The sequence below is a fragment of the Rhincodon typus genome, chromosome 10 (genome assembly GCF_021869965.1).
Source record: "Rhincodon typus isolate 14 chromosome 10, sRhiTyp1.1, whole genome shotgun sequence".
Lineage (NCBI taxonomy): Eukaryota > Metazoa > Chordata > Chondrichthyes > Orectolobiformes > Rhincodontidae > Rhincodon > Rhincodon typus.
Window position 1 is genome coordinate 41,432,297 of NC_063341.1, and position 144,179 is coordinate 41,576,475.

The 144,179-nt window shown below is 41.5% G+C and overlaps 2 protein-coding genes across 4 annotated transcripts; both read left to right on the forward strand.

Annotated features, from left to right (window-relative positions):
- The first annotated feature begins 5,729 nt into the window (after positions 1-5,729).
- Positions 5,730-17,487, forward strand: mrpl55 (mitochondrial ribosomal protein L55). The gene is made up of 3 exons (XM_048602364.1): positions 5,730-6,073; positions 12,218-12,419; positions 17,137-17,487. Exons 1-3 carry the CDS (start codon positions 6,033-6,035, stop codon positions 17,281-17,283), a joined length of 390 nt encoding a protein of 129 aa, XP_048458321.1. The 5' UTR covers positions 5,730-6,032; the 3' UTR covers positions 17,284-17,487.
- A 14,716-nt stretch (positions 17,488-32,203) lies between these two features.
- Positions 32,204-117,558, forward strand: slc5a9 (solute carrier family 5 member 9). Of its 3 annotated transcripts, XM_020530822.2 has the most exons (14): positions 32,204-32,493; positions 32,989-33,060; positions 40,732-40,836; positions 48,236-48,400; positions 53,394-53,499; positions 60,258-60,338; positions 85,023-85,228; positions 90,544-90,679; positions 92,052-92,159; positions 95,971-96,121; positions 99,399-99,567; positions 102,811-103,026; positions 113,976-114,114; positions 117,151-117,558. In XM_020530822.2, exons 1-14 carry the CDS (start codon positions 32,419-32,421, stop codon positions 117,354-117,356), a joined length of 1,935 nt encoding a protein of 644 aa, XP_020386411.1. In that variant the 5' UTR covers positions 32,204-32,418; the 3' UTR covers positions 117,357-117,558. The 3 variants fall into 3 exon arrangements, with proteins under 3 accessions (XP_020386411.1, XP_048458323.1, XP_048458324.1); XM_048602366.1 differs by lacking the exon at positions 60,258-60,338 and having other exon boundaries at positions 32,205-32,493; XM_048602367.1 differs by lacking the exons at positions 32,204-32,493; positions 32,989-33,060 and adding an exon at positions 37,485-37,514.
- Positions 117,559-144,179: the final 26,621 nt, after the last annotated feature.

Consider the following 144,179-nt stretch of genomic DNA (forward strand, 5'->3'; position numbering starts at 1 on the left):
AGCAGAGCTTTTAACAACTTCAAATCTACAAAAGATAGAATGTGGGCATGAATATGAGGTTGGAGGTTAATTTCAGGGTCAAATGTGACATCAACCCTGTGAACAAATTAGCTTAGTCCCAGGCTGCTGTCAAAAGAGGGATGGAGTCCCAAAAGACTTTGGAGCAGAAGCCAAAAGCATTTAAATGAAGAGAGTCTTCCTGCTGCCAATGTTAATACTTAAATCACCTGCTTGTGTTCCTTCCACAAAATGGTCTCGAACTTCATCAAAACTTGAAAAAATGTTTAGGTTGAGCTCAAAAGCAAAGTGCAAGGCATGTGCCTCTACAAAACTTTGTCCTCAGCACTTTTAACGTGTATAAGGGCCAGCAGTAGTGGGCCTGTTCCAGAACGTACAAAGGTCATGAAGTCATGAAGCCACAGAGAACAAATGTCAGTAGCATGTGTAAATTCCAGCTATTAACTTAATGGGAAAGAGCTTCAGAACTTGTTTAGACTTGCAGCAGGGATGAATTTTGAGTGGCTCACTCTTACGAGCAACAGTAGTTTATTCGGCATAACTGGGGTGATAATTAATGATGACCTCCAGCATCTGTTTTGTTGGCATCTGTTGACAGCTTGACCAAATTCATATACAATAAAGGCTTGGATAATTTGGGAGGCTAAATTTGTTCCTGGAAGTATCTGGAAACCAGCATTGACAAAACATAGATATGCATGGTCAGTTCTAAGCTAATTATCTAACAGGAGATCATACTTATCCAGTTTGTGTCTAATTTAACCTGTATTCTGAAGAATATTCTATGTTACGGAATATATAATTTAGACATTGAAAATATATGTTTTGCCAAAGAAATTTGTATGTAAATGTCAGATAATACTATTGAAAGGAAAAATTTCCATTACAGTGTACATATATGTTTGCATCACCAATTAATGTTATGATAATGTGAGATGGAATCTTCTGTGCCTGACTTTGGGAAGGGCAGGTACAGGAACATTATTGGTCAAAAATTCAGTTTTCCAAGGCAGGAAAATCCTTCACTACTACATTCTCAGAAACCTTCGGATAGATCAGTTTTCCCGACACTATGGAACAGTGGGGTGTCAGTGTGCAATAACTTGGGGGCAATTGACCATGATTCTATTCATTTTAAGATAGTTATGGAAAAGGATAGAACTGAGCCAAAAGTTAAAGTTCTAAGTTGGAGTAAGGCCAATTTTGACGGCATTAGACAGGAACATTCAAAAGTCAATGGGGGGGAGGCTGTTTGCAGATAAAGGGAGAGTTGGGCATTAGGGGGCTTTTAAAAACAAAATAACAAGAGCTTAGAGACAAGAGCTTAGAAACTGTAGGTCTTCTTCATATGCTACTGTACAGAACTGAACTGCTTTGGTGATTATATATTTATAAATATTTTTATGAATAAAGTATATATTTGACATTAAAAAAAAGTATGTTCCTGTTAGTGTGAAGGGCAAGGCTGGTGCTCCTTGTGCTGCTAGCTGACGACAGATCCCTCATCTCAGATCCGGAGAGCATCAGGCCCAATGCCCCTCTGAGTTTAGAGGAGCTGACCCACGCCCTCAATCGGCTCTCTATGGCCAAGTCCCCAGGCTCGATGGGCCAACCATGGAGTTCCTCAGGGCATTCTGGGATGTCCTGGAGGGGGCAACTACGCATGGATCCTAGGTAAGGTATTGCCACCGGAGATGCCCTTTCTTGGCACAGGGCAGTCTGTCGCCTAAGAAGGGGAATCTAGACCACATGATCTACCCAGACCAGTCCTGCACCATCCCAGGCTGCAGCATCCATCGCATCATCCACATGGTCCAGGACATGATCCATTATTCCCAGAGGGCTGGCCTGTTGAGCGCAAATGTCTCCCTTGACCAGGAGAAAGATGTGGCTTACGAGTATCTGCTCGGGACACTGTGCGCTTTTGGGTTCGGGACGTGCTTTGTTGCCCGGATTCAACTTCTGTATGACGCCATGGAGTGTCTCATGAAGGACCCTGATGGCGCCCCCACATTTTGGGAGAGGAGTGAATCACAGCTGCCCCTGTTCGGCCAGTGTTATTCTCATATGCATGGAGCTGGCTGGCCTGCAGATGATGGGTGAGTGCTAGGAGGTCTAGCAAGGATCAACTGGAGCAAGTGTTCAGGACTTCTAGTCAGTCCATGGCAGGTGGACATCCTGCTGGAGGAGCTGACATGGAGTACCACTCACCTCCTTTACCTGGGAGTCCATCTTCACTGGCAAATTGGCACAAGTTGGAAACCAAGGTGACCACTCACCGAGCATGCTGGACAGGGCAGCTCCGGGTGTTATCTTGCAGGGCGCAAGTGCGGGTCATAAACCACCTGATGTCTGCCATGTTGTGGTACCGGTTGGTCACTTTGGTCCCTTCCTAAGGCTTTGTCATCACCATCCAGAGAAAGGCTCATCGAGTTTTTTTGCGACAAAAGGCAGCACGGGGTCACTGCTGTGGTTCTGACTCCCATGCTTGAGGAGGGTGGTCAGGCTCTGGTGTGCCTTTGGACCCAGGCAGCAACTTTCCACAGTTCAGACCCTGTAGTGAAGCCTTTACGTCGAGCTTGCTTCAAAGCAGTGCGTGTTTCTCCCATCAGGTACGCGACTTGCATTATGATACACAGTTCCTGTTCATGGAGTGGCCCCGGCCTTGGGTATCATCCAGGAATTCACTGTCTTTTACCTGGACATGACCACAGTCTGGGACACGGTCGGCTTGTGCCAGAGCTCTCCTGCTATGGGAGTGGCAGCTCTCATCGGGGTGGGGGGCACTACTCAGGAACATGTTCCTCCCTGAGTGCTGTTTGCACTGGCTGAGGGAGGACACAGGGCTGACCAGAGTGAGGGACACACTGGGTGGCAGAGGAGTGAGCTGGATAACACCAGCACAGTTGGCTGTGAGGACCCGAGCCATCCAGAACCTGACAGTCAAGGCCCTCAGCCCCGACACCTCATGTACAATCAAGGCTGCTCAGGTGTGCAGTGGGCTCCAGGAATGAACTGACCCCTGTCTATCCGGAACTTGACATCAGTCCGACACCACAGACCCCTCCCATGATGCAAAACCCACAATCTGAGCTGTCTCAGGGATACCACACAGCTCCCCCCCACCCTCCCCCCGCCACCACCCCCATCCCTTGGTGCCCTTTCAGGCGGCATGGAGGCATTATTTGTTCAGGCTGCTGCTGCATGCTTTCACCTACCTGGGTGTGACGGTTTGCCCCCTGGCAGCGGAGATATCCAGTGGAGGGCCCTCTATAAAGGGTCCTCCCTTCTTACATCTGGAATCTGGGGTGGAGCGTGCTGCATGGGACGGTCCTGACGACTGAGCAAGTTCACCCCCAGGTGCCAGACCATGTGCAAATTCTGTGGCCTGGAGGAAACATTTTTTCACGTTTTTGTTGAATGCATCTGTTTGCAGCTCCTTTTTAGTTTATTGAAGGAGCTGTTGCTTAAATTTTGGTTGCACCTCAGCCCCACGTTCCTGATCTACGGCCACCAGGTAGTGGGGGAGGGGGCTGACAGGTCTGCAGGCCTTCTCGTGGCTTTGCTCCTGGGCCTGGCCAAGATGGCCATTAACAGGTCCAGGCAGCAGGCTGTGGAGGGGCTGGTCAGTTCTGACAGTCTGCCCCTGTTTTGCAGTTACATCTACACTCAGGTGTCTCTGGAGTAGGAGCATGCATTGCTCACTGGTAAAGTGGAGGTCTTTTGTGACTGACGGGTGCCAGGGAGGCTGGAGTATACTATCAGCCTGGCTGACGAAATACTGATTTAGTCGTGTAAATTTCTGTTCCACTTTTTAAGTTGTTGTTTGTTTTCGGTTTAGTGCCCAGAAAAGGGCTGTTTTACTTTTCTTGTGGAAGAGACAAAAATGGCTTTTATTTAAATCCCACACTGTCCCTGTCCCAGGTGTGTGCTTGATGGGGTCAGTGTGAGGTGAGGTTTATTTTTCGTTAAAAAAAGTAGAGAAACTTTCCTCTGGATTTTGAAACCCTTGTTGGGGCAGGAAGGATTTGTTCTTTTTTCGCATATCCTTTGGTTTTGAATAAGTCAGGGAAAGTTTATTTTACAATTCAACCTCTTGTTTCCCTACCCCCAAGAATGGTTGGTAAGCTGGAGTTAAGGGAGGCCATTTTTTGTTTATTTGTTGTTTTTCCTTTGTCCAGAATCGAGGGTACTTTCTTTTTGTTTTTAGAGTCAAAGAAACTTTCCCTTCTGCTTCGATAGGGCAGAGGAGACTTTACTCTGTACTTTAGTGGTGCTGTCCCCACACCAGGAGTGTCTAATGTTGGTGGTGTTGTAATGGGGGGGGGGAGGGCGCGGTCTTCCCTTTTTTGTTTCTAACCCTTGTTTAAAAGAGTAGAGGGTTGCTTATCGGACTGAAGGCCTGTGACCAGCGGTGTACCACAAGGATCAGTGCTGGTTCCACTGCTTTTCATTATTTATATAAATGATTTGCACATGAATATAGGTAGTATGGTTAGTAAGTTTATAGATGACACCAAAATAGGTGATATAGTGGACAGGGAAGAAGATTATCTCAGAGCACAACAGGACCTTGATCAGGTGGGCTAAACAGTGGCAGATGGAGTTTAATTTAGATAAATGTGAGGTATCGCATTTTGGTAACACAGTCCAAGGCAGGACTTACACAGTTGATGATAGGGCTCTGGGGTGTGTTGCCAAACAAAGAGACCTAGGGGTGCAGTTTCTTGAAAGCAGAGTTGCAGGTAGACAGGGTGGTGAAGAAAGCGTTTGGCACACTTGCCTTTATTAGTGAGAATATTGAGTATAGAAGTTGGGACATCATGTTGCAGCTGTACAAGATATTGGTGAGGGCACTGTTAGAATACTGTGTACAATTATGGTCACCCTTCTATACGAACGATGTTGTTAAACTTGAGAGAGTGCAAGAAGATCTACAAGGATGTTGATGGGACTGGGGGGTTTGAGTTATAAAGAGAGGCTGAATAGGCTGGGGCTTTTTTCCCTGGAGTGTCAGAAGCTGAGGGGTGACCTTCTAGAGGTTTATAAAATCATGAACGGCATGGATAGGATGAATAGCCAATATCTTTCTTCTAGAGTGAGGGAATCCAAAACTAGTGGGCATTGGTTTAAGGTGAGAGAGGAAAGATTTAAAAGCGACTCAAGGGCAACTTTTTCACACAGAGAGTGATGCTTGTATGGAACGAGCTGCCACCGGAAGTGGTGGAGGCTGGTACAATTACAACATTTAATAGGCATCCAGATGGGTATACAAATAGCAAGGGTTTATTGGGATTTGGGTCAAATGTTGGCAAATGAGGCTAGGTCAGATTGGATATCTGGTCCTTGCATACAAGTTAGTCCTGTCTGTTTCCGCGCTGTATGACTCTAATATCCCTACTTGGAAATATGTCACTGTTCCTTCATCATTGCCAGATCAAGTTCCTGGAACTCTCTCCACCACGGCCTGCAGTGGACTGAGGGGAGGTGGCTCTCCAATGTCTTCTCACTGGCAAACAGAGTGGAAGTAAATGCCAGCCTTGCTAGCAATGTCTACAGTTCATTCCAAAACCATTGGCTAAGACTGTCAACCACAAAGAACATATATTGATGTGACATGGTCAGATTTCGTGCCCAGACTGTCATGTGATGATTCCTCTAGGAAAATCTTCAAGCAGAGTTGGCAACTAATACAAATCACAATGTAGTTGGGTTAGGAGAGGAATTTTTCATGTCATATACATATAATACATTTTACAATTCATAAATAACGAACACATTTATGACGTAAAAGTAAGTTCGAGTTGACAGCGTTGTTTGCCGACATCAGTTTGGGAAAGACACCCATTTCTGAAACGATGAAATAAATTTTAACTCGGTGTGGACCTGGGTAAAGGTGATCAAGGCTTGAGGCTGCACTGAGTGCGTCAGTGTCCGGGCGGAACCTTTGTCCTGAGCCGCTGTTTGTCCTGTGACCCGGTCCGTACGCTGAACGCTTCCGGGGGGTGGTGGAGATGGCGTTAGGCCGCGCTGTGCGGCTGTGGAGGTTTTTGCTGTAAGTAACCAGCGTGAGACTAAAACAATTAAATTTCAAACCTCTTTCAGCTCGAGTCCATCGGACTGAGCATTTTCTTATACCCAGGCTGAGAATGTGTCTGGTTTTAAAAGTTTCTCTCTGGGGATTGGCCAGTTTTGTTGAAGCAATTCTTGGATCAATTTTGATGCAGAGATTTTTTGCATCAGCCCTTTGTTTATGTTTCATTTGGAAAATAAGTGGATTGGTATCTTATAAAGTGGTTGTCAATGATTTGGGGTTCAGGATTAATCTGATTTGACGTTTTGCACATCACTTTCTATTGGACCATTATTGTTTCCTTGAACAACTTTCTCAGGTTGAAGGAGACACTTTGAGCTCCTGACTTTAAATTTTAAAGCAGTGATTCTCTGAACACATCTATGCGACGGAACTGCCCATTTCCTGTCTAATAATTCCTTATCCCTACTAGATCGTTCCAATGCACTTGTGAATCTTAAAGTTTCATAACACACAAACAGATCCTTCGGCCCATCGTGTCTATACCACTCATCAAGCGTCTATCCGCTTGAATTCCATTTTCCAGCACCGGCCCATAACCTTGTGTGCTTTTGTGTTTTTCATGTTTATCTAAATACTCTTTAAATGTTGTGAGACTTTCTATCTCTGCCACCCTTTTAGGTAGTGAGTTCCAAAAACCTCCCCCCGCCACATCTGAGTAACTTAATTTTCCTCAAATCCCCTCTACACCTTACCTTAAATCTGTGTGCCTAGTTATTAACTCCTGTACTCGGGGAAAGGTTTCTTCATATATGCCCTATCTATGTTCAATTTTGTACACCTTGATCAGGTCCTTTCTTTAGCCTTTTCTGCTCAAAGAAGAACAACCCCAGTTGATGTAGCCTATCTTTATAATGATGTGTGCAAGCCCATGTAACACCTGCTGGATCTTTTCTGTACCTCTGAAGTGTAAACCCATCCATCCTATAGTGCAGTGACCAGAACTGCATGCATGCTACAGCCTAATTAACATTTTACAAGTAACCTCCTTACTCATGTATTCAGTGACCCCACTAATAAAGACAAGTATCCCATGTGCTTTCTTAATTGTTTTATCTGCTGTGCTGGTGCCTTCAAGGATGTATGGACACCACATGAAGGTCCCTCTTATCCTTTGTACCATTCATGTGTATTCCCTTGTCTTGTTAGTTCTCCCAAAATGCATCATTTCACACTTTTCGAGACTATGTTGTCCTGTATTCTAAAGCTTACCTCTTCACTATTTACCACAGTATCAATTTTTGTGTCATCTGCAAACATAACTGACTATATTTCTGACATTCATTTTTAGAGCATTAATGTATACTATAGAACATTAATATACACTATAAACAGCAAGGGACCCAGCATCACACCCTGCTGTATGCCACTGGACATATGCTTCCATGCACAAAAAAAACCTTTGACTGTCACCTTCTGCTTCCGACCACTAAATCAATTTTGGATCTATGCCAAATTTCCATGGCTACGTTTTACCTACTTAACCAGTATTCCATTAAAGACCATGTCAAAATCCTTACTGAAGTCCATGTAGATTACTTCAACTACACTACCCTGATGTACACACCAGTCACCTACTAAATTCAATCAAATTTGTTAGAAATGATTTCCCTTCTGATAAAGCCAGGCTGACTATCTTCGGTTAATCCTAGCCTCTCTTAAGTGGAGAAAATTTCAGTTTGTCAGACTTTTTCCAATAGTTTCCCTCCTGCTGATGTTGGCCTGTAGTTGTTTGCTTTACTCTTATCAATCATCTTGAATAATGGTACCATATTAGTTACCCTTTGTTCCTGGCATTTATTCTGTGGCCAGAGAGGATTTGAAAATTGTCAGAGCCCCTGCAAGCTCCTCTTTTGCCTCCCATAACAGCCTGGGATATATCTTATCTGCGCCTGGAGATTTATCCACTTTTAAGCTGACTAAAACTCTTAAAACCACCTCCCTCTCAATATTAATGTATTCAACAATGTCACATTTCTATATCTGCATCGTCTTTCTTTGTGTAAATATAGATGCAAAGTACTCATTTAAAACCTCAACCAAGTCTTCCGGCTCTGCACACAGGTTGCCACAATGATCTTTAATGGCCCCTACGCTTTGCCTGGTATTTTCCTTCCCCTTATATATTGATAAGTCATCTTTTGAGTTTTGCTTTGTTTTACCAGTGTTTTTTCATGCACCTTCTTTGTCGTTATAATTTCTTTTTTAAAATAACTCCCTTATTTCCTATACATCCTGTTCTAGGACATCCACAATCCTCAATATCTGCTATAAGCTTCCATTTCTTTGCGTTTTCTTGTCTTACACATCCATGGATATCTAAGTTTCTCTGGACTTGTTGATCCCACGTTTCACCCTTATGGGAATATATTGTCTCTGCACTCTCAATATAAACCTTTTGAATTACACTCACTGCTCTGATGTAGATTTTCCTGCAAGTAACTGCTCCCAGTCCACTTTTCATCATGTCCTGCCTTGTATCAAAATCAACCTTCCCCAATTCAGAATCTTTACTTCTGGTCCATCTTTGTCCTTTTTCATAATTACCTTAAATCTTACTGAGTTACAGTCAGTGTTACCAAAATGCTCCTCCATTCACACTTCAACAACCAGCTGGGTTGAAAAGCTTTCCTGGGTACAGTTTAAGAATTCCACCCCATCTGAACCTTTCACACTTGTCTATCCCAGTTATGATTGGGGAAGTTGAAATCCCCTGTTATTGCACCAACATTTTTACATTTCTCTTGAGATTTGCATGCATATCCATCCTTCTATCTTGCCCTGACTGTCAGGGAGTGAGGATCCATAGTATATGATCCCAGTAATATGATTGCTCCCTTTTGCATTTTCAAGCTTCATGTTTAAAGAACAAGAACAAAGAACAAAGAAAATTACAGCACAGGAACAGGCCCTTCGGCCCTCCAAGCCTGCGCCGATCCAGATCCTCTATCTAAACCTGTTGCCTATTTTCCAAGGATCTGTATCCCTCTGCTCCCTGCCCATTCATGTATCTGTCTAGATACATCTTAAATGACGCTATCGTGCCCACCTCTACCATTTCCGCTGGCAACACGTTCCAGGCACCCACCACCCTCTGCGTAAAGAACTTTCCACGCATATCTCTCTTAAACTTTTCCCCTCTCACCTTGAAATCGTGACCCCTAGTAATTGAGTCCCCCACTCTGGGGGAAAAAGCTTCTTGCTATCCACCCTGTCTATACCTCTCATGATTTTGCAGACCTCAATCAGACTTCAACCTCCATCTTTCTAATGTAAATAATCCTAATCTACTCAACCTCTCTTCATAGCTGGCGCCCTCCATACCAGGCAACCTGGTGAACCTCCTCTGCACCCTCACCGAAGCATCCACATCCTTTTGGTAATGTGGCGACCAGAACTGTACGCAGTATTCCAAATGTGGTCGAACCAAAGTCCTAAACAACTGCAACATGACCTGCCAACTCTGGTACTCAGTACCCCTTCCGATGAATGAAAGCTTCCCTTTGCCTTCTTGACCAATCTATTGACCTGCGTTGCCACCTTCAGGGTATAATGGACCTGAACACCCAGATCTCTCTGTGCATCAATTTTCCCCAGGGCTTTTCCATTTACCGTATAGTTCGCTCTTGAATTGGATCTTCCAAAATGCATTACCTCGCATTTGCCTGGATTGAACTCCATCTGCCATTTCTCCGCCCAACTCTCCAATCTATCTATGTTCTGCTGCGTTCTCCGACAGTCCCCTTCATTATCTGCTACTCCATCAATCTTAGTGTCATTTGCAAACTTGCTAATGAGACCATCTATACCTTCCTCCAGATCATTTATGTATATCACAAACAACAGTGGTCCCAACACGGATCCCTGTGGAACACCACTGGTCACAGTTCTCCACTTTGAGAAACTCCCTTCCACTACAACTCTCTGTCTCCTGTTTACGGCCTGTTTGAGGAGCTTCCGAAAATATCATGCCTCCTTATTACAATTATTGATTCTTTGATCAGTATTAAGACACTGCCTCTTTTATGCCAAGTCATTTTAAGGCCCACTCTCCTGCACCAACCCTTCAGCCATGATTAATCTGATCTGTCTGCCTGTTCCTACAATCATGTTATTGAGAATAATCCAGAGATTGCAACCTTTGAAGTCCTGCTTTCCAATCTACTACATAGCTACCTAAATTCTTGTTGCAGAACATCATTCCTCTTTCTGCCTGTCATTTATACCTATGTGAACCACAACCTCTGACTGTTTGCCCTCCCTCAGAATCCCCTGCAACTGGTCAGTGATATCCTGGAGTGAGGTCTGCACCCCTAACTATTGAGAACCATACCAATATTGTTCCTTCTGTCTATCTGTTCCTCCCTTGTGCAGTGGGTTTTGTTGGCATTCCCTAGATGAGCTAACACTCTCATCATTTTCCAAAACAGAAAAACTGTTCTTGTGTGAGACACTCTCTCTGGGGCTTTCCTAAGTACCTGCCTGCTTCCCTTCTTCTGCTTGGTGGTCACCCAATCCTTCTGTGATTACACTTCCATAAGATACAGGGTGACAGCATTTAAAAATATCCACATAACTCTGAGTCTTTTTGCACTGCTATATCTCCAGCCAACACTTAAGCTCCAAAACCTGATGCTAAAGCTGGTCAAACCAGTCACTGGTTCCTGCAGATGTGGTTGTCCAGTCTGTTAGGGATGGCTGAGACTTCCTACGTATTGCGGGCTGAACAGAGACTGGGCTGCTTAAAGCGGAGAAAACTACTGACCCATTATGTACCAATTAGCTTCCTGCTTTGCACTGATGTCACTTTTGCCATCCTCTTTGAATTTTTGCGGGATCCTTCTTTGGGTTTAGCTGCTGATCCAACTGACCTCGACCATGATCCTCAAACTTTTACTGAATCGTTTCACTGCTGCTATTCCCCCCCAGGCCTAGTCTTTCTGTTACTGCTCCTGGCTGACACACACACATATATACACCGACATACATGCATGCATGTATGTCTAGTGTCCATAAAGCTGAGGTAGTACAAAACTTTGCTATATATTTGCTCACATCAAACCCCATCTATCTATTGTCCCAGTCCTCACTAGCATATACTGAAACCCAGCTAAGCAACATATTGATTTTAAAGTTCCCATTCCTGTTTTCAAGTGTCCGCGCCGTTCTTCACCTCACTACCTCTGTAAATCAAGGAAACCCACAGAGAACCGTGTTCTTTGAATTCAGGTCTCTTGACCATTTCTGATTTTAATTGTTTTGGTGGCTGTTCCATCAGCAATGTTTGCATGTCTTTGCTGACCTGATTTTTGAGCTGGACAGATTGCTGACTATCAGAAAAATGCCTGTGCTGACTAAGAAAAATAGATTAGAAGAAATAAAAGTATTACATGGCTGATTATCTACCATGGATTACATTTTCCACAGTAAGCCTTTGCTCAGTTGTTTGTCCTTCAGTCTCTGAAACAGAAGATTGTGGTTCAAATTCTACAGCTAACAGTTTTAATTGATGTTTCAATGCAATGCTGTTGGCATGCTATACTGTCAGAAATGTCAACTTTAAGACAAGAAAATAAATCAAGGTCATGTCTCAGGTGACGTAAATGACATCAATTTGAGGAAGACCAGCTCCGTCATCCATGATACTCTGACTAATATTTCACCCTAAACCAGCATTAAAACAACCCAATTGGTTATCTGTTGTACACATTCACCTGCCACATTACAACTCTTAGTGTGCACTTAGAACGTGTTTTACTTTGTTTGGGAGTTGGGACATCCTTTGGTTTTGAACGACACTGTACAAATGCAATTTTTTTTTTTACCTAAAAGGGCAAAATATAGCCAGAGGAAAAGATTACTTAATCTCCTAGTATCCTGTAGCACATTAACCGAACTGAAAGAAATCAAATATCTGAATTTTTAATAAAAAGCTTAACTTGCTATGGACGTTCTTGTGCACACTGAATTATATATTTAATTCTAGCTGCTTACATCATAACTGAAGTTCACACACAGGATTGATATGTGGTTGATTGTGCATGTGCTTTGTGTTTTAGTAATCATTGCTTTAAGTTTATTAGTAAATATTTTTATTTTCAATAGTTCTTTACAGCTAAAATCTTCTGAAAGATTGCTTCCTGCTATGTATCCTGTGCACAATGTGCCCAGGCGGAACAATTCTAATAGAACTTCGGTAGTTCGCTGTGGAAGACAGGTTTATGCCAGGCTCTATCCTGTTTTGCTGGTTCGACCTGATGGATCCACTATCAATATTCGATACAAGGAACCTAAAAGAATTCTTACAGTAAGGATGAAAGGTTTTTTTGGGGGTGGGAGGCAGAAGGAAGCAATTTTGTTGAAAAGATCTAAACTATTTTTTTGTTTAAGTGCTTTAATGCTTCCAAGATAAATGATGAGGCATATAAGAGCGGATTTGTAATTTTGTAACTGTCCTTTCCACATTTTAACTCAAAAACACCTCAAGCTTTTTTGAAATGAATATTATTATAGGAAAAAGTATTTAACTTTTTCTTCCATGTTCTTGGGTCTTCCATGTCAAAAATTATCTTGGCAAGACAAAAAACAAAGTAATAAATCTGAAATAAGAATAGAAAAGGTGGAATCTGTGGAGAGACAGATGCTGCTTGTCTTGCTTAATTTTCCAGCCCTTTTTTTATTTTTATTACCTCAGGTTAGAAACATAATCCCAAACTAAACTAGTCCAACCTGCCTGCTCCTGGCTCATATCCCTCCAAACCTTTCCTATTCATGTACTTACCTAAGTGTCTTTCCTGCGATGGAGTGTAGGGAGATTCCTTAATAGTCCCCGCTGTCCACTTTGTCTTCTATCTCAAAAGCTGTGATGATAGCAGCATTCCTGAGATCAACAGGAATGTCTTCTTTGCCCCAGATTTTGTAATGAAGACAGGTCCAATCCACAGCACTACAACCTCCATCATGGGGAGGGCATGGAAGCACTTCCTAAATCCACCCCCACTAGAATGGGCATTGAACCCTTGCTATTGGCACCAATCTGATCCACACCAGCTGTCCAGTCTACCGGTTCCAAAAGGAGTCAGAGTTGTGTCAGCATATGCTTTAACATGCATGTTGCAACCTGGAACTATGAATAGTGATGACAGACATTCCAATTTCTTTCCATCTTTATCTACAGTTAACTACCTACAATTAACTGTTTATCCAGTTAATCCCTACTGTTTTAAACAGAAAGAAACAAACTATGCTGTCCCCATCAAATACTCCCAGGGCAGGGGCAGCACAGGGTTAGATATGGAGTAAAGCTTAGTCTATTCTTTTAGACTGACATTGTCCCCATCAAACACTCCCAGAACAGATACAGCACAGGTTTGATACAGAGTGAATCCAGGTAGTCTCTAGGCTTTTAAGAAATATACATACCTGAATTAGTATCTCAATCCCTGATCACTTGATCACAGCACAGGTTATTCAACCCTTAGCAATTTATTCAATACAATGCTTGTTTCAGCAGGAATTAACATCTATCATCACAGCTATTACATTCAACAAAACAGTTAACTTGCTAACTTTGAGCAAATTGCATTTAAAGGTAAAGAAAGAAAATGTGCAAAGAACATGATGCTCATACTGCCTGTGATGCATACAGTACAGCAAAATTTTCTACCTCAAAACTGAGATGTTAAAGTTGGTGCAGAATATGATATTTTTATGGAAACCTGGATATTTGGGTGAAACTGAGAAATAAGAAAGGGATGGTCACCTTATTGGAATTGTACTACAGATGCCTCAATAGTCAGCGGGAAATTGAAAAGCAAATTTGTAAGATGATCTCGGGTGGTAATGGTAGGAGATTTTAACTTTCCAAACATAGACGGGGACTACCATAATGTTAAGAGATCGGATGCAGACGAATTTGTTAAGTGTGTACAAGAAAATTTTCTTGTTCAGTACATGGATGTACCTACTAGAGAAGGGGCAAAGCTTGACCTCTTGGGAAATAAGGCAGGGCAAGTGATTGAGGTGTCAGTGGGAGAGCACTTTGGGCCCATTGATCATAATTCTATTAGTTTCAAAATAGCTATGGAAAAGGGTAGACCTAATCTAAAAGTTAAATTGGGGGAAGGCCAATTTTGACGGTATTAGGCAAGAACTTTCAAAAGTTGATTGGAGGTGGATATTTGCAGGTAAAGGGATGGCTGCAAATTGGGAGACCTTCAAAAATGAGAGAATGAGAGTCCAGAGAATTTGTTCCTGTTAGGGTGAAGGCAAGGCTGGTAGGTGTAGGGAATGCCAGATGATTAGAGAAATTGAGGTTCTGGTCAGTAAAAAGAAAAAAGCATATATCAGGTATAGACAGTAAGGATTGAGTGAATCCTTAGAGCTGTATAAGGCTTAAGAGGGAAATCAGGAGGGCAAAAAAGGGATATGACATAGCTTTGGCAAATAGGGTTAAGGAGAATCCAAAGAGATTCTACAAATACATTAGGGATAAAAGAGTAACTATGGAGAGAATAAGGCCCTTTAAAGATCAGCAAGGTCACCTACGTTTGGAACTGCAGGAAATGGCTGAGATTCTAAATGAGTATTTTGCATCAGTGTTTACTGTGGAGAAGGATATGAAAGCTAGAGAACTTGAGGAAATAAACAGTGGTATTCTGAAAAGTGTCCATATTAAAGAGGAGATGCTGGACGTCTTAAAATGCATAAAGCTGGATGAATCCCCAGTACCAGAACTTTGTGGGAAGCTAGGGAAGTGATTGCTGGGTGCCTTGCTGAGATATTTATATCATCAATAGTCACGGGTGAGGCACTGGAAGTTTGAAGGTTGGCTAACATGGTCTCATTATTTAAGAAAGGTAGTAAGGAAACGCCAGGAAACTATAGACCAGTAAGCCTGCCATCAGTGGTGGGCACATTGTTGGAGGGCATCCTGAAGGACACGATTTGCATGTATTTGGAAAGGCAAGGACTGATTAGGGATAGTCAACATGGCTTTGTCAACATGGGGTTATAATTTTCCAGTTGCTAATGTTAATGAAGATGTCAGTATGACAACAAAGATCGAGCTTCCCCATTTTAGTTTGCTGTTATTGATCAGGAGAGGAATATGTATCCCAGTGTACAGTCAGGGAGATACTTCTGTCTGGAGTTTTTGTCTGTTGAGGACCTACTTCTAGTTCCAGATGTACCATTGTAGATGCTGTGATTGAGTTGAAGAACTTTTATTAAATCAAGTATAGGCTTCACCCGGACTAGACTTTTATTCCTTTATTTTCTGAAATGAGAAACAGCAACTACTTAATGAAGGTGAAGTCTGAAAAGGTCATTGTTTTATTGAGCTGATGTGTATTAGTTGTGCTTGACATCACAGACTCCATTCACTGAGTATTTCACAGCATGAACAAGAATAGACCATCCAACTCCTCTAAGCATTCTGTTGAATCATAATTCATCTATATCTTACTATCCTTACCAAATAAAAAGCTATACCAAGCTGAAGACTTTTATTCCCAATTTCCCTTTTGGATTTACTCTGGATATCAATAACCCAAGGCAGTTCTAACAACAAAATAAACCCAATGATCTTTATTAAAGTTCACAACAAAAATACTGCATCTTACCCATACACTGCTTACAGGCACAAGTAAACCTGTTTACATAGGTGATCAACCCAACCTGTTCCAACTTCCAGCTAATGATCAAAATTCTCACATTTCCTGAGCTAACTATTTGGGCTGTGAGCTAAGTCTTCTTTATATTCTTTCCAAGCAAAGAAGCCGCACATTCAAACTTTTACAGTGTCCAGTCTCCAGCAGATGATCAGAGATAGTAGGAACTGCAGATGCTGGAGAATCTGAGATAACAAGGTGTAGAGCTGGATGAACACAGCAGGCCGAGCAGGAGGGCTGACATTTCGGGCCTAGACCCTTCTTCGGAAAATGTCAGCCTTCCTGCTCCTCTGATGCTGCTTGGCCTGCTGTGTTCATCCAGCTCTACACCTTGTTATTCCAGCAGATGATCAACTTGACCACTGGCAAACATCAGAAACATGTCATTTTCCACATCAGTTTGATCACTAACTCCTTAGGGCTTGCTTGTGTCTCAGTGGAAAGGGGCTTATATCTAGTTTTTAACAACACCTCTGCTTTAGCTTGTTCACACTTTGTCATCCAATCAACTGTTTCAACTGTATATATTTACATGGCTCAATTCAATGCCAGTCACAAATTTAGCTCATAAATAGTCAATATTATCACATCTGATTCACTGTGTCTGTTTTTTAAACAAGACATCAGTTTTACCAGAGTTGATGTGACAGTCCATTACTGCTAAGTTATTATACTCAATCTAGGCACATATTCCTTCAGCAAAACAGAGAAAATCTTTAAAACCAATGACCTTTCTAATCATTAGGTTATCACCAGGCTTTATGTGTTTTTTCCTCCTTTCATTCCATTGCATTTAACTTAATTTCAACTAATCCAGCAAATTTTAGAGCCATAGCCACACAATTTTAGATTTGACACTTTTAATTGGCTTCACTTTAATAGCATTTTGAGGAAAAAGTTCGAGCTCTCTTCAGCATTTTGCTTGAAGATGCTATTGACTCCACCTTGAACGGCCTATGTTCTAATTTCAAGTTTGTTTCTTTGTTCTGGATTTCCCCACTAGAGGAAAGTTTTAATTTACTTTCATTAAATTATCTTAACTTATTTTGTAGTCTATCATCAAAGCTTGCTTCAAGGTAAAGGTGAAGTCAAATATAAATAATTGTTTCATTGAAAAAGAAGCTTCTTGATCTTCCTGCAGTAATCATTCATCATGATCATTTCAAAATTGTAAAAGTTTTTCATACTCTGTCTCTAAAACCAAAACATTGTTTGTTCATTTGTCGCATGTGGTGAGCCAGAGTGCCTGTTTTTCTGTTGTGACTTGTGTGCATTTCATTAATTTTACACAAAAATCACTATCAATGTTATTTGAAAACAATTTCTTGAATATAATTAAATGATTTGTTACAGATGCCAGTTGATGTTTCCCTTCTGCCAGAAGCTGAACGGAAAGCAAGAATGCGCAAACGTGATCCCAAGAGATCCAGAATGAAAGAGGAGCAATATGAAGATGAATTTAAAATTGACAATTATAGCCAATTCTGGAAGAAAAAGTAACCTTTAGGATTTTGAAATGCAGAACTGTCACCAGACTGCTTAATTGGCGGGTTGAAGCCACTGATACATTGACTAATGTACAATGCTATTGTGTAATCACTGATGTGTAGTGGTTTTATTTGTATGTTCTTATTCATTCGTGTTCTTGACATCAAGTTTGTTTCTATAGAAAAGCCACGGAATAAATCCTGTTTTTATTTCTAATATGATACAGCTTAAATGCTAGGAGAAAATATTTTCCTATTAACTAGACTTTCCCCACCATCACCCTACACAACTATTCTGTACTTCCAGTTCCTGACTGCACTTGTACGGATATATTTGGTAATATGGAGAAAATTTAGCCACGCTTGAGTTTTATGTTAGACATCTACTGTCTTATTCATGGAATATTTACTCTGGCAGATTATAAGTACTTGCATTCAATAATAATTATCCTATGAATAGGATAATATTTACAACAATTTGAAATTAACAAGTAGTCTGGGTTGTACTAAAAATAACTCCTTACATATTGAAATTGGATCTGTAAATTGAACATAAAACCTATGGATACAATGTTCCCTTGAGGACAAAGTACTTCTGAGCAGGAAAGCTGACGTTTAGGGTCGAGACCCTTCATTTTTCTGAAGGAGGGTCTCGACCCGAAACGTCAGCTTTCCTGCTCCTCTGTTGCTGCTTGGCCTGCTGTGTTCATCCAGCTGTACACTGTGTTATCTCAGATTCTCCAGCATCGGCAGTTCCTACTATCTCTACTTCTGAGCAGTTTTCCCTTTAATATTTTAGGTCATGCTGCATTTGAAATACAGACAAATGATTTTAAACTATAGGAGAAAGTGGATACTAATCCAGTTTAAATGACTAAAATTTGCATTAGATACTCACCCAAGAGATGCATTATGTATTAACAGTTTTCCGAAAGCTGTCATCATTCATTTTTCGGTAAGCATATCTCTATCAGATAAGGACCTAACTGCATATTTAACTCCAGTGGTTTGAGCACAAGAATTTTTAGTGAGGTTAACCTAGGGAATATGGCTTATGTCTAAAAAGGGCCAAAAGAATATTTTTCTCTCCTCTGGCCTAGGCAAAGAGTAAAGCTGATGCTTTGCCTGTTTCTTTCTATCATGAGAACTTAGAGGATGAAACAGCATCCACTTCCACTGCTTCAACTTTGGAAAGGAATGGAGTTTAGACATAGGGATGTAAAAAGCACCCAGTAATTAACTTTTCTAGAGGCCTTGTTTTTGCTGCAACAAGTGAATTTATGACCTACCTAAAACTGGCTTTGAGTTAAAGTCAAGGTTCTTATGTCAGGAATCAAGATCAGAATCGACTTGATTTGAACTATGAAACAATAGAGGCACCATTACACCCCTGGGTTTATGTTATTGTCCACCAATTAGTGAGGTTTAGTGGAATAAATTTGTCTGGAAGTTACAAATGTGCAATAAATGAGAGTAATTATAATGGGAGGCTTCATTCAATCTCTGACTGGGATTATAATAATGTAAAGGACAGAGCTGGGGAAGAGTTTCTGGAAGTGTATTCAAGAGAATTTCTGGATCAGTATATTTCTGATCTAATGGGGAAGGGAGCGTTGTTCAACTGAGCTCCAGGGAGTGAGGTCATGTGAATCAAGTGTGAGTGGAATCACAGTAGAAGTACATTTGTGAGACAGTGCTCAAAAGTATCCTGTTGCTATAGAAAAGGACAAGGCACAATCCAGAGTAAAAAAACAATGGAAGAAGATCATTTTCAATGAGGTGAGAAGAGACCTGGCCCAGGTGAATTGAATTCGAAGAGTGACAGATTAAACTAACAGGATAATGGACTCCCTTGAAGTAGGAGCTAGTTTAACGGTCAAGGCACATCTTGACAAGGGGGAGCAGGCAGCAAATAAAATGAGAACTTCCCAGATAACAAATGAGATGGATAGTAAAATGAAACAGAAAAAAATGTATACGATAGATGCCAGGTTGATAATACAAGTGAGATCCAGGCTGAATATGGAAAATGAAATTAAAAAAACAAACAGGATAAGAGGAACTGGCAATGTAACATAAAAGGGATTTCCCAATGTCCTCAAATTCCATATAAATAATAAAAGGCATTAAATGGAGACTGCTGGATTAGGGAATCACGAAAGGTGCTGAACACTGCAATCATCAGTGAAATCCCTATTTCTGACCTTTTTATTCGGAGGGAAGGCCATTGATGGAGCTGCTGAAGATGGTTCGGCCTAGGGCACTGCCTGATGAGTTCTTGTAGAGATGTCTTGGAGCTGAGATGACTGACCTCCAGCAACCAAAGACATCTTCCTTTGTGCTGATATGACTCCAAACAGCAGAGAGTTTTCTCCTTGATTCTCATTGACTGCAATTTTACTTGGGCACTGTGATGCCACACTCAGTCTTGTGCAACCTTAATGTTGAGGGCTGTCACTATCACCTCACCTCTGGAATTCAGCTGTTTTGTCCATATTTGAATTAAGGAAGTAATGAGGTCAGAAGCTGAGTGGCCCTGGTGGAACCCAAACTGAGAGCCTGTGTACAAGTTATTGCTAAGCAAATGCTGCTTGGAGGCACTGTTGGTAACATCTATCATCACTTTACTGCCAACTGATGGCAGACTCAACCATCTTCAGCTGCTTCATCAGTGACCTTTTCTCCGTCATAATGTCAGTAGTGGGGATGTTTGCCAATAATTGTACAATGTTCAGCACCATTCACAACTCCTCAGATACTGAAGCAGCTGTGTCCAAATGAAGCAGTATCCAGGCTGACAGATGGTGAGTAACATCCATGCTACACAAATAGTAGGCAATTACCATCACCATTCCGCATTCAATGGTATAACCGTCACTGAATCCCCATTATCAACATCTCAGGGTGTTACCATTGACCAGAAACTGAATCTGATTTGTCATACAAGTAAATATAAATACTTCAGTTTCAAGAGCAGGTGAGAGGTTCGGAATCCTCCAATGGAGTTACTCACCTCCCAACTCCCCAAAGCCTGTCCACCATCTCCGAGGCACAAGCCAGGAGTGTGATTGAATACTCTTGCCTGGATTTCCAGGGTAAAGGATCATATTCCAAAACATTTATTCCTTTGATCAATGGCACCTAGCAGAAATTTACCAAGGCTTCTTAGACAGCCACTTTCCAACCCTTGCTTGCTATCATCTCACAGGTCAAGGGCAATAGATGAATGGGAACACCACAATCTGCAACTTCCTCTCCAAGCCATTCAGGGCAGGCCTGGAAATATTATTATTTTGGGTCAAAATCCTGGAACTCCCTTCCTAATGGCATTAACAATCTACTTACATCAAATAGATTGCAGCAGGTTAAGAACGCAAATCACCACCACCTCAAAGGGATGGGCTGTTTCAACCACATTCATGAGTGAATAAGAAAAGACTGAGAAGGAGTAATTGGCTGGATTGGATTTGTCCTGTTTTTTTGTAGCCAAAAGATACCTGGTCAATTTTCCACATTGCTGGATAAATGCACTGTCCTGGAGCAGCTTAGGTAGGGGCGCAAACGTTCTGGAGCAAACGTCTTAAGCACTATTGGCAGAATGTTGCCAAAGCCCTTGCCCTTTGCAGTATATAGTGCCAAAATCATTTGCATCAAAGCAAATTGGCTGATGGCTGGCATCTATGATGTCTGGAGGAGGCTGAAATAAATCATCCACTCGACACTTCTGGCTGTAGTTTGTTGCACATGCCTCATCCTTAACTTTTCCACTGATAGGCTGGGCTCTCCCATTATTGAGGAGGGGAATATTTGTGGAGCCTCTTTCCCCAGTAAGTTGTTAATTATACACCACCATTCACAACTGGATGTGACAGGACAACTGACTTACATCTGATCCGTTGGTTGTGAATTGAAGAAAAAGTTGGGACTGTTCTCCTTAGAGTGAAAAAGACAGAGTGGTTTCCAAAATTGTGAGCAGGCTGGACAGTATAGATACAGAGAAACTGTTCTTCCTCAAAAAAAGAACAAGAACGTGAAGGTATGGATTTAAATTGATGTACAAAAGAAGCAAGGGTGATGTGAGGAAAAACATTTTCACGCAGCAAGTAATTAAGGTATGGGGTGCACTTTCAGAAATGTGGTGGAGGTATTCAAGAAGGCATTGGATGTTATTTGGATAGAAGTAGTGAACAAGGGAATGAAGAAAAAGCAAGAGATTGGCAACTGATTTTTTCTTAAATATTGTAGATTGAGGCCATTTGGCCCACATTGACCTTCCAAAGAACATCCCACCCTATCTCCGTTACCTCACATTTCCCATAGCTACCCCACCTAGCTTGCACATCCCTCAACACTATGGGGCAATCTACCTAATCTGCACATCTTTGGTCTGTGGGAGCAAACAGAGACCAAAGAGAGAACATGCAAACTCCACACAGAGAGCCACCCAAGACTGGAATCAAACCTGGATCCCTAGTGCTGCAATCACTTAGCCCTATTACTTCCTGTCTATGCTGTTTTTCACACCACCAGTCCTGTTTTGTAGCTTCGCCAGGTCGATATTTCATTCTTAAATGTGCCTCACGCTGTTTCTGACATGTCTTCTTGCACACTCCATTGAGCCAGAGTTGATCCCTGGTTTGATGGTGTTGGTAGAGTGGGGGATATGCTTGACTATAAAGTTGCAAATTATGAATTATGTTGGAGTACAATTTGGCTGTTGCTGATGTCCCACAATGCCTCATGGATGCCCAGTCTCGAGTCACCAGATCCGTTCAGAGTGTATCACATTTAGCAGGGTGATAGTGCCACACAACATGATGAGCTATTCTCAATCTGAAAACTGGACTTTGTCTCCACAAAGACCATGTGATGGTCACTTTTACGAATATTGTCACAGACAGATGTATCTGCAGCACAAAGATTGGTCAGGATGAGATGATTATTCTGTCTGTTCATTCCCTTACCATCTGCTGCTGACCCAATTTAATTTCTATTTCCTTTAGGACTGAACCAGCTTGGTCAGTGGTGGTGGTACTGCCGAGTCAACCAATGGTGATGGACATTGAAGACCCCACCCAGGATACATTCTGAACCCTTCCACCTTCCACATGATGTTCACTATGGAGGAGTACTGATAATTCATACGTTAATCAGCAAGAAGTTTCCATGTGCACATTTGGCCTGATGTCTTGAGACGACATGGAGTCAATGTTGAGGACTCCCAGGGCAGTTCTTTCCTGACCATATGCCACCATACTGCAATCTCTGCTGAGTCTGTCCTGACAAATTGGACAGGACATATTCAGGGATGGTGATGGTGTTGTCTAGGACATTGTCTATAGGGTGTGATTCCATGAGTATGAATATGTCAGGCTGTTGTTCTGTCTGATTTCATTGTTTTTTTTTAAAGACTTTGTAGAAGTTGATACAACTGCTTGCTAGGCCATTTCATAGGGCAATTAAGGGTCAACCACATTGCTGTGGGTCTGAGTTTACATGGAGGCCAGACCAGGTAAGGAAGGAGATTCCTTCCGTAAAGGGCATTAGTAAACAAAATGGATTTTTACAACAACTGACAATAGTTCTATATTTTTACTGAATTCAATTCCATTAAGTGCTGTGTCTTGAACATTACCTGGGTCTCTGGATTACTAGTGCAGTGAGAATACCACGAGGCTGTCGCCTTCTCATGACAAATGCAAGTTTTTAAAACATTAGTAAGGACTTTAACATTGTCTTAAAACTCTTAATTTAGCATGGCCCATCCTATCAATCAGCAAGCCACTTTAATTCATCAGTTAGTCTTTCCAACTCTCTGCGTATCCAGTCCCATACAAATCTCAATGCATCACACAATAAAAGTAATAAATAGTTGAGCATGTACTTAGAATTACTGGAAATTTAAAAATGAGGCATAAAAGCAGCAAATATTGATTTTAATAACAAATTCAAAAATATCTAAACAGATTAAACAATATTTGTGTAGAAATAAAAACAAAGTTAATGTTTTAGTCATAGATAACAAGGTGTAGAGCTGGATGAACACAGCAGGCCAAGCAGCATCAGAGGAGCAGGAAAGCTGACGTTGCAGGCCTAGACCCTTCTTCAGAAAAATTAGTCTGTGACTTTTATCAGTTCATGTTTTTTAAAAAAATGATTTTGGAAGTGTTTTTAACAATGGGGATTTTAATTCCAATACAGAAGTTGCTGGAAAAGCTCAGCAGGTCTGGCAGCATCTGTGAAGAAAATAATCAGAGTTAACATTTTGGGTCCGGTGACTCTTCCTCAGAACAGGGTCTGAGGAAGTGGATGGTGACACAATTATCAGTAAGAGTGAATAGCTCTGCTCTAAGCTTCACTCATGGCTTGTCTGAGATTTTGTAAGTGATGAGTACTTCTTTAGCTGCTTAGTTTGTTAATCATGATAAGCACTGCACTGACTGAAGTAGTCTTCATCTCATTTCTCACAATTGTCCAATAGAGAGACTAAACTCGATTCCCTTATGACTGTATGGATGTATTTCAGCATCTGTTTTCTCATCCCCTTTGGCTCCTTTATACTTTGGCTCCTTTATACAAAATGCCACTTAGGCATTCATTTCATCATTAAATTTACAATATTCTTTTAAAGCTATGGGTATATCTTGATGATTTCAAGACATCCTTTTTCATTGATTTCACACCCTATATTAGCGTCTTCAACTTTCTTCATACGGAGTGCAACATGTCAGGAATGTTCATTTGCTTCCCTTTCTCATATGTCCCTTCCAAATGATACCTCTGCAATGAAGTCAGACGATTTGTTGACATTTTGAAATAAATATATGTGGTGGTGAGAAAGATGCTTTGAAAAAGCTTATAGTCACTTTGTCACACCCAAACATATACTGGTTAAAATGTTCACGAGCAAAACCAGGCAGTTTTTCTCAATCTATGTACAGTACTGTTCAGTTTGCACTAACACCCTGACCGTAAACCCAATTGGTTGTCCTCGCAACATAAGGGTTGCTCCAAGTACTGACATGCAGGCACCACATTGTAAGGTTATTTCGTCATTTACAACATACAGGTTGGGAATCCTTTCACCAAAATCCTCGGGACCAACAGGTTTTCAGATAAAGGATTTTTTTTGGTTTTGGGTCCACTATGGTCTATTCAGATCTGCCTGGGTCCATTTCCAAAAGAAATTTACCCAACCCAAACGGACTTAAAAGCAAAGTTTCTTTCCAAGGGCCCAAACAGACCTGTCGACACACTGTGTTTGGGCCTTTGAGGAAAAGAAAACTTCGCTCTTAGGTACACTCGTCTCAATTCAGATCAAGTTTTTTTTTTCCAAATGACCAGAACTCAGTTTGTTTACAGTTCTGTTTGAGCCCGTTTCAAAAACAGCTTCGGTTTTTAGGTCTTTTCCGCTTTCGGAGGTGTACCATAATAGATCCCAACCTCAACATTGGCACTGTAATCACTAAAACAAAAACAGAAACTGCTGGTGTAAATTATGCAGGTCTGGTAGCATCTGACAGGAGAGAGCAGAATTAAAGTTTCGGCTCTGGTGACTCTTCATCAGAACTGATAGTAGCTAGGAAAAAGTGGTATTTCTGCTGAAGATGAAGTTGGGGAAGAGGTGAGTAGACAAGTGGAGACAAAGCCCAGAGAGAGAGGGGGAGATGTGAGAGGGGTGGGTAAACAAGGAGATTATACATAGCAGGCTAGGACAGCAGAGAAACTGACTAAGTGATAATGAGAGTTGACAGCAAGAAAGAATGGATTGGCTGTGCTGAAAGTAACTAATTTCATGACAGGACCAGGGTAGGTGAAAAAAAAGGACAGAATCAGACTCCCCATCCCCAACTTCATTGTCAGCATTTTCCTAGCTGCTATCAGTTTTGATGCAGGGTCACTGGGCTCAAAACATTAACTCTGCTTTCTTCCCATGCTAACAGACCTACTGCGTTTCACCAGCAATTTCTGTTTCTTGTTTCAGATCCCCAGCATCCACAGATCTTTGTTTTACATTAATGTAATCACTAATTGATGCAAGTGAAAGCTGCTTCTTGTTCTGTGCTCCAATGGCACTGAACATCCCTTGCAGTGAGCTTCAATAGAGCTTCACACACTAAAGACAAATTTGACAAGACCATTGTTAGATAGCTTACACAGGCAATAAATCATTGCATCGCATTCACATTTGTTGATTCTTGTTTCTCTATTACTACTCCAATCTTATAAGGTTCAGAGTAAAGTCTTTTTGTTGTCAGTTTGTGAACTATGTACTTGACTTCAAGCACCTTCAATTGCATCTTTTTCTTATTCAGCAGGCCAGGCAGCATCAGAGGAGCAGGAAAGCTGACGTTTTGGGTTGGGACCCTTCATCAGTGAGATGGGAGGGGTGGATAGGTGGGGGAGAAGACAGACAGGTCTCCCTCACTGACCAATCCCCACCACTCCCTACCTGCACTCACCTATCACCATCCCACCTACCTTCTCCAGCCCCACCCCTCCTCTCTATTTATTTCAGAGCCCCCTTCCCCCTCCTCCATTTCTGAAGCAGGGTCCCGAACCGAAACGTCAGCTTTCCTGCTCCTCTGACGCTGCCTGGCCTGCTGTGTTCATCCAGCTCCACACTGTGTTGGCTCTGACTCCAGCATCTGCGGTTCTTACTATTTCTTATTCAGCTTCAGGTTCAATAGATGAGCTCTCTCTCGCATGACAATAGATTCTGATTGTGGTCTGCAGTGGCTGCTTCCATTATATCTTCACATCCATAGACCAACAGATCATTCATGATTATTTCCATTTTGGGAAGATCACTGACTGTACCATGCTCAATGTGCTGATACTTTTCTGGAGCTGTTGAAAAGCCAAATGGCTCCCAAATGATATATAAAATATAGTCAGGAGTTGCTGCTTTAATAAACCTTCAATTTGCTAGTATCCATCCTTCACATCTTGGGTAGAAAAAGCCTTTGCGTTGACAAGTTGCGACAAAATATCTTTAATAACCGGTATGGAATAGTGAAACCTCTTCAAAGCTTTATTGAAATCCGCTGGATCTTTGCATTTTCACAGTTTTGCAGGTTGTTTCACTGCTACTATGTTGCAAATCTAGCCTGAAGGTGTTGAAATTTCTTGTACTCTTTGGACTTGAGAGCAGCTGAAACTCTCCCTGTCAGATGCTAAGTTGGTCCCACGCTTGGATCTACTTCAGGGTGATATTCACCAGGAAAACATTTAAGATTCATGAGACATCTTCGTAATTTTTTAAGGATCTGTTCAGCAGCTCAATATCTTGGTACACTGCAAAATACTGCAAATTTCTTTTGGCACTTGTAGGATCGAACAGCTCGATTGTTTTAGCTCAGATAAGTGGATTTTACTTGGTGTCTACTGTCTGGAACTGCATCTTTTTCTTCTCATTGCATTGGGTTCTCAACACTTTCCCTCCTGGAATAAGCATTGTTCCATCACATAGCCACAACTTAACCTTCAATGGCTTCGTTTTTGGGTCACCATCTTGAGCCACTTCACATGTGTCTGTGAAGTTCATGATTTTGCACATAGCAGTGGTGTCTATCTCATACTTCACATTTACTTGATGCTCTCTTTCTGCAGTCATCATTTTACCTGGCACCAACCACTTATCACCTTTTAACCTGATGGTGTCTGTCTGTTCCAGAGTATAGGATGATTCATTATTCATTTGACATCTTTATCAGCTTGCTTTTCTTCACTCCAGCTAAACAAAATGAGTCAGCTTCTTGCGGTCAAAGCTTTGCATTTCCCGTGCTGAACATGCTTCCTTTACTCATGTGTGGTGTCCTCCACAATAGTTAAACCCCAGATTCACTAGGTTGATTGAGGGTTTGGACTGAGTGTCTTATGAGAAGAAGTTCAGTATGTTAAGCCTGCACACACTGGATGAATAAGAGGTGAACTCGTTGAAACATACAGAATTCATAAGGGGGGTCTTAACAGGGTGGATGTGGAGAGGTTGTTTCGCCTTGTGAAGAGTCGAATAACAGAGGGCATCATTTCAGCGTTGAGATTGCTAGTTAGGACAGGGATGAGAAAGAATTTCTTTTCTCAGAGGGTACTAAATCTGTGGAATTATTTACTGCAGAGGGTTGTTGAGGCTGGGTCATTAAGTATAAGGCTAAGATGGGCAGAGTTTTTAATTAGTAAGGGAATCGAGTGTTATGGGGAAAAGGCAGGAAAGTCGAATTGAGGATTATCACATCAGCCATGATCTCATTGAATAGTGGAGCACATCTGATGAGCTGAATGGCCTAATTCTGCTCCTATGTCTATGGTCTTATGTACTCTAGCATTGATTTTTTCTGCGGGCCAAAGTACAAATATTTCTTGCCAAGTTCTGATCTAATACACATACCATTGATAAGTAATATTAGTGGAGAGTACAAAATAGGTTATTGAGGCCTTCAATGCTTTTCCAGGCTGACCTTCCTGCTCCTCTGTGAGGACTAGACTGTAATACATCTTATCGTCCTCTTACAGCAGTACTGATATCACAGTTACTATTCTTATCCATTCAGGTTTTCTGCTTAACTTTGTGGCTGTATTTGAGCCAATACAGTTTGCCACTGAGACTGGCATTATCTTTCATATCATCTTTCATTTCCATACCATCAGGGACTGGAAAATTCAAAGCCAGCCTGACTCTCCAATAATGCAGAGTTGCAGATTATGCGCCTAATTAATTCTTGCTGTTTCTTACAGTAACTGGTTCTCTTACAGTTTTTAAATTCCACACAATTTCAGCCACTCACATCTGACACTATACTTCATGAATATGGACTTTAAGCAGACTTACATATAAACTTTAACAGCTCCTCTTTCTAAACTGAAAGCAACTACAATCAAGGCTACATGACCATTGCTCCAAGCATGTACTAACTGCTTATAGCCATAGAAAGATATAAGTTCATGGAGTTCCAAAAGATCATGTCCCATCCTCAACTGGTGAAGATATTGACGCTGCCCCCGGTTGATGGAGACCACTGAAAGGCAACATTTCTTGGGCAATTGAGACTTTTATTCTGGTTCCCCTTTTCAGTGATGGAATGCCTCCTTTTGCCTATTTCTGCTGTGAATGTCTGTTGAGTTAACAAATTATATTCAAAAGTAATAATTTACATTATCATCATTGGAAGCAGCAATGCAGTAAATGCACTCTATGCATGAAGGTTAACATATATCATCCTGAACAATGAAACATATAGTTTGAAGAATTAATTAGGGCACAAACAATCGATCCTGTATTTTTGGTGATCTTGAATTTTTGGTGTCTCCAAGCTGTACAAAGTTTATTACCAGGTGGAAAAAAAATCAATTATCACATTTTCCCAGTAACCTACTTCAATAACATGTTAATAATTAACAATGTCCAAAGTTCATTTTTAAAGAATCACAGCTTATAAAATTCATTAATAATGATGCAGCATAGAATGGAAGTGGTAAACAAAGCTTCAAGAATCTTTGAAATATAAACAGAAAATGTTGCAAATATTCAGCATATTACGGCAACATCTGCAGACAGAAACAGGAGTTAATCAGAACTGGGAAAAGTTAGAAATTAAATAGGTTTTGAACTGGGGTGTGTGTGGGGCAAGGAGAAAGGGAAGGTTTAAGAATGAAAGTCAAGAGAGATTGAAGGACAAAAGTGTAGTCTTCCGAAGGTCAAAGGTAATGATGATGGAGTAAGGAGAAGAAACAAAGAAACAAAAGCTGCAGGTGTGCTGCTGGCTGAAAGAAAAATAGCAGAGCAAAATAATAAAATGAAGCAGAGATTATCTTCGGAAATTGGTGAACGCAGTGGTGAATCTGAAAGGCTGTAAAGTACCCAAACGAAAAATGAGATTCTGTTCCTCAAGGTTACACTGAATTGCACCGGAACAGTGCAGTGGTTATGTAGGACAGAAATTTCAGTGTGACAGCAACATGTTGAATTAAAATGAGACACCATAAGAAACTTGGAATCATTTTTGCAGCCTGAATGGAGAAATTCTTCAAAGTGGTCACCCAATGTGTATTTAGTCTCCCCGTTGTAGTAGAAGCCACACATTCTGAGCAATGGGTACAGTGAACTAGATTGAAATAAGTATAGGTAAATCATTGCTTTAACTGGAAGAAGTGTCTAGGACCTTGGATGGTGAGGAGAGAGGAATTAAAAGGGCAGGTGTTACCTTTGCTGCATTTACATGGGAAGCTGCTGTGGGAAGGTGATGGGCTCTTGGGCGTGACTGTGGAATGGACTAGGGTACCATTATCATAAAATGGCCATTTGACCCATTGAGCCTGTACTGGCCCACCAATGGAGTAAATCATGGACTGTCACTCTCCCCCACATTCCTGCACGTGCCTCCTCTCCAGATAGTTGGAATGTTTAAAAATGATATAGAAAAGTTTTTCACAGAAGCAGGTCATTCTACACATCATCCTGCACTGGCCAAAAATGAGTCACCCAGCCTAATTCCATTTGTCAGCAACTGGTCCGTTTTCTCAAATTTTACAGGAATTCAGGTGCCCATCGAAACACCTTTTAAATCAGTTAAGGGTTTCTTTCCCACTGTCCCTTTCTGGCAGTGAGTTCTAGATCCACACCATCCTCGGTAAAAATGTTTTCCTCATCTCCCCTCCCATTCTTCTACCAATCAATTCAAATCTATGTTCTCTACTCAATCTCTTTGCTAAGGAAAGGTGATCTTTCCCATTCACTCTCAAAACCTTGAAAAGCTCAATCAAATCTCCCCTCAGTCTCCACTGATCTAAGGAAAACCACCACCGCCTGTCCCATCTTTCCTCATAGCTGCAATTCTCCAGACCCGGTAACACACTCGCAAATCTCCTTTGTACCTTTGCAAGTGCAATTATGTCTTTCTGTTACAAGGTGACCAGTACTGCACTCAGAACTCAAGCTGTGGCCTAACCATTCCAAATGCCTCCTTAACTGCCTTGTTAAGCTGTCATGATACTTTGAGGAATCAATAGTCATTCAGTTCAATGTCACTCATTTCATCTACTCCTCTCAGTACTGTCCCATTAATTGTATATTCCTTTGCCATGTTTGAGATCTCCAAATGCATCACCTCATACTTCTTCAGGTTGAATTCCATTTACAACATTTCTGACCACTTAGCCAGTCCACTGATATATTCCTATATTTTACAGCTTTGCTCCTCATAATCAAATACACAATCAATTTTTGCAGAATCTACAAACTTCTAGATCATGACCTCTACATTTAAGACCAAATTTTAGGTACATACCAAAAAGAGCAGGGCACCTGGATTTTTGCCATTGGAAACAGCCTTCCAGTCACAAAAACATCCAGCAACAATGACCAAATAAAAGGAAATTGCTAGAGTAGGTTTCTCCACCTAAATTGCCAATAGCGTCAGGGATGTGAAGGCCAGTCAGATTAGTCATGGGAAACACAGGGTTACAGCGATAGGGTAGGGGACGAGTCTGGGTGGGACACTCTTTGGAGGGTCAGTGTGACTTGATGGGCCAAGTGGCCTGTTTCCATACTGTTGGGATTCTATGAGGTCTAACAGCATCTGTTGTGAGAAAACAGAGTTAACTTTTTCCAATGTCCATTGACTCTTCATCAGAACTCCTAGATCAACAATGACCCCGTGTTACTTGCTGCAGAGCCAATTTTGTATGCACTGTGTTGCACTTCCCTGGATCTTGTGAGCTTTTGTTAAAACCAACCTGCCAAAGCTTGTCAACAGCCTTGCTAAAATTCATGTAGACAACAAAAGCCGCATTATTTTCATCAATCTGCCTTGTTACCTCCTCAAAAAAATTCAATCAAGTTAGGTACGATCTTCCCATAACAAATCCATGCTGATGTCCTGGATTACTCCATGCCTGTCTAAGTGATAGTCCTGTCTCTCAGAACTGATTCCAATAATTTCCTCATTACTGAAATTAGACTGACTAGCCTGTCATTATTTTGTCTTTCTGTTGTTTCATGTATTAACAAAGGTACAATGTTAACAGTCCTCCAATTCTCTGACACCACATCTCCAATCAGTGAGGATTGTAAAATGATGGCCATAGCATCTGCTATTTCTTCTCTGGCTTCTTTGAACACTAGTGTATATTTCATCCAGTTTTGATGCTTTATCCACTTTCAAGTATGCTAATCCCTTCAATACTTCCTCCCTGCCAATGTTTATCACACACAATATTTCACATTCATCTTCAACTACAATTACTGCATTGTCACTTTTTTTGTGTGACAGACACAAAATATTCATTTAAGAGCTATGCTTGCATCTTCAGCTTCCGCACATCGATCCCTTAGACTTGTGTGTTCTTTTTCCTCAGTTATGTTCTTATTCTTCATAAATTGATAAAAAAATCTCCGGGTTCTCCTTGATTTCATTTGCTAATATTAATTCAGCCCTCTTTTCGCTTTCTTTATCTCCTTTCTGATTTCACCATACACTTTCTATACTCCTTGACTTTCTGCAGTATTGGTTTCTTGGTGTTGAAAATACACTTCCCTTTCATGCCATACCTTACCCTGTAAGTTTTTTTTACATCCAGACGGTTCTGCATTTAGCTGTTCCACCCTCTTACTGTGTGGGAACATTTTTTTTTTACTCTGTACCCCTTGAAATGTGCTCTGACACTGTTCATCATTAAGTAGCTGTTTCTGATCCACTTTTGCTAAATCACTCCTCAACTTCGTAAAAGGTGGCCTTATGAAAACTTTGAACTCTAACTCCTGTTCTTATCTTTGTCTCACTTTGTTTCCTCTTCACGGCTGGTTTTGTTTTTTTTTAAGAGACAGCGCACCTGCTCCAGGCACATCTTTTGTTTCTTTGTTTCTTTCTCTTGCCTCTTTCACCACTTCCACTAACCCCGGAAAGCCTAACTCTTTTGCCATGCAATCCTCTCCTAAACTTTTACCCTATCATGTACCTCCTTTGTATCCTTGACCCACCCATCTCTGACACAAACCTATTACATGTCTAACTTTACGCAGTTCGGAGGAAAGGTCACATAGATGAAAACACTTTGTGCAGATGCTGCTATAAACTGCTGAGTATTTGGAGCTTTTTTTTCCTGTTTTCAGTGCAGAATTGCAGCATCCACTGTAGTGTGCTTTGGGAAAATGTTTGCTCTGGAGACACCTGACATCATTGTGATTCTCATTTACCTTGTGATTGTTATTGGTGTTGGAATATGGGTGAGTTAAGACTTAAACGGACATCGGTGATAGTTAACTTTTAATTACATTCTTAAAACTTTTTTTAGACTCCTAGTGATTAGATATAGATTGCATTTCAAAACTAAAATTAATTCTGACACACATATCATCCGCTGAAAATTAAACTGTTAAGAATTTCATGTAACGATCCAGCAACACACACATCTTGCAGCATGAGGAATTTTACCTCTAAGTTTCAAAAGCTCTCTTTCTGTGAAAATTACTCATGACGCTCGCTTGCTTTAAAGTACATTTAGAGAAATGTAATTGAATGAGATAGAGAGGGTAATGATCCTAGGTTACAGCAGTACTGGGATTACAATTAAGTTTCAATCAGTTCATCCACATAGATTCGTAATTGTATTTCAACGACCTTGGTATACTGTATATCGTTTATTTTTAAACTTTGCACCGTTCTATTTCCTTTAGACTCTGAATAAGGAACTGACGTCTAAATTTTATTTTGCATTACAGTCATCTATAAAAGCCAACCAGAGTACAGTGGGAGGATATTTTCTTGCTGGAAAAGCCATGACCTGGTGGCCTGTAAGCAGTCAATTGTTTTGAAATGTGTTAATATTTAATGTGGTTAAGTGTAGTGTTTAAATAATAATAATAATAATGATCAGTTAAACTGTGTCACTTCACTCTTAAAAACTTCTCTACTCTATCCAATGTCATGGAGTCAGAGATGTACAACATGGAAACAAACCCTTCGGTTCAACTTGTCCAGGCTGACCAGATATCCTAAATGAATCTAGTTCCATTGAGCAGCATTTGGCCCATGTCCTCCTAAACCTTTCCCTTTCATATACCCATCCAGATGCCTTTTAAATGTTGTGATTGTACCAGCCTCCACCACTTCCTCTAGCAGCTCATTCCATACATACACCTGGATGAAAACGTTGCCCCTTAGATCCCATGTAAATCTTTCCCTTCTCACTTTAAACTATTACCCTCTAATTTTGGACTCTCCTACTCTGGGAAAAGACCTTGACTATTCACCCTATCCATGCCCCTCATGATTTTATAAACTTCTATAAGGGCACCCCTCAGTCTCCGACGCTCCAGGGAAAATAGCCCCAGCCTATTCAGCCTCTCCCTAGAGCTCAAACTCTGCAACCATGGCAATATCCTGTGGATTTTTTCTGAACCCTTTCAAGTTTCACAACATCTTTCCAATGGCAGGGAAACGTAAATTCCAAAAGTGTCCTAACCAATGTCCTGCACAGCCACAACATAACCTCCCAACTCCTATGCTTAATGCATCGGCCAATAAAGGCAAGCACACCAAATGTCTTCTTCACTACTAGAGACTCCACTTTAAAGGAACTATGAACTTGCACTCCAAGGTCTCTTTGTTCGGCAACACTCCCCAGGTCCTTACCATTAAGTGGATAAGTCCTGCCCTGATTTGCCTTTCCAAAATGTAGCACCTCACATTTATCTGGATTAAACTCCATCTGCCACTTCTCAGCCTATCTGATGAAGCTACCATTGTACTCTGAGGTAACCTTCTTCGCTGTCCAGTGCACCATCAATGTTGGTGTCACCTGCAAACTTACTAACCATACCTCCTGTGTTCACATCCGAATCATTTATATAAATGACAAAAAGCAGTGGACCCAGCACCGATCCTTGTGGCACACTGCTGTTCACAGGCCTTCAGTCTGAAAAGGAACCCTCCACCACCATCCAATGTTTCCTACCTTCGAGCCAATTTTATATCCAAATGGCTAGTTCTCACTGTCTTCCATGTGATCTAACCTTGTTAACCAGTCTGCCATGCAGAACCTTAACAAACACCTTACTGAAGTCCATATAGACAACATTCACTGCTCTGCCTTCATCAATCCTCTCCGTCACTTCTTCAAAAAACTCAATCAAGTTAGTGAGACATGATTTCCCATGCACAAAGCTATGTTGATTATCCCTAATCAGTCCTTGCCTTGTAATTGTAAATGCTGTCCCTCAGGATTCACTCCAACAACTTGCCCACCACTGATGTCCGTCTATAGTTCCCTGGCTTTTCCTTACCACCTTTCTTAAAGGATGGCGCCACATTGGCAAACCTCCAATGTGGCTGTTCCTTACTGCTGAATTGTATCAAGCTGTGGTGAAACTGGATGATAAAAAGCCATTTATCAGGTCTATTGGTCATTTAAGGAATTTTAAATTGGAATGCTGTTCCTTTCTCCCATGTGGGAAATTCTCTGTAGCTGCAATCAATAATCTCCTTATTGAAGGCCTTGATCGTTAAACTAAAGTTGTGCTGATTTATTTTTGAATCCAGATGAACTGTGACAGGTCCCATTACAGCACCTTGAAGCCAATATTCCTCCAGTGAAATATTTTTACAATTGGTTGTTCATTATACACTTCTGTAACTAGTATAAATCTTATGACTGCTCCTTCTCACTGTTCTCTGACTGAGATATGGTTCATATTCCTACTGTGAATGAAAAGTGCTGGAAGTGACAGTGGGTCAGCATCCATGGAGAGAAAGCAAGCTAATGTTTCCAGTTTAGATGCCCGACTTGGAATTAGCTTCAGCCCTATTTCCTTCTTCTAGGACAAATTTGAGACATTTCTCCCCTTTCTGCTCTTTGCATCATAACTATCTTAGTATACTTCAGAATAATTAGTCCATAGCTATGATCCCAATTCTAAAATTCTTGCATTGTTCTATAATTTTCATGCAAAATTTGCTTCCCTTTCTCATTATATGGAGGTCTGTGGCATAGACTGACAGCATAATAGCCCCTCTGTTGTCCCATAGTCCTAATGAAATGGATTCTGTCTTTGACTGCTCAACTGCATCATCCCCTTTTAAAGCAGTCATAGTCTATTTGATTAAAACTGCCATCCACCTTTCTTTGGCCTTCCTACCTTTCCTGAATACCTCATTACTGGGAATATTAAATTTCCATTCTTCCTCTTTGACTCAGGTCTGATATTGTTGTAGTATCAACATTCCATGCTGTGATTTGTGCTTACAGTTCATCAGCCTTATTTACAACATGTGCATTCATGCATTTGCACTGAAAATTGATTTTAGGAAATATTACGTTTTCACTTGTCTGATTCCTCTGAGTTCTGAACTATTCTGTATTCTACGATATTGCTTAAACGTGGTACACCTTGGCTCCCTCTCTCATGTTTCATCCTGGTGCTCATCCTTCTGATGTATTAGTTGAAACACTCCCTAAAGCACTAATTAACCTTCTGGAAAAGACTTGACTTGCAGTGCTGTTGAGACATATCCTGTTCACCTTCCTCCATAGAAATAGTCTCAGTGCCCCAAGATTCTGAAGTCCTTATTCCTGCCCATTTCTGCATACACATTAACCTGCCTGAATGAACACACACATAAATATTCAACACTAGAAGCAATTTCAGAGATTGATTTGATGCCCTGATTTTTCACTTCCTTTGCACCCCTGAAGCTTTAACTACAGATCATCCTCCCTTTTCCAGAAACAACAAGAACTTGCATTGGTATAGTACCTTCGATATAATAAAAATCACAAGACTTTTCACAGGAGCAGGAGAAAGCAAAGTTAGACCGATCAACAATATTCTGTTATCAGTTTAAGTTTAAATATTCTTGAACGTAGAAACAGAAAACTACAGACTTGGAAGGATGCCATTTGTCCCATTGTGTCCATGCCTCATCTTTGCAAGAGTTAATCAGCAAGTCCCACCCTACCCTTTTCCCCATAACCCTGCAATTTCTTTCTCTTTTGAATAATAATTCAATTTCCTTTTGAAAACCACAGTTGAATCAAGTTCCACCACAATCTGTCAGTGCATGCCAGCCCCTAACTACCTGCTGGGTTTAAAAAACAAGGTTTTCCTCATGTCATTTTTGGTTCTTTTGCCAATCATCTTAAATGGAGTCCTCTAGCTCTTGAAGCCTGAATCAATGTGAACAGCTTTTTGTGTATCTCCTCTATCCAGTCCCTTCATGATTTTGAATACCTCTATCAAATGTCCCCTCAAACTTCTCTTATCTAAAGAGAACAGTTCTAGCATTTCCGATCTATCTTTGTAGTGGAACTCTCCCAACCCTAGTACTATATTCATAAATCTTCACCTGCAGCTTCTCATAAAGCCTCTCCGTCTTTCCTAAAGGATGGTGCCCAGAATTGGATACATCATTCCAATTGAGGCCAAGCATGTGCTGTATAATGTTTCAACATAATTTCCTTGTTTTTGAACTCGGTGCTTCTATTTATAAAGTCCAGGATCCCGAATGCATCATTAGCCACTTTCTCAACTAGCCTGCTGCTCTCAATTGTTTGCATACATGTGCCCATTTCAATTGCATGCTTTAAATTGGCTTGCTTCGTACTTCCCACCAAAATGTACACACACTCACTTCTTCTCATTAAATTTCATCTGCTACTTGTCCACTTATTCTGCCAGGATGTGTATGCTGTCTTGAAGTTTGGCAGTTTCCTTCTCATAGTGCATAACTCTTCAAGTTTTGAAATTAGGTGCTGCATACCCAAGTCCCGATCATTAATGTATCTCAACAAAGACAGAGGTTTTAATACTGTCCTTAGGAACCCTAGTATAATCCTTCCTCCGGTCTGAAAACAACTTTCAGTGCTATGCTCTGTTCCCTATCACTCAGCCAATTTTTTTTTCATGCAGACTCCGTTCCTTTTATTCGATTGGCTTCAACTTTGCTAAGAAGCCTATTTAGTGGTACTTTGTCAATGGCTTTTTGAAGTCCATGTGCACACATCATCACGTTTCCATTATCAGACCTTTGTGTGCCCTTATCGAGACCTCAATGAAATTAGTGAAATGTGAAAACTGAAAAAAAAAACTGCAGCTGCTGTGAATTCAGTTCTAAGCAAGGGTCATTCGACCCAATACATTAACTCTGATTTCTCTCCACAGATGCTGCCAGACCTGCTGAGCTTTTGCAGCAATTTCTGGTTTTGTTAGTAAAAGATGAAATGTTTTCAACAAGTCCATGCTGGATTGCGGTAAATTAATCAAAATTTGACCAAGTTACTGCTAATCTTCTCCCATATTAATGTTTCTAAAAACTTCCCATCACCAGAGTTGAACTGATGGGACTGTAAAATTCTACATCCTTTTGAACAAAGATACCTGGTGACTTATCAATGTTAAGTCTTTCTAATGCCTTTTCTTTCTCAATTTTATCTCATCTAGTGCTTCAGTTGCCTCCTACATTTCTGTACTGTAACTTCATCAGCATATTCTTTCTTAGTAAAGGAACTCTCTAGGATCTCATGTTAACCTGCTAGATCTCTTGCAATGGCACTGCTTTAGACCAGCAGTGCTTTCAGACTGTCCTGCTGTTCTCACAGTGCTCTTCATAAGCAGTTTTAGGGCAGATGAGTAAAATCTTTGTCAAGAGGTTGACTTTTAAAGACGATCTTAAAGGAGGAAAGAGTGTCGAAGAGTCAGAGAGATTTAGGGAGGGAATTACAAAGTCCAAGGCTGAGGCAACTGAAGATACAGACATCAGTGATGAAGCCGTTAAAATTGGAAATGCTTGTAAGGCTGGATATATCTGAGCATCGTGAAGCTGGAGGAGTTTTATAGATAAGGAGGGATGAGGCCATGGACAAATTGTAAACAAGGAAAGGAATGTTTAAATCAAGGCTTTCTTAATCGGGAGTCAGTATAGGGCACTGAACATAGCTATTGGGTGATTGGGACTTGGGCAGAATCTTGTGTCCTCTTTCTATGGCTAGTTTGCTGGTAGGGGGCATTTGATCAAATAGGGTGTAAAATGGGTGTAGGAATCAGTAAAGTTGAGGCTGCAGACCACAAATTTGAATTTTCCTCACAAAAGCTCCACACGAATTTCCCATTGGTGGGAAAGAAAAGTTTGGATCAGGTTCGGATCATGGCCCCACATGTAAATCCTCTAATGACGAGGTTGCCATTGACATGCTGAGGGGAAATTTGTATTTAGCGTCCCATAGTACTTTTGTTGGGGCAAGTGGATTTTAGAAACCTTTCAGAAGGTTTGGAAACCTTGGGAAGCCTGGGGAGGAGTTGAAAACATTCTGAAAGGTGAATCTAAAATGTTCTGGCAGCCTAAAATGTCATTATTAGGTGTTTCATACAAGTTGTATATTTTAATTACGTTAACAGGGCTCTGTACTGAAAAGGTATGTTGACCATTACATTGATCAACATTGCGTAGTTTTTTTCACTGGTGGGAAGAAAAACTATTATACATTAAAAACTATAGGAAACAATGGTCAGACACCCTCCTGTCATGATCCGAATAATAATTTAAATGCCCAAATGACTTTAACTTTGAACAAAAGGCTTGTTATTTAAACATAAAAAAGCCACCGACTGTTCTTTTTTTGATTGGCAAGGTATCTGCTTTGAAATAGAAAATAAACATTCTGTTATTTTAGTTCCATTGTCTGGAGCTGTAATTTGACAGTTGAACCAGTGTGAAAGCTTGGCAAAGTTACAAAAAGCATTCCACAGATGGTCTTTACACTTCATGGGACTAAGAAAACGGTTTAATTGCAGTTCTAAGAGATTATTGTATGATTATCTGTGGTTTCTGAATAGCTTTTCTTTTGTAACTTAAAGCTACTTAAGTGCATTTAATATTTTTCACTGGGTTTGGAGATAGACAGGAAAGTGAAGCTGAGGCTATAATCAGATCAGCCATGATCCTGTCAAACAGTGGAACATGTTCAAGGGGCTGAATAGCCTGCTTTAGCTGCTAACTGATATTTTTGTGTGGAGATTTCTTTCTGAGCAGTATGAGTTGCTGTGTGACTGCCATTTTTATTAGATTGTAAAAGCTTTAAATCTTTCGCATACATCAAATGCCTTCTATTGCTATGCATGGCTGCTGAAGTCTGTGTCTTATGAATATGAAGTGAATGGCTATGGAGAAAACAGACAAGGATGGAGGATGCATGGGGCCTGTGAGGGGTCTTGGAATGGACATGGGAACGATGTGGAGAGCTGTGTTATTGTCCCAGAGAACCATAATGGGTCTTCTAAGCAGCCTGCCTTGGCACCTGCATTCCTTTGTAATTGCCTTGGGCCTGTGCAGGGACACCACAGACCTAAAGCACTTGTGTCTCTAGAAGATGAAAATATTGCAGAAATAAGAACAGCTAATGAGTTTGGATTGGCAAAGTCAGAACTGCCCTAACTTGGATTTCTCAAATCTTGAGATGAAAATCTCATCCAGGGATTCAAAACATTGAAATAACAGACAGCGTAATTGACTTCCTTTAATCAGAATAAAAAGCTAGTTTTGGAACAGTGTGTATTTAGGGAAATAACAGCACCATGATGGATTATAACATCATGGGGACTGCAAAGTCATGTCTCTGCCCAGCAGTTTGGAAAAATTCATATGCAACATTGCTCATGAAAGAAAACAATGAGGAAGTCACAGGGGAATTTCATTTCCCTTCCTACATCATTGATTTCTAAATAAACCAGGACTTCTGACTACACCATTATTCCGATTAAAATGTTCTGCACCCTCTGGTGGTCGTCTGATTCCAACTTGTTATCCCACCCACTGGGTGGACAAAAAAGGAAAGGAAACTGAGTGAGAAAGATTATTCATCTCCGAGCAGGAGAAATACCCTCTTTAATCCCAAAGTCCTTCATAAAATCAGTTTTCCCTTTACCCATTTGCCATTTGGAGTTACTAGCTGGCTCTTCACCAAGATACCTTGTTTCCTAACTGCGATAATAAATGTTTGCAGTTAGGAATGAGTAATGTTGAAACCAGTGACGGGAGGAAAAAGCAGTATTTGGAATCCATTTCCTTAGTTACACACTCAGGAAAAAAAAATCTGGAAGTTTTAAAGAAGAGGGTGGTTTGTATGTGGAATGAACTACCAGAGGAAGTGGTAGATGCAGGTACAATTACAAGAACCAAAAGCCATTTGGACAGGTACATGAATAGGAAAGGTTTAGAGGGATGCATGTCAAACACAGGCAGGTGGGACTAAGACCAAAGAGTCTATATCACTCAACGTCTTTATCATAAGATTTGAATTTTCTGAATAGGTATGCTTAAAATAGTAATTGAACAGCTAGCTTAACATTAATGCATCTTATAGATATTGAAAGGTTCAGCAAAATGAAATATGTTCAATTTTTAAAAAAATAATTAACATTGAAACTAGTATAACCTATTTGATTTATCTTTTATTCTCAATATATTAACAGATTGGAGCATCACTCATGTCCAGTAATGTGGGCAGTGGCCTGTTTGTCGGATTGGCAGGAACAGGAGCTGCAGGAGGTATTGCTGTTGGAGGTTTTGAATGGAATGTAGGTTCGGCTGTTATTGTTTCTAACTTACTATATGCCATGCCTTACCCTAAACTGTATTTTTTTGAACCTAATCTGGCTACATAATGGCCTTCTGTTCTTCCACCCACAATTTTCATTCTTACTCAAAAGCTGTCCTTTTGCTGAAACAGAACTGTCTCGTTTATTCTGTTTCAGGCTATATTGAGCTGTAGCAAATGACTGTTTCTAAATATTAGAAACCATAGAATAAAATTAAATCATTCCACATCAAAGGCCATCTTTCACATCCTGCCTGGAGCTGACAGTTGTAGTGTTTAGATGGTCATTAGTGGCTCACTTGGGGACTGAACTGGTGGGGAGTGGGATGGTGCAGCTTTACCCTCCCTGGACTCACATTAATTTGGTTGAGAGCCGGAGGGTGGCAGGGTTTTGATTCACTAAATTAAGTTCACTTTCCACCTCTAGGCTTGGAAGTTTCCACCCATTAACTCTTGTTTCTCAGAGATAGTAAGAACTGCCGATGCTGGAGAATCTGAGATAACAAGGTGTAGAGCTGGATGAACACAGCAGGCCAAGCAGCATCAGAGGAGCAGGAAAGCTGACGTCTTGGGTCGGGACCCTTCTTCAGAAATGGGGGAGGGGAAGGGGATTCTGAAATAAATAGAGTGGGGGGACGGTGCTATCAGGTAGGTAGTGGTGGGGATTGGTCAGTGAGGTGTGAGGGGCGGATAGGTGGGAGAGAAGACGGTCAGGCAATGAGGCTGGATTGAGAGGGGAGGCTGTTCATGGAATGAGGTCGGGGGTGGGGAGATTTTGAAGCTAGTAAAATCCACATTGAGACCCCCGACCTCATTCCAAGACCAGCGCCCCCCTCATCCCCGCCTCATTGACCTGTCCGTCTTCTCTCCCACCTATCCACTCCTCACACCTCACTGACCAATCCCCACCACTACCTACCTGCTATCCCCACCCCCCCCCCCCTTTTTTTTCCAGCCCCCTTCCCCCTCCCCCCTTCCTGAAGAAGGGTCCTGACCCGAAATGTCAGCTTTCCTGCTCTTCTGATGCTGCTTGGCCTGCTGTGTTCCTCCAGCTCCATGCTGTGTTAACTCTTGTTTCTCATTGCTTTTGTATTAGAAGTTGGTGGTGACACTGTTGATGCTAAGTGGAACTGCAAGATAACTTAGAACAATACAGCACAGCAACAGGCCCTTCAGCCCACTATGTCTGTGCCAACCATGATGCTATTCTAAACTAATCCCATCTACCTCTATTCCCTACCTGTCTAAATGCCTCTTAAACCTGGCTATTGTATTTGCTTCTACCATTTACCCTGGCAGCACATTCCAGACAATTACCACCCTCTATGTTTTAAAAAACATGCCTCACACATCCCATTTAACCTTTTCACTTCTCACCTTGAGCCTGTGTCCCTGAGTATTTGACATTTCCACCTGGGAAAAGGGCTCTGACTGTCCACCTTATCTTTGCCTGTCATAATTTTATTTACTTCTTCCAAGTCGCTGCTCAGCCTCTGATGCTACAGTAAAAATAACAAGTTTGTCCAACCTCTCCTTATAGCTAATACACTCCTGGTAAACCTCCTGCATCCAATCCAAGGTCTTCTTCATCCTTCCTATAATGTGGAGGCCAGAATTGCACAGAATTCTTCAAATATGGCCTCACTAAAGTCTTATACAGTAGCAACATGACTTGCCAATCTTTATACTCAATGCCCTGACTGACGAAGGCAAGCATACTGTACAGTTTCTTTACCACTTGATCCACTCGTGTTGCTATGGAGAGTTGTGGAGTTGCACCCCAAGATCCTTCTGTATGTCAATGCTCCTAAGGGTCCTGCCATTTACTATATACTTTCCTATTGCATTTGTCCTTCCAAAATGCATCATCTCACACTTGTCTGGATTAATCTCCATCTGTCATTTTCTCTACCTAACTTTCCAACTGATCTGTATCCCGCTGTATTCTTTGACAACCTTCTTCACTATCTTCAACTCCACTAATTTTCTGTCATATGCAAACTTATCAATCAGACCACCTACATTTTCATTCATATCATTATATATATTACAAACAGCAGAGATCCCAGCACTGATCCTTGTGGAACATCACTGATCACAGACCTCCGTCAGAAAAGCACCCCTCCACAACTACCATCTGTCTTCTAAGATGAAGCCAGTTTGTTTCCGACTTACCGACTTGCTGTGGATCTCACATGACTTAATCTTCTGGACAAGCCTGCCATAAGGAACCTTGTCAAATGCTTTAGTGAAGTTGATGTAGACAACATAAGTTGTCCCCACCTCATTAATCATCTTCATTAATTCCTCAAAATAAAACTCAATCAAATTTGTGAGAAGCTCTCCCCAGCATAAAGCCATTCCGACTACCCTTAATAAGTCCATTCCTCTGCAAATGTGAGTAAATCCTGTCCCTAAGAATCTTTTCGGATAATTTCTCTACCACAGATGTAAGACTTGCTGATCTATAATTGCCTGGATTATCCTTGTTGGCCTTCTCAAACGAAGAAAGGACATTGCCTGTTTTCTTCTGGGACCTTAACTATGGCTAAAGAGATGCTTCAGCAAGTCCTCAGCCATCTCCTTCCTAGCCTCCCTCATTATCCTGGGATAGATCCCATCAGGCCTGGGGAATGTATCTACCTTAACATTTTTCAAGATACCCAAAACCACCTCCTCCTTACTATTGACATGCCTGAGCATATCAACATACCCCTTCCCCAACCTTACCCTCATCTATGTCCTCCTTGGTGAATACTGTTGCGAAGTACTCATTAAGGACCTCAACCACTTCCTCCAGCTTCATGTATAAATGCCCTCCATTGTCCTTGTGTGGACCTACCCTTTCCCTAGCTACCCTCTTTCTCCTGATATATTTGTAAAATGCTTTGGGATTCCCCTTGTCCTACTTGCCAAGAACATTTCACGGCCACTTTTAGGCCTCCTAGTTCCTTGTTTAACTTGCCTGCTTCCTTTATATTCCTCAAGGGCCTTGTCTGATTTCAGTTTTCAAAACCTTACTTATGCTTTATTTATCTTTTCGACTGAACTTTCATTATCCCTTGTCATCCAAGGTTTCCAAATATTGCTTATCCTTACTTTCATCATCACAGGAACATACTGGTCCTGACCTCTGATCAACTGGCCTTTAAAAGGTTCCCACATTTTAGCCATGGATTAACCCTCAAACAACCACCCTCCCTCTAATTTCTGTCTAATACTGTTGAAATCAGCCTTCTCCCAATTTATCACTTTCAGCCTAGAACTGGTTTTATCCTTGCCCGTTATCATATTGAAACTTACAGAACTATGATTACTGTTCCCAAAATGCTCCCCCATGGAACTCTCAATCACCTGGCCAGGCTCATTATTACTATTATTATTTCAAGAAGCTGTCCTGGATGCATTTTCAAATTCTGCTGTATTTATGCCCCTGGCACTAAGGGAGTCCCAGTCAATATTGGGGCAGTTAAAATCACCCAATACAATAACAGTCTTGCTCGGAATGACTCATCTAACACACCTTATTAGATTAATTTCACACGTTTTTGTGTAGAACAGGGTATAGTACGGTCAATTAAAAATTTGCAAGTTACCAAACTCTTCTCGAATTAGTTAGAATCATTATTCCCCTTAGTTAGCTATCACTTCCTAACTTGGAGTCCAAAGCTCATTTTTGTAAAAGAGAAGTGAATAATAAACTAATTTATTCTGATATTACACTAATATATTCCACTGGATTTATTCCAATCATTTACAAAATTGTCTATATTGTTTCCTTCACTGACAATGAGTGATTCCTGCACCATATTCTAACAAATCTTTGGCAGACATGGACAGACTATCATGGATTCCTAAGCACTCTTGCCCTGTAAATCAGAGGCTTTTATGGAAAGTTGATAGGGAATACCTCTTTGCTGCTCCTGAATGATCAATTTATTTCTTCCCTGCTAGTTATTTCGGTATCCTCTAATGTTGTTTCACATTTCCAGCATTAGCAAAAATTTCCTTTTGCCTACAATTAAAGATGAGCTGATCCTGATAACTTTCCTAACGATTGAGCTAAACTTGATACTTTGCTCGAGAAACTTGGATCAAGTTTCTGTCCACAGTTCGTTTTTCTGAAATTTTACAAATAGTGAATTAATTTCAAGGATGGCCCACAAGTTAAAACAAGACAAAAATATTTATTCTTTGTCACAGCGGACACTAAATTATCACTGTGGGCTGAATCTTACAGTTTTTGGCTAAGTACAAGTAGCGTCAAATATTTTGTTGGGATTCCTGCTGTGAGACTCAGTTGATTTCTTTGCCATTTCTTAGCAAACCTACCGTGTGTCTCATGTCCAATTCTATCCCCATCCTACTGTGTTCCCAGTACAACTCACCATGCGGTGGATAACCACCAAAAGACCAGCATCTTTTGTTGAGGTGATGTCTTTAAAAGGCCACATGCACCCAGGTGAGCATCGGCAATGCAGCATTGCCCCTCGCCAACAATGACCACAAAGCCAAGCTCCTTATGACACACAACTGTCATGGCTGACTCTCCCTTACATATCCAACCCCATTCTCTTACCCTACTTGCTATTAAACCCCCAGGCCGCCTACCTGTCCATAGCTACATTCCCTCTGAACACCCTGTCTAACTGACTGCTACTCTCTTCCCCATTGCCCACTGCCCACTGGAATTGTCATTATCCAGCAGGGGAACATCATGTATAGGGAAGCAAACGGATAATTCCAAGCATGGGCTTTTATTTAGAGCCACTCAAAACGAACACAAACAAAATTGGTAGAAGCTGAAATTCCCCACCCCCATGATGCAAACAAAATGCCAGCATTATAGTCAATGACGATTTGACAGTCCAGTCCTCTGCACCCAACTCACATTTCCCAGAACCGCATGTCACTCAGGCCTTGTCTGCCGTTAGCGCCTGATGCAGATGAGCTCCATCATCCACACGGAAGGCTTTGTCTAGCTCAGATAACAAGGTGTAGAGCTGGATGAACACAGCAGGCCAAGCAGCATCAGAGGAGCAGGAAAGCTGACGCCTTACGTCATCTCACTGCCTGCTGCAGTTGTGCAGAGCACAACATGTCAGGATGATGGGGGATACTCTGCCTGCACCATACAGGCAGCAGCCCTCACTCCCAGACTATACCAAGCTGCAGAACCACATCCTGAGCAGCCCCCCACCCCACGCAAACACAGGCCTGGTGGCAGCATGTGCCTGACTTTGTGAAGGTACTCCTGTGGCTGCGTGACCAACACATTATATTGAAAGGGAGTGCCTGCTGGGCTTTGAACCCCTTCCATTCCACACCATTCACATTAACCACTCCACTTTGCACTGCAATTATTAGAGTCCTTTGTCATATTTAAATGATGCAACAATATTCCCCTCATCCCACTACATCCTTGGAATTTTCACAAGTGGTGGGACACTTTTGGCCAGCTCTCACCTCCTTTTGAAGTCATTGCTGCTAAGTTTTTCATCACGGAGACAATAATGTTAGGTTTGTAAGCATCAGTGGTGTAGTGCAGTCTTACTTTGACCAGTGTTTGATGTCAGAGCACGTTCACTCTGTATGAATGGTAAATGGGGCACTGACAATACATAATTCCCCTCGCTGGTTCTGATGGCCTGGGCAGACTGACCATGGCCTACTCCCCAGGCTGCAGTCAGAAGTATTCCCCAACTACAGCTGGCCCGAGCAGACAACTGACCATGGCCAGGCAGCTGGACTGTGCGCGGATTGTGCCCCTGACTGAAGGAACCAGCACCACATGGCTGATAGCACCACCCCCCCCCACCCAAATGGACTGAGGTCTCATCCCCACCAGTTTGTGACATGGCTATTTGGTTGAATGAATGTGCAGTGTGTTTGCTACTCGGGCAGCTGGCACATTCTGTTGGGGTTAGACTGACATCTCAGTGTGCCGTACAACAAGGTGTCACCCTCGCACACCAGGCAGATCACTGTTGATGAGCATAACAAGCGGGCTGTCTCTGCATCTGCACGCAGGAACATGTCAATACAGTAGCTTTCAGTTCCGCCTGGCAGGCATGGCCTAGAAAGGCAAGAATGCTGGGAATATGCAGGTGGGCACTATGTGAGTAGGCACTAAGCAAGCAGGCCTGAGATACAGCCTGGTCTAATCCATGAGCTGGGTGCCTGTCCAAGTACACAGTGTCCCTGCCCCAGCCTGTCGATGCTAGTGACTGGTATGCCCTGCAATATGAGTCTGTGCTTTCTAAGCAGACTGCAAGTGGATCAGAGAGATTCCACGATGGATGCAAGGGTTCAATAAATGTCAGATGCCAGTGTCCTTGGAAGAGCGGAATGTGCAGCTAGTGACTGTGACTCTCACTCTGAGATGATTCTTTTGGTGTTGAGCAACACAGAGGCCCCCTTAGAGCCTGTGGCAAGTTGAAGCCATCAGGTAAACCGCTCAGATTTCTATCTGGAGAATTCTCAACATCCAGTTTGTTCGGCAGATTTATAAGATTGAAAGCTGAATGTTAACAAGGTGAGTTGTGCTGTTAATAAGGTGGTTTACAAATTGTAATTCCCCCTTAACTGGCAAGTCGCTGCTGCCTGGTGAGAAATTTGCCTCACCATTTGGCAGACGGATAAGAGATGCAGCAAAGTAAAGCCTATTGCCCAGTTCTGTCCATAAATCTCATTAAAGCCTATGTCACTCAGTCCCCTGTAAGATTCTGCCTGTGGCCTCACATTTACTCAAGGTGAAACTTAAAGTAGGCAGCACACTGGTTTAAAATAAAGCAATTTTTAAAAAAAAATTTACTCCTGGGACTGACCACCTCTAGTTGCCCTTAAGAAGGTGGTAGTGAGCTGCCTTCTTGAACTGTTGCAGACCCTGTACTCTGGGTAGACCCATTAGGGAGAAAATTCCAGGATATTGACCCAGTGACAGTGAAGGAACGGCGATATATTTCCAAGTCAGGATGGTGAGTGGCTTGGAGGGGAATTTGCAGGTGGTGGTGTTCCCAATTTCCTGCTGCCCTTATCCTTCTAGATGGAAGTGGGCGTGGGTTTGGAAGGCTCTGTTTAAGGATCTGCTCACAACCACTTTTTTTTTTCAACAGTTAATTGTTTATTCTTAAAAATTAAATGATTTTGAACACTGGACAAGATATAAAATAATCCCCATAACACACATTATATATTACACATTCAATATTCAGTTTACGGAAGAGTTGGAAAAGAAACTAACAATGTCCATGTGTTCCTTGTGAACTGAATGGAAATTTTACATTTCTTTAGCAGGGTTTAAATTATGATTTATCAATGTGATATTACTCTGAACACAAGCAGAGAACTGACTTCTAATACCTCTCTTGTTTTTTTAGGCTTCTTGGGTTCTCGTGGCACTTGGCTGGGTTTTTGTTCCTGTGTACATTGCTGCTGGTGTGGTCACTATGCCCGAGTATTTGAAGAAAAGGTTTGGAGGACAGAGAATCAGAATCTACATGTCTGTGCTTTCTCTTATCCTGTACATGTTCACTAAGATATCGGTGAGTGGGAGAAATAATGCTGTGTTGTCAGGGTAACTGAGTAGACAAAAATTTGGCAGAGGGAATATAATTGGGAAATATGAATGCTACTTAGGTAGGAAGAATAGAAAACCAGCACAGAGATTAAATGGAGAGAGATGGCAAAATTTGGTGGTCTAGAGTATGCGGTATCCTGTTAAATGAATCACAAACAGTGAACATGCAAGTAATTAGGAAGACAAATCATATATTGGTGTTCATTACATGGGGAATGGAATATAAAAATAGGGAACTTTTACTGTTGTTGAGATGGTATCTTGGTGAAAGCATTTTGAGTACTGTTGCAGTTTTGCAACTCCTATTACAAAAATGTATAATTGCATTGAAAGCAGCTCAAGGAAAGTTCACTTGATTAACACCTTCTTCCCAGGTATTATATTATGAAGAACTGTTGTACAGTTTGGGCTTGTACCTGTTGGAGTATAGAAAAAATGAAATGTGATCTTATTGAAATGTATAAGATTTTGAGAGGACTTCTTGGGGTGCATACCTTGGGGATGTTTCCTCTTGTGGGAAGGTCTAGAAATAGGAGACAGAGTTTATGAGTAAGAGCTATCTACTTTAAGATAAAGATTGAGAATTTTTTTTTCTCTCAAAGGGCTATCAGCTTAGAATTCACATCCCCAGAAAGCAGCAGAAGCTGGATTGTTGAATTTATTCAAGGCTGAATTAGAAAGATCTCTCGTAGACAAGGGAATTAAGGATTATGGGAGACAGAGAGGAAAGTGGAGTTGAGAGTACTACCAGACCATTCATGATTGTATTGAATGGTGGGCCAAAAGACCTATTCCTGCACTAAGTCTCATATTCCTGTCGTTAGATTATGCTCGGAGAAGCACCATGGTACCTAAGTTAGATTTCCACGTTTCATATTGAAATCACAAGAACTGCTTCAGTTCAACATCAATCTCAAAAGTTCACTTGCAATTCTTGCAGTGAAGTTTTTCACATTAGTCTTCTATGTACAACACTCTCTTAGCCCAAATTTGCCCTTCACTATTTTGCAATCTTTCTTTATTTCATCAAAACTGCAAAATACTGCAGCAAATTTTGGAATGAAAGGAGAAGTAGCTGGAAATAGTCTGAAAGTCAGGCACCATCTCTGAGGTGGTCAGAGGATAACGATTGTTTTCACAGATGGACATTATTTAAAAAATACAACAGAATGAAGGGAAAGAGGATTGAAGCAATTATGTATAACCCTCACACACACTTACGTGTACACTTATGTGCACACACTTTCACACTTACATAAACACACATGTGCATCCACACACACATGCTCATACATGGACACAAACTTGCATATATGTGCATGCATGTAAACTCACTCAAAAGCCTGTGAAGTAAGAAGTAGAAATGGTAAAAGGAAACAGTTCCATGACAAGAATGAAATTATTATGAGACAACTGAAGGTATGAGGAGTAAAATTAAAGACTGCAGAGTAGGTGTTATTAGATGAAGTGGCAACGGGTAAGGTGGCAAACCTGGTAAAGCCAAAGGAAACCTGGTGGTCCAGGAGCCTGGGAGGGAAGATGGCTTTGCAGAACACCTACGCTCGGTTCGCAATAAACAACTGCACCTCCCAGTCGCGAACCATTTCAACTCGCCCTCCCATTCCTCAGACGACATGTCCATCCTGGGCCTCCTGCAGTGCCACAACGATGCCACCCGAAGGTTGCAGGAACAGCAACTCATATTCCGCTTGGGAACCCTGCAGCCCAATGGTATCAATGTGGATTTCACAAGTTTCAAAATCTCCCCTCCCCCTACCGCATCCCAAAACCAGTCCAGCTCGTCCCTGCCTCCCTAACCTGTTCTTCCTCCCACCTATCCCCTCCTCCCACCTCAAGCCACACCTCCATCTCCTACCGACTAACCTCATCCCGCCCCCTTGACTTGTCCGTCCTCCCTGGACTGACCTATCCCCTTCCTAACTCCCTACCTGCACTCACCTTTACTGGCTCCATCCCCGCCTCTTCGACCTGTTTGTTTCCTCTCCACCTATCCTCTCCTCTATCCCTCTTCTATCCGCCTCCCACTCTCTCCCTATTTATTTCAAAACCCCCTTCCCCTCCCCCTTTCCTGATGAAGGGTCTAGGCCCGAAACGTCAGCCTCTCTGCTCCTATGATGCTGCTTGGCCTGCTGTGTTCATCCAGCCCTGCACCTTGTTGTCTGGGAGGGAAGATGTCAGGTTAACACCAATTGTGCTGACAGTACCACTGATGCAGTTTTTTTTAACAATGTCCCTGTCTAAGACAACAAGGCATTCCCTCCTGCAGACCTTAGAAATGTGATTTATTTAATCTATTCCTTCACCTGCTTTGATTTTTATTGCCTTCCTGTTCTCTTTAAAGCTTTTGATCTTTTCATTTCTTTCTTTCCTCTTCTTCTTGTACGTGCTCCTACTCTCCAGATTAAAACCCACAGTGCTGGTTACTTGGACCTAGTTCATTGACATTGGAACATAAATGACTGATGGCATTGCATTCTATTCTTGCACAAACAGTTCAAGTTGGCTACCTTTTGCTGAGAGTTATCGAGTGTGCAGGAAGATAGGGAGTGTTTCTCCCACTGATGACCTAATATAGTATTTTTACCAACAACCAGGGTCATTTTGACGTGATTGATTTTTTTCTCGCTGAAACCTGGCACTGTGCTATTAGTTACAGTAAAAGAAAACTATTTGTTCTTGAGCACAATTCACATTCGCGGAAAGAAGTGACAAAGCCCTAAATCTTACAGATGGGTAGAAAGCACTAAACTGGAACACCTAGCAAGTAATATAAGTTACACCAAACCGAGTTATTTCTTCATTGCTATATATGATTCACCTTAATTTCATTATACCTAAATTAACCTCACTGTTTTGTTTCCTCATATCTTTACCCACGGTGGTCCAGTCCTAAATTTCTTCTTCTGACAATTTGTAACCAGCAGTCAAGAGGTGCTCTAGTCTGGTTTACATAACTACTGATGAGCTGATGATTCTTCTAGCCTCTTTCCTGAGGGATGTGTGAAATTGACAAAGGACAGTCACTTTACCAATAGGAAGAGTTAAGTTAGTCCAAGCTCTGGTGTTTGATAATCAAGACCTGGGCTATCATATTAGAGGTAGTTGAGGAAATTGGGAAATTTCCCAGCTTGGCACATCTACCTCAGGAGAACATGTATCGAAAGGTGTAATTTTCAAACGGGGTGGCATCAGTTGTGTGCTGGAGTGGAGCCACCTGTCCCTAGACACAAGTCAGACACAGCTGCTGGAGACGCTGAATGCAAACGTGAACTGGTTATAAGGCTTTCTCAGTTCTTTGGGACTTCATTTCAGTTGCTGTGTACAATTTTATAGGCCATCTAGCCCTCACCCCTCACAGCTCCTCTCCCAACCAGTCATTCCCCAAGGCGACCTCTGCCTGCTGCCCACCCTGATAGTCCCTCATACTTATCATACCAACCTATGCCCCTCCACTCATCCCCATAGCCCCTCCATATTTCATTGCAATTCATATGAACCCCATGCTCATTCACTGAACATTTACTCTGTCCAGAACTATCGAACCCTCAGGTAACAATAGCATCTACAGGTGCAGTTCATAAATTTCCTTAAGAACTGCTATTACTACAACCCCATAAAAGTGCATTCAACCAGATACTTAAACTATTTTTCTAGTCAACCTGTTCAGAGATGTTATTACACACCTCTGGAGCAGGTGGGACTTGAACCCAAGCCTCTCTGGTCCAGTGGCAGGGACACTACCAATGCACCACAAAAGGGTCCCTAACCATACATTTAAAATAGTAATAACAGAACCTATAAGCACCTGACACCTATTTTGTCATCTTTAAAGAAACAGTGAGCCAGACAGCATCTTGTGGCACAGTGGTAGTGTCCCTGCCTTTGAACCAGAAGGCCTGGGTTCAAGTCCTACCTACTCCAGAGGTGTGTAATAATAGCTCTAAACAGGTTGGTTGGAAATATCTAAACATCAAACCAGATGGGGGTCTTGTCGCACAATGGTAGTGTCCCTACTTCTGAGTTAGGAGGCCCACGTTCAAATCCTACCTTCTCCAGCGGTGTGCAATAAAATCTCTGAACAGGTTGATTAGAAAATATAAACATTGAGCCATTGAGGAAACTGTCTATCAAGCAAAATTTCCTCTAGTGTGGAGCTTTTCCAGCAGGTTAATTGGAGTCAGGGCTCTCAGACAAATGTGCAAAATGAGAATTGCATGGGAGCTAAAACATTCGTTAAATTGTTTTGTTTGCAACTAAACCTGATTGATTTTGTTGAGTAGCTGTCTGACTTGGTGACTCCCCCACCAGCCACTGCAAAATGAGGAACTTTGCCTGAAGCTTGATTGGGGAATGTCAGTAAAATGACACGTTCCCACCCTGCATTCTTCCTCCTGATCAAAGGTCTCCATGCACCCACTCCCTGCCTCCAAACTCTTCTCTGGAGTCCAGGCATAAAATTTCACCCATTTTGCTCATTCGGGTGTGCCTGGACCATGGTTCTACCCTAAAAGCAGTGTGGAGCCATGTTGATTTTCCTAGCCTCAATCAGGAGAGGTTTTGTTATTTGACTTAAGGTCAGCAGCCTATTGCCTGTACTCAGCTGTAAATTATTTACCATAATCTCTTCATAATGGAATAAAATGGAATGTTGGAGATCAAAGATCTTGAAGGTATGAAATGCTGATGGCTCCACAAAAGTGGCCAGAAAAGAAGTAACTGATGCACATAAAGATCACATTGTAATAAATAAATGATTTGCAGGAGTTGGTAAACAGTTGTAAATCATTTAACAAAAGTGACATCATTGAAAACCCTTGATTAAATTTTCTCATGTCACTATATTTGGTACTTTAAATCAGATGGGAAATTATTACCAATTTTTTTGACTAATTAACAAGTCTGAAGCTTTTGTTATTGTTTGTGTGTTCCTGTTTCAGACTGACATTTTCTCTGGAGCCCTTTTCATCCAAGTTGCATTGGGTTGGAATCTCTACCTTTCTACAGTGATTCTGCTGATAGTGACTGCCTTTTACACAGTAGCTGGTAATTATTTATGTAAAGAACAATTCTGCGCTCTGAGAAATGCTCCATGTATCACTTTTAGTTATTGTTTCTTGTCCCTATGCTACAAATTATTCTGAAGTATGGAAAATGTACCGGTGAACCTTATACTGATATTGCTTTGAAATCACACTGATACTTTGCAGAGAATTTTTTCATAGTTCTTGTACTGGTTCCCTGTGTGCTCAGGGTAACACCAGGAAATCTCGATGGGGAAAAGTGCTGTTTTCTGATGGATAGAGTGATTACAATACAACCTGCATTTACGTAGACCTCAAGTGTCAACATCCCAAGGTACTTCACAGCAGCATAATCAGACAAAGTTAACAAGATGTCACAGAAGGATACACTTGACTTGGTGATCATCAGCTTCATCAAAGAGATAGGTTTTAAGGAGCGACTTAAAGGAAGAGGGAAAGATGCAAAGGCTCAGGATGAGAAGTATAGAACTTAAGGTGTAGACATTTGGAAAGCATAACACCAAATGTGAGGAAGACACAAGAAGCCAGATTTGGAGGCCACTGTATTCACACCTTAAAGCTTGAATGATATATATGCAGTCTGATAGTTAATTTATTGATGGCAACGGCAATAACATTAGACAACAAATAAACCATAAAAGCTGGTAAGCTTGTGAAAAAAAGAACAGTGTTCTAGACAACAAGGTGCAGAGCTGGATGAACACAGCAGGCCAAGCAGCATCATAGGAGCAGAAAGGCTGACGTTTCGGGCCTAGACCCTTCGTCAGAAAAGGGGGAGGGGAAGGGGGTTCTGAAATAAATAGGGAGAGAGTGGGAGGCGGATAGAAGATGGATAGAGGAGAGGATAGGTGGAGAGGAAACAAACAGGTCGAAGAGGCGGGGATGGAGCCAGTAAAGGTGAGTGTAGGTAGGGAGTTAGGAAGGGGATAGGTCAGTCCAGGGAGGACGGACAGGTCAAGGGGGCGGGATGAGGTTAGTCGGTAGGAGATGGAGGTGCAGCTTGAGGTGGGAGGAGGGGATAGGTGGGAGGAAGAACAGGTTAGGGAGGCAGGGACAAGCTGGACTGGTTTTGGGATGCGGTAGGGGGAGGGGAGATTTTGACACTTAAAACTAAATGCCTGATTCAGATAATATATGGATGGTAAAGAACAGCGAGTCCTTCTTTGGCCTGAAACAGTCAATTCTTGTAATAGCTCTGCCAAATGTCACTATGATAAAAATTTGACGTGAATTCTAGTTTATTTAATCTCTTTAAAGAGTTTAAGTATGTAGGATTGGTAGTTCATGTTAACTTTTATGATTTATTCCTAAAAAAAAATCGTTCATTGGGGAAAATAGAGATAAGAGATCCGCAATATGGCTTCTGTTCTCTCGCCATTATACTGTTCTTTCACTTGTTAAGATATGCTTGTCGTGCTTGCTTTTCAACATTTGACTGAAAACACACTCATACAGTTTGCAGATTTCTAAGGATCCTGTTAGCCCCTGAAAGTCAAACTGGTCAATTTACAGAGCGAGTTCAAAAAGCTATTTCTTAATTTAAAACAAAACCCATGTCTTAACAATGCGTACGTTTTATCTGTTAGAACTCTTACATATGTCATCTTCTTACTGTCCTGAAATATATCAGCACACTCAACATATTAATGCAAGAGAAGTATTTAAAGCTCTACTACATAGTATGTCTCCATTTTAAAATTGACTCAGCATTGTTTCTCTTTAACATTGTCAATAAAATAGTGACAATTTGTTTGTTTAACTTTATGGGTTTCAGCTTGGCATTGTTTGCAACAAAATACATGGTAGCTCAGTGGTTAGCAGTGCTGCCTCATAGTGCCAGGAACCTGGGTTCAATTCCAGCCTTGGGTCGAGTTTGTCTGAGTGGAGTTTGCATGTTCTCCCCATGTCTGCTTGTGTTCCCTCTGGGTGCTCCCATTTCCTCCCACAGTCCAAAGATGTGTAGGGTCGGTGGATTGGCCATGCTATATTGGGTTAGACATGGGAACTGCTGGGTTAGGGGGATGTGTCTGGGTGGGATGCTCTTCGGAGGGGCGGTGTTGGACTGAATGGCTTGTTTCCACACTGTAAGGATTCTATGAAAATACCTCTATAGCCTGCTTACTCTCAAGACCTTTTCCCCATTTTTCCATTCCTGCATTCAGAGTCTCCAGCTTTCATCTGGTTCACACGCTTGTCTTCACTCCACCCCTCCCCTAACTCCATTTCCTGCCTTACCTTTCAAGTCTTCGGTATATGTTTCTGCCCTGGCTGCCATTCTGAACATGTACTGAAATCCTGTGCCCTACTTAGTGTTGGAAGTTAATTGGTGCAGTTAGTTCTTTCTGCACTGACCGACTTCAGCCAGTAGATGGAACCTGGCCAATTAAAATTTTATCGGGTGAGTGGAATTCTGATGTTAATTTCTAGTACTTACATTTTTATTTTATTTCTTCTACATTTTGTTTATTTTGTTTTAAATGTTATTTACCTATGAACATAGACATGTACGATGCACATGATTTCATGTTAATGATTTTTTGAAGTTTCTTTTCTGCTGAGAAAGGTTCTGCAGTACATAACTAGAACAAAAAACAATACAGCACAGGAACAGGCCCTTTGGCCCTCCAAGCCTGTGCTGACACATTTTGCCCTTCCATACTAAAACTGTCTTCACTTACAGGATCCATATCCCTCTAGTCCCTTCCTATTCATGTATTCATCCAGGTGCTTCTTGAATGTTGCTATTGTGTCTGCTTCCACCACCTCCTCTGGCAACACGTTCCAGGCACTCATCACCCTTTGTGTGAAAACTATTTTTATACAGCTATATTATTATACTGTATTATTTTTATATTTAGTGATTCGTTTTATTTTTCAAGTAATCTCAACTAGGAATATCCTATACTTCAATACACATGAATACACCATAGTGAATCCTCTCACATAGTATAGCATTTCAACCTGCACATTATTTTCTCCAAGCAAAAATTGTCCACAGGAACCTAACTCTCACTTTAGCATTGATGCCCATGGGAAACCATGTTTCACTTAAAGTTGTTTCACCTATAGTCACAATTTTCCAGACTGTAACTACAACTTTTAAGTCCTATGGTCAAGTTCTGTTACATGATTTTGGTACAATTAAAAGGTAGCTGTTGCTTGAACTTTATTTAAATCTTTTTCTAAGTATTACAAATCAGAGAAAGAGGGCATTCTTGTGTTTCCATAGTTAGCAGTAGTGCAACTTCAGATATTTTTTCAATAAAATCCTGCGCATTTGTAATTCCTTTAACATAACAGAACAAAAATATAGCAAAATGTGCATTGCTAACTTTTTAAAAATTAAGCACAGGTGCTAAGAACCTGCAAAGATGAAGCAGTTGGACACAGATTTCATTTTAATTGAAAATGTATCAGTAATCTGTTGATATAAAGAAATATTACTAGCAAAGGATAAAACTGAAAACAGAAGCAATTATTCTCTATTGTCAGTGATGTCTGTACCCAGTGCATAAACTTCAAGCATAATAGATGTTTCATTAACTTTGAGGTAATTACTCATATGTTTGTAGAGTTTGAATTGGATTACAAATCGTTACAAATGTTGGATTTAATTTTCTGATGAAATGCTTTAATTTAAAAATATTTTTACTTGAGTGAAAGAGGAGCAAAACTAATATCATGTATGAGCTTGGGACATGATAAATTTACAGCAAAGTGGAAATATTTTAGGAGATTTGGTAGAGTGGAATATAGTAGAAGTATAATTAGTTGAAGCATAGCAATAAAATGCAGGAATTTGCTCACTGAGCTGGTTTGTTCTCGTTCAGACGTTTCGTCACCATGCTAGGTGACGTCATCAGTGGAGCCTCCGATGAAGCCTAGCATGGTGACAAAACGTCTGAACGAGAAAAAGCCAGCTCGGTGAGCAAGTCAACAACCTCACCCGCAACCCGAGCTACAGATCTTTGCCAAAATATTGAATGCAGGAATTTGCTCAAGAAATTAGTGCAACAGAGAATAAAAGCAAATGAGACGTAGAACTTGCTGCCAATTTGCTTATTAGCTCTTTTGATTTATTGCCAAAAGGTTAATTTCACCATAATGAGGGCATAATAATATGATATTACTCACATTTTCAATTTGATTTGGTTTATACATGGGAATCCAAGAGCAAGATTAGATATCTGTAGTAAAGCCCTGGATGCAGCAAGTCTAATCTTATTCCTAATACGCCACCTTTATAATTCCATTCTACACCAAATTTTGTAATCTATTTTCTGTCTTTTATCAATGGTTGATCAATGGGTTCCAGGGGACCAATACACAGAACACTGCAGACAGAATCATACAGCATGAAAACAGATCTTTCAGTCCAGTCATGCTGACCGTGTTCCCAAACTAAACTGGTCCCACTTGCCTGCACCTGGCCCGTATCCCCGCAAACCTTTTCTTATTTATGAACTTATTCAAATGTCTTTTAAACATTGTAACCGTACCTGCATCCACCACTTTCTCTGGCAGTTCATTCCACATACGAACCACTCTCTGTGTAAAAAAACATGATGTCAGGCATGAGTTTAAATCTGAGTTTCTCTTTCATGATGATTTCCAGATTAAGTAGTTCATTAAAAGGAAGAAACAAAGGAAACTAGTGCATTTAAGTAAAGAAAGAGTTACATTGAGGCACTTTCCCTAGGAGCCATTTCTGGAAACAAATGGGCAAAGGCTTGACAGTATATTCCCCCACTCAGTTTGAAAATGACAGGCAGTCAAAGAAGGGACCAAAAATAGATTGTTCAAAAACTATTTTTAAAATAATCTCCCTTCTTCTGGCAGTGTTATATTTTGACAAAAGGATGACTGTGAAACCTGGCTACAAAACGGTTCACTAGACATTTCAGCTCCCCCCCACCCCTTGCTGATTGACCTCAATATTGTCCTGCTTACACTGTAAAACAATTGGCATTGAGCAGTGAGTAGGAGTGGGCACAATGCTTTAAAACAGTGGGAAGGAAGGAGATACTATTATTGGAGGATACCCTTTGCCTCTCAGGGCATCCCCCCAGAAGATAGCAATTTCCCCACTTTCCGTCCTACCCATACATATTCTAAAACCCACTTCTCACCACCTCCCACCCCAACCCCGATCACCCTGCCTCCTAAGTTGACAATACTCTCCTTGACAAATGGCCCTGACTTACCTGGATCTTTGGATCCATTGGACCTTTTTTTTTCTTTATTCATTCACAGAAGGAGGGCGTTACTGGCCAGGTAGCATTTATTGTCCATCCCAAATTGCCCAGACGGCAGTTAAGAGTCAACCACATTGCTGTGGGTCTGGAGTCACATGTAGGCCAGACCAGGTAAGGATGGCAGTTTCCTTCCCTAAAAGACATTAGTGAACCAAATGGGTTTTTCTGACAATTGACAATAGGTTCATGGTCATCATTGGACTCTTAATTCCAGATATTTATTGAATTCAAATTCCACCATCTGCAGTGGCAGGGTTCAAACCCAGGTCCCCAGAACATTACCTGGGTCTCTGGATTAACTGTCCAGCGATAATACCACTAGGCCATCACCTCCCCTTAAAGGGCCTCCTTTGTAGGCCTACCTGTAGCCCTGGCACTGCCCGCTATGGAGTCCTGATGCTGCCGGCCAATCAGATTGGACATCAGGTCTAGAAGGTGGGACTTCCCCATTGAGAGGTGCACCATTTGAACCTGCCCACAATGCATTTTGGCTTGTTGTACATCGATCGGCTTGCCGCCAACTTCACTTCCTTTAAATTTCTGCCCTTTATCTGTGTTGCTCTGTTATTGCCTCTAGATTGTGCTTGACAATCTTTCAACGTAGTCCCATGGCTCCAGCCCTGCCTCCTGCTCAGTAAAAGTGACTTAACTGTATTCAGCATTTTTCCCAGTATTGCACCGGAGATTATGTGAGGACTCTGCATCAAACCTGTGTAGTGTAACACACAGTATCATGGACCAGTAGAACTCCATTATACTGTGATACCCAAAAAAAATACAATAAATTCAAGAAAATAAAATGTTGTCCTCCTTTCGAGAACCGTAAGATAATCATTCATCCCCTCTCCTTCCCCCACTGATAATTGCATTATTAGTTGACAGTTGACAAAAATCTTGTTAGCCATACCACCCAGCATATGCATCAGAGCTGAAACAAGATCAAATCATGTTCAATATCAGTGTTAGCAAAGGCCAGCATTAATTTATTATCCAATTGGTGCATTGCACAGGAGACTAAAGAAGGCGGGAAAATTTTACATAAACGTGTATCCTGAATGTACATAGGCACTTGAGAGCTGAAGTCCAATTGATTAATATTTCAAATTCTCTGCCAGCCAGGAACAAAATAAAAGGAAGAGGTTAAAAATATTGAGTTTAAATCCCTTTTACTTAAGTAAATAAACAGAACTGTCTCAAACCTTCCTTCCATACATGTCCCATTTTGTCACTATTAAATTGGTAATCTGCCCTTCTGTGTTGAACCTTTCATAGATCCTTGTATAATTTCTCATCATACATGTAATAAAACAAGTTGAAATTTATGCTGGGAAGAGCATAATTTCTCTCGCACTCCACATGCTGAAGTATTCCAGAAAGACTTCTCTTAGTTTAAATTAATCTAAAAGCTTCAGGGAGTAGCTTGACAATGTTTATATCCGATTTATTATTTTCAGTCTGGGATTATTTGCTCAGTAAATGGGTATTTTTGTCTTCCCATTGATAGGTGGGTTGACGGCTGTGATTTACACAGATGCCCTGCAGACTGTGATTATGGTGGTTGGAGCTGTCACACTTATGTTCATTGGTGAGTCTTTCAGTATCAACAAACAAAAAAAATTGTACACATCAGTTAGGTGTATGGAGAGGAATGAATATATGCTGGTGAGTATATTCAGTTTACTGACTTGAAACCCACACATCCACTATTTGTCTGTTCGCTGGAATATGATGGCTTTGGGCTGGACACTAATAAGGTTTTAATATAAACAGACTATCAACAGCTTCTGATTGCATTTTCTGAGAAGGATAAATCACAGAAAAGCTTTTATATTTCATTAAATAAGTATATTTTCCTATATTGTATTGAAAACCTAGCCTAATGTTCATGAGTCTCAGATGTATGATCTATGTTAAAACTTTATGGCCCTGTAATTGTTATTACTTTTTCAAACACATAATGCTGTCTGTGCTGCACAAGTCTACGACTGCCCTTATGCCTTCCTTACTGCCACCTGAAGAACAAAAAAAAACCAGTTGCTTGACATGTCCTCTCTCTCTAAATTTCCTGCTCAGCTAGAATTTATCTCACCAATCTCCTTGTCATTCCATTCACTGTCACACTCCCGGCTCTGCTGGCAGATCAACAATCTCTGATCAGGATGATTGAAGAAGCATTTAACCCAATGCAAAACCAGTTTATACCCTTGTGGGGAGGGGGAACTGCACTTCCATTGGAAGAAAACAGCCATGGACAACTGAGGAGATGTGGCTCAGCATAAAAGTGAAAGAAAATGCAAACAAAAATGCAAAAGAAGGCACGCATCCTGCTGAATGGGAATGATACAAAAACCAGCAAAGGACCAGAAAGCAATTAATATGAGTGAACTAACTGCACAGACGCCGGTATCCTGTGTCACCGTGTACATGTACACAGGGTCTGACCAGCTAGCTTGAAGTCAGTCCCTAGACTGAGACTTTCTGAATCTCCTGCTTATATCTGTCAGCCAGGGCTCCCTGATTGACTGTGGGGTTGTTAACTTGGGCCAATGAGATCCACCTGGCCTTGGTTCCAATCTGTACAATGAGCTGCTAAAATGAATGAGGAAGGGAGATTTGCCAGGGACAACAAAATCAATAAGAAGAAATTTATAGTTACATAAAGGAAAAGCAGGTGGTCAGGAGCAGCGTTGGCCCACTAAAGACTGAAAGTGGGGATATTATCAATGAATGTGGGGAAATGGTAGACGTGTTGCATAGTTACTTTGCCTCAGTATTCACTGTAGAAAAGGAGAAAAGCTTGCCGGAAATCCTAATGAAATTAATAGTGGATCGGGAACACGGACTAAGTAAAATTAACTTAAGTAGAATATCAGGAATGTGGAAATTAACTGAACTAAAGAGCAACAAATCCTTAGGACCTGATGGTTTCCATGCAAGGCTGTTAAAGGAAGCAGGGTAGCACACTGTAGACACCCTAACTATAATTTTCACAGTTACCTAGATACCAGTCATTTTGCTGGATTGGAAAATTGCTTGTGTCACTCCGCTTTTTAAGGAGAGTGGAAGAGGAAAATCTAGGAATTACAGACCAGTTAGCTAACATTTATGTGAGGAAATTGTTGGGGTCTATAATGAAGGATAGGGTAACTGAACACCTTGAAGATTTTAAGTTAATCAGGGAGAGCCAGCATGGACTCATGATAGTTGGATCATGTCTGACAAAACTCACTGAATTTTTTGAGAAGGTGACTAAGGAAGTGGCCGGGGGAATGTCTAGGCAGGTTGTTGATACGGACTTCCAGAACACATTTGATAAATTCCCACACGATAGACTATTAACTAAAGTAGAAACCCACAGGATTGAGGGGAAATTACTGACATGGCAGGGAAATTGGTTGAGTGGCAGGAGACATTAAAGTAGGGACAATGGGTAGGTACTCAAATTGGCAGAATGTGACCAGTGGTGTTCCACAAGGATCTGTGTTAGGGTCTCAATCATTCACATTATTTATTAAGGCTTGGATAATGACATAGGAAGTCATATATCCAAATTTTCTGATGACACAAAATTAGGCAGCATTAGAGACAGTGTAGATGATAGCATAAAATTACAAAGGGATATTGATAGACTAAGTGAATGGGGAAAAGAGTGGCGTCAGGCGTAGATTTTTAAAATGTCACAATGTAATCAAGAAAGCTAATGGAACGCTGGCCTTTATATCTAAAGGACTAGAATGCAAGGATGCAGATGTTATGCTGTAGTTATACAAAACCCTGGTTAGACCCCACTTAGAGTACTGTGAGCAGATCGTAGGAAGGATATATTGGCCTTGAAGAGAGTACAGCATAGGTTTACAAGAATACCTGGACTTCAGGATTTAAGTTATGAGGAGAAACTTTCCAATTAGGCCTGTTTTCTGTACAATTAAAGGATGATCAGATCGAAGTCTGCAAGATATTAACATTAAAAGACAATGTAGACAAAGATAAACTATTTCCACTGATTGGGGACTCTAGAACCAGGGGGCATAGCCTGAGAATTAGGTCCAGACCAATCAAGGGAGATGTTAGGAAGCACTTCTACACGTGAAGGCCGGTAGATGTTTGAAACTCTCTTCTACAGATTGCATTGGATGCTGCCTCAGTTGTTGATTTTAAATCTGAGAGATACATTTTTATTAAAAAAAGGTATTAAGGTATACAGGCCAAAGGCAGGCTTATGAAGTTAGGCCACAGATCAGCTATGCTGTCATTGGAATAGGGGCTGAATGGCCTACATTTCTTCCTATGTTCCTATGTTCTTTATTTCCCTGCAGAATCTCTGCTTATTCCTGAACAAGTTCCTTGCCATTCATTGGAAACAGTTGTAAAGACATTGTGCCTTTGATCAAAGCATGGGTTACTGGTGGAGGCTCCTTGCCTCTCCATTTTATGTACACTTTCCGTGATTTGACTCACCCAAACACGATAAACAATGGGGCCCTTATCACAAAATTATACCATGAGCTCTAATGTTTCTTTTAGGCAGGCCCTCAGGATTAAGGATGATTTTCTTCCGTTCTGGTGTTGTGTGTCCTGAGTTTGACTTTACTAGGCCAGTCCTGGGTCTGCAAACCCTGCAGCAGGTGGGGAGGTGGTAATTGAGGAAGTGCATAGGTGGGATATTTGGGTCTTGTAAGTTCCTGCCGCTCCTTGTGTTTTGCCTCCACCTGGGCCCGTCAAAGTCACTCAATGTGGTTGGCCCCTGTGTGGATACTTCTGGTCCACCAGGCCATCTTGGGCTAGAGTTTCTATAATCGATGGGGATCTTGTATTTTTCCGTGGATGCCTTTGAAGCATTTTCTCTACGATCCTGGCTTGTTGTGACAACAATCAGGATAGAGTGCTCATTTTGGGAGTCCTGTGTGGCCCACCCAACAGTGCAGGTTGACTGTAACCAATGCTTCGAAACTGGGAATTTTGAGAGAGGCTGTAATATTGGAGTGCCTATCCAACATTGGATTTTGCAGGAAGCATCGCTGGTTATATTTCTGAAGGGATTTGAGATACCTCCTGTATGCTGTCCACGTCTCTGATGCATGCAGGATGGACGGTAACACTGCTGCCCTGTAGGAATGAGCTTAACATTGAGCTTGAGGTCTTTATCATCAAACGCTGGGTTTCTGAGATAGCTGAAGTCTGTGCTGGCACACCCGGGGCAATGTTGAATTTCATTGTCCATGTCTTATCTCACTGAAAGAAGGCTCCTAAGGTATGAGAATCGATCCACTTTGTCCAGTGGCTTGCCGTGAATTTGGATAGCTAGAGGGTAGTGTTACACAGTTGGAGCAGGCTGTTTGAGCACCTTTGTCTTCTGAATATTTAGTCTAAGGCCCTGTTCTGTCAGACATCTCTGTGAATGCATCGAAGCTGGTTTAGAGCTTGGTCTCTGAGTGGGCACACACAAATGCCATCTGTATACTGCAGCTGACCATGGAGGCTAGGGTCGTCATGGTGCTGGAGTGGTGGTGATACAGGTGGAACAGTTTCCTGCTCATCCTACAGATTACCTCCAAACCAGTAGAAAGATTAATGAATATGAGATGGAGTATTGCAGCAAGGAAGATTGAGAAGAGTTTTGATGAGATGGGCTTGCTTGACCCCAGATTGCACTCATTATTGGATCCCTGATGGATTTGTTGGTGAGGATCACAGCTGGCATGCTATTGTGCAGCAGGTAGAGGATGATGATGATGAATTTTAGGGGGCAGCCAAGTTTGATGAAGATATTCCATCGTCCTCCAGATGACAGAGTCAAAGACCTTGTTGAAGCCAAAGGAGGAATATGATAGAGGTTCCTGCTGCTCTGCAGTTTTATTCGATTTACCTTGCTGTGAAGATCATGTTCACTCTGCCTCTTGATGGATGGAATCCACACTGAGGAGGCTTGTGGAGGATTCTTGAAATGACCTCATGGAGGGCAGTAACGAATGGAAAATAAAAACCGCTGTGATGAAAGATTAGCTGCTGATTTGCTGTGAGTCTGTTCCAAGCTGCTGGTGTAGACCAACTTCACTCCACAATGTCTAAAACTTGCTGGGCTTTGGGAAAGGGACAGCACATTGGACTAATTGGATGACTATTTTAATGATCAGGACAGGCCCTCTGGAGTAAATGACTCTTGCATTACTGTAAGCTTCTAATAGGGCAGGAAAAGCAGTCACTATAAGGTGTGACTGTGAACTGAAGGACATCACCACCCTTTCCCTGAAGTTCCAAGATCAGCAGAGACAGTAGCTAATAAGCCAGTTACTGCCTTGTTACTGACACTTACATAGCAGCAGCTGGAGAATGGGTGAGCAATGAGCATTTCAATGAAGATGGAAATAGTTAACTTGAGATTGGAGTGGAATGAACTCAATAGTAAGCCTCATCTCCAGATTTCCGTATGGGATTGCAGATAATAGGTGCAAACCTAGGTGTCAGTGTGTCCTTTTAATAATAGGTTAGGAATCAGATTCACAGCTAAGTCTGCACAGGTATAGCATTTCCAGCAGAGGTCACTGGTTATCCAACACAGCACTGACTAAATTCGACCAGGGATCCTCCTACATCATCTGGTTTAATGCAACTTTCAGTAAGGTTACTCGTGAAGCTTCTCATGTTTCATTTAAAAGCAGAGAGCACTTTCTACCTGTTTTTATTCATTTATAGGATGAGGGTGTCACTGCCAAGGACAACCGTTGTGGCCCACCCTTAATGACATTCAGACGAATGTACAAACTGAGAGCAGGAGGAGGCCATTCAACCCATCAAGTATGCTCTGCCATTCAATAAGATCATGACTGATCTAGTTAAACTTCAAGTCCATTTATCAGCCCAGCCCTAAAAACCTTGCACTTTTTGTTTGACAAGCATCAGTCGACCGCTGCCATAATAATATTCAAAGACTCTTGCTTCCATCATCTTTTCAAGAAGAGTGTCTAAATTTTTAATTTGTGCAAACTTAATTTAGCCTACTTTAAATGGTAATTTGTATTTGGTGTTAAAGTAAAACCTACAATTCAAAATCTTGAGCTTTGAGCAGGTTCCTTTTTACGAGGTGCTTTGAAAGAGTACCCTAATGAAGAACTGTCTGAACTTGGATTCCCATTCAGTGAGTGAACCAACGCCTTTTGGTTTGGGAGCATATAAATTTGGTGTGTGAGCTCAATTCAGCTTTGGACCAAGTTCTTGCATTTACTAGATAAGAATATTTAAATCTTCAATTCGTGAAAACCTAATTTTGCCCAATCCCCATTAACTGCTTGATCGAGGCCCTTTTTCTTGGGAGCATATTATAAGCAGCCAATTTAGTGTAACTTAGCTCTTGAGTGTGACTTACAACAGGATATCAGAGTTGTACATCTCAATGACCACGACTTACAATCAAATGTACTCAAGGAATGCAATAGAGTGCAGGTGTTGAGCATCTCAAGGAGTTCAGTGGTAGGAGGAGAGAGAGATGTTTGGTTTCTTTTGCCTAAACCAAGCAGCTGATTCCTGAATAGGACTGATGTATATTTCTAGTCTTTAAACTAAAAATAAGTTGTTTTGTGTGTTTGGGTTTTGAGATTATTTTCCCTTTTTCTTAAAAATATAAGATTGATACTTGCATGTAAGAAAGGAAATTAAGATAAATAAAATGTTTAGAGTGGGTATTCATCATGTCTAAAAGAACATGATTAGAGTGATTTGATTAATAACTGAAATAAAATACGATAGAGATGGCAGGTTGGTGATGTGTTGCGCCTGTAGTATGTGGACACTAAGGTGATCCACAGTGAATACATCTGTAACAAGCATTTACAGCTCAAATAAGTTTGGATCTGAGTTGAAGAGCTGCACCCCAAGCTGCAGACATTGTGCCACTTCAGGAATGGTGAAATTTACCTGGACACTTTCCTCCAGGAGGTGGTCGCATTTCTGAGATTATGTCATTCAAACATGGGCTGTGATCAAAGACAGGCAGGACTGATTGTAGGTGAGACACATACAGGGGCCAAGGAGCAGCTCTTGATGAGACTTTGACCCTGCAGTTACCCAACAGTTGTGAAGTACTTGTAAGCTGTATGGATGAAAGCATGATGGCAGGAAGGACAAGCGAACTGGCATTCAAGTAGAGGGAGAAAATAGGAATTGGTAGTGGTGGGAGTCAGTAAAATTAGGGAAGTTGGATACTGTTCTCTGCAGCTGTGAGCTGGAATCCCGAACGCTGTGTTGTCTGCCTGGTGGAAGGATTAAGAACATTTCCTCAAGACTAGAGATGACCTTGGAGTGCGAAGGGAGAGATCCAGTTATTGTCATCCATGTTGGTACTCACAACATTGATAAGACTGGAAAGGAGGGTCTGCTGAAAGATTTTGAACAATTAGGAGCTCAACTGAAACTAAGGAGACTCTCCAAGGTAATAATCTCTGGAATACTCCCAAGACAAGGGCAAACTGATATAGGATCGATAAAGTCAAGGAGTTAACTTCAGCTCATGAGGCACTGGCACAAGTATTGGGATAGAAGGGAGCAGTCCCGTTGACATAGCTTCACATGAACCGAGCTAGGACCAGTGCCCTAGAGCATTGAATATTGAGAGCTGTATCGAGGCTAAACTAACTGGTGTAATGTTTGGGAAGATGTTTATGTGGGCTTACGAAACAAAGAAAAGTAAGTAACTATAAAAGTAGGAGATCCTAGAATTAGGGTCATAGTTTAAAAATAAGAGGTGGTCCATTCAAAACAGAGATGAAGAAAAACAAAATTTTCTGACAGTTGTAAGCCTTTGGAATTCCCTTCCTCAAAAAGGCAGTGGATACAGAATCATGACATATTTTTAAGACAGAACTTGATAGATCCTTGATAAGGGAGGAAAGATTATCAGGGATATGCAGGAATGTAGACTTGAGGTTCAAATCAGATTGACCGTGATCTTATTGAATGGCAGAGCAGACTTGAAGGGCCGAGTGGCCTATTCTTGTTCCTTGTTCAAATGTGTAAAGGATATAGCAGCAATACAGGGGAACTGTTTTGATAATGATACCCAGAGTGGGGTAGGAAGAGATAAAGTTTATGAGTAAGTGCAGCAAAAAAGATTAAATGATTATAGTATCCAGAACAAAATGAATGAATTGATAGCATAAATAGAGGTTGATGGGTATTATCTTACAGCCATTATGGAGACATGGGTACATGGAAATGAATTCTGGGAACTGAATATTGAGAGATATGAGATTTTTCAAACAGAAAATCAGGAAATGAAGGGTGGTGGGGTAGCTTTGTTAGTACAAGATGGGTTGAGTATGATAACAAGAAATGATCTCGGATTGGATTAGCTAGATTTCATATGGGTGGAGGAAAGAAATAGCAGGGGGATCGGCATCAATCATGGTTAACAAAGGAAGTTAAGATTAGCATCAGATTGAAAGAATAACAAACAATCTGGTAAACGTTAGTAGTAACCCAGAGGATAGGGCAAGTTTTAAAAGCCATCAGAAAGTTGACCAAAAATAAAAAAGAGGGAGAAAATAAACCTGAGGACAAATTAGCAAGGAAAATACAAATGTACAGGACGAACTTCTTTAAATATGAGAGGCCAAAGTGCCCGTTAGACAATGAAATAGTAAGGAAAACCAAGAAATGGCAGGAGTTGAATAAATACTTTGCATCAGTCCCCACAGTAGAGGACATTAATATCATTCCAAAAATACTAAGGAATCAAGGGGCTAAAGAAGGGAAGAAGTAAGCACAAGGTGGACAAATTATTGGAAAGGGCTCTGAGAGATAGAATTTATGATCACTTGGATAGGCACAGTTTGATTTGTGATGGTCAGCATGGGTTTGTGAGGGGTCGATCATGCCTCACAAACCTTATTGAATTCTTTGAAGAGGTGACCAAACATGTGGATGATGGTAGAGCAGTGGATGTGGTATACATGGATTTAAGTAAGGCGTTTGATAAGGTTCCCCATGGTAAGCTCATGCAGAAAGTAAGGAGGCATCGGATAGGGGGAAATGTGGCAGATTGAATTCGGAATTGGCTGAGCCTTAGAAGACAAAGGGTGGTAGTGGACGGAAAATATTCAACGTGGTGCTCAGTTATGAGTGGTGTACCACAAGGATCTGTTGTGGGTCCTCTTTTCTTTGTGATTTTTGTAAATGATTTGGATGTAGGAGTGGAAGGGTGGATTAGTAATTTCGAGGACAATACGAAGGTGGGTTGAGTTGTGGATAGTGCGGAGGACTGTTCTAGATTACAAAGGGACATTGATAGGATGCAGAGCTGGTCTGAGAAGTGGCAGATGGAGTTTAACCCTGAAAAGTGTGAGGTGATTCATTTTGGAAGGACAAACTTGAAAGCAGAATACAGGGTTGACGGAAAGATTCTTGGCAGTGTGGAGGAGCAGAGGGATCTTGAGGTTTGTGTCCACAGTTTCCTGAAAGCTACCACTCAGGTGGATAGATTTGTTAAGAAGGCATATGGTGTGTTAGCTTTCATTTAATAGAGGGATTGAGTTCAAGACCCGTGAAGTTATGCCCCAGCTATACAAAAGCCTGGTTCGGCCACATCTGGAATATTGTGTCCAGTTCTGGTCGCCTCATTACAGGAGAGATGTGGAAGTGTTGGAAAAGGTGCAGAGAAGATTTACCAGGATGTTGCCTGGAATGGAGGGAAGGTCTTACGAGGAAAGGTTGAGAGAGCTAGGGCTTTTCTCTTTAGAACGACAAAGGATGAGAGGTGACTTGATAGAGGTGTACAAAATGATCAGAGGTATAGATAGAGTGGATAGCCAGAGACTTTTTCCTGGGTGGAGGTAGCTATTATGAGGGGGCATAGTTTTAAAGTGAGTGGAGGTAGATATCGGGGAGACGTCAGAGGTAGGCTCTTTACTCAGAGAGTGGTAGGGGCGTGGAATGCATTGCCGGAGAGGGTAGTGGAGCCGGCCTCATTAGCCACTTAAGTGCCCCTATTAGATAGGCATATGGATGATAGTATAAGGTAGGAGTGGAGGTTAGATAGACCTTAGGTTTAGGGTAAAAGTTCGGCACAACATCGTGGGCTGAAGAGCCTGTACTGTACTGTACTGATCTGTTTTCAGTGTTCTGTAAGACCCATCACTAGAGAAAAAGTACGAGAGAAACTCATGGGCCTAAAGGCCAATAAATCCCCTGGACATAAAATAAATCAAAGAACTGCAGATGCTAGAGATCTGAAACAAAAGCAGAAATTGCTGATGAAACTCAGCAGGTCTGGCAGCATCTGTGACAAGACATCAGAGTTAACGTTTTTAGTCCAGTGACTCCTCTTCAGAATCAATAACCCCTGGACCAGATGAGTTGTATTCTAGGATTTTTAAATAAGAAACTAGAGATAATGGATGTACAGGTGGTAATCTTCCAGGAATCTTTAAATTCTGGAAAACTTGCAGAGGATTGGAAAACTGCCAATGTACCCATCATTGTTCAAAAAGCAAGGGAAACAGGAAAAATGGTAACTGTGGACCAATTAGCTTAACATGTTATTAAGAAAATATATATTATAAAGGATGCAGCATCAGAGCATTTTGAAATACATAATATAATCAAACAGAGTCAGCATAGCTTCATGGAAGGAAATCATGTCTGAAAAATTTATTAGAATTCTTTGAGGAAGTAACAAGCAGGATAGATAAAGGGGAACTGCTGGATGAAATATATTCATATTTTAAAAGGGGCTCAATAAGGTACCATTCATAAGGCTTCTGAATTAGATAGAGCTTGTGGTGTTGGGGCAGCATACTAGTTAAAGTAGAGAATTGGCTACTTAATGGAAGACAGAGTTGGGATAAAGGGGGCATTTTCAGCATAGCAACAAGTGGGAATGCCACAGAGATCAAAGCTGGGTCACAATTATTTACAATGTATATTAATGATTTGGATGACAAAATTAAATATACTGTTTCAAAGTTTGTGGATGACACAAAATTAGATTGGAAGGCAAGTATTGAGGATGACAGAGGATCAACAACGGGACAAAGACAGGTAGAATCAGTAGGTGAAAACATGGCAGATGGAGTTTAATGTGAGAAAATGTGAGGATATCCATTTTGGTAGGAAGAATAGGAGAGTTGAATATTTTAAAATAAGGAATGACTGAAGGAAGTTGCAGTACAGAGCAATTTGGGGTCCTTCTGCCTGAATCATATGATGTTGGAGTCCATGTTCACCAGGTAGGATGAAAGGCAAATGGACTGTTCATCTTTACTTCAAAGGGAATTGAATATAAAAATATTCAGATCTTATTGAAAGTAAGTAAGGCACTAGTCAGACCACAGCTGCAATACACCAAATCTTCATTACCTGCAGGGGCTAGGAGCACAGACTCCCTGTAGATAACAAAAAAAATGCAGATAATGCTCCAGTGTACTGCAAAGGACCACATGATCAAACTGGATGATTCAATAAGAAAAAAATGTGGCCACCACCATCTTCACAAGTACACGGATCAGTGGATAACAAAAAGTGAGTGTACTGTGAACATTATAATCATGGCATAGACCAGTAACTTATAAACAAATTGAACTCCCAGTTATAAATGAAAAAATTATGCCACAAGTATTCACAATTTAACACAAAAGCTTTTACTGTACAAGAATTAAAAAAAGCAAGTGCTACTAATCTAATACTATATTTCATAAACACTCATTCTTTTAATGTAAAAATCTTTAATAGAATGCTTTCTGACCAACCATAGGAGGAGGGAATAGCCAAGTGGTATTATAGTGAGGCCGTTAATCTAGAGATCCAGGTAATGTTTCTCTCAATGTAAAATTAGGCAAGAAATCAAGTTGTGAAGAGGACACAAAAGTCTGCAAACGTACATAGATAGGTTGTGAAGGAGAACAGTTTGGCAAATGGGAGTATAATGTGGTAAATATGAAGTTGTCCACTTCCACAGGAAGAATAGAAAAACAGAATACTGTTTAAATAGAGACAGATAGTAAAATGCTGCTGTACAGAAGGGTCTGAGTGTGAATCGCCAAAAATTACCAGGCAGATATTACAAGTGATTAGGAAGGCAAATGAAATGTTGGCTTTTATTGCAGTGGCAATGGAATAGAAAAATACGAAGTTAGTTGTTCTTCAGATGTATATCAAGCATCAATAACACACCTTTGTTCATCTCACTATTCTTGCATTGGAAGCACTTCAAAGGAAGTTCATTTAGCAGATTTCTGGTTTTAAGAGATTATTTTGTGAAGAACATTTGAGAATGTTTGGTCTTAACACATTGAAGTTTAGAAGACTGAAGAGTCATCAGTTGAAAAATTGGGATTCAGAGGGGACCTGACAGGTTAAAAGCTGAGAAGATGTTTCCCTTTCTGATGCCAGAACCTAGAACTAGCCGGCACTGTTTAAAAATAATGAATCTCCCATTTAAGGCAGAGACACAGATGAAGTCCTTCTGACAGAAGATTGTTCACTTTATGGAATTCTGTTCCTAAGAGAGCAGGGGAGACTGAGATGTTTTGGGCCCCGTATCTAAGGAAAGATGTGATGGCGTTGGAAGGGGTCCAGAGGAGGTTTACAAGGTTGACCTCGGAGATGAAGAGTTTGTCATATGAGGAACAGTTGAGGGCTCTGGATCTGTACTCGATGGAGTTTAGAAGGATTGGGGTTGCATCTCATTGAAACATACAGAATACTGAGAGGCCTGGATAGACTGGATGTGGAGAATATGTTCCCACTCTAGGAGAGACTCTTAGATTCATCCTCCATATCCCTTCATCCCTCTATCCTTGTTTATCATTTCCTGTATCAATAGCTTTCTCTTTGGTCTTAGTCCCAGCTTAGCTAAGGTGGACACAGTCCCATCAGTGCAAATTCCACTTTGCCTGGTACTGGTGCACTGGAGAAGATGATAGTTAGCTGTTTACTTGAACTTATTTAATCCGTGTGATGCAGATACACCGACAATCCTGTTAGGAAGGAAGTTCCAGGATTTGGATGCAACGACAGTGAAGGGGATGGTGTTGTACTTGTGTCGTGCCTCACTAGGATAGTATGCGTGCTCTGCTACTGCCAAAGTTGTCACAGAAGTTAATGATTTCATCAAAGTAGAAGGAACAGCTGCAGAGTGAAGGGATAACCCTTTAGAACAGAGAGGAGAAATTTCCTCAGTCAGAGGATAGCTAATGTGTGGAGTTCATTGTTACAGAGGGCTGTGAGGGACAAGTCATTGTGTGTATTTAAGGCAGAGATAGATAGGTTCTTAAAGTCATAGAGTTATCTTGGTTAGTAAGGGGATCAAGGGTTATAGGAAGAAGGCAGAAGAGTGGGATTGAGGTGGGCTCAGAACACACATCCACGCGAATACATAAAAGAAGTAAATAACTAGGTAAATACAGAATTCTGCCTTTTTACATGTTCTCTCTCATTGTTGTCATTTGACTCAGAGACTCTTAGCCTCAGTTCCATGATGTAGAAAGAAGAAAGACACTTATAGTTTCTGCTTGTGATTGCTGTTCAGCTATCTTGACTGGAAATGGATTTTACAGCCTGTACGGACATACTTTTAGTAGACAAACACATAAAATCACAAAGAGTGGCACAAGCACACCACCTTTGCAATCACCCCCGTGCTGATCTCCATAATATGTTACTGAGCCACTTCACCCAGATAAAACATTGTCCGTACCATAATAAGGTTTCACCCACACAGGCAGGAAAGAATGAACAGTCCATTTTCAAACAGCTTAAAAGGCAGCAAGTAGTGAAGCACATTATTCTGGGGAGTGTCCTGTACTCCGTCACTCCCAGATGCCACTTTTCCATTCATTCCTTGCTACCTGCCCTCCAGTACCTGGCCCCAAACACTTCAACCCTTTCCTTAGACTCTTGGATCCCACCCTGCCCTAAAAGCCCAGGACTTGTCTAGCTGTATGGTCTATCATTTCCTCTTCAAGAAGTTGCATGAAGTCTGGGCAGTGCCCACTACTAAACTCTGGTGCTAATAGGACCTGCTAGAGCTGCTAGTCAATCAGATTGGCCAGCAGCACTGGAGGGTGGATTTTTCTCTCTCCAAGGGGCAAAGCACTTCTCTTTCCTGAAGTCCCCCAAAGTGGGTTATGGGTCTGGCTGGGCTTTTATCATGCCTGTCAGCTGCTATCCGACATTCAGAAAGTGAACTGTCAGTCTCCAGTCATGTCCAGTCTATGGTTCTGACAGTAGGACACAGTAGGGGATATGTGTGTGTGTACATACATGTGTGGTACTTGCAAATCAGATCCTATACAAGTGTGTTAATATTTATTTTAAAGATCTGGCATGTGAAAGTTCCTTGTGTTTATGAAGAGCTATTCTATACTGTCGTGCATTGTGTTCCAACTTGCGTACAAACCGACTCAAGAACAGACCCCGTTCGGTACCTGGGGACTGCCTGCAGTCAGTAGTGAAGAGGAAGTTGGATGGATGTGGAACTGCAAGAACAATGAAAGCTCATCAATTTTCAGTAGTTGAAGTGTGAAGACTTTATATCCAGAAGCAAAGATCTGAACAGTGATATTCTCACCCTTGCCTGCAGCATCACTGCTTACAACTCATTCATTAATATGAAGTACATTAACTACATCTTGTGTATATATATTTCAAAACTCTTCACAGCAAATTCATTTGTCATAGATAGTCAAGCATAGTAGACAAGGTAGACAGGCATTTGAAGAAGGCAGTAGAAAAACTGGGAGGAGACTTGGTTGGAAAGCAAAATACGGCATAAACAAAAACAAAAACCGAAATTGCTGCACAAACTCAGCTGGCCTGGCAGTATCTGTGGGGAGAAAGCAGAGTCAACGTTTGGCTCCAGAGAGCCTCCATCAGGAATTCTATTTTTGTTTCTGATTTCCAGTATGCCCAGATCTTTGTTATTTTTTAACCATCGTCAACATGTTGGGCCAAATGGCCTGTTTTTGTACTGTTTATCCTCTGTAATTTGTGCACAGCAATATACTACAAAATGTTATTTCTGTGGCTATCAAGTTAATTAGCCTGTTTATTTCGGAAGGAACATTATCGAAAGACAACAGAATGTCTCTCTCATAAAGTCATATAGCACTGAAACATATCCTTTGGCCCAACTCATCCATGCCGATCCAGTTTCCTAAACTGAACTGGTCCCATTTGCCTGCATTTGGCCTACATCCCTGTAAATCTTTCCTATCCATGTACCTGTCCAAATATCTTTTACGTCTTACCACTTCCTCTGGCAGCTCGTTCCATATACACACAATCTTCTGTGTGAAAAAGTTGCCCCTCAGGTCCTTTTTAAATCTTTCCCCTCTTACCTTAAACCTATGCCATCTAGTTTTGGACTCTGCTATCCTGGGGAAAAGATCTTGGTTATTCACTTTATCTGTGCCCGTCATGATTTTCTAAACCACCATAAGGTCATCCCTCAGCTTCCTACATTCAAGGGAACAAAGTCCCAGCCTATTCAGCCTCTCCTTATAACTCAAACCCTTCGGTCTCGATAACATCCTTATAAATCTTTCTTGCACACTTTCCAGTTTAATAACATCCTTCCTATAGCAAAATTATATGCAGTTCATCAAATGTGGCCCTACCAATGACTTGTACAGTTGTAACATGATGTGCCAAATCCTGTACTCATTGCTGTGACCGACGAAGGCAAGTGTGCTAAACGCCTTCTTCATCATTCTGCCTTCTTTTGATGCCACCTTCAAGGAACTATGTACTTACACACCTATGTCTTACTGTTCAACAACAATTCCCAGAGCCCTATCACTAACTGTGTAAGTCCTGCCCTGGTTTTTGTTCCCAGAATGCAACACCTTGCATTTACCTGCATCTGCTGCTCCTTGGCCCACTGGCCCATCTGATGAAGATCTCATTGTACTGTTAGATAACCTTCTTCACTTCTCGCTATACCACCAATTTTGGTGTCATCAGCGAACTTACTGACCATGCTTGCTATATTCTTATCCAAATTGTTTATATAAATGCCAAACAACAGTGGACACTGCATCGATCCTTGTGGCACACAGGCCTCCAGTGTGAACAACAATCCTCTATCACAACCTTCTGTCTCTGCCATCAAACCAATTATATCTCCAATTGATTAGCTCTCCCTGGATCCCAGGTGATTTTTTTTTTAAAAGTCTTTTTTTTAATTTATTAACTTATTCTTTTTTTTAAATTAACTTCATGAGGGTGTCGCTGGCTAGGCAGCATTTATTGCCCATCCCTAATTGCCCAGAGGTCAGTTAAGAGTCAATCACATTGCTGTGGGTCTGGAGTCACATGTGGGCCAGACCAGGTAAGGATGTTTCCTTCCCTATAGGACATTAGTGAACCAGATGGGTTTTTCCGACAATTGACAATGGATTCTTGGTCATCATTAGATTGTTAATTTCAGATATTTTATCGAATTCAAATTCCACCATCTGCTGTGGTGGGATTCGAACCCTGGTCCCCAGAACATTATCTGGGTCTCTGGATTAACAGTCCAGCGATAATACCACTAGGCCATCGCCTCCCCCATAACTGTATGAACCAGTTTACCTTGTCGAAAGCCTTACTAAAGTCCATATAGATAACATCTACCACTCTGCCTTCATCTATTTTCTTGGACACCTCTTCAAAAAACTCAAACAAGTTTGTGAAACTCGTTTTCCCACACACAAAGCCATGCTGGCTATCCCTAATCAGTCCTTGCCTTTCCAAATGCATGTAGATCCTGTCTCTCAGAATCCCCTCCAACAACTTACCCACCACTGATATCACACTCACCGGTCTACAGTTCCTGGGCTTTACCATGCAGCCTTTCTTAAATAATGATGCAACGTTAGTCATCCTCCAGTCTCCGGACCCTCACCCATGGCTGTCAATATTATAAATATCCCTTCTAGGCGTTCAGCAATATCTTCCTTAGCTTCCAATGTTCTGGGATACACTTGATCAGGTCCTGGGGGTTTATCTACCTTTATGCATTTTAAGATCTCTAGCACCGCCTCTTCTGTGATGTGGACTCTTCAAGACATCACTACTTATTTTCCCGAGTTCCTTGGCTTCCATGACTTTCGCCACAGTAAATACTGACGCAAAGTATTCGTTTAGATCTCACCAATTTCCTGCTGTTCTACACAAAGATGGCCTCATTGATCTTTGAAGGACCCTATTCCCACCTTAGTTACTGTTTTGCCCTTAATATACTTGTAGAATCTCTTTGTATTCTCTTTAATCTTATCTGCCAAAGCAATCTCATAACCCCTTTTTGCCCTCCTGATTTTCCTGTTAAGTGTACTCCTACACCCCTGTCACTCCTCAAGGCATTCACTCGATCCCAGCTGTCTGTCCCTCAGATATGCCTCCTCCTTTTTCTTGACCAGAGCTTCAATATCTCTAGACATCCAGCATTCCATACTCCTGTCAGCCTTGCCCTTCACACTGATACGAAGTCTCGTTATTTCACTTTTGAAAGCCTCCCACTTACCAGATGTCCCTTTCCCTGTGAACAGCCTCCCCCCGCCCCACCCCCCATTGACTTTTGAAAGTGCCTGTCTAATAACATCAAAATTGGCCTTGTTGCTACATAAATTTTAACTTGCGGACCAGGCCTATCCTTTTCCATAACTTTTTTAAAACTAATAGAATTTTTCTCGCTGATCCCCACATACTCCCTAACTAAAACCTCAGTCACTTTCCCTGCCTTATTTCCCAAGAGGAGGTCCAGTTTTGCCCTTTCTCTAGTAGGGCCATCTACATGTTGATTAAGAAAGTTTTCTTGAACAAATTCCTCCCCATCCAAGGCCTTCACACTATGGCTGTCCCTGTCTATGTTTGAAAAGTTAAAATCCCCTACTGTTACGGCCCGATTATTCTTACAGCTATCTGTGATCTCCCTACATATTTGCTCCTCAATTTCCCGCTGACTATTGGAGGGCCTATAGTGCAATCCCATCGAAGTGATCACTTCTTCTTATTTCTCAGTTCCACCCATATAGCTTCTCTGGACGATCCGTCATGAATAATCTCTCGAAGTACTGCTGTTATACTTTCTGTAATCAAAAATGCCACTATCCCTCTTCTCTTGCCTCCTGTCTATCCTTCCTATAGCATCTGGACTCTGGACCATTGAGCTACCAGTCCTGTCCCTCCCTCAGCCATGTTGCTATAATAGCTATGATATCCCAGTCCTATGTCCCCATTCCTTCCCTGAGTTCACCTGCCCTACCTGTCAAGCCTCTTGCCTTGAAATAAATGCAGTTTAATTTATCAGTCTTCCCTCGTTCTCCGTTGTGCTGTGGCCTGTCTTGTGTGTTTAACCTCCTGTGTCTAATTTCTGTACCAGCATCAATCTTCTCTCACTACTGCTTAGAGTTCCAAACCCTGCTAGACTAATTTAAACCTCCTGAGCAGCTCCTGCAAATCTCCGTATTGAGATATTGGTCCCCCTCCAGTTCAGGTGCAACCCGTCCCTCTTGTACAGGTCATTTCTGACCCAGAAGAAATTCTGATGTTCCAAAATTCTGAATCTCTGCCCTAAAGGGATTCTCTCCCAAAGGTGCCATAGGATCTGTTACCTCCATCAGAGCATGCAGAAGCCAGGGCCTTGGTTTGACATCTTATCTGTAAAGCAGCATTTTTATCAATGTAGCAGGCTCTGGGTTATTCACTCAATTCTGGGAGAAGTTTGACCCAATAATCTTCTGACTCGGAAATGGAACTGTTTACCAACTCAAAATGTTAACTCTTTATTTCTGTCTATAGATGCTGCCAGTCCTACTCGGTTTTTCCAGCAATTTCTGTTTTTATTTCAAATTTCCAGCATCCACGGTATTTTGCTTCTATTTAAGTTAATGCATATACTGTTATGATCCCAGCTGATGGTAATACTGGACAAATTACATTCTGTGGTGAAACCTGGCTTGATAGACCATCTCAGAGATAGTAAGAACTGTCCTGATCCGAAACGTCAGCTCTCCTGCTCCTCTGATGCTGCCTGGCCTGCTGTGTTCCTCCAGCTCCACACTGTGTTATATTGATAGACCATCTGTTTTTTTTTGCAATTTGTAACCCTGGTGGTCAGTCACTGAACAGGTTCCATAAGTGGCTGCCTGTGTACTTTTAGCAAAAGAACATCAAAGTTAATTAGACAAAAGGGAAAACAAAAGCAAACAATTTTTCATTATACAAGAACTAGTTGAAACAGTTTTATTGCAAATATCAGATGTAAAGACTTACCCTATCTATTCTCAACAACAGCTTCAGAAATGCCAAAACCTCAGTGAAAGGTCAGCCAGTTTCTACTTCAAAGTTCAAAAACAGAAATTGCTGGAAAAGCTCAGCAGGTGTGGCAGCATCTGTGAAGAAAAAATCAGAGTTAACGTTTTGGGTCCTGGAGTTCTGAGGAAGGGTCACCAGACCCGAAACGTTAACTCTGATTTTTTTCTTCACAGATGCTGCCAGACCTGCTGAGCTTTTCCATCAATTTCTGTTTTTGTTCCTGATTTACAGCATTCGCAGTTCTTTCGGTTTTTATCTACTTCAAAATTCCTTGTTCAGTAGGAAAGCTGCATGTGGTTTATTTCCCGCAAACATCTGCGTTTACCCAATACTCGCTTCTTTAGTTAATGTTGCTTGATGAGATCTTAAACAAACTGTTAACGTAGCTCTCTTATTTCTTAATATGGATTCCTTAAACTTTTCTTCTACAGCCTTCTGTTTCTGGAATTTTCTGTTACTGCCATTAAACCACTCAGAACTGCCTTTCAGACCAAAGTGCTTTGCTGCCATTGACCTGTTGTCTATGACAGAAACCTGCACATTCGTTGAAAGAAACCTTCTGGATTGTTTTCTCTTTCTAAAACATCGAGCTTTTGTTTCTGTCTTCTTGTGTCATATGACACCTTGTTGCTAGGCAGCTGCCCAACTCTGTTTTTCTTGTCTAACCTTGTCTTTCTAAGGCATTGATCGATTTACCTTGGGGGTTTTTTTTTCAAAGCTCGAATTAAATGATTGCACAACTATTTTACAAACACTTCTGCACAACTGTTCGAACTCAAAATGAAACCATATTCTCCCATTCTTCAACCAAAGCAATTTGGACATTAAGATTAAACTTAGAACTGGTTCTGCCTACATTAGAAGCAAAATTTCTAAATAATAATCACAATAATATTTTATGAACTTTCATCACAATACTAATATTGGAGACATTTCTGATGCAGTTTATTCTTGTTACTTAGACTAAGTGTCTAAGTATCAAAATACATGATAGTGCCAAATCTGAAAGGTGCAGTGAATGGTCAAGAAGGCAAATGCTGTGTTAGCCTTCATAGCCAGAGGGTTTGAATACAGGACCGAGGATGTATTGCTGCAGCTGTACAGGGCCTGGGTGAGACCATAGCTGGAGCATTGTATGCAGTTTTGATTGCTCTGCCTTAGAAAAGATATATTTGCCATAGAAGGAGCGCAGCGAAGGTTCACCAGATGGATTCATGGGATCGTAGGTTTCCTGTATGAGGGGACATTGGGTCATCTAGACCTGTATTCACTGGAGTTTAGAAGAATGAGATGGGATCTCATTGAAACATACAACATCTGACAGGGCTGGACAGACAGATTGCGGAGTTGTGTTTCCCTTGGCTGGGAAGTCCAGGTCAAGGAGTCACAATGTCAGGATATGCAGTCAGCTGTTTTGGGCTGAGCAGAAATTGCTTCACTTAGAGGATGGTGAACCTGTGGAATTAGGCTTTTGGAGGCCAATTTACTGATTACATTTATGAACGGAATAGATTTCAGGAGCTTAAAGGTGTCAAAGAGTATGGGGAAAGACTATGGTGTTGACATACAGGATCAGCCATGATCATGTTAGAACATAGAACCGTACAGCACAGTACAGGCCCTTCGGCCCATGATGTTGTGCCGAACTTTTACCCTAAACCTAAGGTCTGTCTAACCTCCACCCCTACATTATACTATCATCCATAACTCTAATAGCCGCTTAAATGTCCGTAATGAGGCCGACTCTACCACCCTCTCCAGCAATGCATTCCACGCCCCTACCACTGTCTGAGTAAAGAACCTACCTCTGACGTCTCCCCTATATCTGCCTCCACTCACTTTAAAACTATGCCCCCTCATAATAGCTACCTCCACCCTCGGAAAAAGTCTCTGGCTGTCTACTCTATCCATACCTCGGATCATTTTGTACACCTCTATCAAGTCACCTCTCATCCTTCGTCATTCGAAAGAGAAAAGCCCTAGCTCTCTCAACCTTTCCTCGTAAGATCTTCCCTCCATTCCAGGCAACATCCTGGTAACTCTCCTCTGCACCTTTTCCAACGCTTCCACGTCTTTCCTATAATGAGGTGACCAGAACTGGACACAATACTCCAGATGTGGCTGAATCAGGGTTTTGTATTGCTGGAGCATAACTTTACGGCTCTTGAACTCAATCCCTCTATTAATGAAAGTTAACACACCATATGCCTTCTTAACAACTCTATCCACCTGGGTGGTAGCTTTCAGGGAACTGTGGACATGAACCCCAAGATCCCTCTGCTCCTCCACACTGCCAAGAATCTTTCCGTTAACCCTGTATTCTGCTTTCAAGTTTATCCTTCCAAAATGAATCACCCCACACTTTTCAGCGTTAAACTCCATCTGCCACTTCTCAGCCCAGCTCTGCATCCTATCAATGTCCCTTTGTAACCTAGAACCTCCGCACTATCCACAATTCGACCCACCTTTGTATTGTCCGCAACAAACATATCGATGACAGGCAGTATGCATTCCTTAAACAATCTCCACATTTCAATAGTGCTCTTCCCTGACAGCATCTATTCCCATTTTATGTTACCCAGTTCTTGCCTAACAGAAATATAATTACCCTTCCCCCAATTATAAACCTTACCCTGCTGTATGTACCTATCCTTTTCCATGACTATTGTAAAAGTAACAGAGTTATGATCGCTACCGCCAAAATACTCTCCTACCAACAGGTCTAACACTTGGCCCGGTTCATTGCCAAGCACCAAATCCAAAGTGGCCTCTCCTCGTGTTGGTCTATCTACATACTGTGTCAGGAATCCTTCCTGAACGCACTGGACAAAATCTGCTCCATCTAAACTATTACAACTTAAAAAGTTTCCAATCAGTATGTGGAAAGTTGAAGTCACCCATGGCTACAACCCTGTGACTTCTGCACCTTTCCAGTATCTGCCTCTCAATCTGCTCCTCCACTTCTCTGCAACTATTAGGGGGTGTCTGTAAAAAACCACTGACAAAGTGACTGCTCCTTTCTTGTTCCTGACCTCAACCTAAACTGACTCTGTAGACTATCATTCTCAAACTGCCTTTCAGTAGCTGCTATACTAGCCCTGACTAGCAATGCCACTCCGCCGTCTCTTTTACCACCCTCCCTATTTCTCTTAAAGCATCTAAATCCCGGAACTTCCAACAACATTCCTGCCCCTGAGTTACTCAAGTTTCTGTAATGGCCACAACATCGTAGTCCAAGTACTGACACATGCTCTAAGTTCATCCGCCTTATTCCTGATACTTCTAGCATTGAAATATACACACTTCAAACCATCCCTGTGTCCGCAATCACACTCCATCGACCGCATTTCTTTATTAACAACCTCACTCCCTGTTGTGTCTGTTGGAAGGCTGAATACCTCATCCTCTGAATTACAAATCCGGTTCCCCACTCCCTGCCAATGTAGTTTAAACCATCCCGTATAGCTCGAGCAAACCTCCCTTCCAGGATATTTGTGCCTTTCTGGTTCAAGTGCAACCCATCCTTACTGTACAGGTCCCACCTTCCCCAGAATGTGCTCCAATTATCCACACAATGGGAGCCCTCCCTCCTACACCAGCCCTGTAGCCACGTGTTTAGCTGCACTTTATCCCTATTTCTTACCTCGTTATCATGTGGCACTGGTAGTAACCCAGAGATAACTACCCTGTTTGTCCTGGACTTCAGCTTCCAACCTAACTCCCTGTACTTGTTTTTCACATTCTCTGTCCTTTTTCTACCTATGTCATTGGTACCGATGTGTACCATGACTGCTGGTTGCCCACCCTCCCCCTTAAGGATCTTGAAGACACGATTCGAGACGTCATGGACCCTGGCACCTGGGAGGCAACATACCATCCGTTCATCTCGTTCGCGTCCACAGAACCACCTGTCTGTGCCTTTTACTATTGAATCCCCCTTCCCTTCTGTGCCACAGGGCCAGGCTCAGTGCCAGAGACCTGTCCGCTATGGCCTTCCCCTGGTAGGTCGTCCCCCCCAGCAGTATCCAAAACGGTATACTTATTATTGAGGGATATACTTATGTTGAATGGCAGACTGAGCTCAATAGGCTGAATGGCCTACTTCTACTTCTATTTCTATATTTTAAAACCCTGTAAACTTGCATTTTGAAATGATTAAAGTGTTAGAAGCCTAAATTTAGGGAAATCCTACTATGGTCCTGAAAGCTATTGATATATTCACAGAATTGTTGTTGCTGTAAGGCATGATACAAAACATACTGAGTGTATCTCACACAAGTCAAATTTATGAGACCAGTTGTTTAGGCCACAAATCAGGGGGTTGACTTTAACATGAACAGTTTTTTTAAGGAATTGCCATTCATGTTTGATTTTGAACCACAAAAGACCACTGTGATGGAATAAAGTAAAAGATCAATAATGTTAAAGAATATGGATTAATTCTCTCCCATTTATTTCTTTTTATAGCATTACGAACTGTCCACATTTCATCCAACACGATATAAATATATACTATAACAAATTCTTTACAGTTCACATTGAAATGCTTCAATTTCCCAGTGGCCTGGCTGTGCACCATCATCATATGGATGCTGTTTGTTCTTATTGTCTTAATGATTTACGAACACATGACCAAGTGCTGAATAACATCAATAAGATTGCCAGGAATAATTGCCGCATTGATGTTGACTGATTTACATCATGACATATTGCCGACAAAGTAGGATTTGAACATATCCCAGATAAGCAAATTTTTTTCTACACATAGTCCTGCTGATCTCAAATTCCACACTTCTTTGATCCATTTCCTGCAACTGCCTTCATCCATTTGCCATTTCTCATGAATTTGATGACAATACTTTTCTGAAATGTCTCTTTAGGGAGAGCTTTCTCCTTAAATATCACAATTGGCTTGAATTTACTCCTACTGCTCTACATAACGGAACCATTGTGAACTGTGTCTTCTCATGGCAAATCGTCTTTGCAAGAAACATTTTCTCACCAATCTTGGTAATGATCTTGTTTGCTGGCTTGGTGAAGTTTATAGGTTTTTATCCGTAGCCCCAGTGCAAGCCAATTGATACACGTTCTTCACTCTGTTGCCTGACAAAACAGTGGAATTTGATATCATATCATCGGGTTCAGGTGGCAGACACTGAGATTTTAGTTTTCTGGTGGAGGACTTAATGATTCTTGTGTACGTGCTGCCTCTCATGTTGAATTCTGTACTTCAACTTCCTTCATTTCTCTCAAGGTATAGAACTGAACAGCACCACAGGTTGTAATCCGATCATTCTGAGAGTGCTCATTAACTCATGCTGCTTCACACTTGTTATTCTTTCTCAAAGGCATCATGTTTGATCACTTGGTGCACAGTAGTCTTGCCAGTTGGCTGGAAATGCTGCTGGAAAATTGAAAGGTTCCACGTTTGCCTTTAAATTAATGAACTGTAGTAATTAACAGTTCTCAACCCATAATGCAATCAACAAACATATAGAATTGGACCCCATTTACAAACCCATACAGTTCAAAACCAGAAATGACAAGACTCACCATAACGGACCAGACAGTATAAATTCCAAGCAGAGTAGAATAATATCGTTTCATCGGAGGCTCCACTGATGATGTCACTTATCATGGTGACGAAACGTCTGAACGAGAACAAGCCAGCTCGGCGAGCCAGTCACCAACTTCACCCACAACCTGAGCTACAAATCTTTGCTAAAACCTTAAAGTGTGTAATTAATCACAACGTGGTTTGATTTATGTAAAATCAGGGCCATTATGTTATTTTGGACCAAAAGTCATGCACTCAACAGTTTCACAAGATCAGCTTTTACACAAGTATGGACAGTATTGTAGATATTAGCCCTCATTCTATTTTAATGTAATTTTAATATATTTTACAGAAGAAATGTATGAATGACCTGAAAGAATCCTCATGGTATGGAGCACTAAAAAGGATCTTTTTTGAATCCAGGTTTTCACAGAGTTGGTTGGTACTCAGGACTGGTGGAGAAGTATTTCCAGGCAATTCCTAACGTTACTGTGCCAAACACTACGTGTCACATTCCACGTGCTGATGCTTTCCACATGTTTCGAGACCCAGTCACTGGTGATATCCCTTGGCCTGGGCTCATATTCGGTCTTACAGTGCTTGCTACATGGTGCTGGTGCACTGATCAGGTAAACCACATCAGCCTGAAGACAGGAAGATGTGATAGCAATTTTAGATTTTGAATTACTTGACCACTTTATCTATTCCTGGAAATTATTGTGGTAACTAATTATACAGTCAATATTACGGACTACTTAATACAATTTTCTTTCTTTTCCTCATTTTCTAACCACCTTTTGTTTTTAACTTGTTATAAACCCTCATACCCATGAATCCATTTATAACACAAAGTGTTTGCATATCTGTGAGAGAATAAGGGCTTACTTAAGTTTGAAGGGACAAACTAAATAAAAACCAAAAGAACTGCAGATGCTGTAAATCAGGAACAAAAACAAAGTTGCTGGAAAAGCTCAGCAGGTCTGGCAGCATCCGTGAAGAAAAAAAAAATCAGAGTTTACGTTTCGGTGACCCTTCCTCAGTGGTGACTGGAGTCCAGTTGAATAGTTGTGTTATGGTCAATGCAATGTTCTGAGGAAGGGTCATCAGACCCGAAATGTTAACTCTGATTTTTTCTTCACAGATGCTACCTGACCTGCTGAGCTTTTCCAGCAACTTCTGTTTTTGTTCGTGAAGGGACAAACTGTTGGTTATGAGTGGGAGTGTGTAGCAACAAGTCAAGATTCTATGTTGCACTGATCGTTACAAAACTATTCAACTGGACTACCGTCACCACTGATAGAGAGCTCAATCTATCCTGTTTGTCTACTTCTGCCAGTTGTTATGCGAGAACTTATTGCAGGTCATTGCAGCAGTTGAATGCTGAATGTATTTACATTTCATTCCTGTTATTTTAACAAGCATATATTCGTGATGCTAAACGTTTGTCCATTATTATCACTGAGAGTAATGGCTATTCTGCTGGCAGTGAAATTAACCTGTGTGATGCTAAGGTGCACGTGCTTATTTTCCACACCTGACATTTTTCTTTTGTCTTCGTGGAAATGCTAACCCATTTAAAGAAAATGGATTAACAATGACAAATAGTAATTTGCCTAGAATAATTCCTCAAGCAACAACAACAAAGAGCAAATAAATGCAATGAGAGTTTCCATCATAGTGTTACACAATGGTAGAGACCTATTATGTCACAATTTACTGTGCCTGCATGCAGGAAAGTCACAGAAATAAAGTCTTCTGTCAATACTGTTAAATTCACAATTCATTTAACCTCATCTACTCACTTGTTTGTGCCTCCATGAACTGCTTTAGGGCATTTATTGCCCATTAAGTAATGCCTGCAGTTGTTTCTGAACTGGTGCAAAGCTTGTAGAATGCCCATTTGGTTTGCCTATTTCAACTGGCATGTAACTGCCCATTTTCAGGAATTTTGTAGTTGGAATAGAAAATCACTCCTACTACAATAAATATTTTGGGGTAGGAACATAGAAACAGGAGTAAGTCACTCAGCCTCTCAAGCCTGTTCCACTATTCAATGGCTGATCTCTGGCCTAACTCCATATAACTGCCTTTTCCCATACCTCTTAATACTTTTGCTCATCAAAAATTTACCTTATCTCCAATTTAAAAATAACAACTAATCCTGTGTTCACTGCTGTTTGTGGAAGATAGTTCCAAGCGTGTCTCACCCTTTGTGTGCAGAAGTACTTCCTGACATCTCTCTTGCACGGTCTGGCTCTAATTCTCAGACTATGTTCCCTAGTTTTGGAATCCCCAACTAGTGGAAATTTTTTACCTTTACCTACCCTGTATTTTCTGTTAATATCTTTAAGACTTCAATCAGATCACTCCTTAATTCTAAATTCTAAAGAAATGGGCCTAATTTGTGTAATCTCTTCTGATAACCTAACCCCTGAAGTCCAGGTACCATTCTTGTAAGTCTATGTTGTACTCTCTCAGAGGCAAATATATCCTTCCCAGGGTGTAGTGCCCAGATCTGCCCACAGTACTCCAAGTAGGGTCTCATTAGGGTTGTGTGTAACTGCAGCATAACTTCTAAAACCTTGTACTCCAGTCTTTAGATTTAAAAGCCAGCATTCCACTTGCTTTCCTGATAATTTTCTGCACCTGTTTGTTACATTTTAAAGATCTATGGACCTGAACTCGCAAGTCTTTTTGGACATGTGCAGTATTTAAATTCATAACATCCAGAAAGTACCTTGATCTATCCTTCTTCAGTCCAGAATTCACTCCATCTGCCACTGTTTTCCCCATTCACTTAGTCTATCACTATCCCTTTGTAATTTTATGCTATCATCTACACTGTCTCTAATGCTGCCTAATTTTGTGTCATCAGAAAATTTGGATATATGACTTCCTATGTCATTATCCAAGCCTTAATAAATAATGTGAATGATTGAGACCCTAACACAGATCCTTGTGGAACACCACTGGTCACATTCTGCCAATTTGAGTACCTACCCATTGTTCCTACTTTAATGTCTCCTGCCACTCAACCAATTTTCCCGCCATGTCAGTAATTCGGCCCCTAGTCCCATGGGTTTCTACTTTACTTAATAGTCTATTGTGTGGGAATTTATCAAATGTGTTCTGGAAGTCCGTATCAACAACCTGCCTAGACATTCCCCCGTCCACTTCCTTAGTCACCTTCTCAAAAAATTCAGTGAGTTTTGTCAGACACGATCTATCTATCATGAGTCCATGCTGGCTCTCCCTGATTAACTTAAAATCTTCAAGCTGTTCAGTTAGCCTATCCTTGATTATAGACCCCAACAATTTCCTCATATAGATGTTTAGGCTAACTGGTCTACAATTCATAGATTTTCATCTTTTTCCCATCTTAGAAAGCGGAGTGACATGTGCAATTTTGCAATCCAGAAAGGTGACTCCAGTAATTAGGAAATGCTGAAAATTATAGTTAAGACGTCTACAGTGTTCTCCCTTATTTCCTTTAACAGCCTCGGTTGGAAGCCATCAGGTCCTGGAGATTTGTCGTTGTTTAATTCCATTATTTTCCTTTTTACAGGTGTTTTACTTACATTAATTTTATTCAATCCCTTTTCCCGATCCATTATTAATTTCATTAGGATTTCCGGCAAGCTATCCTCCTTTCCTACTGTGAATACTGAGGCAAAGTAATAATTTGACATGACTGCCATTTCCACATAGTCATTAACAATATCCCCACTTTCAGTCTTTAGTGGGCCAACATTGCTCCTGATTACCTGCTTTTCCTTTATGTAGCTATAAAATTTCTTCATATTGATTTTGATGTTTCCTTTCAGAATGCCTTTTAAAAGCTCTTAAGAGCTGTTTTGTGCCTTTTGCTTGTCTTTGTACCTTTCCCATTCAGCAGGAAGTGTGCTGTTTTTGCATTTTTGTAAGCCTTTTCTTTTAGTTTCATGCCATTCCTCAACTCTTCATTTGTCTACTGCCGTTTTTCTTCAGTGAAGTGGAGTTTTACCCTCTTGGGTACAAACTGATTTTGTATTGTGTTAAATGTTTCTTTAAACATCGTTCACTGTTTATCAGTTGTTATATCCATTAGCAGACTTTCCAGTTTGTTGTGGACAGTCTGTGTCTCATTTCACTGAAGTCAGCCTTACCTAAAACTAAAAATCTAGTAGCTGATTCATGATTTTCACTTTCAAATTCTGCATTGCATACGGATCATGTTATGATCACTATTTGATAAATGGTCACACACACTTAGGTGACAAATTAAATCTGGCTCATTACTCATTACAAAATTATATCCAACATTGCTTCTCCCCTTGTTGCATCCAGCACATATTGCTGTAGGAAACGTTCCTGGACACACTCCAGAAATTCACCTCCTTTCTGACAGGTTCTTATCTGCCTCTCCCAATTTATGTTAAAGTTGAAACCCTACCGCCGCCCCGCCCACTAATAATCTACCTTTGCTACACACTTGCCTGATTTCTGCATTTATACAATCTAACCCTTCAGAGGTGCTACCAGGGAGTTTATATACAGCATCTATTACAATTTTAGATCCTTTACTGTTCCTCAATTCCACTCATACAGTCTCCACTGAATACTTTGCCATCACCATTGAAGTAATCTGATTTCTAATTAACAAGACTATTTCACCTCCTTTACCTTTCCCCTCCCCATCCTGTAAACCTTTAACCTGGTATATTTAGTCCCCAATCCTGACCATTTCACAGCCATGTCTCGTAATGGTGAAAATATCATAAGTTCCAATTTGAATTTGTGCCTGCAGCTCATTTAACTCATTCCTTACACTCCATGTATTTGTACGTGGAACTCTCGTTTGGGCTATTCGCTGTAACCTGTCCTTCAGCACTGATGTTTTATTCATCTGTTTATTTTCCTAACCTGTTTTAATCAAATACTCTTCTTACAGTTTTGCCATTACCTGCCATAGCTGAAGCAAGACTCCAGACCGTTTCTTCACTCTCTCTGATCTTTTACTTGACTTTGATATTTTATTAATTGTCCCTGAGCCCTCACCCCCATTTACAAGTCCTTGTGACCACCCTATTTAACCTTTCCATTGGACATTGATTCAGGTGGAACCCATCCCAATGATGTAGTTCCTTCTTGTCCCAATACTGATGCCATTGCCCATGAAATGGAACCCCTCTTTCACTAGCCACTCACTTACTTCCCTAATTTTCTTATCTGTATGCTAATTTGCATGTGGTTCGGCTAACAATCCAGAGATTATAACCTTGAGGTTCTGTTCTTTCACTTTGTTCCTAATTCCTGACATTTCCTAATCAGGGCCTTGCCTACTTTTGCCTACGTTGTTGGTCCCAACATGGACCACAACTATCTTCCCCATCCCAGTCCAATATCCTTTCAAACCCATTTGAGATCTTCCTTATCTTGGCACTGGGCAGGCAATACACCATGTGGGACTCTCAGTCCTGTTTACAATGAATGCTATCTGTACCCCTAATCATATAATTCCCTAATGCTCCTCTTTCCCCCTCCCTTTGCTGCTATGATTAATAGATTTTTCGTAGAATCCCTACGGTGTGGCAAGGCCATTCGGTCCAACAAGTCCACACTGCCCACTCTGAAGAGCATCCCACCCAGACCCATTCCTCTACCCATGTATTTCCCATGACTTTCCCACCTAACCTAAAGATCCCTGGGCACTATGGGCAATTTAGCATGGCCAATCCACCTACCCTGCACATCTTTGGACTGTGGGAGGAAATCCACGCAGACACGGGGAGAATGTGCAAACTCCACACAGACAGTCACCCAAAGCTGGAACCGAACCCAGGTCCCTGGCGCTGTGAAGCAGCAGTGCTAACCGCTGAGCCACCGTGCCGCCCTTAATGAGATGATAATTGAAGACACCTTGTGAACTGATTTCATTTATTTTCAATTGTCTCTTCATAAATAGGTAATTGTACAGAGGTCCCTTTCAGCAAGAAACCTTTCTCATGCTAAAGCAGGGTCAGTTTTTGGAGGATACCTGAAGATGATGCCTATGTTTTTTATTGTTTGGCCAGGCATGATTAGTAGAGCACTTTTCCCAGGTATGTATAAAATTGATGCTTAAAAGAACAGAAGGCTTTGCTTCAAAATGATTATTAACACAATTTCAGAATTCAATACTTGCCTTTCATAGAATGGTTCTTCAGATTTCTAATTGCTCTTGTGAATCCAAGAATTAATCTATGTTAGTAAAGTGACAAATAATGTCGTTTTCAGATATAGGATCAGTACAGTGTGGAATCAGGCCACCTGGCCTATCAAGTCCACACTAACCCTCCAAAGAGCATCCCACCTAGACACCTACCCTATCCCTGCAACCCTGCATTTCCCATGGCTAATCCACTTAGCCTACACATCCCTGGACACTATGGCCAATCCACCTAACCTGCACGTCTTTGGAGTGTGGAAGGAAACCAGAGCACCCAGAGAAAACCCATGCAGACACGGGGATAATGTGCAAATTCCGCACAGACAGTCGCCCAAGGCTGGAATCGAACCCAGGTCCCTGGTGCTGACCACTGAGCCACTGTGCTGCCCACTATACAGCTGTTGCATTTTAGAGAAAAAAGGCTAACACTACATTTAGAAGCAGCACCATATGAGTATGTGCAGAATTAGAGCATTGTGGGTGTCATCACTTCAAAGTGACAGTGAGGCAGCTGCCTGTATTAAGGATGGTGCTGAATCCATACATTCACAGGGGAAGCTCCAGATTGTCCTGGCGATGTTAAATATTCTGATCATGAAGGTTTCAAAGTACAGGAATATGAAATTAGGCTCTGCCAGCCATCCAATAGCAGTTAGTATTATATCATTTGAATGCAAATACAATTGTTTCTATTTTGGATTTCTGGGATTAGTTAGTGTCTCCACTGTCACATCTTGACACTGGCGGCATAGTAGAAGGGGATTGCACGAAACTTGATTCTTTCTCAGACAGAAATGACTCTATGCCTGTATAGAGCAGTAATTTAGTTAGGGTTCAGCCAGAAATTGGAAGGCCTTCTCGTGGATTCAGACAGCCCCCTCCAACATCCCAAGCCGCTGTGTCTCCAGTTTGATGGCGAACATTAACTAGAATCTCAGCTCAATATTGAGCGTTCATGACATCGCCGTCACATGGCACAGAGGTAACTGAGATCCCTGCTATGGACTGTCATCATCTGGGCCCTCGTGCACATGCGCCAACAGAAGCCATCTTTAAAGATACCAGATGCTGTGAACACACATTCCCGAGAGTAAACCCTATTCGGTAAGCTCTACGAAACCAGCAGAGTAGTGGATATCTCAGAAGTTTACAACACAAATAAGGTTGAAGGTAGGCTCTGTGGTTTTGAATTGTTTTTAAGAGTAAAGAAAACGCTCTTACCGACCATATTTCCTTCAATGTAAATTTAATTTGACCTTTTCCAGATCAGGTAGCTTGTGTGGATCCTAACGTGTGTGAATCTGTCTGTGGAGCCAGAGTCGGATGTTCAAACATAGCGTATCCCAAACTGGTGATGGAACTCATGCCTGTAGGTGTGTACTCATATCTTTTAATTCCAGAAATTCATATGTATGAATGTAGAGACTTGTTTAGTTGTTTCGTCATCCACTGCCTGGTGTTTCCACAGGCAAAGTTGTTGAAATCGTCAACTATTGTTATTAATTCATAATTGATATATTTTGTATCATCGTTCTGAAAGTTATTTTCTTCCACCAGGTTATGCACCACCACAGCAAGATGTCAATTTTCCAACAGAAGTCAGGCAGCCAAACCATGCAGTTCAGTCTGACTCTGTAGCTCACTGTTTTTTTATTGTTTACTCATGGGATGTGGGCATCGCTGGCTGGGCCAGCATTTATTTCCTGTCTCTAGTCACCCTTGAGAAGTTGGTGGTGAGTTGCCTTCTTGAACCGCTGCAGTCCATGTGCTGTAAGTTAACCCACAATGCCCTTATGGAGGGAATTCCAGGATTCTGACCCAGTGACACTAAAGGAATGGCAATATATTCCCAAGTCAGGATGGTAAGTGGCTCAGAGGGGAACTTGCAATTGGCACAGGATGACTTAACTTCCCTTTTTTCTCCAAGGCACGCTCTATTCAGACTTTTTCCACAAAAGTAGAATTTATAAAACCATTGGATTCCAAATGGAAAGACCTCTGCTATTTGGGCAATTTCAGTGGGTTCAGTTAACTTTCCGAAAACATCAAAATCAATAACATAAGCTTAATTGCCAGGAGTCAAACACTTAAATCAGAGATTTATTAGGATGAATTTTAACTACCCTGTGGAAATGTTTTGAACAAGTTATAAAATAGAGCTGGACAATTTCCACCTCTATTCCAGCCTGCAGCTATTTCACTCCTTGTTTTTTGGTGACTGTTGCATCAGATTAATCAGATTGGGCCCTTGGACATTTCTTCCAATGGACAGTGCTACTTCAAACTTATAAATGCTCAACACCCTGAGTTTAGCATTGATCAGACATTAACTGGATCAGCTATATAAATGCTGCTAGTACAAGAGTGGCCTAGAGGCTAGAAACTCAGTGGCTAATAACATTTCCTGACCTACTAAAGCTGTCCCACCATCTACAAGGTACAAGTCGGAAGTGTGATAGAATACAGTCCATTTTGCCTGGATGAATGCAACTCTAATACTCAAGAGGTTTGATACAATCTAGGACAAAGCAGTTGGCACCCCATTCACCACATTAATCTCTCTCTCCCACTGGTGACAGAGATAGCATTATGGACTATATGTGAGAATCACTGCAACATTTTACCAAGCTCAGTATAAGTAGCAAGTGATAGAACTGTGATGCCACAGCCAACAGATCATATCTAAGCTCTGCAATCCTGCCACATCCAGTCATGAATGGTAGTGGACGATTAACTTACTGAAACACGAGACTCCATAAATGTCCCCATCCTCAATGAAGGGGGAGTGCAGCACATCAGTGTAAAAGGCAAGGCATTTGCAACAATCTTCAGCGAGAAGTGACATTTGGATGATCCGTCTCAGCCTGCTTCAGAGATCTCCAACATCAGAGATGTAGTTTTCAGCCAATTCTATTCACTCCACGTAATAGCAAATGAAGAGCTGACAGCACTGGACACTATAAAGGCTATGGACCCTGCCAGTACTAAATAGTACTAAAGACATATGCTCCAGAACTTGCTGCACTCTTAGTCAAGCTGTTCCTGTATGGCTACAAAAACCAACATTTACCCAACAATGTGGACGTCTCTGCAGGAGTTCCTCAGGGTAGATAGTTTCTTAGCAACCTGTACAGAGATGTTATTATTACCTTTGGTATAGGTATGACTTGAACCTGGACCTCCTGATCTAGAGGTAGGGACACTACCACTGAAACACAGAAAGTCCCAGAGAGTTTTTCAGTATAGTGACCTAGGCCTAACCATTTTCATCTCAATGATGTTCACTCCATCCTAAAGTCAGAAGTGAGCAAGTTTACTGATGGTTGCACAATGTTCAGCACATCCATAATTCCTCAGAGACTGAGGCAGTCCATGTTCAAATGCAGCAAGACCTGAACAAAATCCAGACTTGGGTTGATAAGGGCAAACAGCATTCATACCACAAAAGTGCCGGGTGATGACCATTTCCAATAAGAGACAATCTAAACATCGGCACTTGACATTCAATGGCATTACCATCAATGAATCCCGAACATTGACATCGTGAGGGTTATCATTGATCAGAAGCCATTTAAATATTTTGAGTACAAGAGTAGGTCAGAGGCTAGGAATCCTGCAGTGAGTAACTCACCTCCTGACACCCTAAAGTCTATCCACCATCTATAAGGCACAAGTTAGGAGTATGGCGGAATACTCCCCATTTATTTAGATGTGTGCAGCTTCAACAACAACTGACAAGTTTGACAGGATCCTGGACAAAGCAGCCTGCTTAATTAGAATCGCATCCACATATATTCACTTCCTCCACCACTGCAACCAGTAGCCCAATAGCAATAAACATTTACAAGATGCACTGCAGAAATTAGAGAATTCAGAAAAGCCTCCTTATATATCATCTTCCAAACCCATAACAATCACAGTCCAGAAGAACATGGACAGTAGATACATGGGACAACTACAATCCCCAATTTAACTCCGAGCTAATTACCATCCTGACTTGGAAACGGGCCAAGGGGGGATCTTCAGTTTTTAATCATGAACCAAAAGAAAACTTAGTCATTCAGCACTCCCTTTAAAAATTCTAATCCCTCTTACTCATAAAGTTGTCATTCAAACACTCATTGGACTAAGGAAACTTGAAATGCACAGCTCTTAATCTTATCTAAATAAACATATATGCTTTGAAAAAGCTTTTCAAAGAAAAATCAGGTTTTACAAGGTAATAAAGATGTTGCTTACACAAAATGGCACTCCCCTATGCAGCGGATTAGATAAATCTCAGCTGAACTGAGTCCATTAGTAATTCTTGGAACTCAGCCAAGCATTCATAATTAGGCCATTTCGCAACTGCTTCAACTTAGGCTGGCTAAGCAAATTGCCAAACATCTGTATTTTTCCAGATGGTTCAATTATATCGACTTGGTTGAGTTCCAAGAAGGGCCATTAAACTCGTTCCAACAAGATTTTGTTTACACAGTTCCAAAGGAATCTACATTCTCAAGGGCAGTTAGGGATAGGCAGTAAATGCTCACCTAGTCAGTGAAGTCCACATTCCCTGAATGACTAAAAAAAAACCAACCAGTTGAGAGGTAATGGAAGGAGCTTGGACTGTACGTGGAGATATGGATGGGCGTGGGGCTTGCATGGGGCAGATCATGAAGGCAAGAGAACCTCTACAACTGGGCCAATGACCTAGTAAATGGAAGTTGAGCTTTCTAAACCTCTTGCTTTGCCATCCACTCACTTCTGTGGCCACTTCAGGCCCATCTCTGTTGAGGATGGACCCACCTCCAGCCCATTCACACCTCCCCATCATGAAAATAGATTGGGTGGGCTTCTCCCAGGGTGCAATCAGATCACGGGAATAGAAAAATTTGCCGACTCCCAACACACATCCCTGTGACAAAAATCTGGCCCTTTTGCTCTGGGCTGGTGGATTGCTCATTTTTGAGCGGATCATCTCTTAATGATAACAGTAATTATAGGATTTAATCACTTGCATTTCTTGGTAAGTGACTAATGAGATTATCACTGGCGTCAATTTACATTATAGAGATTTGTGGGTTTCAAGTCAGAAGTTCTGGTTGTTGGCTGCTGTTTCCCTTTCCCCCACATGTCCCTGCACCAAAAAAAAATTTGTCTTAAAAATGACTGCTTTTATTTTCTTTGTTTATTTTGAACCAGGCTTGAGGGGACTAATGATAGCAGTGTTGATGGCTGCTTTAATGAGTTCACTCACCTCAATCTTTAACAGCAGCAGCACACTCTTCACCATGGACATCTGGCAGAGATTTCGGTCAAATGCCACTGAACTGGAGCTGATGATTGTTGGCAGGTAGGTTCAGACTTCAACAAAAATGATTCAAAAGTTGGATTTACAGGGGAATATTAATAAGAATAAGAATCATCAACTTAGCAAACTGCTGAATGGTTGTGTGCTGTCTGTTTTGGGTGGCCCTTGATTCAGACAACCACACTTTTGCTGAGACTAAGAACGAGCTTCATTACTGTATTCAAAAAAAGGTCATGTGGAAGGGTCCCGGGGTGTGTTTGACACTTGTTAGACTTTTAACTTGTCACCCAGGAGTATACTTGACATTGACGATTGAGCACACATTATAGAAACCATTAGATTTTCATTTCCAGTGGAGGTAAGCCAAGTTTTCCTGCTGAAGGAGGAGTGTCGTGTTCTGGTTCAACTCTGATTTATTCTGAAACGTCTGCAGAGAGAGACTTCCTCTGGCAAACATTTATTGGTATAAGCTCTTCTTCCCTAAGTCATTTGTGCCCTCACTTTTCCCACTTGCACCACAGTGAGATGTATAGGCCCATCTCACCCTTGGGGCTGGAAGGTTCTTTACAAGCGTCCCTATACAACTATGCCATGCATTAATGGTATTGCATTTGCCAGGGTGATCAGGAGCCAATGTTACTTGTTTGGTTACCCTGATGTGGTAGAGAATGTGCAAAACTCACATGGGAATACTTGTACTAACCTCTGTGCCAATGTCCAGCTGAGCAGTGAGAGAGAAGCGGTTGAGCTCTATTTACCATCTTATTTTTAAAATTCACTCATGTGATGTGGACATCACTGACTGGGCCAGTATTTAAGCCTGTCCATTGCAAGGACAACAGGCTGACTGTGGAACACAGATTTGGGACCTGGCTGCTGCTCACCCATCTAGAGAGGAGGAAAATCTGGCCTGACACTGCATGCAACTGGCCAGCACTTAAGTAGTGCTAAGTCGTTGGGAGATAGCAAGAACTGCAGATGCTTGAGTCAGAGTCAATACAGTGTTAAGTTGGAGGAACACAGCAGGTCAGGCAGCATCAGAGGAGCAGGACAGTCGACGTTTCAGGTTTACACCCTTCATCAGGCATTCATTTCAAGAAAGTTAGAATATAAGAGATAGAGACATACAAGATGATCAGAGGATTAGATAGGGTGGACAGTGGGAGCCTTTTTCCTCGGATGGTGATGGCTAGCACGAGGGGACAAAGCTTTAAATTGAGGGGTGATAGATATAGGACAGATGTCAGAGGTAGGTTCTTTACTCAGAGAGTAGTAAGGGTGTGGAATGCCCTGCCTGCAAAAATAGTAGATTCGCCAACTTTAAGGGCATTTAAATGGTCATTGGATAAACATATGGATGATAATGGAATAGTTTAGGTTAGATGGGCTTCAGATTGGTTTTACAGATCAGCACAACATCGAGGGCCGAAGGGCCTGTACTGCGCTGTAATGTTCTATGTTCTATGTTCTAGCAGAGACGTACTGCTGAGGCTGGAAAAGGCTCTGATTCGACTGCATTTGGAATATTGTGAGCAGTTTTGGGCCCCATGTCTAAGGAAGGATGAACTGACATCAGAAGGCTTCCAGAGGAGACTTATCCTGGGAATGAAGAGCTTGTCAAATGAGGGGCAGTTGAGGACTTTGAGTCTGTACTCAATGGAGTTTCAAAGGATGATATGGGGGATTTTATTGAAACTTAACAGAATGCTGAGAGGCCTGGGTAGAGTGGACACGGCGAAGATGTTTCCATTAGTGGGAGAGACTAGGACCGGAGGGCACAGCCTCAGAGTGAATCGATGACACTTTAGAACTGAGATCAACTGTGCAACTCAATGCTGCAGAAGGCTGTGGAGGCGAAGTCATTGAGTTTATTTAAGACAGAGATCAATAGATTTTTGATTAGTAAGGGGATCAAAGGTTAAAGAGAGTAGGCAGGGGAACGGGATTGAGAACCATGTCAGCCATGATCAAATGGGAGAGCAGACTCAATGGGCCAAATGGCCTAATTCTGCTCCTATATTTTATTGTTTTATGATTAAGGTGTATAAGATTGAGGGGTGTGGGAAGACTAGATAGAAAACAGCTACTTCCTTTAGGTGAAGGATCAGTACCAAGAGGGAGTAATTTTAAGATGAAAAGCAGGAGGTTGAGAGTGGATTTGAGGAAACATTATTCACCCAGAGGGTGGTGAAAATCTGGAATACATTTTCTGGGATAGTAGTTGAGGTGGGAAACCTCACAACCTTTGTAAAGTACTAGGATGAGCACTTGAAATATTATTATATTCAAGGCTGTGGTCCAAGTGTTAGAAAGTGGCACTAGTATAAATTTATAGTATTTTAGTTGGTGCAGGGCCGAAGGGTCTCTTCTGCCCTGTATGATTCTGTGATCTGAAGCAGAATTTGCCTCCTTCCAAGTTAGCACAGCAATTAGTCACGTGCCTCTGTCCTTAACCACACTGTTTCTCCTGTTTAGCGTGTTTGTAGTTCTGCTAGGTTGGCATTACATTTTCAGGAATGCCTGATGCTACTCCCAGTGACAGCTTTTGTTCCCCAATTGGCATTAGTGACCAAAAGGAATTTTCTGACTGATGACAGCTTCATGGTTATGAACTGATTGGTATTCCAGATGCATTTAATTTAACTGAATAACTATCTTCTCAAGGACAATTGTGAATGGACAATATATATTGGCCTAACCAGCAGCGCCTACATTGTATGAACTAATAAATTAATAGAATTTGAATTCAAATTTCCAATATCTGTTCAAGCTAGCTTTTAGCCAGTCCTAATACTTCCTTTATTATCTTGGTATTCATTTTCCGCATGCTTTTTCTGTGAAGTGACCTTAATGTCTTTATTACTTGAAAACATTTATAAATGGGAAAGAGGTTTTTTCATATGTCTTTCATTCTGCTTAATATGATTGTTTAGAGATTCATGGAGAGTTATTTGTGCAACAGTCATACGAAAGGAAAGGAATGCATCTTTTATTTTTCAAAACTTCCAGAAATGCAGCAATGAAGAGCACTCATATTGTTTAATGTTTTTACTCCGCTGTTCTGCTTCCTCATAATAAAGAAAATCTCTTCAGTCTTTTCACCATTATTAAAATGTGTCCATAAATAAAGTAGGTAGTTGACGTACAGACCTGAATCAGTACAGAGATCTGTAGTAGTCATACAGGACCCCTGACCCGTGCAGAAGATGTGCCTGAATGTTTTCACATTATTTTTCATGGTTATCCCCCCCACCAGGGGAAATAAAGCATGTAATATTCTTTTCTCCTGCTTCTACATTAATTTCCTTTTCTTTGTCAGGATATTTGTTGTTTTCCTAGTTGTCATCAGTATATTGTGGATCCCCATTATTCAGACAGCTAACAGTGGCAAGCTCTTTGACTACATTCAGTCCATTACAAGTTACCTCGCACCACCAATCACTGCACTTTTCGTTATGGCAGTATTCTGGAAGAGAGTTAATGAGCAGGTAAGAACCCGTACCATATTTCGGGGATTCTTAGTGCTGTACCCAGTGACAGGTTTTATTTCCCAGTTGGGAATTTGTGACACAGTCGAATTGCTGTGACCATCTCACTGCTTTGTTACTTTCTGATACCAGTGTTATAATCCAAAATGTATTTATTTTGCCTGAATTCATATTCTCAATATCTCCTGAACCAAGCTTTTGGTCGCCCCTCTTAATGTTTCCTTTATTGGCTTGGAACACCAGGGGGTGAGAGCTGTTACAAATGCTGTTTTTTTTAATATTCTAATAATGGTCAGCCTGCTGAAGGTATCTTTAAATCTTTTACAGATTATATCTGTTAAAATGAATAAAGGCAAGGTGTTTACGAAAGATTGACTCAAAAAAAAAACAAGCTGTTCAATGGCACCTTTATGTCAGCAGAAAACTGAGGTTCTAAATCAGCAGTGGTTTCACCAAACTGTCTGGGTTATAACTTCATGGGTTCAGATACAAGTACAGGCATTATTGGAAGGATTTTTGATGGGTAGCTATTACTGTCAAGTTCCAATTCTGTTTTAATCTGATTCTCTAATTCTAGAATCAGGGAGCACAGTAGCAGGACCCTGGGTGGACCGTTTAAGACTGAGATGAGAAAAACTTTCTTCATTCAGATTGTCACGAACCTGTGGAATTCTCTACATAGAAAGCTGTGGAGGCCGAGTCACTGAATATATTAAAGAAAGAGATACATTTCTAGATTTTAATGCAATAATGGGTATGGGGTGAAAGTGGGAATATGACATTGAGATAGATGATTAGTATTGTTCTTTTGAATGATGGAACTGGTTCAAAGGGCTGAATGGCTTATTCCTGCTCCTAGTTTCTATGCTTTCAATGTTTCTGCAAGTACAGAAACTCCTGTGTGGGTTTCCTCCGGGTGTTCTACTTTCCTCCAACAGTCTAAAAATGTGCAGGTTCGGTGGATTGGCCATGCTAAATTGCCTATAGTGTCCAGGGATATGCAGGTTAGATGGATTAGCAACAGGAAAGGCAGGGATAGGATAGAGGGGGTGTGAGTCTGGTGGGATGCTGTTTGGAGAGTCGGTGTGGACTTGATGGGCCAAGTGTAGGGACTCTATGATTCTATGATACCTATGGGACAAGGAGAATGTTGGTTGATCAAATATTCAGGTTGATCAAAACGTCCACACAATCAATGTAAAAACACACAATAATGTAATGCAGGGGGTATACATATCACTGTTATACTTTATTTACAGCATAAATCACTTAAATAATAATGCACCTTTGCCTTAAATAAAAATTCCCCAGCAGAGAACCCTCTCATTCACACCCTCAACTGACTACTTGGTTATTGCAGAGATTGCAATAATATAAAAAATTTCAGGTATTTCAGGTATATTATTTCAGCAGGTTTATCGAGAGTGCCACTTCATAAGGTGCCAGTTTAAACAAAGTTTATTGTACATACTTTATGATAGCTGTCACTGACAAAAAGAAATGAAGGCCTGGTTGTTTTTTCTATCTGTCCTGACAACATTGAGCCTTACTGTGGTGACTCCATTATCACACCAATGGAGAACATGGATCTCTCAACCAGTTTCTCTTTGATGTATGTGCTGCCGAAGTGCACAGTGTCCAAAAGACATATCAGGCAGAATTTTACAGGCCCCTGCCAATGGGTTTGTAGGTGGGGATGCCAAGAAATATCCTGGGTGGCCTTCCCACCAAACTCCTGACTGTCCTGATGTGTCTGCAATGTTATGGGGAGCCTAGCAAGACCAAGGCTGGCCCACCCACCCTTGTCCAAGGTGAAGCACTTTAAGTGGGCCAATAACGGAACACCACCACATCTAAGTGCCCCTCCATGCCACCCATCGTCCTGACTTGGAAATATATCACAATTCCTTTACTGTCGCTGCATCAAAATCCAGGAATTCCCTCCTGAACGGATCCATCCACAGCACATGGTCTGCAGCAGTCCAATAAAGCCGCTCACCACCAGCTTCTCAAGGACAGCTACAGACAGACAATAAAATACTGACCAGCCCATAGCGCCCATATCCCATGAGTGGATAAAAAAAAACGACCACTTAGATTATATAGATTAGCTATTTTGTGGGTTATTGATAAACCAAATAATTGCACAGAGGCCAGTATCCTGTCACCAAGTCACCTTTCATTTACATGTGCACAGCTGTGACCAACCAGCTCAGAGTCAATCCCTGAAGCAAGGAGATCCTGAATTTCCTGTTTATACCTGTCAGCCAGGGCTCTCTGATTGACCCGGCTTAACAGCCCCAATCAAGGATCTCACAGTCAGTGGATCCACCTGGTTCCAACCACGACAGCCTAAACACAGACTTATGCTGCCATTAGGCTTTCTCCCACAGAATTATGTGAAGGATTCAATGTCTAATATAATATCTCCAGTGAAACAGTGCATTTACAACATTAGTACAGATAGCACGTAAAAGGATAAATACAATGACAGGAAAGTTCAGGAATTGGGTGGTACTAATAGGGGGTGTTGGGGATCTATCCTTCTAGCTCCTCAAATCCCTGTACTTCATCCTTCAGGGAAGGTGGGCTATATTAAGTGTCACTCAGTTAATAGGGCACCAGCAGCGTTACTGAGCTACAGTGCTGCTCGGTGTTGGACCTGCTGCTGACACAGCCCCCCACCCCAAGACCATGTATCAATGCTGGACGCATGGTCACAGGGGTGGGGAGGTTACAGGTAAGCAGGTCAGCAGTGAGAGCTGCCAGTGGCTCATTTGGCTTGTATTTCCCCATTACAAGATGTCCCCCAATCCCCCCTCACTCACTACAAGGTTAATACCAGCAGCAGCATGATGAGGCGAATTAACTAGCTGAGTCGGGCAAGAGGTATAAGGTGCCAAGGCCCCACCTGCTACCTTTCTGCCAAATTAAATGCACTGCCCACCACCACACTCACCCCAAGGGGATGGCATTCAATTTGCCCATTGATTTAAAATCCTTCATAAACCTATAAAACAGGAATATTTCTTTTTGGAATTGAAATAAATGAGTAGCACCATGGCAAGTTGTATATAGATGTACTCCTTGCTTACAATGGAACCATAAAAAGATTTATCATTTTCAGTACAGGTTGTTATAGTTATTTCCGTAGTGTAGTGAATGTGATAGTTAGATAACGAATTGACTTTGCTGAAAATAATCAGCAGTAAAAATAATGGAACGTGTTTGTTTATGTCACAGGGTGCTTTCTGGGGTCTTATGGCAGGACTGGCTGTGGGTCTAATTCGTATGATCATTGAGTTTGTTTATGAAGTTCCATCATGTGGTGACGAGGATAACAGACCTGACGTCCTCAAGAAAATGCATTACCTTTACTTTGCTTTGGTACTGTGTGGACTTACTGCGATTGTTATCGCTGTTGTCAGCCTACTGACTCCACCAATTAAGGAAGAAAATGTAAGTAATAGGTATTGACCATTTAATCGACCGTTTAAAGAAACTTTTTTTTTTAGTGTTACGTCTATGTAAAATTGGTCTTTTTGTCTGTGAAGAGTATTCCAAATTCTTGCCTCTTTAGTCGTTTCCATGGAAAACAGGAGCAGTGTTAGACCGTTCTGCCTTTCAAGGCTGCTCAACTATACAATATGATCATGGCTGAGCATCCAGCTCAGTAATCTGCTCCCACTTTCTTCTGATCCGTTTGATCCCAAACGCCCTAAGAACTATATCCCTTCCTTCTTGAAAACATTCAATGTTTTGGTCTCGACTGCTTTCTGTGACAGAGAATTCCACACGTTCATCTCTCTCTGGGTGAAGAAATTTCTCCTCATCTCAGTCTGAATCCCACTCCTTAAATGGTGACATCTGGTTCTGAACTCCGCATCTATCAAGAACATTCTTCCTGCATTTACATGTCTAGCCCTCTTAGAATTTTATATGAAGGCCAACATAGCATTTGCCTTCTTCACCGCCTGCTGCACTGCATACTTACTATCAACGACTGGTATACAAGGACACCCAGCTCTCATTGCACCTCCCCCTTTCTCAATCTGTCACCATTCAGATAATAATCTGCCTTCCTATTTTTGCTACCAGAGTGATTAATCTCACATTTATCGACATCAGACCTCATCTACAATGCATTTTCACACTCACTCAACTTGTCCAAATTACTGAAGCATCTCTGCATCCTCCTCACAGCATCTCTACCACCTTTTCCCAGCTGCTATCAGTTCTGAAGAAGAGTCATGGTCTTGAAACGTTAACTCTGCTTTCTCTCCACACATACTGCCAGACCCGTTGAGTTTCTCCAGCAATTCCTGTTTCTGTTTCAGAATTCCAGGATCCATAGTTCTTTGCTTTATTTTCCCATTTATCCCTATCTTTGTTTCCTGTCTGCCAACCAGCTCTCTGTCCATGTCAAAACACCAATCCCCAATCCCATGCACTTTAACTTTACATTCTAATCTCTTAGGTCGAGCCTCATCAAAAGCCTTGAAAATCCAAGTAAACTACATCCACTGTCTCCCCCTTATCAATGCTACAAGTCATATTGTCAACAAATTCCAGTTGATTTGTGAAGCATTATTCCCATTTTGTAAATCCTTGCTGACTCTGTCTGATGCTGTCACAATTTTATAAGTGCTCTGCTATTTTATACAAAGCTCTAGCATTTTCCTTGTTACCGATGTCAGGCTAACTAGTCTATAATTTGCACTGTGGCGATGTTTGAACTTTATCCTTGAATTCTTACCCATCTCCTTTATTTCTCATTCTGTCTTTTGAACAAAGAACAGTACAGCACAGAAACAGGCCCTTCGGCCCTCCAAGCCTGCGCCAACACATTTTACCCTTCCATATTAAAACTGTCTTCACTTTCAGGATCCATATCCCTCTAGTCCCTTCCTATTCATGTATTCATCCAGCTGCTTCTTGAATGTTGCTATTGTGTCTGCTTCCAACATCTCCTCTGGCAGCGCATTCCGGATACTCGCCACCCTTTTGTGTGAAAAGCTTGCCTCGGTCATCCTTTTTAAACTACGCCCCCACACCACACCTTGAAAATGTGTCCCCTAGCAATTGACCGCTCTACCCTGGGAAAAAGCCTCATGCTTTTCACTGTATCCATGCTATTCACAATCTTCTATCTTCAAACTTCTTCAAATTCAAACAATCTTCAAATCTTCAAACTTCTACCAAGTTGTCCCTCAACCTCCTGCATTCCAGTGAAAACAAACCCAGTCTATCCAACCTTTCCACATAACTGAAATTCCCCATACCAACAATATCCTTTTTTGCTTTTGACCTTGTTTACCTCTCTTCTGTCTCCCTGTATAGTTTGCATTCTCCTGCCACTTTAGTTTAAATCTTGTGTTTTATGCTTTTTTTAAAAAAGAATTTGGATTTAGTTTATTGTCCTAAAAATCTGTTTATGCAATTAGATATACAAATAAGGATGTTGCAAGTTTGTAGTCCAACTATTTCACATTCGACTGGTTTTTAATGCCTGACCCAGGAACCAGCTAACCATTATAACTTGATTGATCTCCTCTACCACATGTTTTAACCTTGGCCTGCATCATTTTGACCCTACAATTAGACTTTCGTATTAGAAGAGAGTAAATTCCCTTTTCATTGTTTTTAGATTTTCTGTATTCGACAGCATTTCTGTGTGTGTGTGTGTGTGTGTGTGTGTATGTATGTATGTATGTGGGAGTGTGTGTGTGTGTGTGTATATGTATGTATGTATGTGGGAGTGTGTGTGTGTGTGTGTGTGTGTGTGTGTATGTATGTATGTATGTGGGAGTGTGTGTGTGTGTGTGTATGTATGTATGTATGTGGGAGAGTGTGTGTGTGTGTGTGTTTGTGTGTGTGGGGGGTGGAGAGAGGAGAGAGAGAGAAAGCGAGAGAGAGAGGCAGGGAGAGAGACTGGTCAGCTTAACGTCAGTGACAAAATAAGTGTTGAGACAGTTAATCGTTTCAAGTGAGAAAATATAATTGAAACTAGTTAGCATTGGTTCCTAAAAATATGACATGATTGAACCAGTTTTTGTGATTTAAAAAGATAGGAAGTGCAGATAATGACTGTCATATGGGTCTGGTATATATAGGCTTTTAGAAGACTTTTATTAAGGTGCCATGTGAGAGATACATAACAATGTCGTATGAGGGGCCAGATAGCATGATTACTTGAAGTATATCTATAGTTTAGCAAACAGTGTAAGAATTTAAGGGGAGTTATTTGGAGTGATAGAAAGTGGGTAGTAGTGTCCCATAAGGATTTGTTTTTGAACCACTGTTGTTCAACTGTGTATGTAAAAATGATCTGGACTCAGGTTTTATGATACTGGGAAAACTTCTGTTTCAGGAGGAGGTATGTTCAGGTCCGTGCAGGGTTAAATCCTTTAAAGGTGACTTTGGGGGTTGGAATCCTGACATCATCTTATCCATTTCTGGGTTTCTGTCAGTTGCAGTCCAGGAGCTGCCTTTATAAATGTTGTAAGTGTATGGGCCAGGAGCTGAGTTTATAGTCTTTCATCCGTCTGATGGAGCCAGATTATTAAGTAGTGGTGTGGAGAGATAGTTTAGTAAAACTATGTTAGTATCGTCAATCTTCTTCAACAGGGTTTTTAACATTGAGACACCTTTCTCATATTAATTGATGTAAAACATAGGTCTTCAGGAAGCATTTAAAGTAGTCATTGTGAACTTATCTACAATGACCAAGTCTGCAATGCTGTGTATCTCGTGAGAATTTCCTTGAGCAGTGGTATATCAGTGGCTGAGGCAGGACTACGCAGTGGTTTGGTACAACGAGAAACAACTTTTGAAGACAGAAAGGTGCATCTGAAGGTGCTGCCATCTGGATGAGAATGAAGAGCCTATCAATAGGCCTTCTAGCCCTGCCTATGAATGAAATCATGTCATTGCTGCCAATGCCCTGAAAGTACTGTCTCTTTGGGTCTGGAACAGCCCGGCTATCAGCTGATGCACAAAGCCTCTGCTGTGGCGATATTGGAAAGATCTGGGTTATAGTGAGTTAGTATTTGAATTGACATGAGCTTGATTTTCAAATGCTTTCTGTTGGTGTTCATCCTGATACCCGCCCTAGCCCTGTTTTAGTAATTGTTGTAGTAGTTTGCTCACCTACACCAAACAGGGGAGGAACTTCCCCAGCTGATTGACCGTGCTATAAACCATGGAAGCCCCATAAGATAGCAAGGAAATGGGAATCCCTGATGGCTTTTGTCTGACAGGGATCAACTTTGATGCCTGATGCATGGATGATACATTGGAAAACATTGATCATAGGTTTAGAGAGCTCACATTTATGGTGAAACATGAGTTCTGTGTTCTGCAAGCACCCATGTATCTTGTTCCTGCACATTGGATCCATGGATAAGGATCTTGTCCATGTGGTGGATGACTCCTTCCTGCCTTTCATCCATGCCATTCATGGTTCATTGAAAAATATCCAGTATAGATGTGGTTCCAAAAGCCAGCCAATTGTAACATTATCTCCCAAACTAGATCTAAAGTTAGCTACCATAAACTATCGTTCATGTCCAGTTTAGTAAAAACCAAGCTCCAGCAGGGTTTGATCTGGAAGAGTCCCTGGGCTGGACCTCCCTTTCAAGGCCTTATTTAACTGCCTGAGGTCTGTGCAGATACATAGTGAATCAGTGGGCTTCAGGGAAGGAATTATCCCTGAACACCAGTTGATAGGCTGCCCTAATGGTGATAATGCCTCCAGGGCAGATTGTTTCAATTCCTCATCTGACTTTCTGTACAAGAAGGTGTGGAACCTTCCTTGGGATGAAGAAGGAAACTTGTTTCTTTTTCCATCATGTCTTAACATAATGTGATGAGGTGGATTCAGTTTCCTCAGATCCATGAATTGCTTGGGGAATTTTGACTGGAATTGTGTCAATTTTCATCTTGATTTCACAAGCCATCCACCTTGTATATGAGTTGGAGATCTGAGTACGGTCTCTCTGGCTTAGGAACAGGAACAGGCCACTCAGCCTTCCTAGTCTACTCCCTCACTTAATATGATCATCACTGATTGAACACTTCAATTCCTTTTACTCACACTATCCCCACAATGCTTTATATCATTGGTAATCAGAAATCTATCAAGATCTACTTTAAACATACTCAAAGACCGACCTTCCATAACTCTCAGGGGTGGGGAAATTCCGAAGATTCTGATTGCTGATTTTTTTTTTTCCCCTGTCCTATAGCTTGTCTTTGTTTAGATTTCACGGCAGTACCAGCCACTGTTGGGCGCAGTTCTCATTCTTTAGACAAAAGGTTTTTCGTTTTTCACGTGGTCACCATGTGGTGAGCACGCTCAGAGATAGAACATAGAACATTACAGCGCAGTACAGGCCCTTCGGCCCTCGATGTTGCGCCGACCTGTGAAACCGATCTGAAGCCTATCTAACCTAAACTATTCCATTATCATCCATATGTTTATCCAATGACCATTTAAATGGGGAGCAGGTCTTAGTTAGCAGAATGTTTTGTTAACCACACATTATATAGAGAGCAGAGAGTGAACGCTGCATAACTCTGAAGTGAGGCCTTCTGTACAGTAAATATTATTTAAACTGATGGTAGTGTTATCAGGTATCCCATTGATAACTTCTTCCCTTCTACTACATTCAGTAAAATATATGGATGGTATAGATCTATGTTCAGTTAGATACATTCAGCATTTACAATACAGTAGAAGCAAGTTCCATAACAGATACCAGTTGGTAGCTTCAGACTCCTCAGTCTAGTGTTATGCTGCCACCTGCTGGTTGTATTATACCCAGTATAGATCGCTTTTTTACAACTTACCATTGACTGCAGAGACACTGAAGTTTCTGTGATGCTACTTCCCATTGGTGGTTCTGCATCATTTGGCCTTAGTGCATTTGAGAGTTACGTTGTAAACCTATATTACTTTTGGATTCATCTGTACCAGGAAACACTTTGGCATAAGAGGAGGGTGGAAGTGGGATTGGGGAGAGTGGACAATGAGAATATCAGAGGGAATCTATGACGTCAGAACAGTGCAGCGCTTTTAAAGCAAGAAAGTGGTTTCAGGAATAATGAAAAAGATCTGTTTTTGTTCAGAGCCATACGTTCCCATGATTCATATGTCGGCTGTCTGGTAACAATCTATAAGTCTTTATGGTTATGCCTTCAATTATTTGGGTTGTGCTTTCTGGGCTGCACGTAGAGAATATGAACATATAAATTAGGAGTCTGCTCCGCTATTCAATAAGGTTATGACTGATCTGATTAGCCAACATCCTGCCTACCCCTGATAGCCATTCAGACCTTTGCTTATCAACAATTTACCTACCTCTGCTTTAAAAATTCTCAAGGACTGTGCTTCTGCTACTTTGTGAGAAAGAGAGTACCAAAAACTCATGACTGTCTGAGGGAAAACAATTCCCTTCATATGAGTCTTAAATGGACAGCCCTTTATTTCTAAACAGTCACCTCTAGTTCTAGAATCTCCCCTGGAGGGAACATCCACTCCATATAGAATCCCTGTCGTGTGGAAGCAAGCAATTCAGCCCGCTGAGTCTGTACTGTCCCTCTGAAGGGCATCCCATCCTAACACCCTGCATTTACCATGGCTAATCCACCCAACCTGCACATCTTTGGCCTCATTAACAGTTTAACTTGCCACAGATTGTGATCTTACCAAACTCGCCATGCACGCTAGCCATTGGAAAACCCCGACATGGAAACCAGAGCAGACTGTTGGCAGGTTAAACTCGTCGTGTACTCCAAATGAGCTCCATCTTGGACACTAGGCACCAACACCCCAGGACACACTCCATAGGCATCAGCCTCACATGCCCCATTTCCACAAACATTGGCATCTGACATGTTGGGAAGTGTTCTAAAATGCTGGACTGGGAGTAGCGTGGATCTTGTAGCACCTCCTGAGATTGCAGGCTTATTTCTAGATTTTACTTTTGGATTTCTTACAGTTATTACATTTCAGTAGTGTAAGCTTTCTATTTTGATTCAGTTTTGATATCGTCAAAAACGCAAAAAAAACGCTCATGAATGAGCTTCCAGAGGAAGTGGTGGATGTGGGCACAGTTACAACATTTAAAAACATTTGGATAAGTACATGAATAAGAAATGTTTGGAGGGATGTGGGCCAAGTGCAGGCAGGTGGGACTAGTTTATTTTGAGATTATGATCAGCAAGGACTGGTTGGCTTGAAGCATCTGTCTCCATGCTGTATGACCGTATGATTCCATGTGCCAGCCGCTATGAACCCTCCTGGCACATTTTCATATAGTTTGATTTTGCATTTTGATGCTGTATTTTGGGTGGCATTAGCAACTGTCATTGCAATACTGTTGTAAGGACACTGAGCACTCAGGGACATATAACTAGTTCATTGCCTGGACTGCTCTTCATTCACTGTCATAGTGCTAGCTCTGAACGTACCGAAATGCTTGCAGGATTCCTGCCTTGCATTGCCTTGCCTGTTTGCAAAGTTCCCCCGATTCAGAGATAGCAGACCCACAATATTGCTGTGTTGCCATGTCGTTTAGCACAGACACAAAGCCAGGAGCTTTCCGCAGTTGCCAACGAACAACCCAGCAGCGTTGGTGATATCGAAGTTTAGGGTGGGTGAGGGTGAGTGGGGAAGATGTTGCACGAATTTGTGAGAGTGATAGAGCATGATCCTTGGTGTGAGGTGTGTAGGTGTGTGTAGTAGCAGAGATAGAATGAGTTTGAGGATCAGAGTGAAATGATGGCAGTTACACTGACGGAGTGGCAGAGGCATTGACTTCTTACCTACAGCATCAGGTATTCCTGCAGGTGGCTGAGGCTGCTTTAACATGGGTGATAACCTCAGACCAGACTGCTATGGTTGGTTTCCTGGCCTCCACTGCAGGTCCAAGGAGGGAGACCAGGATGCACCATCCCATCCAGCAGAAGCTCCAGGACCATGCCCACACAGAGGGGCACCAATTACATCCTGTCAGCCATGCCCTGGCCAAATATTAGGAACTGTGCATGACAGCTCTGGATGGACAGTGCTTGTCCAGGAGCACAATGGGCTTTTAAATATGGCACTGCACCAAGGATGCCAGTCAGTTTGGGTATCTCCAGTGGGTGGCAAGTTGCTTTGGAATGGCACATGGTACGATGGAGTAGAAACTGGATGTGATGCTCACAGTGATGGTGGAAAAGAGGTCAGTTTGAGATTATACGGTGCTAATCACAATGTTCAGCATTACAGTCAGAATCACAATATTCAGCGTCACAGTGAGAATCACTCCACCAATCAAAAACTATATGATACAGCCCTGAATCTTTCTTTGCTGTTTAATATATTCTAAACAATTTTCTGAACTACCAGCTGTCTTTGCACAATTGTATGCTTTTTTTTAAAGTTTGATATTATGTTCACTCTTTCCAGTTAATCATGAATGGTGGCTCTTTCGTTTGGTATTTTTCCTACTCGTTGCAATTCTGTGTATTCTGAAAAATCCTTTTAAATGTCTGCCACTGAAAATTTTGACCTATCCCTTAACCCAATTTGCTAGTGCACTTCAGTTAGCTCTGTTTTCATTCCCATTATAATTGCCCTTATTTAAGTTTAAAATGCTAGTTTTGGACCTACTCAATCTCTCTCTCAGAGTTAATATAAAATTCAATCATATTATGGTTGCTGAATCCTAGGGGTGCCTTCACAATGGGGTTATTAATTAATCCTGTCTCATTCCATAATACTAGGTCTAGTATGGCCTGCTTTCAGGTTAACTCCAAAATGTGCTCTTCTAAGTAACTATGCTGATTTTTCTGGTGTGTACGTAGACAAGTTTCGACAAGTTCCATTATTTCATCCTTCATATTCCATCCAACCATGTGGTTAGTGTTTGGGGGCCTGATCACTATTCCCACAGGTGACTTCTTGCCTTTATCTTTTCTTAACTCTACTCAAACTACTTTCCTGAACATAAATCATCCCTCTCTGTTGTGCTAATGCCATAATTAATGAGGAAAACCATCTCCCTCCTCACTTCCTCAGTTGCTTTCTCTAAAGGAGATTGACAAACCAGTTGGGTTTTTATGACAGTGACCAGCAATAGGCTAACTTTTTTCTAAAATTCCAGATTTTATTATTCAGTTTAAATTTTGCTATCTGTTATGGTGGGATTTCAATCTCTGACCCCAGGACATTAGCCTCCCTCTGCAATGTGTATTCACATACAGTGCCTTCAGTTTTGTCCTTATATTATTTGTTTAACCTCAAGCCATATCTGTTGGTTCACTGTCAGATTTGTACTCTCCATGCCATCCTGTCACTGTCTGTTTATCGCTTTTTTTATATTAATACTGTTCTCTCTTGTCTTTTCTCTACTCTGATTTACCATATCTTCCTAAATGTGATCTCTTGACCTAAGTATTTTGTTTAAAAGGATCTCTATTCCCTAGTTAAGTGGTTATACTCCAGCATGGCTCAGATGTAGACCATCCCAGTGATACAACCCCCACTTTCCCCAAAACTGTGCTCCACGACATGGAACCCACTTCTAGCACAACTGTCTTTGAGCCATGCATTCATTTCTTTGATCTGATTACGATTGCACCAAGGAGAGGTTATGGTGTCATGGTATTATTGCTGGACTGTTAATCTGGAGAGCCAGGTAATGTTCCAAGGACCTGGGATCAAATCCTGCATGGCAGATGGTGGAATTTGAATTCAATAAAAATCAGGAATTAAGAATCCAATGATGACCGTAAATCCATTGCTGATTGTCAGGAAAAATCCATCTGTTTCACTAATGTCCTTCAGGGAAGGAAACTGCCATCCTTACCTGGTCTGGCTTACATGTGACTCCAGAACCTCTGTAGCTGTTGACCCTCTGGGCAATTAGAGATGGGAAATAAATGCTGGCCTAGCCAGTGATGCCTACATTCTATGAATGAATTAAAAAAAATTCACATATGGCTCTAGTAATAATCCAGAGGTTATCTTTTAGGTTCTGCTTCTTAACTTATGCTAGTTCCTCGTATTTATTGTACAAAGTCAGAAGTCACACGATACCAGGTTATAGTCCAACAGGTTTATTTGAAATCACGAGCTTTTGGAGCGCTGCTCCTTCGTCAGATGAAGTGTCAAGTGATTTCTGACTTTGTCCATCCCAGTCCAACACCGGCATCTCCACATCATGCCTACTTATTGTACAGAAGCTCTGTTTATTGTCTTGCCTATTTATTGGTACCTACATGGTCTACAATAACTGGATCCTTCTCCTCTCACTGTTAAGTTCCTCTCAGGTCTTGAATGCTTGCACTGGGGAAGGGACCCTGACATATGGCCTCTCATTTACTGCTGCAGAGAAGTTTATAAATCCTCACTATACTGTCTACCACTACATTCGATCCTCCTACTTAAGTGGTTTCCTGCACCATGGTACAATGGTCAGTTAGCTCATGCACCTTTCAGCCCCTATTGTCATCTAAACAAGCATGAAAAACCTCAAACCTGTTGTGTCAATTATGAAGGCTTTGGCTCCTTTGCTTCTAGCCTCTGCGTCCCTAACCTGCCTCACTTGCAGTCACACTGTCCTGTCCCTGACCACTGGCCAAATTATAAGAGTCAATTTTAAAGGGTGTGACTGCCTCCTGGGACAAAATATGTAGAGACATACCCCCTCCACAGTGTGTAGAGTTTGGCCTGCAGCTCAGAAACTCTGAACCAAAGCTGCTCTATCTAAAAAACCTTTAGTGCAGATGTGAATTTTGTTCTATTAATTCATGGCTGAATCAGCATTTATTGCCCGTGTTTAATTGCCTTGGAGAAGGTGGTAATGAGTTACCTTCTTGAACTGCTACTGACTTTGTTTAAGGGATACCCACAGTTCTTTAGGAAGGGAGTTCCAGGATTCTGGAGCTGGGCTGTAGGGAAAGCTAGCAGGAGTTTGAAAGCAAACACCAGGGGATTGCTCTCAGCAGCCACCCACTAGCCTCTGTCCAGTCCCACAATCCTGCACAAACTAGTGCTGATGTGGAAGTAGCCTGTCACATCCCTATCCCCCAAACCAACAGACACGGTAACACTGGTTTTGCTCTCAGGTGGGTCACTTCTTTCTTGTCTTGGCTGGAGCTAGGATAATTGCATGCAATTAGGAACTGACCCTGACAGGTCCTCAAGAGGCCGTTAATTGTTGCTGCAAGTAGTGGTACCCTGCTATTTTTCTCCTGATCTAATTTGAGCACAAAGTTGTAAGTGGCCAATATGTTGCCAGTGAAGTTCCAGCACACATCGTTTTAATATAGTGCTGTATTAACAACAAGACAAGGTACTCTGCACATATAGCCGTAATTCAGAGAGTAAATTATTGCAATAATTTATATTTTCAAAGCTGGTCCGATTAACATGGTGGTCTAGACATGAAGAAGCACCAGTTACTAAAGCGGATGATCCCTGGATCCAACAAAAGACAGTTGAGAGTAATGATGAAGTGCAGTCTGTTAAGGAGGATGAAGGACTACATGAAAGAGGTAAATGAGAGATGAGTTTCTGAAAAGGACTAAAATCAATGGTATTGACACATACTGTCCATTAGATATGCTGGTAGTCGTTCTTCCAGTAATTCCAGTCCAATTAGGACATGCATTCTCTGCCAAATGATCTACAAATGTCAGTGACGTGCTGTTCAAATCATACACTTTCCAGACTGGAAATTCACCAGAAGAGAAGGGGAAAAGAGGTCTGAACCAAAAAGTAGAAAGATAGAACAAAAAGCAGCAAGGAATATTGCAAATTGTGAAAAGAAGAAGGGAATAAAAGATTTTATTGAAAAATATTGCAGTATAACTTGCGGGCATCTTAGATCGAATGACCAGGTCAGTGGAACATCTGGGATCTTAGTGAATAATTGGACCAATGTGTTCTCCTAAGCCAATGAAATATCAGCAAAATGAAGAAGAATGGCAGAGAACCAGCAATAATCAATGCAAAATCAATCAAAGAAAGAAAAATAAAGAGTGGGATAGATCAGATTGAGAGACAGAGAAATAAGGCTGAAACGAAAAATAGGAAAAGAATTAACTATAAGATCTGACACTGTTTTAGATCTCTAACAACAATTTATTATAAGTGGGAACAGTAACAGAACTTGCTGGAAAAAATCAGCAGGTCTGGCAGCATCTGTGAAGAAAAATCAGAGTTAACGTCAATAAATGTGGAGCAGGAAAAGCACAGCAGGTCAGAGCAGGAAAGTCAACATTTTAGGTCAGAACCCTTCTCCAGAACTGGGGAGGGGGAGGGAAACCCAGAAATAAATGGGATGGGGGGAGGGTAGGTGAGATGGAGATAGGTGAATGCAGGTAGAGGGTTATTGTGGTTGTTCAGTGGGAAGGATGAAGTGGATAGGTGAGTAGGAAGATGGACGGGTTGTGGGTGGAGAGATTTTGAAGTTGGTGAAGTCAATATTCATGCCATTGGGCTGTAAGCTCCTGAGGCGAAATATCAGGTGTTGTTCCTCCGGTTTACATTTGGCCTCACTCTGACAGTGGAGGAGGCCAAAGATGGACATGTTACCAGGGGAGTGGGAGGGGAATTAAGTTGATGGCAACCAGAAGGTCGGGCTGGTTGGCGCGTGCAGAGCGCAGATGCTCCGCGAACTCGTCCCTGTGTCTGCGTTTGATCTCCCTGAAATAGAGGAGACCACATTGAGAGGAATGGATACAGTAGATGAGGTTGGATGAAGTGCAGGTGAATCACTGCCAGATCTGGAAGGATTGTTTGGGGCCTTGGATGGAGGTGAGAGGGGAGGTGTAGGGGCAGGTGTAGCACCTCCTGCGGTTGCAGGGAGAGGTACCAGGTGGGGCGGAGGGGTTGGTGGGGTGTGTGGAGCTGACAAGGGAGTCATGGAGTAAATGTTCCCTACGGAAAGCGGACAGGGGTGGGGAGGGAAATATCTTTTTTTTGGTGGTGGGGTCCGATTGTAGGTGGTGGAAATGTTGGAGGATGTTACATTGTATTTGGAGGTTGGTGGGGTGGTATGTAAGGACTAAGAGGACTCTATCCTTATTGTTGTTGGGGGGAGGGGGTTTGAGGGTAGAAGCAAGGGAAATGGGAGAGATGGGGTCGAGGTTATCCTTAATAACAGAGGAGGGGAAACGACCGTCCCTAAAGTAGGAGGATATATGGGATGTTCTGGAGTAGAATGCCTCATCCTGGGAGCAGATGCAGCAGAGGCGGAGGAATTGTGAGTCTGCGATAACATTTTTACAGGAGGGTGGGTGAGAGGAGGTGTAGACGAGGTAGTTGTGGGAGTCAGTGGGTTTGAAATGGATGTCAATGGTGAGTTGGTTACCGGAGATGGAGACAGAGAGGTCCAGGAAGGGAAGGGAGGTGTCAGAAATGGTCCAGGTGAATTTGAGGTCGCGGTGAAAGGTGTTGGCAAAATTGATAAACTGTTCGAGCTCCTCACAGGAGCATAAGGCAGCACCAACTTCACCAAGTTCAAAATCTCTCCACCCACAACCTGTCCATCTTCCTACTCACCTATCCACTCCATCCTTCCCATTGAACAACCACAATAACCCTCTACCTGCATTCACCTATCTCCATATCACCTACCCTCCCCCCATCTCCACCCCCCCACCCCATTTATTTCTGGATTTCCCTCCCCCTCCCTAGTCCTGGAGAAGGGTTCCGACCTGAAATGTTTCCCACTGCTCAGATGCTGTCTGACCTGCTGTGCTTTTCCAACTTCACATTTCTTGACTCTAGCTTCCAGCATCTGTCTCCAAGTTTTAGAGTTAATGTTTCGGGTCCGGTGACCCTTCCCCAGAACTCTGAGGAAGCATCACTCAACCCGAAATGTTAACTCTGATTCTTTTCTTCACAGATGCTGCCAGACCTGCTGAGCTTTACCAGCAACTTCCGTTTTTGTTCCTGATTTTCAGCATCCGCAGTTCTTTCGGGTTTATTTAATATAAGTGGGAATGAGATTGAACAATTTAAGTTGTTCCCTTTCTGGGCCAGAGAAATAGATTTGCATTGTTAAAAAGGTGCTCATGCAGTTAAATTCCAGCCCTATCTTTCTGTGTAAAATGAGCAAGTTCTAACTAACAATGAAACGTGTATAGGTATGATATTGTTTATGTGAAGTGAACAGTATAGTGTTGATCAAGCCAGTCAATTCTGGAGATTCACAAGTTGCACTGTATCTCCATATTTCCTTTAACTTGCTGATAATTTGACATGATTAAGACCTAAATTTTAACACCTTAAGCGCTGTAAGCTGCAGGGATATGGGCTGTGTGCAGGAAGATGGGATTAGAAAGGGCATCTGATGTCTTTGGGGTGGCACGGACAAGATGGGCTGAATAGCCCCCTTCTATGGTTCCAATCGGTGCATTAGTGTCATCAAAACACTTATATTTTCAGCATGACTACTGTTGACCCCAAAAATCCATTTCTCGATGCGTTTATTTTAAGAAGCATAATTTTCAACACTGCTTGTTTATTACAGCTAAAGCTGCTTGTTTTGTTTGATCTTACTGTGTTTACTTCTGTTAAAACAGTGGAACCACCCCCGTGGAAAAAGGTATTGTTTTGTTTATGTGGTCTGAAGGTACAGCAGAAACCTGAACTCTCAAAAGAGGAAAGTGATGCCATCCAGAAAAAGTTAACCAGCATTGAAGAAAAACCTTTGTGGCGAAAAGTGTGCAACATTAATGCTGTCATCCTGTTGACAGTTAATGTCTTCTGCTGGGCATATTTTGGATAACAAGAATGTTGGGATTTTATTTAGTGCAGGGTTTGTTTTATATCTCATTGGTGAAACAAGTGTTTGTAGCAATACATTTTATCAAAACAGTTCTAAAAGCATTCATTTATGTATTACTGATTGCTGCAGTTAAAATCCTGTCTTCTGTGCTGGACTGCTCTGCATGCTGTAAAGAGACACTTTGCTGAAATAAATAGTAACATTGCAATAATAAAGCCATTACGAGAAGCTCAATTACAGTAATGCCCTCAGGGAAGTGAAACATCATTTGTAAAAACATTTATTTTGAAAAATACAAAAGAAAAGCTAGTTTTGCCGTTTTCTTTCCAAATTCTTTCATTTTGATGTTTTAAATTTAAACTTCACCTTTCCAATCTCACCTAATTAAAATTGCCACCACCCATATCTTCCTCATAAATTATTTTTACCATTACCCACTAAATTAAAAAACCATTTTTTTCTTAAATTGACATCTTATGAAAATTTCATCTTGTCAGGGTGTAATTCTAAAGATCGTTCAGGAACAGAGACATTTGGGGCTATCTGAATGCGCATTGTTGAAAATGATGGAGCAGATTTTTTAAAATTCATTCACAGGATTAGGCTGTCGCTGACCAGGCAGCATTTATTGCCCACCCCTAATTACCCAGAGGGCAGTTAAGAATCAACCACATTGAACAAAGAACAAAGAAAATTACAGCACAGGAACAGGCCCTTCGGCCCTCCAAGCCTGCGCCGATCCAGATCTTCTATCTAAACCTGTTGCCTATTTTCCAAGGATCTGTATCCCTCTGCTCCCTGCCCACTCATGTGTCTGTCTAGATACATCTTAAAATGACGCTATCGTACCCACCTCTACCACCTCCGCTGGCAACGTGTTCCAGGCACCCACCACCCTCTGTGTAAAGAACTTTCCACGCATATCTCCCTTAAACTTTTCCCCTCTCACTTTGAAATTGTGACCCCTAGTAATGGAGTCCCCCACCCTGGGAAAAAGCTTCTTGCTATCCACCCTATCCATACCTTTCATGATTTTGTAGACCTCAATCAGGTCCCCCTTCAACCCCCGTCTTTCTAATGTAAATAATCCTAATCCACTCAACCTCTCTTCATAGCTGGCGCCCCCCATACCAGGCAACATCCTGCTGAACCTCCTCTGCACCCTCTCCAAAGCATCCACATCCTTTTGGTAATGTGGCGACCAGAACTGTACGCAGTATTCCAAATGTGGTCGAACCAAAGTCCTATACAACTGCAACATGACCTGCCAACTCTTGTACTCAATACCCCGTCTGATGACTGAAAGCATGCCGTATGCCTTCTTGACCACTCTATCAACCTGCATTGCCACCTTCAGGGCACAATGGACCTGATCACCCAGATCTCTCTGTGCATCAATTTTCCCCAGGGCTTTTCCATTTACCGTATAGTTCGCTCTTGAATTAGATCTTCCAAAATGTATCACCTCGCATTTGCCTGGATTGAACTCCATCTGCCATTTCTCCGCCCAACTCTCCAATCCATCTATATTCTGCTGCATTCTCCGACAGTCCCCTTCACTATCTACTACTCCACCAATCTTAGTGTCATCGGCAAACTTGCTAATCAGACCATCTATACCTTCCTCCAGATCATTTATGTATATCACAAACAGCAATGGTCCCAACACAGATCCCTGTGGAACACCACTGGTCACAGTTCTCCATTTTGAGAAACTCCCTTCCACTACAACTCTCTGTCTCCTGTTGCCCAGCCAGTTCTCTATCCATCTAGCTAGTACACCCTGGACCCCATGCGACTTCACTTTCTCCATCAGCCTACCATGGGGAACCTTATCAAACGCCTTATTGAAGTCCATGTATATGACATCTACAGCCCTTCCCTCATCTATCAACTTTGTCACTTCCTCAAAGAATTCTATCAAGTTGGTAAGACATGACCTTCCCTGCACAAAACCATGCTGCCTATCACTAATAAGCCCATTTTCTTCCAAATGTAAATAGATCCTATCCCTCAGTATCTTCTCCAGCAGCTTCCCCCCCACTGACGTCAGGCTCACCGGTCTATAATTACCTGGATTATCCTTGCTACCCTTCTTAAACAAAGGGACAATATTAGCAATTCTCCAGTCCTCCGGGACCTCACCCGTGCTCAAGGATGCTGCAAAGATATCTGTTAAGGCCCCAGCTATTTCCTCTCTCGCTTCCCTCAGTAACCTGGGATAGATCCCATCCGGACCTGGGGACTTGTCCACCCTAATGCCTTTTGGAATACCCAACACTTCCCCCCCCTCCTCATGCCAACTTGACCTAGAATAATCAAACAAACATCTATCCCTAACCTCAACATCCGTCATGTCCCTCTCCTCAGTGAATACTGACACAAAGTACTCATGAAGAATCTCACTCATTTTCTCTGACTCCTCGCATAACTTCCCTCCTTTGCCCTTGAGTGGGCCAACCCTTTGTCTAGTTACCTCTTGCTCCTTATGTATGAATAAAAGGCTTTGGGATTTTCCTTAACCCTGTTTGCTAAAGATATCTCATGACCCCTTTTAGCCCTCTTAATTCCTCGTTTCAGATTGGCCCTACTTTCCCGATATTCTTCCAAAGCTTCGTCTGTTTTCAGTCGCCTAGACCTTATGTATGCTTCCTTTTTCCTCTTTGCTAGTCTCACAATTTCACCTGTCATCCATGATACCCTAATCTTGCCTTTTGTATCCCTCATTTTCACAGGGACATGTCTGTCCTGCACTCTAATCAACCTCTCTTTAAAAGCCTCCCACATATCAAATGTGGATTTACCCTCAAACAGCTGTTCCCAATTCACATTCCCCAGCTCCTGCCGAATTTTGCTATAGTTGGCCTTTCCCCAATTCAGCACTCTTCCTTTAGGACCATTCTCATCTTTGTCCATCAGTATTCTGAAACTTACAGAATTGTGATCACTATTCCCAAAATAATCCCCTACTGAAACTTCACCCACCTGGCCGGGGTCATTCCCCAACACCAGGTCCAGTATGGCGCCTTCCCAAGTTGGACTATTTACATACTGTATTTGTGTGTAAGAGAGAGTGTGTGTGTGTGTATTTGTGTGAGAGAGAGAGAGACTGTGTGTGTGTGTGTGTGTGTGTGTGTGTGTGTGTATTTGTGTGTGAGAGAGAGAGTGTGTGTGTGTGTGTGAGAGAGAGAGTGTGTGTGTGTGTGTGAGAGAGTGTGTGTGTGAGAGGGAGTGTGTGTGTGAGAGAGAGAGTGTGTGAGAGAGAGAGAGAGTGTGTGAGAGAGGGTGTGTGTGTGAGAGAGGGAGTGTGTGTGTGTGAGAGAGAGAGAGTATGTGTTTGTGTGAGAGTGTGTATAGTGTAGTGGGGTCACCTGTAGTGCGACATGAACCCAAGATCCCGGTTGAGCCTGTCCTCATGGGTACCGATCCTGGCTATCAGCCTCTGCTCAGCGCCTGTGCGTTGTTGTGTATCCCGAAGTCCGCCTTGGAGGACGTTTATCTGAAGATCCGAAGCTGAATGTCTTTGCCTGCTGAACTGTTCTCCCACTGGGAGGGAACATCCCTGTTTGGCGCTTTTTGCGCGGTGTCCATTCAACCGTCGTTCTAGCGTCTACATGGAACTTGCAGAAACATATCATCTAACAGTCCATTCACAGCAGTTGAATGGAAAAGCTCAGCAGGTCTGGCAGCATCTGTGAAGAAAAAAATCAGAGTTAATGTTTCAGGTCTGGTGACCCTTCCTCAGTTCTGATTTTTTTCTTCACAGATGCTGCCAGACCTGCTAAGCTTTTCCAGCAACTTCTGTTTTCGTTTTTGTTCCTGATTTACAGCATTTGCAGTTCTTTTGGTTTTTATTCACACCAGTTGTTTGATCTTTTGGGCTGTCTGCCTATAAATGCTGGATCTGTGTGCTCTGCTCTCTCACTGCACCTGACAAAGGGGGTGCACTCCAAAAGCTTGTGTGTTTTCAGATAAACCTGTTGGGCTATACCCTGGTGTCATTGACTTCCGACTTTGTCCACCCAAGTCCAACACCGGTACCTTCACAATCAAGGAAGTTGATGTAGTAACAGGTTTTTCCATGCATGCCTTTTACTGCCATTTTACCACACCTACCGCCTTCCTGACTGTCTTAAAGGGACTGATAAAGTCCCAGGTGCATTTTTAAGCAGTAAATGGTAATGATTTAGAATGCTAATGGCATTGATGGGTAAACATAGTTAAAACAAAAACTTGCAGTGCTATGGAGAAAGCACAGAGCTAGGAGATTGAGAATAACCAAGTTACTGTTATGATGACGTGACAGGTTGGCGTCCTCTGTGCTGTAATCATTCAATTCTTCTATGTATTCTCTTTTTTTAAATATTAAAATTTCCTATGTGCATGCATATAAATGAATAAACATTTAGATACACACTGCACATACATTAAACATCCAAAGTTCAGATTTAACAAAGTCAGATTGGCGGTTTTTTAGTTTCAGTCATCGTGAACTTTGTCAATTAGCACATCATTGTTAACCATTTAAAGATGGACTTTTTAATCAACAATCACTGTATTGCATATTCTATAAGATGAACAGGAAATTCCAATTAGCAAGTTTTTCATCTTGCTAAATTTGCAATACCAGTTGGCCTGTTGATCCATTGGACTGAAGTTGTGAAGTTTTTTTTTCCACACCACATTTACACACAGATTACTCACTTTACTAGGCCACAGTGAAACAGAGGCCTCTAACAAGGAGGATCAGGTTGTAGCTGTATAGTTCCAGGTTGTTGTCACAGATGTTCTTCCACCTTCTTAATCTTTCTCCATGGCTATCTCAAAGAAGACTTCAAGTATGTTCCACTTTCTTCAAATGTTAATTGAAAAGAGTCCTCAATTGGTAGAAGCAAATACACACTCCTTCTGCACTTCAATAATTTCAAATCTCTCAATTTTTTGCTCCCTTAAACCATTTCTACACTTGGAAATGTTCCAAGTACAGTATTGTACTAGTTAATAAACTGACACAAAGAAAATTCTTTTTAGTCGTGGGATTATGGTAGCTGAATTTTCATTTGTCTAATCATTGTGGAAACTCAAGGCAATCAGTTTAGTGTATTACATTTCCCTTTGGAAAGCCCTCTGTCCTCCTATACTAAAATGTTTTTTGCTGTCCCTTTATTTGGAGGAATGTGGTGGCTGAAGTTTAATTAGTCTAATTAACTCAGAACGTCATGGTGATCATTTTGGTGTGTCACACTCACCTTTGATAAAATTGGTACTTGTCAGCCAAGAATGTGTATACATTATAAGGCTGGAAACATTTTATGAAGGAAAATCTGATTTTAATATACTCTGACCCAAGACATTCATAGAATCCCCTACAGTGTGGAAACAGGCCCTTCGGCCCAACAAGTCCACACCGACCCTCAGAGCATCCCATCCAGACCCATCCCCCTATAACCCACCTAATCTACACATCCCTGAACACTTTGGGAAATTTAGCATGGCCAATCCACCTATCCTGCACATCTTTGGGCTGTGGGAGGAAATCGGAGCACTGGGAGGAAGCCCACGCAGACATGGGGAGAATGTGCAAACTCCACACAGACAGTCGCCCGAGGGAAGAATCAAACCTGGTTCCCTGGTGCTGTGAGGCAGCAATGGTTAGCATTGGGCTGTCCTTTGGAGGGTTGGTGTGGACTCGATGGGCCAAATGGCCTGCTTCCACACTCTAGGGATTCAATGAACAAGTTCAGCCAGGTGGAGAAGAGTATTGATGGATGGGGACTGTTCAGGCCTCTAGTCAATGAAGAAGCTGAGAGCTCTCAGACCATCCTGGTGGGGAATGTACATAGGGTTTGGACATTCAAGGTGGACAGGAGGCAATTAGGGCCAGGGAATTGGAAATTGTCAATTTGGTGGAGGACATCAGAGGACTTGCAGATGTAGATGGACAGGGTCTGGACAAGTGGAGAGAGGATGGAGTCAAGGTAGGGGGAAATGAGCTCAGTGGGGCAGGAACAGGCTGATATGATGGGCCTACCGGGGTAGTCTGGTTTGTAGATTTTGGGAAGGAGGTAGAAGCAGGCTGTAGGGGCAGTAGGAAGAAGTGTTCGAGCTGGTGTTGAGCCTCCGCAAGGTAAAGATCAGTGCGCCAGACTACAACAGCACTACCTTTGTCGGCAGGTTTGATAACAAAGTTAGGGTTGGAGCTAAGGGAGCAAAGTGCAGCAATTTGAGAAGGGGACAGGTTGGAGTGGGTGAGAGAAGCAGAGAAATTGAGACAGCTGATGTCACATCAGCAGTTTCCAATGAAGAAGTCGAGGGCAGGTAAGAGGCCAGGGGAAGGGGTCCAAGTGGAAGGAGAATACTGGGGGCAGGTGAAGGGATCAGTGGAACGAGTCGGGGGACATCTGCCCAAAGAAGTGAGAGCAGATATGGAAGCAGTGAAAAAACTGTTCGATATCACGATGAGCCTGAAATTCATTAAGGTGGGGGCGTAAGGGTTTGAAATTGAGTCCTTTGCCGACGACAGTATGTTCAACCTCAGTGAGAGGAAGATTAGGAGATATGGGGTGAACACATGTCAAGGGCTGGGATTGGGGGAGGTGGCCTCAGGGGGACAGAAAGTGATGGCATCTGAGGGCTGGAAAGGGGTGGGTGCTGAGGGGCAGTCTGCAGGACAGATGTTGGAGTCTATAAGTAGCTGAAGCTCGCAAGCCTTGATGTCCATAAGAAAATGACTTTTGTTGCGGTGGAGGATGGAGCGAAGCTGGGGACCGATGCAGCTTTGAGAGAGAATGAGCCAACGTTGCTGCAGAGTGGAGTGGAGTGTGCACATACACCAGTGATTGGCATTGATGGAGAATCGCGGGATCTGACAGGAACAGCAGTCCGAGGAGCCTGGTACATCCTGGAGATATTTATAATCCTGGGTGGATTCGAAACACAAAGGGTGAAACTTGAGTTGAAATCCATGTGGGGTAAAGCTGAGTCATTGGCAGTCACTGAGGAAAGGAACATGGCTGTGGAAGCGAAGTTTTGGCAAATACCTTGTCAAAGACCAGCAGTGAAATGGAGAGTAACGAAGACGTACACGGTGAAAGAGTCAACCGGGATTCCTGTCACAGGGAAGAGCAAAACTTCTTCAGGGTAGGCATTCCCCAAACAGATGTGATGGTTGATTAAACAAAATATAGGAACAGATTACTGCAGATGCTGGAATCTGTACTGAAAACAACAAATGCTGGAGATCACAGGAGGCCAGGCAGCATCCATGGAGAGACAGCAAGCTCATGCTTCGAGTCTAGATGAATCTTCATCACACCTGTGGAGGGGGCAGCATTTATGCAGTAGTTGGGCGTGGCGGGGAGGGGCATGGGGGATAGTGGGTGCAGGGTGCTGGTGGAGAAAAAATGTTAATAACTCAGATTAAATTATTGGAAAGTGAGAATGGCAGAACAATAGTGTGTCTCCTACCAGACTTGAAAGGATAGAAGTTGGGATGGGAGGAGGGGACAACACGATAACAAACTAAAAGAAAAGAAAGAAATGGTTCATAATTTGAAGGTATTGAACTCAATATTAAGTTCAGAAGGCTGTAAAGTGCCTAGTCTGAAGATGAGATGTTGTTCCTCCACTTTGTGCTGTGATGCACTGGAACACTGCAGCATGCCAAGGACAGACAAGGCATTTACAGCCTTCTGGACACCTTTAAATTGTGAACTATTACTTTTACTATTATTATTTATTTTAGTTTGTTATCATGTCGTCCCCTCCTCCCACCCCAACTACTATCCTTTCAACTCTGGTAGGAGACACACTATTGTTCTGCCATTCTCACAGTCCAATCACTTAATCTGAACTATTAACATCTTTTCTCCACCAGCATCCTACACCCACTCTGCCCACCCACACCGCCCCCACCACTCCCCAAACTATAGCATAAATGCTGTCCTCTCCACGTTTCACTACAGCTCTGAGGAAGAGTCAGGCAGCATCAGAGGAGCATCATGACTGGTGAAGGGTGTAAACCCGAAACATCGACTTTCCTGCTCCTCTGATACTGCCTGACCTGCTGTGTTCCTTCAGCTCCACACTGCATTGACTCTGACTCCAGCATCTGCAGCTCTTGCTATCTCCTAGTCACTGAGAACCCCACTGTGAAGCCTCTTCCAAGGATGCCCACCTTGAAGAAGTTGTCTTACTTCCTCTGAAAAGATCTCAGTGGATCTCTCTTCCACTGCAACTCACTGGAGATCTCCTCTGCCCTGCAGCTTTTCAATCACACCCTGAAACAAACCCATTACTGCAGCCATATCCCCTCTCTCAGGAACAAAAACAAAGTTGCTGGAAAAGCTCAGCAGGTCTGGCAGCATCTGTGAAGGGAAAAACAGAGTTAACGTTTCGGGTCCGGTGACCCTTCCTCAGTACTCTCACTACTCAGTACTCTCCTCTCTCAGTACTTTCCTTCCCAGCTGGCTCATCCCCCATGGACTCCAAATCACATTCAGACCATTTCTGCTAGTCCTGATGAAGGCTGTAAACCAGAAACATTGACTTTCCCGTTGCTTCGATGCTGCCTGACCTGCTGTGTTCCTCCAGCTCCACACTGTATTGACTGATGAAGAGTTATCTAGACTTGAAACGTTAGCTTGCTCTCTCTCCACGAATGCTGCCTGACCCCTTGTGATCTCCAGCATTTGTTGTTTTCAGTACAGATTCCAGTATATTACATATTAATTTGCAGTATGATCTAGTCAGCAGTTTATGTCCAATAAGCTTTCAGACCACCCGTCTTACAACATAACGAAACAGCATTTTGTCTACACCAACTTAAGAAATGGCAAAGAAAAAGATGCCTTCCAAAAGACCTTATTCACCAAAAGACTCATTTAAATTTAACATGTTTGAAATATTTTGTAAATGCATTTATTTCATTTTCACATGTACAATCCCTGGAGTACTACAATGGATTTATTCTACCAGCTTACTGCAGTAAAAAGTAACTATCAGTTCAATTTTTGTTTCAAAGAATTTCCGAACTAATGGTTGGCTCGCAATAACTTAATTTTACTCTTATCTTAATGAAACAGATTGAGAGTAATTAAATAAACTTATTACAAACAGAAATGTAATGGAATTAGATTAGTTATTTTATTGATCTCTATTAAGAGATCGATAAGTTAAAATGAATGTGCTTAAAAATAAAGCTAAGCAAGCTAATTTCACAGCTAGCTTTGCTGTATATTTTAAATGAAATCTGTGTGCAGCATTTAGATCAGCAGTATTTCCTTCCCTCTACAAATTTGTCGAGTGTTGTCAATTCAATGACTAGCGAAAGCTGAGTACACTAGGGACTTGTGTTCATATTTACTATCAATTAATACGTTATTGTGTTGAACTTTTCATTTTCCTCCCCTTGTATTGTAATCAAATAATTCTTACAGTGTGGAAGCTGGCCATTCAGCCCATCAAAACCATACCAACCCTCCGAGAGCATCCCATCCCGACCCACCCACCTACCCTATCCCTGTATCCTTGCATTTCCCATGGCTAATCCACCTAGCTTGCACACCCCTGGACATTATGGGCAATTTAGCGCGGCCAATCAACCCTAACTTGCACATCTTCAGAATGTGGAGGAAACCGGAGCACCCGGAGGAAACCCACACAGAGATGGGCAGAATGTGCAAACTCAGTGTGTCCAAAGGTAGGATCAAACCCAGGTCCCTGGTGCTGAGGCAGCAATGCTAACCACCGAGTCACCGTGCTACACCCTGTAATAAAAGTACGTGCACACAAAGAGAACTGTAGTTGTTACAAAACTGACAGTCCAGCCTTGTTCAGAGGATAAAAGCAATACCAGAGAATATGCATCACTTAACTATATACACATACATAGAGACAGCACCACTTAGATAGGTTAGTAGAATTTTATGGGACTATTTATAAATCCCAATTTGAGATTCACAATTTAATTTCCCATTATGTTTCCCAAATGTGTACATTTTGTTTTAGGTTGGTTTCTTTTGCTCTTCATACAAGCTCAGGCCAGAACTGTAATTTTCTTTTAAGCAATATTAACAACAGAAACATGATGAAACGGTAACAGAGCTCCCTGCTCTCCACACGACTATTGAGGTCACAGTATATAATAGCGTATTTCAGATTCTCATCTGCATAGTCAATTACCCTATCTCTAAAGTCTTCATCAAAATACGGGAATGTATCTTAATTAAAATTGACATCAATGGCATTACTGCCATTGAATTCCCCACCATTAACATCCTGGGGATGGAGGGGGAGCGGGTCAGAATGTTCAGAAATATAACTGGTACAGCCACATAAATACTGTAAGTACAAGACTGTTCTCAGAGGCTGAGTGTTCTGTGGTGAGTAATTGACTTCTTGACTCCCCAAAGCATGCCCACCATCTACAAGGTACATGTCAGGAATGTGATGGAATGCTCTCCACTTATAAATGAGGCTTCAATAACACAAGAAGTTCAAGACAAAGCAGCACGCTTGATTGACAATCTATCCACTGTCTGACACATTTTCTCTGTCCGTTCCTCACACTGACTGCAGCATGCAGCATCTACTAGATATATTGCAGTAACTCCACTCAGACTACTTTGACAACATTACGAGCACATGATGCCCCCTGCCAGTGGAACAAGAACAGCAGGCACTTGGGAAGACATGACATTTTAATGCATTCCCAAGTCTCACGCTTCTTGATATTCATTTCTTTTATGTTTCTTCAGGGGATGTGAGCATCAGTGTTGTAAGTTATTTATTACCTAGCAATACATACCCTTGGGAATTGGATGGTGAACTTGCTTCTTGAATTGCAGCAGTCCATGGTGGAATTTCACCCAGTGACAGTGAAGAAACATCCAAGACAGGATGGTTGTTCTGTTGTAGCTGGAACAGCTTGATTAGATATGTGGGTAGGCCACAAGGAAGACAGCTTGGACTCGAGCGAAGGAAATTCAAGGTATTGTGTTGATGAGGGCTTGAGGAGCTTATTGAAGGGGACAAGGGGTATCAGGGTGGGTATTTCAGAGCAGGCAGATGTGAAGGAAAGGGGTGTACCATCTTTTGGGGAATTCTCAAAGAACAAAGAACAAAGAAAATGACAGCACAGGAACAGGTCCTTCGGCCTTCCAAGCCTGCACCGATCCAGATCTCCTGTCTAAACCTGTCGCCTATTTTCCAAGGATCTGTATCCCTCTGCTCCCTGCCCATTCATGTATCTGTCTAGATACATCTTAAATGATGCTATCGTGCCTGCCTCTACCACCTCCGTTTCCAATGCATTCCAGGCACCCACCACCCTCTGCGTAAAGAACTTTCCACGCATATCTCCCTTAAACTTTTCCCCTCTCACCTTGAAATCGTGACCCCTAGTAATTGAGTCCCCCACTCTGGGTAAAAGCTTCTTGCTATCCACCCTGTCTATACCTCTCATGATTTTGTAGACCTCAATCAGGTCCCCCCTCAACCTCCATCTTTCTAATGTAAATAATCCTAATCTACTCAACCTCTCTTCATAGCTAGCACCCTCCATACCAGGCAACATCCTGCTGAACCTCCTCTGCACCCTCTCCAAAGCATCCACATCCTTTTGGTAATGTGGCGACCAGAACTGTACGCAGTATTCCAAATGTGGTCGAACCAAAGTCCTATACAACTGCAACATGACCTGCCAACTCTTGTACTCAATACCCCGTCTGATGAATGAAAGCATGCCGTATGCCTTCTTGGCCAATCTATTGACCTGCGTTGCCACCTTCAGGGCACAATGGACCTGAACACCCAGATCTCTCTGTGCATCAATTTTCCCCAGGGCTTTTTCATTTACCGTATAGTTGGCTCTCGAATTAGATCTTCCAAAATGCATCACCTCGCATTTGCCTGGATTGAACTCCACCTGCCATTTCTCCGCCCAACTCTCCAATCTATCTATATTCTGCTGCATTCTCAGACAGTCCCCTTCTCTATCTGCTACTCCACCAATCTTATGCTGATGCACAAACAGCATCTTGTGAAAATAGTATATCCCTTTCTATAAATGCTTTTAAAGAATGGCCTGGCCCTCCTGTCCGCCAGCCTGTGCTAATTGTATTTTAGCGTGGATTGTCTATTTTCAGTTTTTAATAATCTCACTTGATCGTCAATTCTTTATTCATGCATGATTGGGGGGCAGCTGACTTTGTTCCTTAACTGCCCTCTGCATTGCGAGCTCAGGAGTGGGTGGGAATGAAGTGGGTTAACCACTCAACCTTTTATTAAAACCACACATTATCTATCGCCCCAGCCACTCTTTGAGATCCTTGGATGGAGCACATCAAGAGCCAGGAACATGTCAGTCCACAGCTTCAACAATTTGCACAGTAGCAATAGCATAACAAACTGTGAAATTGTGAAAGTATCATTTTTGTGGATATGTAGATTAAGGCTGATTCCAAACAGCAAAGTTCTCTGTGTGGAGCACTCAATATGAGGAATACAAGATACATTAGCAGAATCAAATTCAACTGGTGGAGTTGTACTCCTGCAGCTGTGTGTTTAGATGATAGCATCTCGGGTCCAATTTTTAGCATGGGCTTTGGGACTTCAGAACCGGGACCAAGTGAGGCTCCTGAGTCTGTCCTATCAAGCTTGTCAGGCTGGGAATGCAATGCTGCAGGCCCCAAACAGAAGGCAAGCAGCAGGCTGGAACCATGAGCCGCAGCTCTGCTGAGTCATGTCAGTGACCAGGACCTCAACATGGGGAGAATTCCTCAGTGCGCTGCTACAGAGCAGGACAGAAATAAGCAAAATCCCAGGTGACAGGTTTATCAGATGGAGGGGAAACTTCTCCTGCAGGTTGAGTGCAGCTATGATTGTGACTTCTTAATGCTTGCCCCTCTGATAGTGGAATATGGAGTCTATAACTCTTGTTAAAATGCTCCCCACAATACTGCCACAGAGAGGCCAAATCTATTAAGCTGGCAGCCTCCGTGTGTACCAGTTGACATTCTGGCAGTAACAAGCGGCCACAAAATCACCTGTAATTGAGCCTTAACAAAATAACAGGCAACCCATCTGATCCTCTGCCTGTCCCTGAAAAAGTACAAAGGCAGTGAGAATAAATCAGGGATCTATCAGAAATGGCTGTCCTTTATTATTCTATCTCCCATTTCTCCAGGTCCTCCAATACAGGGCTGGAAAGATTCAACCTTTAGATTTGGGGACAGGTCAGGATAGGAATTGGTGAAGCCTCTCATTCTTGACCAGCAACCCTTTTAAATTACTCTTGGTCCTGAAAAAATGTATTAAAATAGATACAGCAGAATCAGATAATAAAATAAATTGTTATAAAAATAATATAATAATTCAGTCAGTTGGAGCTTGACGAGGTAGCATGAATTGTCTTGAAAAAGCTATTTCTTATAATTCTCAACCAAAGATCATGCACACGGATATTAAATATGGGAGATGTGTACTGCTCTGTATGGAAGCTTAAACTGAATGTTCTGGAACAAGAATGAGTGAAGTAAATACCAGAAAAAAAAATCTGTCTTTAGCTTTTCAATTCTGAAGCGATTTAGGAAGGAATCAACCAACAGCTCAAATTTGATTTGAGTCAGTGTTTTGACAATGGGAAAATAAATTGATTACAGTAACTTAAAACCAAAGTTAGGTGAGTTCTGGTAAAAAGACATAAACATAGAATGCAATGTATCTTCTGGGGAAACTTTTGATTAGGAACTGGCCGATATTTTTAGAGCTTGTTTCAGGCAGTCTCCAATATGTAAATAGTGCAGCTATATTTGCTCAAGTGAAATCAATACAATAATTCAATAATTCTCAAAAGTTAACTTATCTCGAGAGTTCACGGTTTTCCTGGGACAGGAGATCTGTTTAATAGAACTTAGCTGTGACACCAGGCAGAGCGAATATCAAGTGTAGTCAAAGTAATTTGTACCATCCAATGAAGACTTAGATTTACGTAAGCAACTTTCTCAGTCTCAAAATCTTTGTTATGTCCTGTATCAATATGTCTTATTCTGAATTTTAAACTATTTTTGAGGCTGAAAAAGATAGCGGGCTCAGGGTCAGCTGACGTCTGTGGATTAAAAGTTCTAGAGGGACAAAAGGAAACATTCCAAAGGTGTGTGAATACAAAACTGAAATAACTATTCAAAAAACAGACATTAGTTGTCTCAAACTTTCAAGGTGTTAAACTACAACATAGGATGTTGGAATCAATATAATCACCATCTTTTATTTGGAAGTGACTTTGAACTGGTGAATAAGTCACAAGATGAGGAAGCCAACTCACTGTCTGCATTCAAAATCATCAAATGATGTTTTTTTAAACAGTTGCTAGGGTTAATAAATTGGCTCCCACTCTCCAAGGGTAGGAAAACACAAATTTATTCTATCATAAAACATGTTGATCATGGGCAGTAAGGGAACATAGTTAGAATGGAATTTTACCCTCTGATACGGCATGGGCAATAGCAAGGATGTTAGGAACATACAGCAAGAATGAAAAATCAGAATTGCGACACCAAGAACCTGTTTTACAATTTTCACTTGAAGTTTTAAGTGGTGACCTCAGAATCTTGCTTTGAGTAGTGACTGCTTTATTTCCATCCATGTGCAATTCATTGTTTGCTCAACTCACCTTACTTCTGTACCATTTCTAATTCTTTTCTCCTTCCCCAAGAAACCAGGTGGCATGATTTGCCGTCAAAATCAGAGCGGGTACCCGGTAGCTACAGTTCAATGAGAGCTTGTACCGGATATCATTCAACTGTGTATGCAGCACAATGTTATTGCATGGTCCATGGCCAGCATCTACCTTGACCTTTCACCTATGCAAATTGGAAATGGCAAGCAACCAGCTTCACCACATCATTATGTTCGCTCTTGATCAAACTCTCACGCTACTTTCAGCCCATTAACACTTGGCTTTGATGCTTAGGGACGTGCATGCTTCTGCCAAGTCACTTTACAGACAGGGACACACATGCATCTCATGCAGTTATATGGGATACATCGTATGTGTCTTAGTTTATTTTCCTAACATTCACTCAATTTGCAGTTTCTTGGAGGTTACCAGCTTCTGTGGCTTGCATTGCCTTTTTAGTGCCGTGGGCATATTGCTATACAGCGCCGGGCTATGTCAATGTCACATCGAAAGCATGTACCAGCAGCTTACAGGGCAAACACATTAACATGTGCCTCAGGAAAATAGCCAGTCTGAAAATCAAAGAGAAGCAGTTCTTAGTGGGTTGAATAAGACAATAAGATGTAGGATCAGAAGTAGGCTATTCAACCCATCAAGTCTGCTACAACATTCAATTAGATCATAGCAGGTCTGAGAATCCTCGACTCTACTTTCTTCCTATAGCCCTATAACCACTGATCCCATTATTGATTAAAATCCTATCTCAATCATGAATATACTTAATGAACAGCCTCAACAGCCCTCTAGATTCAGATGATCATTTAGTCTTGCGAAGCATAGAAGATCATTAACCTTTTCCCTGTACCACCGTTCATTCTGTTTAACCAAGTTTAACTCTCTGCACCCAGGCTGGCTGTGCCTGCTAACATGCTATCCTTTGGTGATCTGCAAGAACAAGGACAGTCCTTTCTTAGAATCCCTACAGTGTGGAAACAGGCCCTTTGGCCGAACAAGTCCACATCGACCCTCAGAGCATCCCACCCAGACCCATCCACCTACAACCTACCTAATCTGAACACTATGGGCAATTTAGCATGGCCAATCCACCTAGCCTGCACATCTTTGGACTGTGGGAGGAAACTGGAGCACCCAGAGGAAACCCACACAGACACGGGGAGAATGTGCAAACTCCATGCAGACAGTTGCCCGAGGGTAGGATTGAACCTGGGTCCCTGGCACTGAGGTAGCAGTGCTAAACACTGAGCCACCATGCCACCATTGTATTCGCCAGCACCCCCAGGTCACTGTCCATAAAGCATGGAGTAAGCATAGAACATAGAACATAGAACATTACAGCGCAGTACAGGCCCTTCGGCCCTCAATGTTGCGCCGACTTGTGAAACCAATCTGAAGCCCATCTAACCTAAACTATTCCATTATCATCCATATGTTTATCCAATGACCATTTAAATGCCCTTAAAGTGGGCATACTTTTGGGCTATTTCCTCAGAGCCAATAGCTGAGCACCACGGTGTGTAACGAGCAGAAACCAAGTTGGTGTACCACTAGACACCAGTGGTATGAATACCACCAAGCCTGAAAAGTGAGAGTATTTCCACCTCTTGCATTGTGCAATTCAATGAGAAGCACGCTGAGGAGACTGACTGCGTAATTAATAAGGTGACTAATAAAAGGTGGCTTGAAAAATGTTGCTCACAGCCAGGATGCCGTGAACCTCACCTGACAAAATACTTTAAATGAAAATAGGAGAATGCACCCATACATTCTCCCCATGACATGTTCTAGAGGGAGTGAATTGCTTCTGAAGTCACTGCTACAATGTCAGGAAACGTACCATTAAACAGAAACAACATCAGAAATTGCTGGTAAAATTAAGCAGGTCAGGCGGCATCCTGCAGAGAGAAGGCATAGTTAATAATTCAGGTCCAGTGACCATTCTTCAGAACTTGTGGACCCAAAACATTAACTCTGTTTTCTCTCCGCAGATACTGCCTGACCTGCTGAGATTTTCCTGCAATTTCTGATTTCCAGCATCCGGGATTCTTTGGTGTTTTTTGTACACCATTAGACAGTTGTACAGTATTATTTAAAGGAGACCCCTGCTATTTTTGAAGAGGGCTGAGGAACTTTTACATCCACTTCAGTTTAATGCCTCATTCAATAGTCAGTAACTCCAACAGTTTTCCTTCAGCTGAGAATTCCTGCCCCTGGAGAGGAAAGTTCAAACACTGAGACAAGGCAATTTCTGACAGCTGAAATAGTTTTCAGCTTCTGGAAAAAAGTAGAATTGATTATTTAGACTGAATAAATAAACATACATTATCTTTTAAAGACATAGTACTTTTTAAGTTAATTTAGCATCAGACCTAAACCTTAGATGCCTATTACAACTACAAATTTCAATACTGCAGAACAATTGTGGGAATGCTTTTTCAATGCCAAAACTGTTTAATGCAATTACTTGGCAAGATTCAGTCCACAGGCTGACATGTGGATACTTTATATGCTTAGCTTGTTATTGTATTGTGTTCAGTACTTCTCTAACAGTGCTACAGCCTTGGGATTTACAAAAACGGCAGTTGAATGTTGACAGCTGTTTCAAAAACTTAAGAGGAAAACTGACATAATCTACCTCCCTTAATACAGAATGGCCTGCCAAACAGTTTAAGCGTAAGTCTGGAATAATATATGAATCAAGTAGATAAGAAAGAAAAAACAGAAAGCCTTTGCTTTATTCAGTAACTTTTATGATGTCCCATTGCCTTGCAATGCAGGACAGTGATGTGTAGGAACCATTGTAAGTGGAAAAGGCAACAGCCAGTTTACCTGCAGCATGCTCCCACAAACTGCAATATGACAACCAGTTATTCTTTTATTTCTGATGATGATTGATGGATAAACAATGAACAGGAAGATGGGGTTAACACTCCTGTTCTTTTTCAAAATAATACCATGAGATATTTTAAATCCACCAGAGAGGGAAGACAGGGCCTTGGTTTCACAACTCATCCAAAAAGACACCCCTGACATTCCTTCACTACTGCACTGGATTGTCAGAATAGAACATAATGCTCAATTCTGTGAAGTTAGGCTTTTTTCCCCAAAAATATACCTTGTTCATTAACTGCATAACTTTATAACTCAGAGGTAAGAGTGCTCCCAGGTAAGCCACAGTTAAGCTATGGGGTGTTGCAGTGGAGAGACTTTAAGGTCAATCTAGGTAGATGGATAAATTATTGAAGATAGACCAAACAGCCTTCTGCACTATCACTGGCAGTTAATATTGTTGCATTAATACTGTGTAAGAATCCTACGTCTGAAAGAAATTGCATGTTTTTGACTAATGAAACTAATTGATTAATGAAGACTTCACATGCCTTTTGTAAATTATAAAGTACAAATCAAGTGTGTACTTTTGTTTGCATTTAATGTTTAAAATTCCATTTTGACTGGTCTAAGATAAAGTGAACTAAGTAATATATTTCAAGTTATTTGATGCCTTTTAAAGTTTATCTGCGAATTGAGCTTTCATGCTACACTGCAGAGCTAATTGGAAACAGTTTTGTCAGCACACTAACATCTGGTGTGTGCTTACCTAGAGCTTTCCATTTTCCATTCCCTGGGCTCTGGCGTGCTTCATTCTTGGTTGTTTTTTTTCTCAAGCAATTTATATGAGGCGACATCCTCCATTGTCCAAACATTGCTGCGTCTCTAAATTAACTTGTTGTTTGTGCTAAAACAGCTTTACTAATCATTGTAATTATTTCACCTATTAAGAACAGAACATAGAATAATAGCAAAACTATATGCTGTACTTACGGAACACTTGCTCGGTGATACTTCCTAAGTATCCTTGAAACGCTGTAGCTCACAACAACCAGCAGTCTGCTCAACTTCAGTAATACGTGACTGAAAAACATGATAGCATTGACAAATTTTAGATGGAGCTGTAGAGTAAATTGCCTCAGCAAAATGCTAGCTCAAGTGCCATATAAAAAACATCTAGAGAATTTCACTACCAGTTGGATGACTGTATGCAACACATTTGATTCACTGAGAGGGCCAACTACTGAATGCATGGATAATTTTTTTCTTCATGAGACGTGTACACAGCTGGATTTTATTAATGAACCACCATATGTACCTGATTTATAATTAAAGTTCGCAGCCTTGACACAGAATTGGATTTGCATTTTACGATTGAATAACAACTAATTTACAGGTAACTATTATCAAGAACATAAAAATATGCCACTGAACAAGTAGGAAATAATATTCACATTCACAGACTTGACAATGTCATCAAACTGCAGAGATGAAAAGATGGTTGGAAATGGGTTGTAGTATTATGGAGAGAAGTTTTTACAGGAAGACAATAACAATGGAGTGCTCCTCCAGTTTCTGGAATAAAAACCTAGCCTATTACTGCATTGGGTCCCACTGAGGGTAACTGAGGAAGAGGGGGAAGGTTACCTGGATTCTTTGTGCCAGGAGGCAGTCACATGTCTTAGGATAGGCTCCTCTGATATGTTCAGGGTTCAGGGACAGGAGAGTGTGACTGTGAGTGAGGGAGGTTAAGGGACCCTCAGCGTTGCAATTGTCTGATCGGTTTGAGATTCTTCCAGCTTGTCTGGCTGAGAATGGGTGGCTGAGCAAACTGACCATGGCACCATGATACAGGAAGCCACTCAAGTTGGGGGTGCAAAGAGAAATGTCGTGGTAATATAGAACAATATAGTCAGATGGATTGACACTGCTCTGTGCAGCAAGAGAGTGTGAGTTCAGTGTTGCCAGATCAGTGCCAGGGTCCAGGATATCTGCTCTGGGCTGGTACAAAATATGCAGCAGGATGAGGATCCAGTTGTTGTGGTCCATGTAGGTACTAGAGGCATAAAGAATATGAACAAAAGGAATACGGTTCAATGTGATGAGCTAGATACCAAATTAAGAAATTAATAAATTATAATTATAAATTAATCTCCAGATTATTACTTGAGTTAAATGCACACTGGCGTAGGGTAGATCAGTAGAGAGAATGATGTGTTGCACAAGGAGAAATGTGTTCTGATTTTGGGGCACAAGTACTGGCAATGTCGGGATTTGTACCATTAGGACGGTCTCTAACCGAACAATGCAGGAGCTGGTGTTCTTATGAGCCACACAAATAGAGAAATAAAAAGATTTTAATCTAAATACTGACAGCAAAGGCCCAAATTTGGGCAGATGTGGTCAACCAAAGACTATTGACAAGGCAAAAGAGAAAGGTGTTAGTGCAAGAAATAACAGTGCATGTCAGAAAAAGCACAGAGGGTACAAACCTAAGTGTGAACCAATAGTCATATCTGACTTGAAACATTGACACTCTTTCTGTCTCCACAAGTGCTGTCACACCTGCTGAGTTTCTCCAAAACTTTCTGTATTTATTCCAGAGTAAAGTATGTTAATATGGGCAGCTCACAACTGAAGCTAAAGCTGAAGGAGTTCAAGAGGGCTATTGTATTAGGAATGGAATTCTGATGAGTAAGTAGAGGCACCCTTACAGATCTGTGGATGAGGAGTGGATGGTTGCTCGTCATATAGTGGTACCAGCTAAATATTGTAAGGAGATATCCGAGTGGCATATAAAATTCTTACAGCAGGATGTATAGGAATATAAAAAACTCAAGCGTCAATAACTAGCATTTTACATGGCCAAGAATACATAAGAACACAGTACGATTCCGTAAAATGTGTCATACATGTCAGGTAGATAAGTCACGGCATGTAATGAAACTGGCACCTTTAAAATCCATACCGATTTTTTGAAGAAACATTAATAGTCAAGCATTAATAGGTTGTATAGGGCCATTAGCCAAAATGAAAGCAGGACATCAGTATTTCCTTACAATTACAGATATGACAATCCAATTTCCAGAGAATATTCTTTTGAGGGCAATTAGAAATAAGATAGTAAAGGGAAAGAGCTCAGCTTTTTTTACTCATTATGAAAAACCAATTGAAATACAAACAAGGTTCTAACTTGGACATAATCAGCATCTGGGTATAAAACAGATGAGTCTAGTACCCATCAGCCACAAACACAATGAAATTTGGAAAGAGATCATCAAATTCTCAAAGCAATAATTAAAGCCTATATCCATGAATACCCAGAGGAATGGGACAAAGAATTAGATTTCTTGCCATTTGCCCCTAGCGAGTCTCCAAATGACTCTATTTTGTTCATTTCATTTGATCTACAGCCATGAGATAAGATGTCCATCCAAACTGATTAAGGAAATATTCCTAATAGTAAAAGATGAACTCTCAATGTTGGATTATGTGTCCATGTTTCTAGAGAGACTTACAGGAGCCTATAAAGTCACAAGTCAGGTTTAAATACCTCACAACCAAAAAATGAAAGAATGAATGGACAAATATAGTGCGATGAGTACATTTCAAGCAGGGGATGAAGTATCGGTATTATTTCTCTACGAGGTGAATCTCTGAAAGTAAATTTCAGTCATCACTATAAAGTAGTTAAGAGAGTTTGTAAAGTGATTTATCTGATAGGTATCCCCGATCACAGGAAGAAAAATCAAATACATCTTTGAAGTTATATCTTAACAGAGAAGAAAATAGGAAAGAATAAGCACATCTGATTATAAGAGTGGTAGAGGATGAGAGAGATGACTAGAGTGAAAGAGAAGCAAACAATTCACAAAATGAAACTCCTACAATTTGAGCAGCCAATATAGAAATGGTTTGACACTCTGGTCTCACATGTAGAGGAAGGACAATGGGGGTGGAGGAGCAGAGGACCTGGATATATATGAGCACAGATCATTGACAGTGGCAGACAGGTAGAGAGTAGTAAGTAAAGCATACAGTATCATTAGCATCAATAATATTGGAGGTAGTGTAGAAGTGATTTACGAGAATGGTTCCAGGATTAAGAAACTCCAACTTTGAGGATAGATTATGTTGAGACTGTTCTTCTTGAATAGAAGGAGGCTGAGAGGAAATCCGATTGAGGTATTCAAAAAGTACGAGCCAGCTGAATAAAGTAGATAGGGTGAAGTTGTTTCTGCTTGTAAAATTAATATGCAAACAAAGCAAGGGTGATGTGAGCAAAAACTCTTTTCACACTGCAAGTTGATAAGTTATGGAATACACTGCCTTGAAAAGTGGTGGAGACAGGTTCATTTGAGGCATTCAAGAAGGCATTGGATGGTTTTTTTGATTATACTGGTGTGCTGGGGAATAGGAAAAGGCAGGAGATTGGCAATAGAAAGTAGAGCCAGAATGGGCCATTGAGCCAGTACAGGAACAATGTGTTGAATGACTTCCTTCTGCTTTGTAATTGTTCTGTGATTCTGTGTAGATCTAGTTAGTTTGCTTAGGGAGCATATGAGAATCTGTAGTGGTACTCCAAGACATTAGATGTTAGCTGGACATGACGTAAGAGACTCAGTACAAATAATGCAAGATACTTATTGATTGAGACTGGAAAAACAATACAAGGTGAAAACAGAGGTTTGTTCCTGAGTTGGATAGATCGACTAGGTTTTGCATAGGTTATAGAAAAATAAATGCAGTCATGAAAGAAGATTTGTGCCCAATTTCTCTGCCAGAAGATTGCATTGACACTTCTTTCTAAAATTGATCTGTTGAAGAAGCACTCGCAAGTTACCACTAACATCAAGAGCTGAAGAAATATTTGTCTTTGTTATGCCAGATTGGTTACATTAATGTTGAGTGATGTAATTTGGGATGTGAAATGCCCCATCTACATTTCAAAGACTTACGAATCAAGCCATAGCTGAAGTAAGTAACTGTGCAGTTTATTTACACAAAATAAGTAACATACAGGACGAGCATTTAATTGCACTTAACTAGCTTGTAACAAATCTCATAAAAAGTGAATTAGATAAAGGGTCACTTACCTGTGACATATTGTGAGCAAGGGCAAGTATTGCCAAGAACAGCAAAAGTAAAGGCTCTGGTAGAATTCCCTGTTCCGGAAAATATATGGGAGATCATGAGATTTTTAGGACAATGCATTTTATCAGAAATTTGCGATTAGCTTTGGTAAAATAGTTATACTTTTTGACCAATTTCTCATGGAAACAGGCAAAAACTGTCTTGTAAAATGCCAAGTAGACTTTAAGATGCTATAGGCAAACTTAATAAATGAACCAGAGTTGACTGCTCCTTATTTTACCAAGTCATTTAAAGTGACAATTTATGGTACTGACTCAGGGGTAGGTACACTCTTATTGTGAGATCGGGAAACTTTTCTAAGAAATTAAACCAACATCAGTGAAAGTAGTCTACAGTAGAAAAGGAGATTTTGGAATTACCATCTGTTATTCAACATTTTAAATTCTACATCCGACAGGATTGCTATGAAGCATTAATCTATACTGAACACAATCGATTAGCATGCATTGGAAAGCTTAAAACATGAAATCCAAGATTGTTCAGATGGAGTTTACTGATGCAAACACTCAAAGTAAATATTTTTACATTGCTGATACAGATAAATTGATAGCAGATATGCTGTCCAGAATGCAAAATTATGAGGTATATTGAGAAATCAAACAAAAGCTGGTGAAGTTAAAATGGTTTTTAAATTAAACCTGTCATTTCAGGCAGGGGTTCACCTGTATATCCACCAACTTGGTCTACTGTATCTGCTGCTCCCGAGGTGTTGTTTGTCACGTACAGAGCACAGATACTCTACAAAATAGTCTCCGAGTCTATGCTTGGCCTCACCAATGTAAAGGAGGCCACATCAGGAGCAGCAGATACAGTAGACCAAGTTGGTGGATGTACAGGTGAACCCTTGCCTGAAATGATAGGTTTGCTTTGGGCCTTGAATGGAGGTGAGGGCGGAGGTGTAGGGGTAGGTGTAGTACTTCCTGTGGTTGCAGGGAAAGGTGCTGGGGGTGGTGGGGCTAGTTGGGAGTGTGGAGCTGACAAGGGAGTCATGGAGAGAGCGGTCCATATGAAAGGTGGAAAGGGGTGGGGAAGGAAATATCTCTTTGGTTGTGGGGTTGAATTCTAGGTGGCGGAAGTGGCAGAGAATGATATGTTGGATGCGAAGGTTGGTGGGGTGGTATGTGAGGACCAGCGGAATTCTGTCTTTGTTTTTGTTGGGAGGAGGGGGTTTGAAGGCAGGGGTGCGGGAAACACAAGAGATGTGGTTGAGGGCATTTTTGATCACTGGAGGGTTGCAACCTTTGAAATAGGAGGACATCTGGGATGTCCAGAAGTGAAATGCCCCCATCTCGGGAGCAGATGCGTTCTTGCAAGAAGGTGGGTGAGAGGAGGTGTCACCCAGGTAGCTGTGGAAGTCGGCGGGCTTGAAATAGATGTCAGTTTTGAGGCAGTTACCAGAGGTGGAGACGGAGAGGTCCAGGAAGGAGAGGGAGGTATCAGAGATGGTCCAGGTGAACTTGAGGTTGGGGTGAAAGGTGTTGGTAAAGTTGATAAACTGTTCAAGGTCCTCGTGGGAGCACGAGGCAGCGCCAGTACAGTCATTGATGCAGCAGAGGAAGACGTGCTGCTCCCAAGAAATAACAAATGAATGTTGGGAGATAACTGAAATACAAGTGTACTATTGCAGAATTCAATCTCATATTGACCCAAAGTTGATACATCAACCCTTTAAATTATGGGATCTGTTGTTTGCCATGTAAAATGGGACTTCCTTTATTTTTGTTAACTGCATAAGGAGATGAGTTAAAATATCACAGACCAGGAACTGAACTTGAAAACTCACTCACCTCTCCTAATTCAATGCCTGACAGGTGGAAGAAGATGATTTTATTGACTTGCCCGCTGGTGGGAACTCAATTTTATGCTCTTCTTACTTCTAAGTAGCAAGGCAAACATTGACCTTATAATTAAAATAAACTTGATTGTATGAAGTTACCTTCTTTACAAATTTTAAAGTCCTGATGTTGTTTGCTGAGTTAGGACTCAAACACACACTTCCCCGTTATTTGATAACTATCCCACTGGAGAGGTGAGAAAGTTCAAGGCCAATTTGAAATAAAAACAAAAATTGCTGGTCAAACTCAGCAGATCCAGCAGCTTACATTAATAAGCAGGTTTAGCAGCTGACTTTCACCAGTAATTTCTGTTTCTGTTTCAGATTTCTAGCATCTGCAGTCCTTTGTTTTATTTAAGGCCAATTTAATGTTGAGTTGGCTCTAAGACCATATTCCTGACAATATAAGATTGGGCCAGATTATTTACGCTAAATTAACCAGACTAGTTTATCCATGGAATGTAAAAGACCAGACTTATCACTGGGGTTTCAGATTCTTTCCAATGAATTTGCAAGCTAATTCCCAATTCAGTAGGGTGGATATTGTGGATCGGGTTGTATAAAAACCAGAAAACTTCCTAGTGCGCTGTTGACAAGTGGATAATTTAGCCGGCAAATCGTCAAATGCATCCTGACATATACTTGTGTTTGCCTTAACTGTGGGTCTTGCCAAGCATTATGCGCTTAAGTAGTGAGAGGTCTGCAGGTGAGAAACTGCCTATTCCACTTCAGGCAAACAGAATCAATGCTTCTAAAAGCACAATACTGAAGATGGTAGAAATCTGAAATAAAAACAGACAATGCTGGAGGTCAGGCAGCATTTATGGAGAGTGAAACAAAATTAAGGTTTCAGGTCAATAACCTTTGCAGAAGCCTGATGAAAGGTTATCGATCTAAAACATAACTAATGTGGATTCCTCAGGAACATAGTTTGAAGAGTATCAAATGTGGTTATGTTTCTGTGCATGTCAAACACTGTCCGACTAAAGTAAAAGAAAGTTCTAGAAAGATTAGTCTAAGCACTTTCACAATAAAATCATACTTGGATCACCATCAAATAGAAAATTCACCAGGAAGCATATTTCAAGATAGCTTTGAAAGAAGCTCTTGTAATTGGATCATACCATGAACTCTGTCAGCAGGGGCTTGCCCTAGCGGAATACTGGAATTTATTGCCCATTGCTGGCTGCGCTTGTAAACACACTGATGGTCTTTCTTTTTGAAACATTGCAGGTCCATGTTGTAAAGGTTCTCCCACAATCCTGTTAGCTAAGGAGTTGGGAGGCTGAGGCAATTAATTGCAGAATTGCATCATGAAATTATTGTGCATCTGTGTAATATAAAACACTACAGTCAAATAATAATTAATAGTAAAGAAAACAAGGTCCATAAATAAACTTGCTTTTAATAACATCATTTGTATCCTTCTGCTAAATTATATTATACAAATTGCTTACACATTTCAAGTCAATTTTTTTTACCAACCTTTATTATTTAAATGTTTACAAAAGTGTCATCTTACAAAAGAAAATACACTGTAAATAATATACAGCAAATTAATTACATTAAACAAAATGAGCATGAAGTTGCTTAATAGTTGTAATAAGAACATTTAAGATTGCATTATTGTGACCATTAATAAAAGTGCAAAGTTTCAGTTATTAACCTGTGATATGAACTTTCAAGCATCATCTGCTATAAATTATGAACAAGTCATAGAGTCATACAGCATGGAAACAGACCCTTCGGTCATACCAGTCCATGCTAAACTTAATCTCAAACTAAAATAGTCCCACCTGCCTGCTCCTGGCCCATATCCCTCCAAACCATTCTTATTCATGTACTTATCCAAATGTCTTTTAAATGTTGTAACTGTACACACATCCATTTCTTCCTCAGTAAGTTCATTCCACACGTGAACCACCTTCTGTGTAAAAAATTTGCCCCTCATGTCTTTTTTAAATCTTTCTCCTCTCAGCCTAAAAATGTGCCCCCAATTTTGAAATCCTTCAGTCCTAGGGAAAAGACAATTACCATTAACTCTACCTATATGTCATTATTTTACAAACTTCTATAAGGTAGCCTCTCAACTTCCTATGCTCCTGTGAAAAAAATCCCAGACTTCCATTATAACTCAAACCTTCCATACTCGGCAACATTCTGGTAAATCTCTTCTGAAGCCTCTCCAGCTTAATAATATCTTTCCTTCACTGGGCAACAAGAACTGGACACAGTACTCCAGAAGAGGCCTCACCAATGTCCTGCACAACGTCAACATGACTTCCAACTCCTATACTCAAAGCATAATCTA

Bases quoted from the DNA above. Each gene is read 5' to 3' on its own strand.
- mrpl55 (XM_048602364.1), top strand. From the start codon at position 6,033: ATGGCGTTAGGCCGCGCTGTGCGGCTGTGGAGGTTTTTGCT. The intron at 6,074-12,217 runs GTAAGTAACCAG...TATTTTCAATAG, and splicing joins CGGCTGTGGAGGTTTTTGCT to TTCTTTACAGCTAAAATCTT. The intron at 12,420-17,136 runs GTAAGGATGAAA...GATTTGTTACAG, and splicing joins AACCTAAAAGAATTCTTACA to ATGCCAGTTGATGTTTCCCT.
- slc5a9 (XM_020530822.2), top strand. From the start codon at position 32,419: ATGTTTGCTCTGGAGACACCTGACATCATTGTGATTCTCATTTACCTT. The intron at 48,401-53,393 runs GTGAGTGGGAGA...TTCCTGTTTCAG, and splicing joins ACATGTTCACTAAGATATCG to ACTGACATTTTCTCTGGAGC. The intron at 114,115-117,150 runs GTAAATGAGAGA...CTGTTAAAACAG, and splicing joins TGAAGGACTACATGAAAGAG to TGGAACCACCCCCGTGGAAA.